Source organism: Cherax quadricarinatus, chromosome 4, assembly GCF_038502225.1.
Source record: "Cherax quadricarinatus isolate ZL_2023a chromosome 4, ASM3850222v1, whole genome shotgun sequence".
NCBI classification, from domain to species: Eukaryota; Metazoa; Arthropoda; class Malacostraca; order Decapoda; family Parastacidae; genus Cherax; species Cherax quadricarinatus.
Window position 1 is genome coordinate 41,626,373 of NC_091295.1, and position 133,723 is coordinate 41,760,095.

Consider the following 133,723-nt stretch of genomic DNA (forward strand, 5'->3'; position numbering starts at 1 on the left):
GCACTCGAAGTATCTGTTGCTTTCCCTGACAATAATTTCCATCAGGGGTTCGTCAAAGAATAACTCGAAACATTCTATTTCATTGGCATTGTTCCCAAGTGTACAAGATGGCCGTATTCCACTTTGAGTTTCATCAAAGTGATGGGCATTGGGAACAAAATTGTCAGCTTCCTGCCAATCCCAGGTGCGGTCTGCTGGTGGGTACTGGATATTGACAGGTGGTTGTGGAGGTTGTGGTTGTGGAGGTTGGTGTGGTGGTTGGGTGGCTGAGGGTGGTCTTTGTTGTAGCTGAGCTGACTCAGCGGCATAGATGGCAGCATGGGCCACTGCAGTGCCTCACAGCTGGCACCACCACTACCACCACCATGCACATTTTCCATCCAAATTGCAACACTATCATTTTCATTTTCACTATCTGTTTCTGTTGTACAGCCATGGGATGTATTCTGAGATGTACTCCTTTCCCTTGGAATAGCATATGGCACACTACCAGAGCGCATATACCGTCGTATATACTGATGCTTCACTGGAGACTATTCCATTTCACTATCGCTACTGGAACTGTTTTCAAGGGCTTGTAGTTCATATTCACTGTCACTACCATCACCATTGCTCACATCTGAGTCCTGGATGTGGGAAAATAGGAGTTTCCTCTTTCGTTCTGGTACAACTGAACGTGAACAAGACGGCCCAGCACCAGAGGTGGAAGCTTGAGTCATCTGGATTTTCCTCACTATTACTGGTATTATGGTCATTAGTTTCGGTCACAACCTCATCAAAACCTTGAAACTCATCTTCACTGGCACTTCCATCTGTATTAGAACTGTCACTGGGGAACAAAAGTGTACCAGTTTGCCAAGGAGTGAGGAGTTTCTTACCATGAGGCATGGTGAATAAGGTGTACTAAAATGGCGTTCCCACAATGCGCTACTGGGTCCCCGATTTTTTCCCTACCGCACACACTGACCATGCAGACTCATTCTCTCACATCTAGGCCTACCAGCCTTTTCCCGCTTGATTTGAAGGCGCTGGAATTTTTGCGTACTAGTACGTCAATAACCCTGGCGCGTAAGCCGTACTAGTACATCGGAAACCCTGAAAGGGTTAATAGGCAAAAATAACAAAATTTAAGGTAGGATTAAAATTTTTATTGTTACCTATTTAGCACATTTTGTATCCCTAAGATTTTGTATATAATTTAGAATAGCTGAGTATAAGCCATCTCCGTTCTCTGGAAATAATGTCATACCTATATTCTTGGGAAGTATTAGACAGTATAATGCATCAAGGCCTTATTAATTAATTAGATTAATATACTATGCATAGTTCCTTTATATAAAGGGAAGGGGGACAAAATAGTGTCAAAATTATAGGGGGATAAGCCTACTGAGTTCTCCCTGGGGAAGTGGAACAGAATTCCTACTCCGTAAGCCATGCTTGTCGTAAGAGGCGACTAAAATGCCAGGAGCAAGGGGCTAGTAACTCTTTCTTCTGTATATATTACTAAACATAAAAGGAAAAGCTTTCATTTTTACTTTTGGGCCACCCCGCCTCGGTGGGATATGGCCAGTGTGTTGAAAGAAAGAAGAAAGAAGCCTACTGAGTATACCTAGTAAAGAGTATGGTAGGGTTATTAGTGAAAGAATTAGAGGTAAGACGGAGAGCAGGATTGCAAATGAACAAGGAGGCTTTAGAATAGGTAGGTGATGTGTAGAACAAGTGTTTATATTGAAGCACATAAAAAACAATATTTAAATAAAGGTAGGGAAGTTTTTGTTTCTTTTATGGATTTATGATAGGGTGGATGGTGGACCAATGTTGCAGATGTTGCAAGTGTATGGAATAGGTAGTAAGTTACTAAAATGCTGTAAAGAGTTTTTATGAGGATAGTGAGGCTTAGGTTAGGGTGTGTAGGAGAGAGGGAGATTACTTTCTGGTAAAAGTAAGTCTTGGACAGGGATGTGTAGTGTCACCGTGGTTGTTTAACATATTTATAGATGGAGTTGTAAAAAAAGTAAATACATACAGTGGTCCCTCATTTTTCGTAATTAATCCGTTCCTGGAGGAGCTACTATAAACGAAATTTATGATTTGCGAATCAATTTTCCCCATAAGAAATAATGTAAATACAATTAATCTGTTCCTGACACCCAGAAGTATTAAAACAAAAAAATTTTTTACATGAAATATGCATGTAGTACATAAACAATACAATGGGAAATGACGAATGAAACATTAACAGCATAACACTTACCTTTATTGGAGATTCTTCTTAGTGTATGGGAGACTGGAGGAGGAGAGAGAGTGGATTGTTTATAGTTTGGAAGGGGAATCCCCTTCCAGCAACACCTCAGGTACCAATTGCTTTTCTGGGGTTGCTTGTCTTCTCTGTTTCTTAATGCCACTAGGACCACCTTGAGAGTCACTGGAGTCCTGTCTTGCAAAATAACTGTGGAGAGAGCTCTGTTTCTGGCGTCTCTTTAACACTTCCCTAAAATGGCCCAAGACTTTGTCACTGTACATGTTGCCAACATGGCTTGCAACAACCTTGTTAGGGTGATGTTTCTCAATAAAGCTTTCCATCTTACCCCACATAGTAAAAATCTCTTTAATTTCTGAAGAAGGCACCTTCTTCCATCTCTCTTCCTCCTCCTCTGCAGCAAGATTCTGAGCTGCGATGTGTTGCTCTTCCTGCTGAAGCTCTTGCAGCTCCTCAGTGGTGAGCTCTTTGTTGTGGTCTTCCACCAATTCTTCCACATCCTCCAAACTCACATCCAACCCCATGGAACTCCCCAGTGCCACAATTGATTTTACAACAGACATAGGCTCATCAGGGTCAGTCCCAAACCCTTCAAAATCCCTCTTGTCGACACAATCTGGCCACAATTTTCTCCAGGCAGAGTTCAAAGTCCTGGTAGTCACTCCCTCTCAAGCCATACCTATAAGGGTTATGCAATGGAGGATGCTGAAGTGTTCTCTCCAAAATTCCCTTAGGGTCAAGTGAGTGTCTGTGGTCACAGTCAAGCACCTGTGAAACATTGCTTTTGTGTAGAGTTTTTTAAAGTTTGCAATGACCTGCTGGTCCATGGGCTGGAGGAGAGGAGTGGTATTTGGGGGCAAGAACTTTACTGTGATGAACCCAAACTCCTCGAAAATTAGGTCATCCAAGTTTGGAGGATGAGCAGGTGCACTGTCCATTACTAGCAGGCACTTGAGATCCAATTTCTTTTCCAGGAGATATTCCTTCACACTAGGGCCAAACACTTCATTGAACCACTCGACGAAAATTTCCCTCGTGACCCATGCCTTACTATTAGATTTCCAAAACACACACAATTTACTCTTCATAACATTGTTTTTCCTGAACACTCTGGGATTTTCAGAATGGTACACTAGTAATGGCTTCACTTTGAAATCCCCACTAGCATTAGCACAGAACATTAGCATCAGCCTGTCTTTCATAGGCTTGTGTCCTGGCATTGCCTTTTCCTCTTGTGTAATGAAGGTCCTCTTTGGCATTTTCTTCCAAAAGAGGCCTGTTTCGTCACAATTGAACACTTGTTCAGGTTTCAGTCCTTCAGCCTCTATGTACTCCTGGAATTCATGCACATATTTTTCAGCCGCCTTGTAGTCCGAACTGGCAGCCTCACCATGCCTTACCACACTGTGTATGCCAGTACGGTTCTTAAATCTCTTAAACCAGCCTTTGCTGGCCTTAAATTCACTCACATCACCACTATTTGCAGGCAATTTCTTTACCAAATCGTCATGCAACTGCCTAGCCTTTTCACAAATAATCGAAGTCATAAGAGTATCTCCTGCTAATTGTTTCTCATTTATCCACACCAATAATAACTTCTCAACCTCTTCGAGTACTGGTGATCTCATTTTTGTCAGCATAGTTACCCCCTTTGTAACAACAGCATCTTTGATTTCCTTTTTCTTGGCCACTATGGAGCATCAGGTTGTGTAGGGTTTCTTATACATCCTGGCCAGTTCGGCCACACTTGTACCACTTTCATATTGTTGAATGATGGTTTTCTTAAATTCAGTCGTATTTCTCACCTTCTTTACCACAGGCTTGGCACTAGGAGCTTTCTTTGGAGCCATGGTAGCTTATTTAGTACTTGCTAGCACTAAAATAAATGGAATATGTACTATTATGAAATATTTCGCTGGAGCACGTGAGGGGACCTTCGCTCATTGGTAAACAATGCCAGACTGGCTGCCTCCACGGCTCATGCCGTGGGTATGCGTCCCGGACGAACTACGACTCGCGAGTCAACTTATGAAAAGCGAGTTCATGTTTATACGAAAATACCCCTATGATTGGCGAAGTTTACGATTGCCGGGAACTACGAAAAGCGAGGGACCACTGTACTAGGGTGTTGGGGAGAGGGGGTGGGATTAAATTATGCAGATTCAAACACAAAATGGGAGTTGACACAGTTAATTTTGCTAATGATAATGTGCTTTTGGGAGATTCTGAAGAGAAGTTGCAAAGGTTAGTGGACAAGTTTGGGAGGGTGTGTAAAGGAAGAAAATTGAAAGTGAACGTGATAAGAGCAAGGTGATGAGGGCATCAAACAAATAAGATAAGGAAAAATTGGATATCAGATTGGAGGGAGGGAGTATGGAAGAAGTGAATGTGTTCAGATATCTAGGAGTGGATGTGTCAGCAGATGGGTCTATGAAGGATGAGGTGAATCATAGAATTAACGAAGGGAAAAAGGTGAGTTGTGCACTAAGGAGCCTGTGGAGACAAAGAACTTTATCCATGAAAGCAGAGAGAGAAATGTATGAGAGTATAGTTAAACCAACGCTCTTATTTGGGTGTGAAGCACGGGTTGTGAATGTTGCAGTGAGAAGGAGGCTGGAGGCAGTGGAAATGTCGTGTCTAAGGGCAGTGTGTGGCATAATTATTATGCAGAGAAGTACAGTGCCTGCACTTTAAAGGAGGGGTTTGGGATTTTTGCTGTTTGGAGTGACATCTGAACTGTTGTATCAGCATGCCTCTGTAAAGACAGTGATTGTGTGAATGATGGCAAAAGTGTTTCTTTATTTTTTGGGTCATTCTGCCTCAGTGTTAAAAAAAAAAATGATGAGTCTGCTAAGACTCATTCAGTAAAAAACCAAGGTTGCAGTAACTACATCATGCCACTCATAAATTTTGCCTTTTTATGCCTCTGTAGTCCAGCTGCAGCAGCAACTGGTTCTTACTCGTCTTGGAGATTTGGACATTTTTTTATCAGCTTTCAATCTGCAGGAAGGCAAGAGAACTAAAAAAGCAACCACTGTGACATCTGCACCTGCTTGTGTAGAGTGGGAGATAATAACTTTTCATGTGACACAACTTGAATAATTTAAAAATTTGTTTGGTAGTCAACAAAAGATTTTTTAATTTAGATGCCATGTGTTAAATTTGGTATAAATTTTTTTATCCTCTAATGGACTGTTCATAAACTACAGTTTGTGTATTTTCCTGTGCTATATGGGGATGCAGGAATTTAAGAGTTGGAAAGTTCTTTAAACTTGTTCAAGCTAAATCTTTAAATGTTTTGTGATTAAATCAGTGCACAACTGATTACTCCAGTGTCATAATAGTGCTACACTTGATATTTTTAAAACTGCCATTCACATGGTAAGTACAAGCATCTTACTACATGTGGTGTTTTCAGTGACCTTGTCAAATTATTTTTTTTAAATTGTTCAGGTGTTCCCAACAGATATCTGAGGTAAAGCTGCTCTTAAAATATGAGGACTCAAGTAGCACTTCCATCATTTGCAGCTTGCCTGCTTATTAAATTTGTCATTTTATATGAAGTATTAATAAGACATCCACAGCATATTCAATTTCGTGATGACTACTGTACAAGCACATTTTAGCGAGGTATGACTTGTACTCTATTTTAGTAAAGGTAATACATATGTAGACAAGAGCACTACTGTGTCTTGCTTTTGATTATGCATTTGAAGCAATTTTATGAGTGCTTGTGTCTTACAACAGATACAAAGCTAAGGAAATGGGCAAGGAATTCCTTCCTGATCATCCTCAGTGATTGATCATTATCTAGTTATGTTTTATCCTCATTAAGGTGTATAAAAGCTTGACCGTTACAATATAAATTACGTATGTGTTGTACAGGATGAACATGTATTGATATAGAAATATTTAAAAGTATTTTATGCATTTTAGTATTATTTCATGTATTGTAGCATGGAGCTGATAGTACTGAAGTAGAGCAGATAACTAATTTTTTTTTCAACAGAATTGTCAGAAATGTTTGAATTTTACAGGTTGCCTTAGAATTTTATCAGCGAAAACGTGGAAGATGGCCATTTGCTACAGAAAGTATTCCTTGGGAAGTGTGGACACTGAGGGTGAATGTAGTTTCTTTAAATAATGAACATGGTAAGAAGTTATGTACAGCACTGTATATGTAATCCAGTAATTTAAAAAAAAATCAAATACAGCCTTTCCTTACTTAACGACAGAGTTTCACTACTAAGACCATGTCAGTAAATGAATTCGTCGCTAAGTGAGGAACATACTATAATGGTAGTGAGTTGGTGTCATCTATCTTTGATATTGTTTTAATGTCACCTTGGCCACATTTATAACATTTCTGGTATATTTTTAAATGTTTATACAGTAGTGTACTGTATATTGTAATAAACAGAATAGGGAAAATCGGCTCTAGTATACATTATTTAGGCATGCATACTGGTCAGAGAGCCCATAGTAATTCCGAGGCGGCGGTAAACGAGTACGTCGCTAAGTGACGAGAGGCTCTATAGTACAGTGGACCCTTGGTTATCAGCCATAATCCATTCCAGAAGGTCAGCCTAAAACTGAAATGGCCTAAAACCGAAATAATATATCCCATAAAAATTAATGTAAATGGTTGCTTATTTCGCAGTTGCACTCGATCAATAACCACAAAAAACGATGGATTATAGCGAAATATTTGCATGAATGAGCAGAAGTTTCCTCACTCGCCCAGAGACACAGCCAGACTGACTCACGAACATGCGAGCGGTGGGCGGGCAGGCGGGTGGATGCGGCCAATAAGCAAAATAACGGCCAAGAACCGGAATAAATTTTCAACCAAAATGGGCGATAACCGAGGGTCCACTGTACTCCTTTTTTAATAGGGATGCTCTCAATATTACAGATAATTACAGTATACTGTTTTAGAAAATATTGAAAGTAATTTAACACCAGTAGATTTTTTCTCTACAGTTTATAAATAGTACTGTATATTGCAATAATTTCATTATAAAGGCTTGATTCATTATATTAAAGCTATAAATTTATACAATTAAGTTTTAATGTAGAATGTGGTCACTGTAAACTAAGCATTTGCACATTTTGTTGTACAGGAGGGCCCCGTTTTTTTTTGGCTGGTCCCAACCCCTGCCGATAAGTGAAAATCACCCGCAAGTGGAAAAGTGATTTTTTCAAGTTTCAAATGCATCAAAAATGCCTGATAAGATGTTTACACTATCATATATTAAATGCTCAATACATCTAGGCCTCAAAAAAATGTGAAAGTAAATTTAATATTCGATGCATACAATACTTACCTTAAAATATGGCACCAGAAACCTTTCCCTTACACTGCTATTGGTCAGAAAACAGAAAAAGTGCCAAAAATAATGAACAATGGTTCATTTGAAAACTGCCAACATAGTTTGACACTGAAGAGAGGCCGCTGGAAACACGGGGGCCCTCCTGTACTGAGCTACAAATTTTTGACTCCTATGTATTTTTCTAATTTCCTAATCATAATATGTTTCTTGTTCAATGGTTGTATTCTATTTACATAAGTATTTCAGTTCAGACTTTGATTTTTATTCAGTACTTCAAGTTATGACTTGCTATTCCATCTTGTTCTCATGATAAAACTGTGAAGAGGCAGTCTTAAGCAATACAGTAGCATTTCTCGAAAAAATATAGCAGTAGTGTTTATTTACTGCTCATGTTTGCATTTGTTTTTAAGATTTTTTGGAACTGGTTAGCTGGATTCGCATCCTAGAGGTAGGAAGTACACTGCCTGCATTCTAAAGATGGATGAGGATATTGCAGACATAGGAACTTGCTGTACATCTTGTTCTCTGGATTCATTAATTTTCATGCCTAATTGTAGACAAGGTTTATTTTGAAAAGTTACAGAGAATGTTTCTGTATTAAAGTTAAGTTTATTTTTTATTACATATATGTTAACTTTCTTTAGTTCGTCATTAACTACAGTGTTTAAAATCTGGGTCACATCATAAATAAGCTAAAGGTTGTGTTGTCAGCAAAGGCTTAAGATGCTAGGTGACATTCAGTAAGTCATTGATGTAGAGAAGGAAGAGAAGAGGACCCAGGATTCTTCTTTGGGGACATCAAATTTAACCCTTAAACTGTCCAAACGTAGATCTACGTTTTTTCAACATTTGAAAGTATGTAAAAAAACAGATTTTTTTTACATTTGAAAGCATGTAAAAAAAAACTTTTTTTTTTTTTTGTTATATTTGAAAATATGTAAAAAAACGAGATCTGCTTTTGGAACACTATGCATGTGAATGTAGATCTATGTTTGGACAGTTTAAGGGTTAATTGGTTGATTAGATATTGGTATTGTTGATTTGATTACCACCTTTGTTGGTAGGTTTTCTCTTGGCTCTGTTGAGACAGCCTAGAAAAGTATTTTTAAAATGATTTATTGAAAAGTATTGAAATAGGTGGAGATGATAATATTTGAGCAGTTTTCTTGTAGAAAATATGGGTATTACTTCTGTAATATCCTTCATTTAATTTAGTGATTGATTCCAATTCAAAAGTTGTGACAGGAGCCAAGTAGGACTTTGGGGAATTATTAGTCAGATAGCTCCTGATGTTGGTATGGGTTACTGGGATGTTTTTTGTGAGATTAGTTCCTACTGAAGAGAATTGTTAAGCTTATTCACAGTAATAGTAGTTAAAAGGCGGTCTTCCTTTGCTTCTAGAGGATTTTACAATAGAATATGAGAGAGGGGTTTTTACAGTTTTAAATTTATACTGGATTTGTTAAATCTATTAGAATAGTATTTTTGTGCAGAATTTATCTAGTGTTTCCTGATATCCATCATACTTATTATACCTGTATAAAATGTGAAAATTAATATAAATATATTTTCCACAGAGCGACAGATCTGGCGAGAAAAAGTCGGGGAATCTCTTGGAGATAGATTACTACATATAACAGACACATTGAATCGCCATGATTATATCCCATCACCTCCAAATCAGGCAGAAATTGATTTTATATATGACACAACTTTCCCAGATGTCCAACCTTTCCTTTTTAAGGTGAGTTGTATGAAAGGTTTTCATGTACATCTGTTCCAGACATTGACTCAGTAATTTGTGCGTGGTTATTTCCTAGAGGTGACCCAAGTCCTGAAACCATGGATAATAGGAAATTTTGCACGTCCAAATTATTTAACCCTTTCAGGGTCCAGACCCCTGATCTGAAAGTTGCTCTCAGGTTCAAGAATTTATAAAAAAAAAATTCTTGTGAAATGAAAGAGAATCTTCTTGTAAGGGTAATGAAACCATAAGTACGAATTTGATGGAAAACTCATGGGATTACGCTCTCGCAAAGTTGGTGGTCTTAGCGTTGTTTATGCATCGGTGATTTCACCCACTTTGAGTCCTATTTTAACCCTTTCAGGGTCCGTCCCGTAGATCTACGGCTTTACGTTCAGGGTCCAAACCGTAGATCTACGCCATGAGCTCAGCTCACTCTGATAAACTGTGAGTGGTACATTTGGGCCTAGATATGAGAGAATACATCTATGTGGTATGTGTACACCACATAAAACAGATCCTGCAGCACACTGTGTATAATGAGAGAAAAAAAATGAAATCATGATTTTTCGATTAAAACAGCAACTTTGCAGTGTTTTTTCGTATGGTTTTTATAGTTGTATTTGCGATTTCTTGGTCTCATTTGATAGAATGGAAGACATATTACAGAAATAGAGATGATTTTGATTGGTTTTAGCACTGGAAATGGCTTGAAACTGAGCTCAAAGTAGCAGAAATGTTAAATTTTTGCCGATATTCAAGAGTAAACAAACGACCTCACACGTCTAATACACGTCAGCTGGTGGGTCTAATATACATTCACAAATATGGTGATGATATTTATACAATTATTACAGTATTGCATAACAGTAAATCTTCTATTTTTTGGTGTGAATAAAAATTCATTATGTGAATAAAAAATCAAAATGGAATTTATTTGTAAAGCCTCAAAACATAACTAATGAACAGAGGAAATGTTAGTTTAGTGCCAGGAATGCTTACATTGTTCATTCTGGACCCCATTTTGAAATTGGAATATTTTGAACTTTGTGTTAAATTGGCCAAATTAACAATTTCCAATCACTTTATTTTGTAGTTGAAACAGTTGACTTGGCGATTTCTTGTGCTCAATCGATAGAATAGAAGTAATACTAGTGAAATAGCTAAGAATTTGGTTGATTGGAATAATGTAATTGGCCTAAAATGGGAGACAAAGTCGGCAAAATCGCTGATTCGTAAATATCGCTGACACATCAAAATTCGCAAGAGCATAATTTCGTCAATTTTCCGCCAAATTTCGTACTTTTTGTTTTATTACCTTCACAAAAAGATTCTCTACGATTTCATAAGAAAAAATAACAAATTTTTTTTTTGAAAATTCTTGGACACTGGTGCGTGACTCCAGATTTGGGCCTTGGACCCTGAAAGGGTTAAGCTAATTCAGCCCAGTATTTACGCATCAAAGTAGAATGACATGGAGAGCATTTAAATCTATAGGGGAAGGAAGGCGGGGTAGGGGTCGTCCTCAAAAAGGAGGAAGGGGTAAGGGAGGTTTTGTGGGTGAGGGGCTTGGACTTCCAGCAGGCGTGCATGAGCATGTTCGATAGGAGTGAATGGAGACGAATGGTATTTGGGACCTGACGATCTGTTGATGTGTGAGCAGGGTAATATTTAGTGAAGGGATTCAGGGAAACTGGTTATTTTTATATAGCTGGACTTGAGTCCTGGAAATGGGAAGTACAATGCCTACACTCTAAAGGAGCGCTTTCGGGATATTAGCAGTTTGGAGGGACATGTTGTGTATCTTTTTACATATATGCTTTTAAACTGTTGTGTTCTGAGCACCTCTGCAAAAACAGTGATTATGTGTGAGTGAGGTGAAAGTGTTGAATGATGATGAAAGTATTTTCTTTTTGAGGATTTTCTTTCTTTTTGGGTCACCCGGCCTCGGTGGGAGACGGCCGACTTGTTAAAAAAAAAAAATTACGCATCAGTGATTTCACAGACTTAATTATAGCCTATAATTATAGGCTGACTGGCCTATAATTATAGGCCAGTCAGCCAAACTCTTAGCTATTTCGCTAGTACATATACCTTTCATTCTGTCGATTGAGTACAAGAAGCCCCTCATTTAACTATTTCAACTACCTTATAAAGTGGTCAGAAATTGGTAATTTGGCCAATTTCACACAAATTTAAAAAGATGCCAGTTTCAAAATAGGGTCCAGAATAAACAATGCAGACATTCCTTGCACTAAAATAACATTTTCTCTGTTCATTAGTCACATCTCCAGGCCCCTCTTATATTATGCTTGCTTTCCATTTTGAATATTTATTCATTCAAAGAAATAGAAGATTTACTGTTATGCAGACTACTGCAGTAGTGTAATAATTGTATAAATAATGTCAACCCATTCGTGACTGTGTATTAGACTGGCCAGTTGGACATGTATTGGACGTTGATATCATTTGTTTACTCTTGAACATCAGCAAAAATCGAACATTTCCGCTATTTTGAGCTCAATGTTAAGGTACTTTCCAGCGTGAAACCAATGAAAATTGTATCTGTTTCTGTAAAATATGTTCCAATCTATCAAATGAGACAAAAAAAATGAGAATGCAACTATACAAAAATTTACCGCAAAGTCGGGTTTACACCATAAACACAATCACTGTTTTTTCTCATTATGTCCTGCGTGCAGCAAGATTTTTTTTATGTAGTGCACACTTACCACACAGGCCTATTCTCTCATATGTAGGCCCAAATTTACCAGTCACAGATGGAGTGAGCTGAGCTTATGATGACTGACATTGGCTTCAAAGCCACTTTTTCTTTTATGACAATGTACAGCTTATGTGTTTTACACAATGAGAAGCATTTCTTTTATTCGTTGGAACCATGGCTAGAGCTAAAAGTGAGCAGGTTATAACAATAACTGGAGAAAAGGAAATTGGAATGACTTGTGCAGCAAGTAGCACCACCAAACAGTAGCGGCAGGGTGGTGTGGCGACCCCGGAAATTTGAAGTCATGTTAGCCAAAATTAGTGTCAGATTACTGATGGAACAGGATTACTGATGGCCAACCTGTATATGTAGTGAATATAGATAATAGTAAGGTGATGAAGGTATCAAACAATTTAGATAAAGAAAAACTGGATATCACATTGGAGAGAGAGAGTATGGAAGAAGTGAATGTTTTCAGATATTTGGGAGTTGACATGTCAGTGGATGGGTTTATGAAGGATGAGGTAAACCATAGAACTGGTGAAAGAAAAAAGGTGAGTGGTGAGTTGAGGTATCTGTGGAGACAAAGAAAGTTATCCATGGAGGCAGAGAAGGGAATGTACGAGAGTATAGTGGTACCAACACTCTTACATGGGTGTGAAGCATGGGTTGTAAATGCTGCAGCGAGGAGGTGGCTGGAGGCAGTGGAGATGTTATGTCTAAGGGCAGTGTGTGGTGTATATATAATGCAGAGAATTCTTTTTTTTTTTTTTTTATTATCACACTGGCCGATTCCCACCAAGGCAGGGTGGCCCGAAAAAGAAAAACTTTCACCATCATTCACTCCATCACTGTCTTGCCAGAAGGGTGCTTTACACTACAGTTTTTAAACTGCAACATTAACACCCCTCCTTCAGAGTGCAGGCACTGTACTTCCCATCTCCAGGACTCAAGTCCGGCCTGCCGGTTTCCCTGAACCCCTTCATAAATGTTACTTTGCTCACACTCCAACAGCACGTCAAGTAATAAAAACGAATTCTCTCTGCAGAGAATTCGTAGTGTGGAAATTAGGAGTTAATAAAAGTATTAGTCAGAGGGCTGAAGAGGGGTTGTTGAGGTGGTTTGGTCATTTATAGAGAATGGAACAAAGTAGAATGACTTGGAGAGCATATAAATCTATTGGGGGAGGAAGGCAGGGTAGGGGTCATCCCCAAAAAGGTTGGAGGGAAGGAGTTTTGTGGGTGAGGGGCTTGGACTTCCAGTATGTGTGCGTGAGCGTGTTAGATAGGAGTGAATGGAGACGAATGGTATTTGGGACCTGACGAATGGTTGGAGTGTGAGCAGGGTAATACAAGTGTCCCTCAACATTCGTGAGGGTTAGGGGATCAAGAGCCTCGCGAATGTTGAAAAACCGTGAATGTTTGGTGCCCCAATATATTGTAGGGAAATATAATACAATACTGCTTAACTTGTTGAACCATGAACAATCATAAAATACATGAAAACGTCGTAAGTTGTACTAAATATATACGTACATGTTATGCTTTAATAACATGTATGTTATTAAATACCACAGACTCCACCACTGCCTCCACCACTTCCTCAACCAATGCCAGTCCCTACTACCCTCCCTCCGACCCCCGCAACTGGCAGCCGGCCCTCCCACCACTCAGTGTGGTGAGTGTTTTGTTTGTTCATTATTTGCTATTAAACTACAGTATAAATAATGTAAACACATTCATGACTGCATATTGGAATGGCTATTTGAACAGGTATTGGATGGTGACATCATGTGTTTACTCTTGAACACAGCAAAGAATCAAACATTTCTGCTACTGCTAATAATAATAATAATAATAATAATAATAATAATAATAATAATAATAATAATAATAATAATAATAATACGATATAATTGAAGAAGGAAATTGTACAAAAATACGAGGGAGTGGTTGACACATCGTCAGTGTGGCTTTGTTTATGCTGGAGTGAACATTAGTCTCCCTGCTCTTCCAAACATTTCACAATAATTCAGTGGTTGAGGCAGTGATAGAGGCAGTGATAGAGGCAGTGGTATTTACTAACATATACGTATGTTATAAATAATAATAGTACATGTTAATATTAATAACATTTATAATAATAATAATAAATGTTATTCATAATGTACTATTATTATTTATAACATGTAGTAAATATCACTGCCTCTATCGCTGCCTCTACCACTGCCTCTATCACTGCCTCTACCACTGCCTCTATCACTGCCTCTACCACTGCCTCTACCACTGCCTCTACCACTGCCTCTACCACTGCCTCTACCACTGCCTCTACCACTGCCTCTACCACTGCCTCTACCACTGCCTCTACCACTCCAGTCACACTCAATCTACAAGCACCAAACAATGAATTATTGTGAAATGTTTGGAAGAGCAGGGAGACTAATGTTCACTCCAGCATAAACAAAGCCACACTGACGATGTGTCAACCACTCCCTCGTATTTTTGTACAATTTCCTTCTTCAATTATATCGTATTATTATTATTATTATTATTATTATTATTATTATTATTACTATTGTTATTATTAGCAGTAGCAGAAATGTTTGATTCTTTGCTGTGTTCAAGAGTAAACATATGATGTCACCGTCCAATACCTGTCCAAATAGCCATTCCAATATGCAGTCATGAATGTGTTTACATTATTTATACTGTAGTTCAATAGCAAATAATGAACAAACAAAACACTCACCACACTGAGTGGTGGGAGGGCTGGCTGCCAGTTGCGGGGGTCGGAGGGAGGGTAGTAGGGACTCGCAGGTGACGGGAAACTTGAATATGATTTGGTGGCTGGGAATTTGGTGGCTGGGAATTTGGCGGTTGGGAATTCGCGAATGTGTGAAGCCCGCGAAAGCTGAAAACGTGAATGTTGAGGGAGACCTGTACAGTGGACCCCAGCATACCATTGGCCTTACATAACGTTAAATCCGCATACCGATACATTTTATCGCTAAGATTTTGCCTCGCATACCGCTAAAAAAAACCCGCTCAACGCTGTTCGTCCGAGACGCGTCTAATGTGTGGCCTGAGCCAGCCTCACATGTTCCGCCGGTGGCATTGTTTACCAGCCAGCCTCCGCGGTAACATCCAAGCATACAATCGGAACATTTTGTATTATTACAGTATTTTTGATGATTTTATCTGCAAAATAAGTGACCATGGGCCCCAAGAAAGCTTCTAGTGCCAACCCTACAGCAATAAGGGTGAGAATTACTATAGAGATGAAGAAAGAGATCATTGATAAGTATGAAAGTGGAGTGCGTGTCTCCGAGCTGGCCAGGTTGTATAATAAACCCCAATCAACCATCGCTACTATTGTGGGCAACAAAACGGCAATCAAGGAAGCTGTTCTTGCCAAAGGTTCAACTGTGTTTTCGAAACAGAGATCGCAAGTGATGGAAGATGTTGAGAGACTCTTATTGGTATGGATAAATGAAAAACAGATAGCAGGAGATAGCATCTCTCAAGTGATCATAAGTGAAAAGGCTAGGAAGTTGCATCAGGATTTAATTAAAAAAATGCCTGCAACTAGTGATGATGTGAGTGAATTTAAGGCCAGCAAAGGTTGGTTTGAGAGATTTAAGAAGCGTAGTGGCATACATAGTGTGATAAGGCATGGTGAGGCTGCCAGTTCGGACCACAAAGCAGCTGAAAAATATGTGCAGGAATTCAAGGAGTACATAGAAACTGAAGGACTGAAACCTGAACAAGTGTTTAATTGTGATGAAACAGGCCTGTTTTGGAAGAAAATGCCAAGCAGGACCTACATTACTCAGGAGGAAAAGGCACTCCCAGGACATAAGCCTATGAAAGACAGGCTTACTCTGTTGATGTGTTCCAATGCTAGTGGTGATTGCAAAATGAAGCCTTTATTAGTGTATCACTCAGAAACTCCCAGAGCATTCAGGCAAAAGAATATCCTCAAGGCTAATTTGTGTGTGCTGTGGAGGGCAAACAGTAAGGCATGGGTCACTAGGGACTTTTTCTATGACTGGTTACACCATGCATTTGCCCCCAATGTGAAAGATTACCTAACTGAAAAGAAATTAGACCTTAAGTGCCTCCTGGTGTTAGACAATGCCCCTGGTCATCCTACAGACTTGGCAGAGCGACTTTATGGGGACATGAGCTTCATTAAGGTGAAGTTTTTGCCTCCTAATACCACTCCTCTCCTGCAGCCCATGGACCAGCAGGTTATTGCAAACTTCAAAAAACTGTACACAAAAGCTCTGTTTGAAAGGTGCTTTGTAGTGACCTCAGAAACTCAACTGACTCTGAGTTTTGGAGAGAGCACTTTAATATCCTCAATTGTGTAAACCTTATAGGTAAGGCTTGGGAGGGAGTGACTAAGAGGACCTTGAACTCTGCTTGGAAGAAACTGTGGCCAGAATGTGTAGACCAAAGGGATTTTGAAGGGTTTCAGGCTAACCCTGAGAGGAGTATGCCAGTTGAGGAATCCATTGTGGCATTGGGAAAGTCCTTGGGGTTGGAGGTTAGTGGGGATGATGTGGAAGAGTTGGTGGAGGAGGACAATGAAGAACTAACCACTGATGAGCTGCTAGATCAACTTCAACAGCAAGAGGCCAGACCTGAGGAAACTGGTTCGGAGGAGGGGAGAGAGATATTGAAGAAGTTGCCTACTACAAAGATTAAGGAAATCTGTGCAATGTGGCTGAAAGTGCAAACCTTTATGGATGAAAATCACCCTCACACAGCTATTGCAAGCCATGCTGGTGACTATTACACTGACAATGTTATGAAACACTTTAGGGAAGTCATAAAGGAACGAGAGGTACAGGCCACTATGGACAGATATGTGTGACAGAAGTCCAATGACTCTGAAGCTGGTCCTAGTGGCATTAAAAGAAGGGAAGTAACCCCAGAAAAGGACTTGACACCTCAAGTCTTAATGGAAGGGGATTCCCCTTCTAAACACTAAGACTCTCTCCTCCCATCCCATCAATCATCACCAGATCTTCAATAAAGGTAAGTGTCATGTAATTGTGCATGCCTTCTTCAGTTTGTGTGTATTAAAATGAATATTTCATGTGGTAAAATTTTTTTTTTTCATACTTTGGGGTGTCTTGCACGGATTAATTTGATTTCCATTATTTCTTATGGGGAAAATTCATTCGCATAACGATAATTTCGCATAACAATGAGCTCTCAGGAACGGATTAATATCGTTATGCGGGGGTCCACTGTATTTAGTGAACGGATTCTGGGAAACCGGTTATTTTTATATAGCTGGACTTGAGTCCTGGAAATGGGAAGTACAATGCCTGCACTTTAAAGGAGGGGTTTGGGATATTGGCAGTTTGGAGGGATATGTTGTGTATTTTATTTATACCTATATGCTTCTAAACTATTGTATTTTGAGCACCTCTGCAAAAACAGTGATTATGTGTGAGTGAGGTGAAAGTGTTGAATGATGATGAAAGTATTTTCTTTTTGGGGATTTTCTTTCTTTTTTGGGTCACCCTTCCTCGGTGGGAGACGGCCGACTTGTTAAAAAAAAAAAAATTCAGGGAAACCTGTGGTTTTTATATAGCTGGACTGGAGTACTGGAAATGGGAAGTACAGGGCCTGCACTTTAAAGGAGGGGTTTGGGATATTGGCAGTTTGGAGGAATATGTAATATATCTTTATATATGCTTCTAAACTGTTGTATCTGGGTGCCTCTGCAAAGACAGTGATTGTATGAGTGAGGTGAAAGTGTTAAATGATGATGAAAGTATTTTCTTTTTGGGTCACCCTGCCTCAGTGGGAGATGGCCAACTTGTTGAAAAAGAAAAATATATACATGAATGTATGTATGTATGTATGTATGTATGTATGTAATATATATATATATATATATACAGTGGACCCCCAGTTAACGATATTTTTTCACTCCAGAAGTATGTTCAGGTGCCAGTACTGACCGAATTTGTTCCCATAAGGAATATTGTGAAGTAGATTACTCGGAGGGGGTCGCTGGCGGGTTTTTTCCACTATCGAAAAATTTTTTGGGCCGCTGCTATGGGGATTGTTCGCTATGGGATTGTTGCTATGAACGGCTAGGGGGGGTCCATGTATATATATATAAAAACATATATATATATATATATATATATATATATATAAAACATGTTATATATATATTATAAAATTATATATATATATATATATATATATATATATATATATATATATATATTATATATATATATATATATATATAATATAAAAAAAACCTGATTTTTTTACATGATGGTAGGATTTGATGTTTTTTTGTCTTCCTTAAATATGCAAGATTAAGGCATGTCTTGTATTTCTACTTACACTTAGGTCACACTATAAAACATGTACACATTTTTTATACACCCATCTGAGTTTTTTGTTTTTTATTTTAAATATTTTTGGTTTTATTAATTTTCCTTTTATCCATGGGGAAGGGGAATAAGAATTTTTTCTCCGAAAGCCGCTTTTTAAAGTCAACTAAAATCCCGGAAAAGGGGTAGAAACCCCTTTTTCCTGTAAAGATTACTAAAAGAAAAGAAGAAAAAAAATTGAAAAAATCTGAATGTGGTGGATGTTGTGCAGATGATAAGAAAAAATGATTGTGGATGTTATGAATGAAAGAAGTGGAGTCCTGGTTTAATGAAAAAAAGCTGAAGGGGGGGGGAGAGTTTCGGAGAGGAATAAAGGGGAAGGTCGGGGTTTCAAAGGAGTTAGATAAAAAGGGTAAAAATGTTAAAGGGAAAAGTTTGGGGAAAAGAGGATACAAAGAAAATTCGGATTATGGGAGTAAAAAAGTTTGGGATGTAAAAAGGGGGGTTAAAATGGTGAGCACTGGAGAAAGAGAGAAGGAGGGAAGAAAAATTTGGGAAATGTTGAGTGAATGGGGGGAGTTTTGAATAAAGTAAAAATTTGGGGGGGGATTTCAATGCTTTTTAAAATGTTATGGGGGGAGTAGTAGGAAAATTTTGGGGTTAGGAAAAATGTAAATGGGAGCATTTAATTGAGCTATGTGTAGAAAAAAATTTGGTAAAAGAAACATATTTTAAAAAAAGAGGATAAATAAATAAAAAGGTATGATGTAAGAATGAAAGTAGTTTATTAGATTATGATTGGTGAAAAAAGGTTGATGGGTGGTCAGGATCATTTTAAGGGGGGGCAACTGATATATCGGATCATTATTTAGTTTAAAAGTTAGAGTAAGAGGTAGAGGGAAAAGAGGAAGGGGGCAAAAACAAGTAAGGGGGGAGGTGAAAGTGTAAAACAGGGGGGAAGTTCGGGAGATATGGAATTGGGAAAGGGGGGTATGAAATGAGAGGGGGGAAGGGGGTTGGAATATTTTTTAAAATGCAGTAAAATGGGGGGGAAAGTTTGTTTTAAAGGAGGGGGGGGGCAGGGGGAAAGAAGGGGGATTGGGGGAAAGTGAAGAAAGGGGTGTGATAAAGAAAAAAGGTAGCTTATGAGAGGTTTAAAAAGCAGAAGTGTTATAAGAAGGAAGTTTTGGAGAGTAAAAAAAAGGTAAAGAGAGGGTGAGAGATAAAAGGAGAAGATGATAGAGTGAGAGGCACGCAAGAAATTTAAGAAAAAAAGAAAAAATTTTGGAGTGAGTTAAACAATTAAAAAGCCTAGGGGAAAAAATGGATTTGCGTTAAAAAAAGAGGGGGAGAGAGATGGGGAGATGGGGGATTGGGGATGGCAGAATATTTTGAGGAACTTTTTTAAAAGTTAGAAGAAAAGAGGCAGAATTTACACTGGTCAGGGGGTTTCCATCTTTTTGGATGAAGAAGGTGAAGGGGGGGGATGAGGCAACGTGAAAAGGGGGGAAAGAGCTGGGAAAGGGGATCATGACAGAAATGTTAAAAACAGGGGAAAAGGGGGTTGGGGGGGAAATTTTTAATAAATGTTTAAAAAGGGGGAAAGGGGCTAGGGGTTGAGGAGAGATATATCCTTTATATAAAGGGGGGGGGACAAAGAGACTGTAAAAAAATTTTAGAGGAATGTTTTGAGCCAGGGAAAGTATGGGAGAGTTATAATTGAAAAAATTAGAGGTAAGACAGAATGTAGGACGGATAAAGGAGGTTTTTTGGGGGTAGGGGATGTGTGATCAAGTTTTAAATTTAAGCATATATGGGAAAAGATTTAGATAAAGGGAGGGGAAATTTTTATTGCATTTATGGGTTTAGAAAAGGATATGATAGAGTGGGTAGAGGAGCAATTTGGGAGATGGCAAGTATATGGGAAAAGGTGGGGTTATTAAATTGAAGGTTTTTGGAGGATAGTGAGGCTCAGGTTAGGGTGTAGAAAGAGAGGAGACTACTTCCGGAAAAATAGGTCTTAGAAGGGATTTTAATGTCACCATTTGTTTAATATATTTATAGATGGGGTTGTAGAAGTAAAATTTGGGGGTTGGAGAGGGGGGGAAAATTTTGGGGGGAAACAACAAAAAGGGGGAAATTCATACTTTTGTGATACTGGGGCTTATGGGAGTTTAAAGAAAATTGAAAGGGTTTTGGGGTGAGTTTAATTTTTAAAGGTAGAAAATTTAAAATGAAATAGAAAGAGTAAGGTGATGAGGGTGCAAAAGATTTAGATAAAGAAAAAATTGGGTATCAAATTGGGGAGGAGAGTAAAAAGGAAAGTTTTCAGATACTTTGGGGGTTGGGGGGTGGGGGATGGATTAGAAGGATGAGGTTAATCTAGAATTGATGAGGGAAAAAAGGGGAGTGGGCGTTGAGGGAGGGGGCAAAAACGTATCATGGAGGCAAAGAAGGAATATATGAAAATATAGTATTTCCCAAACCTTATGGGTGTTTTGGGGGAAATGGAGGAGGGAACGGGTTGGGGGCAGGGGGATGTCCTGTTTAAGGGAATGTGTGGGGAAAAATTAGGAAAATTAGGAGTGTGGAAATTAGGGGAAGGTGGGGTTTATAAAAAATATTCGAGGAGAAGAGGGGGGTTGGAGGTGGTTTGGTCATTTAGAGAGAATGGATCAAAGTAGAAGACATGGAAAAATAAAACTTAAGGGAAGGAAGGGGGGTGGGTGCCCCAAAGGGGTTTGGGAGAGGGGGAAAGGGGGGGGGCAAGGGCTTGGGCTTCCAGCAAACGGGCCCTGGCCGGGATAGGAAAGGGAAAGGAGCGAAGGTACTTTGGGGCCTGCCCATCTGTTGGGGGGAGCAGGGGAATATTTATGGGATTAGGGAACCGGGGTTTTTTTCAAAATGGATTGGTCCCGGAAATGGGGAAAGCCTGCCTTTTAAAGGAGGGGTTTTGGGGTATTCAGTTTGAGGGTAGGGGATCTTTATTGTATGTTCAGACTGTTGTATTCTGAGCACCCTGCAAAAACAGTGATGATGTAGTGTGGTGAAAAGGTTTAATGAGATGAAAATATTTTCTTTTGGGGATTTTTTCTTTTTGGGCATCCTTGGGGGAGCCACTTGTTGAAAAAAAAAAAAAAAAAAAAAAACCAACCTACTACCTAGGATTGTGTTTATATATAATATTTTCAGTGTTTTCTCTAGAAAACTACTGAACTGCTGCAGATAGCCTCAAAAATACTCCATTTTCTCTTACAATAAGAGCATGGGAAGATACTATATAGTCCAAGTTGGACAGGAAATGGCGGACGCTTCCGCCAGTGCCTCTGCCACCACATTATGGCCTATTTTATTCTTTCTAGAGTATATATCATGTTTCTTTGTTAATTATACAGTAGAACCTCGGCTTACGAACTTAATCCGTTTCGTGACCTTGTTCGTATCCTGATTTGTTCGTATGCTGAATCAGTTTTCCTCATTTAAATTACACATAATTGAAAAGCCACTAATCTGTTCCGGCAGAATTCCTGCTCTCAGAGGCAGGAAAAATACATTTCAATATAATGGTAATATCAATTCTGTGGCTTATTTATCTATCATAATTGATCTAGTATGACTTAATAAACAATATAAATAACATAGAAACCTGATATATACTCTAGAATGAATAAAATATGTCATTATGTGACAAGTGGAGGTGGCTATAACTGCTCCTGCATTGTTGTGGTATTCATTGCCATCTAGTGACGATCTTTCAAAGCCGTCTATTATTATAATTATTATCAATGTACATTATTATTATATTATTATTATACATATTATTATATTATTATTCCTGTTATTATATTATTATTATTAGTAGTATTATGGGGAAGCGGTTGTGGGGGCTACGGGATGGAAGGTATTTAGGCTTAATTTAGGGAACTGGAACACAGATCCAGTTTCCTAGATCAAGAGCTCCTCACCACATATAATAATAATTATTATTAGTGCATAACAATAATACAATATACAGTGGACCCTCGCCCAACACTATTAATCCGTTCCTGAGAGCTCATCGTTAGGCGAAATTATCGTTAGGCGAATTAATTTTCCCCATAAGAAATAATGGAAATCAAATTAATCCGTTCCTGACACCCCAAAGTATGAACCAAAAAAAATTTTTACCACATGAAATATTAATTTTAATACACACAAACTGAAGAAGACATGCACAGTTACATGACACTTACCTTTATTGAAGATCTGGTGATGATTGATGGGATGGGAGGAGGGGAGAGTGTTGATGGTGTTAGTGTTTAGAAGGGGAATCCCCTTCCATTAGGACTTTAGGTGGCAAGTCCTTTTCCGGGGTTACTTCCCTTCTTTTAATGCCACAAGGACCAGCTTGAGAGTCACTGGACCTGTGTCGCACAACATATCTCTCCATAGAGACCTGTACCTCCTGTTTCTTTACGACATTCTTAAAGTGTTTAACAACATTGCCAGTGTAATAGTCACCAGCACGGCTTGCAATAGCTGTGTGAGGGTGATTTTCATCAAAAAAGATTTGCACTTTAAGCCACATTGCACACATTTCCTTAATCTTTGAAGTAAGCAACTTCCTCAATTTCTCTATCCCCTCCTCCGAAGCAGTTTCCTCAGGTGTGGCCTCTTGCTGTTGAAGATGATCTAGCAGCTCATCAGTGGTTAGTTCTTCATTGTCCTTCTCCACCAACTCTTCCACATCCTCCCCACTAACCTCCAACCCCAAGGACTTCCCCAATGCCACAATGGATTCCTCAACTGGCATAGGATTCCCAGGGTTAGCCTCAAACCCTTCAAAATCTCTTTTGTCTACACATTCTGGCCACAGTTTCTTCCAAGCAGAGTTCAAGGTCCTCTTAGTCACTTCCTCCCAAGCCTTACCTATAATGTTTACACAATTGAGGATGCTAAAGTGATCTCTCCAAAACTCTCTTAAAGTCAATTGAGTTTCTGAGGTCACTACAAAGCACCTTTCAAACATAGCTTTTGTGTACAGTTTCTTGAAGTTGGAAATGATATGCTGGTCCATGGGCTGCACGAGAGGAGTGGTATTAGGAGGCAAAAACTTGACCTTAATGAAGCTCATTTCCGCAGAAAGTCGCTCTGCCATGTCTGAAGGATGACCAGGAGCATTGTCTAATACCAGGAGGCACTTAAGGTCTAATTTCTTTTCAATTAGGTAATTTTTCACAGTGGGGGCAAATGCATGGTGTAACCAGTCATAGAAAAAGTCCCTAGTGACCCATGCCTTACTGTTTGCCCTCCACAGCACACAAATTAGCCTTGAGGACATTGTTTTTCCTGAACACTCTGGGAGTTTCAGAGTGATACACCAATAAAGGCTTCACTTTGCAATCACCACTAGCATTGGCACACATCAACAGAGTAAGCCTGTCTTTCATAGGCTTATGTCCTGGGAGTGCCTCTTCCTCCTGAGTAATGTAGGTCCTGTTTGGCATTTTCTTCCAAAACAGGCCTGTTTTGTCACAATTAAACACTTGTTCAGGTTTCAGTCCTTCACTGTCTATGTACTCCTTGAATTCCTGCACATATTTTTCAGCCGCTTTGTGGTCCGAACTGGCAGCCTCACCATGCCTTATCACACTATGTATGCCACTATGATTCTTAAATCTCTCAAACCAACCTTTGCTGGCCTTAAATTCACTCACATCATCACTAGTTGCAGGCATTTTTCTAATTAAATCGTCATGCAACTTCCTAGCCTTTTCACATACGATCGCTTGAGAGATGCTATCTCCTGCTATCTGTTTTACGTTTATCCACACCAATAACAGTCTCTCAACATCTTCTATCACTTGTGATCTCTGTTTCGAAAACAAAGTTGCATCTTTGGCAAGAACAGCTTCCTTGATTGCCGTTTTCTTGGCCACAATAGTAGCGATGGTTGATTGGGGTTTTGTGTACAACCTGGCCAGCTCGGAGACACGCACTCCACTTTCATACTTAGCAATGATCTCTTTCTTCATATCCATAGTAATTCTCACTCTTTTTGCTGTAGGGTTGGCACTAGAAGCTGTCTTGGGGCCCATTGTGACTTATTTTGCAGGTGCAATCACTAAAAAGGCTGTGATAATATGAAATGTTCCGATTGTATGCTTGGAAGCGGCCGCGGTGGCTGGCTTGTAAACACTGGCACCCACGGAACAAGTGAGGCGGACTCAGGCCGCACGTGGACGCGTCTCAAACGAATCGCGTTGAGCGAGTTTTTTAGCGCTAGCCGAGGCAAAAATTTTGCGTTAAAATGTATCGTTAGGCGGATTTAACGTTATGCGATGCGTTCGTTAGGCTAGGGTCCACTGTACATTGTAATAATAATAATAATAATAATAATAACAGTAAGGAGAAACTTCAAAAGGCTGTCAGTAGTTGGAGCCACCATCAGCAAAATATTGGTAACCACCACTTTTCACCCATCTAGACTTAAGTAGTCTATAATTATTGGGTGAAGTCTGCCCGAAATGCCTCAGCATGATAGTGGCTTTCTTTGCTCCAATCATATTATGATATGTAAACACCCATTGTAAGCTTTGCGAAGAAATAAATATTTTATTTATTTATTTATTTATTTATTTATTTAAGGAACCTCCCTTGAGGGGGAAGTACGCATCCTGAAATTTTGTTCGTATCCAGGAGCAAAAAATCGACCGAACGACGGCTTGTATCCTGAAAAGTTTGCATGGTGGTGCATTCATAAGCCGAGGTTCCACTGAATTGTTTATTATGTCATATTAGATGAATTGTGATAGATAAATAAGCCGTACAGTTGATAATATTGTCATATTCAAGTACCTTTTCTCGTCTGTCCAGAGTGCAGGGGCGGATTAACCCTTTGACTGTCGCGGCCGTGTATATACGTTTTACGAGGTGCCGTGTTTGACGTATATATACTCATAAATTCTAGCGGCTTCAAATCAAGCAGGAGAAAGCTGGTAGGCCCACATGTGAGAGAATGGGTCTGTGTGGTCAGTGTGCACCATATAAAAAAAATCCTGGAGCACGCAGTGCATAATGAGAAAAAAAAAACTCCGACCGTTTTTTTTAATTAAAATGCCGACTTTGTGGTCTATTTTCGTATAGTATTTATGGTTGTATTCTCGTTTTCTTGGTCTCATTTGATAGAATGGAAAACATATTACAGAAATAGAGGTGTTTTTGATTGATTTTACTATAAAAAGAACCTAGAAATGGAGCTCAAATTAGGGGAAATGTTTGATTTTTGCCAATGTTCAAAAGTAAACAAATGATGCCATTGTCCAATAAATGTCCAACTAGCCATTCTAATATGCAGTCATGAATGGGTTGATGTTATTTATACAGTTATTACAGCATTGCAGTAGTCTGCATAATAGTAAGTCTAATATTTTTTGTTTGAATAAAAATTCAAAATAGAAAGCAAGAGTAATATCAGAGGGGCCTGGAGACGTGACTGATGAACAAAGAAAACGTTATTTTAGAGCCTGGAATGTCTGCATTGTTCATTCTGGACCTTATTTTGAAATTGTCATATTTTTTAGTTTTTGTGAAATTGGCCAAATTGCAAATTTCTGACCACATTATTAGGTAGTTGAAATCAGTAAATGGGCAGTTTCTTGTACTCAATTGATAGAAAAAATGAAGTTCTAAAGAAATAGCTATGAGTTTGGGCGACTGGAACAATGGAATTAGCCAAAAATAGGGCTCAAAGTGAGCGAAATCGCCGATTTGTAAACAGCGCCGAGGTCGCTAACTTCGCGAGAGCATAATTCCGTCAGTTTTCCATCAAATTTCGTTTTTTTGGTGTCATTACAATCGGGAAAAGATTCTCTATCATTTCATAAGAAAAAATAATTTTTTTTTTTTTTAAATTTTGCGACACCAGGAGACACCTCAGGATTGGGGGTTGCGACAGTCAAAGGGTTAATGGCTTTTCATTTAATTTAAATGAGGAAAATTAATTTGATATACGAGTAAATTGAGTTACGAGCTAGCTCCTGGAATGGATTAAACTTTTAAGTCAAAGTTCCACTGTATACATGAATGAAAATTTATGTACATCGTATATCATGTGGTTACGCGAAGCAGGCATTGGATGATTTCCTTGTTAAAAGCATGTGATGACAGTATTATATTACAAAAGTACATATGTGATTGTCATGGGAGGATTTGCCATGGCTGTATTATATTGTACTAGTATGTGATGGTCATGGGAGGTTTTGCCATGGCTGTATTATATTAGACTAGTATGTGATTGTCATGGGAAGATGTGTCCAGATATATGGAGGTTTTGGTGTAGATTTTTTAATTAACTTAAATTTTTTTTAGGTCATATTCTGTTTATTTTATATTGTTCATTACTTCTTTTTTTATATTATTTAGAAAATTGCGTGGAACCTGTTGAGAATATTAGTATGTTTATTACCGTACATGAAAAAAAATATGATTAAAACAAATTTCTGACAGATACTAACAAAATTGAACCTATTCCTGACAGGTAAACTATAGTGTTTCAGCCCCCAGTAATCCATCAGCAACCACTACATTCAAGAAGCTAATAAGAGATACTTTAGCACTATAACATTGGCTGTACATTAGGTTACTTCAGCTTTCGTCCTGTGCTGCTTGCAGAAGACGTCATTGGGGAGGCTTTTGTTGCCTTGGTATTCTGAGGCTCTGAAGTGTGGTAAGGCCCAAAATGATTTGGAGTACTCTCTTGCAAGGAAGTTGGATGTCCATTATGAAGTCAGTATGTGGTCTGATGGCAGACCATCAGTCTTGTTTCTTCTTTCTGAGTTCATAAGAACCATAATAACTTATTGCATCAGATTTAGGTACAATTGTTTATATACAAATATATAAATATATATATAATACTGTATGATGCATTGAATGATGGGAGACAAGTAAATTAGGGTTTGAATAATTACCTGGGGTCAATATTAAATTTTTTTAGTGACCTGTGAAAAAAAAAAAGATAGTGATATATTTAGGTGCCGATATTTTTCACAGTGCTAATAGTCTACATGTATCATTTGTAATAATTATATTGCCAGTGCTGCAGTAGTTGCAGATGACCTATTTGCTTATAGATCTTTTATGCTGAAATCAACAAAGTACTGTAAGTTACCGTACCTGCTGTTTTCTCTACTCAGCAGTAATTGCATTTTGACTTAGTCACAAACTAGATTATAGTTTAGTCATAAATATTAAAACATCGCATTCAACATACTCAGTTTTCTCTTTTTTTTTTTACCTGAAATTATTGTGCAGAAGCACATCATGTGGCTAGTTTTTAAAGTTTCTAATTGAAACTTTGATTGCATTCCCTAGTAACAAGGGCATGTGCTGAAGTAAATATTTAATCTATATTTTAGGTATAAGTTAAACCAAGTTCTAAAAGTTTGGTATGAGGGATACTGAACCACTGAGAATATTTCATGCAGCGAAACCTTTCTCTTGGTTTATTTTTGTATAAAATTCCTGCATCAGTTATTCAGCTTTCTCATAGGATGTCATTGAGTGAATTGAATCACCACTTCATTCCATACATGCCTGGATAACAGTTCTCTTCATTTGATTGTTTTCAGTATTTTTTTTTTAAATTCATGTAATATGTGGAATGGGCCCTCATACATGCTTTTGTTATGATAAAAGCAGGGATAGCCAAATATGGCTTAACATATTCACTTGAGTACTGCAATGTTTCCAGTGAAACTGTGTTGCTCTTCATTAATATTTAGTGATTCTATACAGTGACATATTGAAAAGTGAAGTAAAGTTATATCATACGTAGCAACCAATTGATATGGCTTTATTACTACTAGCTTAGTCCAACAAATAATGATTTGTTGCAAAATTCAGAAGAAAAATTCTTCTATATTTTTGTTTGATCATGCTGATTACAGTTTAGATTTAAATCAAGCTGTAATACATTATATTTTTACTAATGCACTCAGTATTGTACAGTTTGAAGAAATACTCTTGTGACTTCTAAATTGTTGTCTATTCTTGAGTGACATGCATACATAAAATGTTACTGAATTAACTCTACATTAACTTTACTTTTGAAAGTGCATTGCCAAAATTTAATTATTAGTCATTTTTTCCATGTGCCAAAAATATCCTGTTAAATATGTCACTTAGATCACAGAAATATATTTTATGTCAAATTTTGCTAAATACTGCATCATAGTCAGACTTGAAACATTTTGGTTCACAAGCTTGATTTGAATATGCAAGAAAGGTCTTGTTGACTTTGCTGGATACTTTCTGTCCATGAAAGACAATTCAGAAATTTGAATATTTATATCTTTAATAATTGTATAATGTTAATATATGTATTTCTAAAGCTATGAGATAAATCCTATTAAGATTTCTATTTGAAGTCTAATTATAATTTATACATGTAATTTTATAATTTATTATTGATCATAACACTTGTGGAAAGGTGAAATCACTTGAAATATTTCTTTATCACACTCAGAAGAGTTTCTTTTCTTGTAATCACAATGCTGTTACTTGTAAGAGCTGAAAAAGGCACTGAATGTGCCTGTAGTGGAAATAAAATATTTTTGTAAAGGCAACAATGTATTTTAAATGTCATAAAAGCTGTGGGAAGATGATTTCCCAGTCTCCTATGCATATAACCATTCATATTAGAATGAATGCACTTTTTTATGACAATAGAGTTGTTTATGCCATAGTAACTGCATATTCATCAACACATTTTCTTGGGCCAAGGTTTCATTGATGGATGCTCTTAATATTTTTCATATTTGGTGTCTCATTCTCTGCATAATTAAGCTATCAATGTTCCATTAATACTGTTATTAACTAATAAGACATGCACAGCATCTGCATATCTCTGTTGTAAAATGTTTCCTCAGCAAAGCAGGCTTCATCAGACTAATACAGAGGCATGAGGATGGGGCTTTTTTGCTGGAGTCAGTGGAAGATGTGGAGAGGTGTAGCAGTTGAAAACATTAACATATGTTGGCAGTGCCCACTAGTTTAAATAGGTGGGGGTAATATGGTGAGCCATAGATTTAGCAATGGAGTTGTAGAACATGTGGACAGATGAAGCAGTTGAAGATCTCACATGTGTGGAGTGCTCACTAGTGGAAGTAGCCCAGGGCCATAATGTGGGCCAGAGATTCAGCATTGGAGCTTTAGAAATTTTTTTTTGTACCATTAGAAGTTGACATAAAACAAATGTGACTCTTGGTCTCTCAATAAAGATAATGCACCCACATTTGTCTTATTTGCCAATTTGTCAATATTATACCATTTATCTAATGATACTTGTATAAAACAGCAAGACCATGGACTCTTGGTACAGAGAAGCTCTTCTTCAAGTCCATTGCTAAATCTCTGGCTCAGTTTGTGGGCCTAACCTACTACTAGTGGGCACTGCCCACATGTGAGCACATCTTCAACTGCTGCAACTCTGCACGTTCCAAAAACTCCTGTGCTAAATCTGTGAAAGTAGGCCAGGCCCAATTTATGGGCCTGGCCTACTTTCACAAGTGGGTCCCACCCATATGTGATGATGTCCTTAACTGCTGAACCTCTTCACTACTACTACTACTACTACTAGCTCCAATATGAAAGCCACCTTCCTTGTCCCTCTGTATTAGGTTGATAAAGCCTGCAGTGCAGGCAAAACATCTCAGTGAAGATAGTCAGGTGATGCATACATGTCTTATTTGTTAACTTGTCAGTATTATATGATTGATCTGATAATGCTGTTATTATTGGCCATTTGGCAGTTATTTGACTTCTTTTATGAATATATTGCACAAGTATTTTACAGTACTTAGTATTTGAACCCAATCTAGTAGTGAATGTCCTTGAAATACATGAAATAAAACATATTCTTGCTTAATTACATAAGTTAAATATTTTGTGGAGTTAAGAAAAAAGTTTTGTGGTTTAGAAAAAAATGAGATTTAATATTAGTTAAGCTAGCACTGAAATATTTATATAACATGTCTGATAGGTTAATTATAATAGATATTATATTGTACTTAACTCTGCAAAATGAAGGAGGGGTGTTAATGTTGCAGTTTAAAAACTGTAGTGTAAAGCACCCTTCTGGCAAGACAGTGATGGAGTGAATGATGGTGAAAGTTTCTTTTTCGGGCCACCCTGCCTTGGTGGGAATCGGCCAGTGTGATAATAATAAAAAAGTAATAAGAATGAGGACTGGAATGGTGCGAATATTATAAAGGCAAGCTATTTAATGAAGGAAATATGCCATGGTTGGGCTTATAAGATTAAGTTACTTATGGCATGAGTAAAATTTCCGTTAACAAAAATTAAAGAGGATGTTGTGATAGCATATCATGACAAAAACAGAGATAAATAGGATGTTTTGTTTTCTGAAATGAAAAGGAGTGAGAATGGTGTAATAATAAAGTATTTTTGAGTATGATGAATGATCTGAATGGCACAGTTGAAACAGGCCCCAAGAATGCTATAGTGGGGTGTACATTTTGTTAACAATGTAAATCATTAATGTGTTTTAGGTACGTACAAGGATATTGACATATACTTGGTAACAGTACTGTGTCAAAGGAAGAACAGAGTATCCAGGACATTGCAAATGCTGTGGGAATTTCATACAGTGGAACCTTGGTTTTCGTCTTTAATCCGTTCCTGAGCCATCGGCCAAAACTAAAACCGGCCAAAACCGAAACCATTTTCCCCACAAGAAATAATGTAAATGGAATTAATCCGTTCCAGACATCCAGAAGTATCAAAAAAAAAAAAATTTTTTTTACCTTAAAGATAGTTACAGGCACAAAAGAATGAGCATTACACATGACACTTACCTTTACTGAAGGCTGTTGCTGCTGGATGGAAGACGGAGGAGGGGAGAGGGAAGATAGGTTATTGTTTGGAAGGGGTATCCCCCTCCGTAAGGGCTCTAGGTACCAAGTCCTTATCTGGGGTCACTTCCCTCCTTGAGAGTCACTGGACCCCTGTCGCACAAAATATCTGTCCAGATAGGTCCGTTTCTGGCATCTCTTTAAGATTTGCCTAAAATGGGACATGGCATTGTCATTGTAAAAGTCACCTGCACGGATTGCAACAGCTTTCTCAGGGTGATGTTCCTCCACAAATGAATGCACTTTAGTCCACATTGTACAAATCTCCTTAATCTTTGAAGAAGGTACCTTCTTCCATCTCTCTTCCTCCTCCTCTGAAGCAATTTCCTCAGCTGTGGTCTCTTGCTGTTGCAGATGAAGCTCTTGCAGCTCATCAGTGGTTAGCTCTTCATTGTCGTCCTCCACCAACTCTTCCGCATCCTGGCCACTCACATCCAACCCCATGGAATTTCTCAATGCCACAATTGACTGCACAACAGGTGTAGGATCGACAAGCTCAGCCTCAAACCCTTCAAAATCCTTCTTTTGGACACAATCTGGCCACAATTTTCTCCAAGCAGAGTTCATCGTCCTGGAAGTCACTCCCTGGCAAGCCTTATCTATAAGGCCTACGCAGTGGAAGATATTGAAGTGATTCTTCCAGAACTCTCTTAGGGTCAATTCAGAGTCCGAGGTTATGTCAAGGCACCTTTGGAACGTTGCTTTGGTGTACAGTTTTTTGAAGTTTGCAACGATCTGCTGGTCCATGGGCTGGAGGAGAGGAGTGGTGTCAGGAGGCAAAAACTTCACTGTTACAAAACTGAATTCCTTAGACAATTGGTCTTCCAAGTCTGGAGGATTAGCAGGAGCACTGTCCATTAACAAGAGGCACTGGAGTGGCAATTTCTTATCCAGGAGGTATTTTTCACTTCATTAAACCATTCCAAGAAAATTTTCCTTGTGACCCATGCCCTACTGTTTGCCTTCCACATCACACACAATTAACTCTTGACAACACTGTTTTTCTTGAGCACTCTGGGATTTTCAGAGCAATACACCAGTAAAGGTTTCACTTAGAAATCCCCACTAGCATTACCACACAACAAGATAGTTAGCCTGTCTTTCATAGGCTTGTGTCCTGGGAGTGCCTTTTTCTCCTGCATAATATAGGTCCTCTTTGGTATTTTCTTCCAAAACAGGCCTGTTTCATCACAGGTGAACACTTGTTGGGGTTGGAATTTTTGAGCCTCTACATAACATTTGAATTCCCACACAAATTTTTCAGCCGCTTGTTTGTCTGAACTGGCACCCTCGCATGGCGAGGGTGCCAGCCACTTCGCTTCTTAAATTTTTCAATCCAGCTTTTGCTGGCCTTAAATTAACCTACACCAGCACTTGTTTTAGGCAGTTTCATTAAGAGGTCGTCATATAACTGTCTTGCCTTTTCACAAATAAATGACTGCAGAATACTATCTCCTTATAACTCTTTCTCTCTGATCCACACCAACAACAATAAGAATAATAATATAATGGAGCTGATTGTTGATGGCGACTTCCCGTACATCCTGCCGAGTTCAGCAATGCGTATGCCATTATGATGTTCCTCACTTTCTTTACCAAAGGACTGGCACTAGGAGCTTTCTTTGTGGCCATGGTGGCTTATTTAGCAGTCACACACAATAAATAAGTGGCAAAAACAATGGATTATTACGAAATGTTTCATATGACCAGGCAGGATATGTTCACTCACTGAATAACAATGCTACACTGGCTAAGAATGGTGTGGGAGGCGGCTTTGTCTGCATCCCCATAAGAAATAATGTAAATCCAATTAATTCGTTCCTGACACCCAGAAGTATTAAAGCAAAAAAATTTTTTTTTCATGGAATATAGATATGGTACATAAACAATACAATGGGACATGATGAATGAAACATTAACAGCATAACACTTACCTTTATTGGTGATTCTTCTTAGTGTATGAAGACTGGAGGAGGAGAGACATTGAATTAATGTTTGGAAGGGGAATCCCCTTCCATCAACACTTCAGCTACCAAGTGCTTTTCTGGGATTACTTCTCTTCTCTTTTTCTTAATGCCACTAGGACCAGCTTGAGAGTCACTGGAGTCCTGTCTCGCAAAAAAACTTGTCCAGAGAGCTCTGTTTCTGGCGTCTCTTTAAAACTTCCCTAAAATGGGCCAAGACTCTGTCACTGTACATGTTGCCAACATGGCTTGCGACATCCTTCTCAGGGTGATGTTTCTTCATAAATCTTTCCATCTTAACCCACATTTCAAAAATCTCCTTAATTTCTGAAGAAGGCACCTCCTTCCATCTCTCTTCCTCCTCCTCTGCAGCAAGATTCTGAGCTGCCTTATCACACTGTGTATGCCAGTACACTTCTTAAATCTCTCAAACCAGCCTTTGCTGGCCTTAAATTCACATCACCACTAGTTGCAGGCAATTTCTTTACCAAATCGTCATGCAACTACCTAGCCTTTTCACAAATAAGCGACATCATAAGACTATCTCCTGTTAATTGTTTCTCATTTATCCACACCAATAATAACTTCTCAACATCTTCGAGTACTGGTGATCTCATTTTTGTCAGCATATTTACCCCCTTTGCAACAACAGCTTCCTTGATTTCATTTTTTTTGGTTATGATGGAAGATATGGTTGTACGGGATTTGTTATACATCCTGGCCAGTTTGCCCACACATACGCCACTTTCATATTGTTCAGTGATGTTTTTCTTAAATTCAGTTGTATTTCTCACCTTCTTTACCAAAGGCTTGGCACTAGGAACTTTCTTTGGAGCCATGGTAGCTTATTTAGCACTTGCAAGCACTAAAATGAATGGAATATTATGAAATATTTCGTATGAACACGTGAGGGGACCGTTGCTCATTGGTAAACAATGGCACACTGGCTGGGAAGGGAGGCCAAGGCGGCTCAGAGCGTGAGTACGCGTCCAGGACAAAGGACGATTAGCGAGTTTCGGACCATTTGCGAGCCAATGTTTTGACGAAATAATGGGACTATTTCCGAAATGGACGACTTTCAGGCCGGACGATTATTGAGGGACCACTGTACTAAGTCCTAAAACCACCTTTTGTTGTGCCAATTAGGCCGGGGTTCTTGCCAAATATCATTTTCAGTAAATATTTTTATCTTTTGCTTTAACTTAGATTTTGGCTCACAACTCAAAGAAAAAAATTGACTGAGTGATGGCTTGTAACTCAGAAAACTCGTAAGTTGGGGTACTCGTAAGTCAGAGTACCACTATATAAGAGAGGTCTAGGAATGTGATTAACAAACAAAGGGAAGTTTGCAAGGGCAATACCAGAATTTCTACACTGGGGAGGGAGGTTGGGGGGGGGGCAGGAGGCTCGTTTTGAAGTATGTACATATTAATATTGTTGAAAAAAAAAAATGTATCTTTGGAGGGCTGAGGGAGTTTTTGGGGGGCTGAAGCTCCCTGAGCTTTTCCTTGGAAAATTACTTTAGTGACTGGCATGCCTACAGTGTTTGTTTTGGACACTTTTTAACCCCTTCAGGGTCCAAGGTCAAAATCTGAAGTGGTGCCCCAGTGTCCAAGAATTTAAAAAAAAAAAAATTTGTTATTTTCTCTTAAGAAATGGTAGAGAATCTTTTTGTGAAGGTAATAAAACAAAAAGTACGAAATTTGATGGAAAATTGACGAAATTATGCTCTCGTGAATTTTGATGTATCAGCGATATTTACGAATCGGCGATTTTGCCGATTTTGACTCCCATTTTAGGCCAATTACATTATTCCAGTCGACCAAATTCTTAGCTATTTCACTAGTATTACTTCTATTCTATCGATTGAGCACAAGAAATCGCCAGGTCAACTGTTTCAACTACAAAATAAAGTGATCAGAAATTGGTAATTTGGCCAATTTAACACAAAGTTCAAAATTTTCCAATTTCAAAATAAGGTCCAGAATAAACAATGTAGATATTCCTGGCACTAAACTGACATTTCCTCTGTTCATTAGTTACGTTTTCAGGCTTTACAAATAAATTCCATTTTGATTGTGCGAATTTTTATTCACACCAAAAAATAGATTTACCTTTATGCAATATTGTAAAAATTGTATAAATATCATCACCACATTTGTGAATGTATATTAGACCCCACCAGCTGGTGTGTATTAGACGTGTGAGGTCGTTTGTTTACTCTTGAACATCTGCAAAAATTTAACATTTCTGCTACTTTGAGCTCAGTTTCAAGCTATTTCCTGTGCTAAAACCAATCAAAATCATCTCTATTTTTGTAATATGTCTTCCATTCTATCAATTGAGACCAAGAAATCGCAAATACAACTATAAAAAACACATGAAAAAACACTGCAAAGTTGCTGTTTTAATCGAAAATCATGGTCTCAGTTTTTTCTCTCTCATTATACACAGTGTACTGCAGGATTTGTTTTATGTGGTGCACACATACCACATAGATGTATTCTCTCATATCTAGGCCCAAATGTACCACACAGTTTATCAGAGTGAGCTGAGCTCATGGCGTAGATCTACGGTTTGGACCCTGAACGTAAAGCCGTAGATCTATGGGACGGACCCTGAAAGGGTTAAATTCCTATTAATGATAATACAGAAGGCATGCTGTACTATTGAAACAGCCAGGAATTGGGTTGGTCTGAACACTGGAATTAGCCTAAAATAGGCCTCAAATTGGACAAAAATCACTTATGTAGTGCCCTTCAATCTCCAACGTTGTGCCTGCATAATTCTGTAAGTGTTACATCAAATTTTGCAATTTTGGTGTTAATTACCTTTAGAAAGGGATTCTCTACCATTTTAGAAGTTAAAATTAATTGTTTTTTATTACTTTTAAAAATGGCAACAGAATAGGGGCTTTCGGTTTGGGGGGGGAAGGGGGGGGTCAACAGTGAAAGCATTTAATGTTTTAAATTGACATTCAGGTTATTAACATGTTGATACTTTTAAATTGCAGAGGTTATCGTTTTTACCCTTCTGTGAAGGAGATTTTATAAAGGCAAAATACAGCATTCAAGATGTACATACAGTAGATGGAGGAGCTCAGTCCAAGACTTGACATTTGGCATGATTAATTTCATTAATGGATGACTGATATAAAAGTATAGTGAAACCTCAGTTTAACAGCCTAATAGGGGAAACAGGGTGTCCATTTAAATGAAAACCTGTTGTGGAAATGCTCAATGCAATAAACATTGTTGTATGGGGAATTTACTGGACATGTACACTACTGCTAACAGAATCTCAGTGCAGCAGACTTGGTTCATTGTGTGGAGAGCCTACTAGAGACACACACATGCATACACTATTGCAGACAAAATCTTGACGCAGTAAACTTGGTCTGTCGCATCAAACATTTATCTGGCCAAATGTCTGGTGAGTTATGTGGAGGCTCTTTACTGAATTATAAGATAACCTGTTAAAATTGGTTAAAGCAATTACTGAAACTTTCCAATCGTTCATCAGGTCAAAGATCCATTTTCAGTGTTAAGTGCTTTTAATGTTTATACAAACAAACTATAACCCATAAGGGTATCAAAACCTTAACTTAAGATACATTAGTATGTGTTGATTTTTTGTTTTTTTGAATGGGGGTGTAAAATCTAGCTTTAGTAAACCACAAATGCTTAACTACTAAATGTGTTGCCTGATTAAGAGCTGTTTCAGGCAACACTGTGTTGTATACTTACTAATCATTCATGGTCATCTGATAAGATGTTTCATAATTATGGGAGCAAGGCTTCAGAATAGTTCCTTTAATGGATAAGCCTAGATACCAGCAGATGGCTCTTGATCCAAGGAAATGGAGAAAATTCTCCATGTCTTTGGATCAAATCTGATTATTTTTCACTCATTAACTTTATGGTTTACTCATTAATATAATATGCAATAATAATAATAATAATTCAAAATATTGGCTATACGTACCTTCAGTGATATGCAAATACAGCCTTTTTTTTTTTTTCAACATGATGGCCATCTCCTACCGAGGCAGGGTGACCCCCTCCCCTCCCCCCCCAAAAAAAGAAACACTTTCACCATACTTCAACTTTTACAACTAGAGCACATTCAATTTTATGGCCAATTTGTCTCCACTCATTCAATTCTGACACACTCAAATTCCTATTGAATGTTTAAGCCCTGTCTCAGAGCCTGTTTTACCCCCTCTGATCCTTCCTCAGATGCCCCCTATGTTCCTTCTTTACCCAGAATTATATACCATCTTCTTCAGCCTATTTTGCTCCACTTTTTCTACAGGGCCAAACCATTTTAATAGCCTCATTTTCCACTCTTTGCTGTGTTTTTATACTAATAAACCATCTGCCAATTTCTTTATTTTTCATTTATGTTTTACAATACATGTGTATATTTATACTGGTGTGGAAATTCTATTAATGTGATGGTATTGCTTTTTCTGTGGTAATATTGAAGTGTAGGTAATACATAATGTGAAATTATTTCCCTTAAATAGTTAATTTATTTGTCAATATATTTTTATTTTTTAGAGGTTTTTAATTAAATTGTCTCATCTTTAAAAAACAGTCTTGCAGTGCCTTTCCATCCTTTTGGGTAGAGTACCTCCCATCCTATGATGATGGAATAATATACCTAACTGGATGAATCTTATTGTAGCCAGCTGGCTACAATAAGATTCATCCAACTAGGTATATTTATACACCATAGAGAGGTTACTAGTCCCCACTGTAACCACAAATGCAAGTTTTTACAGATGAATCTCCTGCCAGCGTGGCCATGACGAACTCTAGCTCTAGTTCCCTCAAAGCCCTCATCATGACTCACGAAATTGTAATGACGCGATTACAAACAAAGAATACCACGGGCAGGGATTGAACTCGTGGCGGGTGAGTCATAAAACTACGGTGGGAGATTCATCTGTAAAAACTTGCATTTGTGGTCACAGTGGGGCCTGTGCTAACCTCTCTATGGTGTATAAATATACCTAGTTGGATGAATCTAATTGTAGCCAGCTGGCTAAGTGGCTTATGCGCAGGCCTGGAGTTTTACGACTCACTCACCATGAGTTCAATCCCTATCTGTGGTATGGTTTTTATACTTTTTTTTGTATTACCCCTGATGTCAGCACCCCTATGCTATGTAGTATTTTTTTTTTTTTGTAAACACAGCAAAATAATAACATCTTTAACCCATAAACGGTCCAAACGTATATATACGTTTTTACCGCTAGTGCCCCAAACGTATATATACATTTTATTTTTCCTCCCTTCAAATTTGGCACATTTGGCCTGAGATGCCTTGTCAGCATAGAATGGGTTCTAACACTCTGTGTGTGCGGTATTAAAAAAATCTGGGACCACTTAGTACCTTGTGGGAACACCAGTTCAAATGAGCACCAGCTAGAGCAAACAGCGCAGCGAACACCTGGAATTCACTGATGTCAGGTAGTATTAACACTCCCATTTTAAGAGGAAAGTGATTTTGACCCTGAGTTTGGTGGCTTTGAGGTGGATATGGCCACAAGTGGTCGAGGAAATATCAAAAAAACCTCGATAATAACCCATGTGCAATATTTGTGCAACACCCTTTCAGAATGTCTTATAACCAATGCCCTAAGTAAAGAGAAACAATTCTGGCTGGCTGGTAGGCTGGCTGACTGACTGGCTGGCTAGGTGGCTGGCCAGCTGCGTGGCAGTCAGCTGTGTGGCTGGCAGGCTGCTGGTGGCCTGGCTCTATCTCCGTTTGTCTGTCTGTATCTATGTCTATCTTTGTCTGTGTCTATCTCTTTCTGTCTGTCTGCCTATCTCTGTTTCACAGGTACACATAAATACAAGTATACATAGTGTAAATTACCTAGGATAACCCAAAAAATCCAGACAAAGTGCTGTACTCTGCTTGAAGATGTGAGTAAACGTGATGACAATGCAGTCTTGTGGCTCTCTCTGAGACAGAGAGCTAGATGGATAGACAGATAGACAGGGAGCTTGACAGACAGACAAATAGACAGACATGTTTGTGTACCAGCGAAAACAAAGCAGGCCCTAATCTTTTCTCATCAAGTCTCATCACTGCACCCTTGCGAATGCTCATCAAATGTCAGCTCTTATCAAATGTTATCTCATCACGTCACTGTCAGGGGTGGACTTTGTTTTTCATGCTTCAAGGGAACTTATTTTATTATTACATATCATCATCATCATCATCCTCATCCTCATCACCATCCTCATCACCATCCTCATCACCATCCTCATCACCATCCTCCTCCTCCTCCTCCTCCTCCTCCCTCCTCCTCCCTCCTCCTCCCTCCTCCTCCTCCTCCTCGTCCTCCCTCCTCCTCCCTCCTCCTCCTCCCTCCACCTCCCTCCACCTCCTCCTCCTCCTCCTCCTCCCTCCTCCTCCTCCCTCCTCCTCCTTCCTCCTAATCCTTCCTCCTCCTCCTTCTTCCTCCTCCTCCTTCCTCCTCCTCCTTCCTCCTCCTCCTCCTCCTCCTCTTCCTCCTCCTTCCTCCTAATCCTCTGCCTCCTCCTTCCTTTTCCTCTTCCTCTGCCTCCTCCTCCTCCTCCTCCCTCCTCCTCCTTCCTCCTCCTCCTCCTTCCTCCTCCTTCCTCCTCCTTCCTCTTCCTTCCTCCTCATTCTCCTCTTCGTCCTCCTCCTCTACTTCCACATATCCAAATCATTGCTGGGACCTATAAATACTGTGTATATATTCCAAGACAATAGTAAATGACCAAGGCAGGTGTAAATGTCCACCTGTTAATGTGTTTGTGAGAATGTGAGTACAATTTCAGTATCTAATACTAGTGTCAGAACAAAGATTGGTTATGAAATGACAAGAACTACTATAAATTGTAATTATCAGAACATAAAAATTATATAAAATAATATGAAAAATGAAAAAAAAGATGTATCGGCAACACTTCTGCAAGCAGCAGTGCTCCATGTTGCTGCCAGGTGATCGCCAAGTGCCAACTTTGCGGCCTCATATCTCAGTAAGTACTGACCCTAAATTTTTTTTTACCCTATAACACTTAGAAAAATGTGCTCTTTTTTTCAATAAAAAAAATTATTTTTTTTATTTTTCAAAATATTTGGGGCACTGGGGTAGTGAACGTATATATATGTTTGGACCGTTTACGGGTTAATTATACTGTATATCATGTGCATACTAGTATATATATGTATATATACTGAGAGATTTTGTTTTCATCCTATTAATTTTTTTTTTTTTTTCAACAATTCGGCCTTCTCCCACCGAGGCAGGGTGACCCAAAAAAGAAAGAAAATCCCCAAAAAGAAAATACTTTCATCATCATTCAACACTTTCACCACACTCGCACATTATCACTGTTTTTGCAGAGGTGCTCAGAATACAACAATTTAGAAGTGAGTACTGTTCATAACTAATAAAAATCGTTGTTCAATCAATGTAACTGGTACAATATCTTTGGTAATAAAAATGTCAGTACTCTATATCCTCAACCCTCCTCCAATTTCCACCCTCTATGCATACTTTGATTTCTTAAATATAATTTGAATTTTTACATCAACTTTGACTTTTCTCTTTAGCATATGAACCCACCCTTCACACTTTTTTACTGATGTTTACACCCCTTCATCATGAATCATACAGTGCTCTGTTTGATTCATCCTGGTTTTGTACATTTTTGTGAATATACCATAATATTCAATATCTTGAAGAACAAGAGAATTCATAGTTACACAGGGCACCTTAATGTATAATATATGATATTAAACAGGGCAAACTTTAATTTTTATGACATTTAGTATTTGCCAAATACAGGGAGGTAAATAAAGTGGATGAATTTGGGAGGCTATGTAAAAGAAGGAAATTAAAATTGAACATAGGAAAGTTCAAGGTGATGAGAGTAACAAAAAAGTTAGGTAATGAAAGAGTGGATATCAGTTTGGAAGGAAGAAGTATGGAGGAAGTGAATGTGTTCAGATATTTGGATGTGGACTTGTCAACAGACAGGGTTCAATGAAAGATGAGGTGAACCATAAAACTGAGGAAAGGAGAAAGGTGGGTAGTGTATTGAGGCATCTGTGGAGACAACATTATCCATGGAGGCAAAAAGGGGAATATATGAAAGTATAGTGGTACCAGCTCTCTTATATGGGTGTGAAGAATGGGTTGTGAATGTTGCAACAAGGGGGAGGCTGGAGGCAGTGGAGATACTGTGTTGTGTGTGAGCCTGTTAGACAGGAGTTAGTGAAGGAAAGTGGTTTTTATGACTTGACATGCTGTTGGAATTTGAGCAAGGTAACATTTATGAAGGGATTCAGGGGAAACTGGTTATCTGAACTTGAGTCCTGGAGGTGTGAAGGACAATGCCTGCACTTTGAAAGAGGGGTGGGATATTTGCAGTTTGGAGGGGCATCTGAGCTGTAGTATTGGCACTTCTGGCAAGAGAGTGATGGTGAAAGTGTGTCGTCTTTTTTTGGGTCATCCTACCTCAGTGGGAGATGGCCGGTGTGTTAAAAAAAAATAAGGTGAATACTGTATTTATTATTTCGTTTTTTGCAACATGCCATCAAGAATACCATCAGTTTTGCAATTAGTGCAAATGCATTAGATATTATGTTCCACAGGTTTTCTTTCCTTGATTTTGAGAAAAAGTAATTGTAGCAGAGGTAAATAATAATCATGGTCAAGTAACCAGAAATACAGTGGACCCCCGCATAACGATCACCTCCGAATGCGACCAATTATGTAAGTGTATTTATGTAAGTGCGTTTGTACGTGTATGTTTGGGGGTCTGAAATGGATTAGTCTACTTCACAATATTCCTTATGGGAACAAATTCGGTCAGTACTGGCACCTGAACATACTTCTGGAGTGAAAAAATATCGTTAACAGGGGGTCCACTGTATATACATTTCTCGAACATTACCATAATTGTCATCATAATCAATTATTATTTCTTATTTTATTATTTTCATCATACAGTATTTCTTGGCCAGTAGAACAGACATATTAGTATAGTATATTGAAATGAGAAATTTGTTAAGCAAACATTTTGGATTTTCGGCCATAACTCTGTCAGCCACTGACATAATTGGGCACCAAATTTTATTGTATTTGTCTGTTGCTAAAATAACTTATATTTTTAGTTTAAATAAAGTTAACCCATTTTGTCTGTTAAAAAATATAGCAAGGGATTTCCTATATTTTCTTAAAAATATAGTACATACCTATTGTAGGTGGAGGTGATGAAGCTGGTACTAGTACGCCTAAATTCTAGCGCCCTCAAATCTAGTGAGAGAAAGCTGGTAGGCGTACACATGAAAGAATATGTCTTATATGGTCAGTGTGCGCAGTATAAAAAAAAATCCTGCAGCAGAGTGCGTAATGAGAAAAAAAACTTCGACTGTGTTTTTGGATTAAAACAGTGACTTTTCACTGTATTTTCGTATGGTATTGTTGTATTCTAGTTTTCCTGGTCGCATTCTGTAGAATAAAAGACATATTACAGAAATTGAGATGACTTTGACTGATTTTGCAATGAAAAGTACCTTGAAATTGAGCTCAAAGTAGCAGAAATGTTCTATTTTTACCAAAGTTCAAAAGTAAACAAATCATGCTATGCGTCCACTACACGTCAACTGGTGAGTCTAATATTCTTTCACTAGCGCGCCAATATTATTTATACCATTTTTTACACTAATGCAGTAGTCTGCATAACAGTAAATCTATTTTTTTTGTGAGAAAAATTCAAAGTGGAAAGCAAAAGAATGTAAGAGGGGCGTTGGGACATGACTAATGAACAGAGGAAATGTCATTTTAGTGCCAGGAATGTCTTTCTTGTTTATTCTGGACCCTATTTGGAAATTGGCATGTTTTGAAATTTGTGTGAAATTGGCAAAGTTGCTAAATTCTGACCACTGTATTGGATAGTTGAAATCAGTAAATGGGTGGTTTCTTGCACTCATTCGCTAGAAAGAATGGAGTTCTAGCGAAATATTCATGATTTTTGTCGACTAGTACAGTGGAATTGGCTCAGTGGGCAAAATCGCTGATGCGTAAACATCGTCGAGACCACTAACTTCGCGAGAGCATAATTCCGTAAGTTTTCCATCAAATTTCATACTTTTGGTGTCATTGTGATCGGGAAAAGATTCTCTATCTTTTCATAAGAAAAAGAATTTTTTTTTTTTTTTTTTTTAATTTGGGCAACCCTGAGAACAAGTCTCTGAGAGGGCCTGTTGACCCTGAAAGGGTTAATAAATGTCGTAAGTATATGTATATACAGTGGAACCTCAAAAATCGAACTTAATCCGTTCCAGGAGCTAGTTCTAAATTCGAAAAGTCAGAAATTCGAAGCAATATTTCCCATAAGAAATGATGGAAATACAATTAATCCGTTCCAGAAACCCAAAAATATTCACACAAAAAATACATTTTATAGAGATTAATTACAGTTTTACATACAACAAACACTATAGTTTTTAATTATGCATAGTAATACATATAAAATAACATTTTTACTTACCTTTATTGAAGATTGGTGATGGCATCTGGAAGATAGGGAGGAGGAGAGAGGGAGTTGGGGTTAGTGTTTGGAAGGAGAATCCCCTCCATGAGGACTTCAGGTAAAGCCCTCTCTGGGGTTACTTCCCTTCTCTGTCTTTTAATGCCACTAGGACCAGCTTGAGTCACTGGACCCATCTCACAAAATAACTGTCCACCGTCCTCTGTTTCTGGCGCATCTTTTACATTTCCCTAAAATGGGACATGGTTCTGTCACTGAACTTGTTGCAAAGATGGCTTGTTTCAGCATGCTCAGGGTGGTACTTCTGCACAAACATTTGGACATCATTCCACTTGACACAAATCTCCTTAATCTTTGAAGAAGGCACCTCATCCACTCCCTCTTCCTCCTCCTCTGAAGCAAGTTCCTCAGCTGTGGACTGATACTGCTCCAGATGAAGCTCTTGCAGCTCTTCAGTGGTTAGCTCTTCCCTGTGGTCCTCCACCAACTCTTCCACATCCTCACCACTCACCCCCAACCCCAGGGTGTTCCCCAATGCCACAATAGAGTCCACAACAGGCAGAGGGTGAGCTGGGTCAGGGTCAGCCTGAAACCCTTCAAAATCCCTCTTTTGGACACAATCTGGCCACAATTGTCTCCAAGCAGAGTTCAAAGTCCTGGAAGTCACTCCCTCCCAAGCCTTACCTATAAGGCTTACGGAGTTGTAGATGTTGAAGTGATTCCTCCAGAACTCTCTTAGGGTCAACTTAGTGTCTGTGGTCACTTCAAAGCACTTTTCAAACACTGCTTTTGTGTAGAGTTTTTTGAAGTTAGAAATGACCTGCTGGTCCATGGGCTGGAGGAGAGGAGTGGTGTTAGGAGGCAAGAACTTCACTTTTATAAAACTGAAGTCCTTAGACAAGAGGTCTAACAAGTTTGGAGGATGAGCAGGAGCATTGTCCATTAACAGGAGGCACTTGAGTGGCAATTTCTTTTCCTAGAGGTATTTTTTCACACTGGGGGCCAAACACTTCATTGACCCACTCTTTGAAAATTTGTCTTGTGACCCATGCCTTATGATTAGCTTTCTACAAGACACATAACTTGTTCTTAAAGACATTGTTTTTCTTAAACACACTGGGATTTTCTGAATGATACACAAGTAAAGGCTTCAATTTAAAATCACCAGTAGCATTAGCACAGAACAAAAGAGTAAGCCTGTCTTTCATAGGCTTGTGTCCTGGCAGTGCCTTTTCCTCCTGTGTGATGAAGGTCCTTTTTGGCATTTTCTTCCAAAACAAGCCTGTTTTGTCACAAACATTTGTTCAGGTTTGAATTCTTCACTGTCTATGTACCCCTTAAACTCCCATACAAACTTCTCAGCCGCCCGTTTGTCTGAACTGACTGCCTCACCATGTCTTACAATATTGTGTATGCCACTACGCTTCTTAAATCTGTCAAACCAGCCTCTGCTGGCCTTAAATTCACTATCAGCATTGGTTCCAGGAGTTTTCTGTACCAGATCGGCATGCAACTTCATTGCCTTTTCGCAAATAATCGTCTCTGAAACACTATCACCTGCAGTCTCTTTATCCTTGATCCACACCAGCAACAACTTCTCAACCTCTTCAACTATTTGTGGTCTTTTTTTGGTTAGCATATAAACACCTTTTGCAACATCAGCTTCCTTGATTTGTTCTTTCTTTGCCAGGATAGAACCGATGGTCGACTTGTTTTTCCCATACATCCTGGCAAGCTCAACAAGTCTTACACCACTCTCATACTTCTGTATTATTTCCTTCTTCACTTCTATGGTGTTTCTCACTTTCTTTACCACAGGGGTACCACTAGCAAGTTTCTTTGGGCCCATGGCAGCTTATTTCACAGTCCCACAAGCACTAAACAACGAAATAATCGTAAAATGTGTGAATGAGAGCGCAGGTTAGTGTTCACTCAAGCATAAACAAAGCTAGACTGCTCACGGCGCCTGCGCGGGGACGCAGACAGAGTGGGCCGGCAGACAGGTCCCGTACCCAGCGGTCCGAAAATAGGGGCGCGTTCGATAATAGGGACACAGTTTGTCCAAAAAAATGGTCCTATTTTCGAGATACGTTCGATATATGATACGTTCGATTTTTTGAGGTTCCACTGTAAGCTGTGCTCCTGTACAAATTCTTCCAAATAAATATTAACCGTGGATGAAATGAGATATTGCCAGCACACGTGAAGGCAAAGAAACAGGTTCCAAAAAAGTTTTTATTATAACATTTGCAACTTGTGCCTTTGTCTTGATATTAGTTATGTAGAATCATTCATGAAATTTCAACATTGTAATGGAAGATTGTGTTTTGAATGTGAAGAACTGTTAATGAATATTTTTAGGAATAGCCATTGTTTTCCAAAAGGATTTCAGATTGAAGTTAGAGTTTAAAATGATATTCTAAAGAGAGTAGTATGACATTACAGTTTAATTCACTGCTGCCACTGTGGTTTGTATGCTTTTCTCATTACACTGTACATAAAATGTATTTAACGTTTTTCTATTAACAATTCAAGTGTTACACATGTGTTGCAATGGAGATTATTAGAATTTAAGAATAAAAGTGTTTTGTAGTTTTATACATAAATATCAAGCTTTAGACATTTTTTCTAAGTTAAAAAGAAAAAAGAAATGTACTATTAGACATGCATGAAGTAATTTCTATATACAGTGGAACCTCTACTTGCGAGTTTAATCCGTTCCATGACCTTGCTCGCAACTGGATTTGCTCATTTGCAGTCAATTTTTCTCATTTAAATGAACTGAAGTGCAATTAATCCGTTCCAGTGGAATTCTGTACTTCAATAATTTCGCTAATATCAACTCTACGGCTTATTTATCTATCTCACTTCATCTAATATGACATAATAAACAATATAAATAACATAGAAACCTGATGTATACTCTGAGTAAACTATGTCATTCATGTAGTGGTATGGGCGGTGTCGGCGGTGGACGAGAGTTTGTCTGGAGACTGGACAAAATACTTCATAAATAATTTCGCTAATATCATCTATACGGCTTATTTATCTATCACAGTTCATCTAATATGACATAACAAATAGTATAAATAACATAGAAACATGATATATACTCTAGAATGAATAAAATATGTCATTATGTAACAGGTGGAGGCAGCCACAACCGCTCCCTCTTTGTTGTAGTAAACATTGCCATCTAATGACGGCCTTTTGAAGCCGTCTATTATTATAATTATTATATGTAGTACATTATTATTATATATGTATTATTATTATACATATATTATTATTATTATTGTATTATATTATTATACCATTATTATTATACGTATTATTATGCATATTATTATGCATATTATTATGCATATTATTATACATATTATTATTATTATTATTATTATTATATAAATCATTTGTAATTTTTATTCACACAAAATATAAGATTTACTGTTATTCCTTATTGCAATAATTGTATAAATAATGTCAACCCATTCACGACTGCATATTGGAGTGGACAGTGACGTCATTTGTTTACTCTGAAACAGCCAAGCAATGGACCATTTCTCCTAGGTTGAGCTCAATTTCAAGGCACTTTTCGTCGTGAAAGCAATCAAAATCATATCTATTTCTGTAATATATCTTCCATTCTATCAAATGAGACCAAAAAAACAAGAATACAACCATAAAAATCATTCGAAATTTTACCACAAAGGGGTGGCTAATTGCTGAGAAGTGAGCTCCATTATTTATGCTTAGATTTCTTTCATTTTTGGTGTATGTTAAGAGGCATCTTTCCATCATACATTGTCCAAGTTTCAATAAGATAGTCCAACAAACAAATGAGATACAATTCCCGAAATCAAGAGCAAGAGCCCCTCACCAGTGTCAAGGTCTTGAGGCCTGCTCGCTTGTGGAAATTTTGCTCGTGTATGGAAGCAAAAAATTGACCCATCGACTGCTCATATTTGGAAAAACTCACACATGGACATGCTCGCAAGTAGAGGTTCCACTGTAGTATGTTGTTAGTGTGCCTCCACCAAGTGTATGTGCTGATATTTTTAAATGAATGTGTATACAATTCAAATGGAGTGACAGGGTTTGAACCCATGGTCTAGCAGTACTAAAATTACTGGGCCAGTGCCTTAACCCAGTACACCACAGGTGTAATGTGCTAAGGCACTTAGCTAATAATTCTGGGGTTGCTAGACTGTGAGTCTGAATCTCATCACTATATTTGAATTAGTATCTTCGGTTTATGTGATGCTACAAAAAGTCTAGTAGATAAAACCACTCCGTTGTTCTGCCATAATACTAATGTGTACATAGCAGGTAGGTCAGAGTACTGAATATGTAAAACAGTGGTTTGCACTATTGCTTACTGAATTAATATACCAGACTACAATAACACATTTCTAATTGTTTAGATCTTCTTTCTTAAGAATGATACACTGTTATATTTCATTACTTCGGTGGAGCATGCCAAGCATTACACTTATTAACCCTATCACTGTCTCTTATGTAGATTTATGTCATTGATGCCAGCATTGCTCATGTAGCTCTATGCCTTCTTTTAATTTGAGTATTGATTTTTAGATATTTTTTCTTTACAAATTGAAAGTACAATACTGTACTTTCAGAACATTTCAGTACTATCAATGTTTAATTGTTTTCTACAGATGAGCAATGCAATGTATTTCACCTCTTTTGATATTAATGCTGAAAGCTAATTTAACTTAGAAAAAGTTTATTTATAGGGGATTACTTGTAATGTTCAGTACAGTATATGAAGACTGTTAATTCCAATACAAATTACAGTAATTTAGTTTTCAAGATCAATCAGTGGCCATTGTCTGTGTATATAATTTTGGAAGGGTTAACTAATGAATTCTGAATCTTAATAATATTTTATTGAATCTAGCCTTAATTAAAATAATAGATTAAAATTTTCATAATTATTTTAAGATAAAGCTACACTTTTTTAATGTTATACAGTAGAATAGAATCAAATGGAATACACTATAAAATAAATTTATTAATTTAATTGCTGAACCCATGTGGGTCAGTCAGTGCAAGACATGGTGGAGGCTTGATCCTCCATCTACTGAGCGCAAGACATATGCGCTGCCTTTTTGTACTCGCCTATAAATATAGTTTGCTAGTAGTTAAATTAGTATAACAATCACATAGCAACTTTATATTTTATAGCTTAATGCTGAAAAGTAAATCACTATTTTCAGTCAGTATCTTAGCATCAATATCCAGTAGTTTTATGTACTATATATGCTAACACTGATATGGGGACATATAGAAAGAAATTGCAAGTTGTAGATATTAAAATTAAAAGCTATTGTTTTATAATATACAGCACAGTGATTCTTCATAATGTCTCTTCATGAACTTACTTGAAATGTGTCACTAAAGATTATTAATGTAGCTACAATGCTGTATGGCCCTTAAGGCTTTAATACATTTTTTTGTGAATATAGCTGTAGTGTTTATAGTATTCATACATTAATACCTCAGAGTATACTGTACATTAGTCTCGTTATATGCACCACATCTTAGTGGTAGAGAATATTATGGGATGGCTTCAGAGCTTTAATATATTTACGTGTGTAAGCTTGTTTACAAGCCTTCATTTACAAATTTATTTTATGTATATGTCTTTTGTGTTATTTTGAGAATAAATATTTATTTGATAGTCTTGCATAATTATTTTAAGTTGCCAAATTTATTACTACAAACTACAATATGTATGTACTAAAATTTTCCTTTCATTTTACACATTGATCTGGGAATGTTGTAGGCTTTTTAAGAGTGCACCCCAATAATTTAGTAGTACAGTACTACAGTTTATCAGGGTTACAAAAAACTATTAAAAGTTAGTGATCATGAACCTCATCGCTTCTTGGAAGCTGAGAGGGAACTGATGATACAACAGTAGAAGAGGTGGCAGGCCTGTGATTTCTTGTTGATTAAATAGGCTTTGAAGTTAATTTTTCATTTTAAAACTTATGATGCTCTTTCCTCTCCCCTGGGACCCAATGTCTCTCCACCCAATTAGGACAAAAAATTCCTGCTGGTTCTAGTCTATACTTGTTCATGTTTACTTTCTGGAAACATACAAACAGGATCTTCATCTTTTAACAAATCAGCCATATCCCACCAAAGCAGTGTGGCCCAAAAACAGAAACAAAAGTTTCTCTTTTTAACTTTAGTAATGTATACAGGAGAAGGGGGTTACTAGCCCATGCAAAAAGGATGTAGGATATTAATTTACCTGTATTATAAATTTGTATGGGCCATAGAGTGCCGAGTAGGGAAGGAACAAGGGTGGGAGTTAATGGAGTTAGAGGTTAGTGTGGGTGCAAAATTTAAGTCAAAGTTGATGCAGTAGGTTGGTTTTCATTAAAAGTCAGAATGAGTCTACATTAAAGGCAGAATGTTCGGTAAGGTCAAAGTGAGTGCTTCAGGTTGTTGTCAACAATGAATACCGTGTGCTCTCATAGGTAAGACAGTCTATTAGATATGATTAACTTACAGTGTGACTGGGTAATCCTCGCAGAGAAGTGGAGGGAATTTCTCCATGCGGTATCCATGTGGGTGGCAAGATGATGGCCAAGAACTGGTTGTGGTTTATTATTTTATTAACACATCGGCAGTTTCCCACCAAGGCAGGGTGGCCCGAAAAAGAAAAGCTTTCATCACTCACTCCATCATTGTCTTGCCAGAGGCATGCTTACACTACAGTTATAAAACTGCAACATTAACACTCCTCCTTCAGAGTGCTGGTACTGCACTTCCCATATCCAGGAATCAAATCTGACCTGCTAGTTTCCCTGAATCCCTTCATAAATGTTACCTTGCTTACACTCCAGCAGCATGTCAAGTCCTAAAAACCATTTGTCTTCTTTTGCTCCTATCTAACACGCTCACGCACACTTGCTGGAAATCCAGTCCCCTCGCACACAAAACCTCCTTTACTCCCTCCTAACCTTTCCTAGGCAGACCCCTACCCACCTTCCCTCCACTACAGATTTATGCACTCTCAAAGTCATTCTATTTCGTTACATCCTCTCTACATGTCCAAACCATCTCAATAATCCCTCCTCAGCCCTCTGGTTAATAGTTTTGGTAATCCCACACCACCTCCTAATCTCCAAACTACAGATTCTCTGCATTATATTCGCACCATACGTTGCCCACAGACATGACATCTCCACTGCCTCCAGCCTTCTCCTTATTACAACATTCACAACCCTTGCCTCACACCCATACAAGAGTGTTGGTTTAACTATACTCTCATACATTTCTCTCTTTGCTTTCATGGATAAAGTTCTTTGTCTCCACAGACTCCCCAGTGCACCACTCACCTTTTTTCCTTCGTTAATTCTATAATTCACCTCATCCTTCATAGACCCATCTGCTGACACATCCACTCCCAGATATCTGAACACATTCACCTCCTCCATACTCTCTCCCTCTAATCTGATATCCAGTCTTCTGTTACCTAATTTTTTTTATCCTCATCACCTTACTCATTCCTATATTCACTTTTAATTTCCTTCTTTTACATACCCTACCAAACTCATCAACCAACCTCTGCAACTACTCTTCAGAATCCCCCAAAAGTGCAGTGTCATCAGTAAAAAACAACTGTATCAACTCCCACTTTGTGTTAGATTCCTTATCTTTTAAACCCACACCTCTTGCCATCATCTGATCATTCACTTCTCTTACAACTCCATCTATAAATATATTGAACAACCATGGTGACATCACACATCCCTGTCTAAGGCCTACTTTTACTGGGAAATAATTTCCCTCTCGCCTACATACTCTAACCTGAGCCTCTCTATCCTCGTAAAAACTTTTCACCGCTTTCAATAACCTACCTCCTGTTCCATACATTTGCAACATCTGCCACATTGCCCCCCTATCCACCCTATCATATGCCTTTTCCAAATCCATAAATGCCACAAATACCTCTTTACCCTTATCTAAGTACTGTTCACCTATATGTTTCACTGCAAACACTTGGTCTACACACCCCTACCCTTCCTAAAGCCTCCTTGTTCATCTGCTGTTCTGCTCTCTGTCTTACTCTTAATTCTTTCAATAATAACTCTACCATACACTTTACCAGGTAAACTCAACAGACTTATTCCCCTATAATTTTTACACTTTTGTCCCCTTTGCCTTTAGACAAAGGAACTATGCATGCTCTATGCCAATCCCTAGGTACCTTACCCTCTTCCATACATTTATTAAATAAAAACATTAACTACTCCAAAACTATATCCCCACCTGCCTTTAACATCTCTATCTTTATCCCATCATTCCCAGCTGCTTTACCCCTTTTCATTCTATTCACTGCCCCATGCACCTCCCCCACACTCACAACTGGCTCTTCCTCACTCCTATAAGATGTTATTCCTCCTTGCCCTATACACGAAATCACAGCTTCCCTATCTTCAACATTTAACAGTTCCTCAAAATATTCCCTCCATCTTCCCAATACCTCTAACTCTCCATTTAATAACTCTCCTCTCCTATTTTTAACTAACAAATCCATTCTCTCCCTAGGCTTTCTTAACTTATTAATCTCACTTCAAAACTTTTTCTTATTTTCAACAAAATTTATTGATAACATCTCACCCATCCTCTCATTTGCTCTCTTTTTACATTGCTTCACCACTCTCTTAACCTCTCTTTTTCTCTCCATATACTTCTCCCTCCTTGCATCACTTCTACTTTGTAAAAACCTCTCTTATGCTAACTTTTTCTCTCTTACTACTCTCTTTACATTATCATTCCACCAACTGCTCTTCTTCCCTCCCGCACCCACTTTCCTATAATCACAAATTTCTGCTGAACACTCTAACACTATATTCTTAAACTTACCCCATACATCTTCTACCCCATTCTTCTCTCTCTCCTCTACACTCCTCTTTTCTCCAGGTGCATACACACATTATGACTCACTTTTCACATCCGACCCTTATTTTAATCCACATAATCCTTGAATTTATACATTTCTATTTCCTCTTCTCTCTCCATATCTGATCCTTCAACATTATTGCTACCCCTTCCTTAGCTCCAACTCTCTCAGATACATCTGACGTAATCCTGTTTCTTTCTCTCCACTGAAACTCCCCTACCCCCTTCGGTTTTGTTTTGCTTAAGTCTAGTACATCCAACTTCTTTTCATTCATAACATTAGCAATCATCTGTTTCTTATCATCAGCACTACATTCAAGCACATTCAAACATCCCAGTTTTATAAAGTTTTTCTTTTCCTTTTTAGTAATTTATACAGAAGAGGTTACTAGCCCGTTGCTCCCAGAATTTAGTCACCTACGACACGCATAGCTTACGGAGGAAGAATTTTGTTTTAATAGAAAATTCATTGTGCTCTAACTAGGACCAGTGTTGCTGCCAGTACAGTTGTTGAAAAAATACATAAAAATAATCTAAGAAAGGAACACCCCCTTCTGGAGATTAGCAGTTTATGAATAATAATCTAAGAAAGGAACACCCCACTTCTGGAGATTAGCAGTGTATGAATAGCAGACTGATCAGCTGTGTCTGCATGCTCATTGCCCCAAACATCACCATGTCCAAGCAGCTCTTTGCTTGCTAAAACTCCAACATTCATAAATATTGTTGCATATGAGGAATGATGAGCATCTAAGAACTTTGAGTCAGAAAAAACAAATGATGGCGAGAACAGAAAGGACATTCTGCTTCTGTATACAGGCTCTCAGTTAGGCATACAAATCCTCTAGACCCAGATCTCTGTAATCTAGCTCAGACTAGATTAGAGCTGGCTGTTGGCAAAGGAGGGTTTGTGTAACAGCTTTCCCTAAAATTTTAAGTAGGTTCAACAAACTATGACAGGTAGCTTTTAGGAGGATATGCAAGACTCCCATAACATTTGATGGACAAAAAGGCTGAGAAACTTGACAGTATCTAATCCAGGGATCTTCTTCTTTCAACACACCGACCGTATTCTACCGAGGCAGGTTGGCCCAAAAGAAAAAGCAAAAGTTCTCCTTTTACATTTAGTAATGTATATAGGAGAAGGGGTTACTAGGCCCTTGCCCCCGGCATTTTAGTTGCCTCTTACGACATGCATGGCTTGCAGAGGAAGAATTAAATTCAGGGATATTGGAACTCAATACATAGATATAGAATCTGTTGTGGGATAACAGAGTATTGTGTGAAAGTTATCGTTTGTTTTAGGAATAGAAAAATTAAAACCATGTGAGGTGGTTCATTTGGAGGCAACATCAGTAGTGTTGGAGAAAGATTGCTATGAGTTGAGGGTACATGCCTGCACAAGCAGTAGCAAGACTGTTTACATAAGGGGATACCATATATTAGAATGCACCTTCAACTTGCACAAAGTTTTTTCTAAATTGAAAAAGACTGCACAAACTGAATGATTATCAGAAAATGCATGTATTGATGTACATTAAGGTGTTGATAGTGGACTGGCCCCATGCTTCATGCTCATAAGTACTTATATGAGTTGTTTCTTAACTAAACATTTTAATAGCTTATAAATACAGCCTCTCCTCAGTTAGTGATGTCCTCGTTTACCGACGACTCGGACTTATGATGGGCTCTCTGACCAGTATGCATACATAAATAATGTATACAGTATTAGAACTGGTTTCCTCTATTCTGTTTATTACAATATATAGTGTGCTACTGTATAAACATACTAAAAATGTTATAAATGGTGCAAAGGTGACATTAAAACAGTATCAAAGATGGATGACACAAGCCCACTACCATTATAGTATGCTCCTCACTTAGCAACGAATTTGTTTACTGACATGGTCTTAGGAACGGAACTCCATCGTTAAGTGAGGAGAGGCTGTAGTGCTGATAAAAGTAGTTTTCAACTGAAGAGGTACAACCTTGTTTTGGACCAAATACAGCACTGTACAGTTAAAAAACTAATAGGAAGACTAGCTCTGTTTGGTGTAAGTGTTGAAGCATATGAACGTGAATGCTGTCAGGGCCAGCAAGCTGTTGGCTGGTACTCGTATAGCGTCAGTGTAGGTTTGTAGGGCTTGAAATGAATCTTATAATGTTCCTAAATATAAGTTGTAAAGTCTAGAGGGGTGGACTCCCACATTTTAAATGAAATCCTATGGTTAATTTTCAATTTAGGAATCATGCACCAAGCCTGAAAAAGGCTACCCCAAGAAAACCCAAGGATAATCAATCTATTCATGGATTGCCAGTCAGTATAACCATAGGACAATTGAATTATGCGAATTTGTGGGAACAACAAATATAAATGTTATATGTTTCATTAATATTATATTCATGAAGGGAGTGGTAAATCCATAGGTGTCAAAGTGCCTAGGAGAATGGAAAGTATTCAGGCTCAATTCAAGAACTGGAGCACAGGTCCAATTTCTTAGAGCAAGAACTCTCACCAGTATTCATAATATGAGATAGAAAAGACTTCCAAATATAGATTATAATTATAATCATGGGGAAGCGCTAAACCTGTAGGAATATACAGCACCTGTGGGGCAGGGAGATGGAAGGTATTCAGGCTCAATTCAGGGAACTGGAGCACAGATTCAATTCCCTAGATCAAGAGCCCCTCACCAGCATCAAGGAACCTCCCTTGAGGGTCCCAAATCTAGATGTTTACTACATTCATAATCAATCACATTCTAAGTAACCACAGTGCTGATTATGGTTCCTGAATAAAAAATCCCAAGACAAACTGGAGGAACCTATTCCAAGTCATTAGGGTTGTATCTCCCAGATAAAACCTCCCACAGACGGTGACCAAGGTAATTTCAGGGAAAACTGTCTCAAAATTTTACTTTATCTATAGAATATGATAATGAAACATTTCAAGCTCAAGAAGTTTTACTTCACATGATTACAAATTCAGTTTAGATTCATTTAATTTTATATAGTGGTATTATTACGTTTCTATTTTAAAACCGTTTATTTAATAAACATTATTTTCTCTGAAGTGGGCATCTTGGAGAACTGTGATAAAATACTCAAGATTCACTTCACCATAGTTAGGATCAACAGCTGTAGAGAGGGCTGTCGCTAAGGAGGCTTCTGATATCTGAAGGTTGTATACCAAGTTATACGTTGCGGTTACATAGTGTACTGCATCTGCTGGCATATATCCTGTGGAAAAAATGCAAAGGTTGCCTTAAAGGATGCATTTAGTAGCTAGTGTACTTGTGGGGCATTTTTTCACAAATAGCTTGAAAGGGGGGGGGTCTCAGAGAGGAAGTGAAATTAAGACACATGTGCAACATCTGGGTATCTTTATTATAGACGTTTTGTCATCCAGTGGCTTTATCAATACAAATTCCAGGACATAACTTGAAGACAGTAGAACTATGTACAGAAGATGAGGTAATCAGTCCCTCAACAGACAGTAGAATTATGTACAGAAGATGAGGTACTGATTACCTCATCTTCTGTACATAGTTCTACTGTCTTCAAGTTATGTCCTAGAATTTGTATTGATAAAGCCACTGGATGGCGAAACGTCTATAATAAAGATACCCAGATGTTGCACGTGTCTAATTTCATCTTGTCGGTACTGTATACCATTCTTGTACAGAGAGGAAGTAATTGAATAAACCTATTCTATGCCATAGAGCTGTGCATATATTCTTATTAGGATCTGTTGGAATGTCAATAATACAGTACAGGGGTAAAATGCCTGCTTCAGTTATGTAAGATGTGCAGCTCAAGGCCTATACAGTTCCTCCTTCCTTATAACAGTGCTTATATTATTGTTACATTTATGACAGTGTGAAATTTTAGTCTGAAATACAGGAATGTTGGGCCTTATGAACAAATGTTACCTTGAAACAGCATTAGCATTGTGAATCTTGTAAAAAGTGATTTGAGGATTTATCACAGTAGTGGGACAAGAGTAAGCACAATTTCTCATTAGAATTTCTTTAATACTATTTCCTACCAAGATAAATGACCTCTAAAATAAAGAAAAATTTTTTTTCAACAAGTTGGACATCTCCCACTGAGGCAGGGTAACCCAAAAAGAAGAAAATCCCCAAAAAGAAAATGCTTTCATCATCATTCAACACTTTCACCTCACTCACACATAATCACTGTTGAGGCACCCAGACACAACAATTTAGAAGCATTTTTTTTTTTTTTTTTTATCACACTGGCCGATTCCCACCAAGGCAGGGGGTGGCCCGAAAAAGAAAAACTTTCACCATCATTCACTCCATCACTGTCTTGCCAGAAGGGTGCTTTACACTACAGTTTTTAAACTGCAACATTAACACCCCTCCTTCAGAGTGCAGGCACTGTACTTCCCATCTCCAGGACTCAAGTCCGGCCTGCCGGTTTCCCTGAACCCCTTCATAAATGTTACTTTGCTCACACTCCAACAGCACGTCAAGTATTAAAAACCATTTGTCTCCATTCACTCCTATCAAACACGCTCACGCATGCCTGCTGGAAGTCCAAGCCCCTCGCACACAAAACCTCCTTTACCCCCTCCCTCCAACCTTTCCTAGGCCGACCCCTACCCCGCCTTCCTTCCACTACAGACTGATACACTCTTGAAGTCACTCTGTTTCGCTCCATTCTCTCTACATGTCCGAACCACCTCAACAACCCTTCTTCAGCCCTCTGGACAACAGTTTTGGTAATCCCGCACCTCCTCCTAACTTCCAAACTACGAATTCTCTGCATTATATTCACACCACACATTGCCCTCAGACATGACATCTCCACTGCCTCCAGCCTTCTCCTCACTGCAACATTCATCACCCATGCTTCACACCCATATAAGAGCGTTGGTAAAACTATACTCTCATACATTCCCCTCTTTGCCTCCAAGGACAAAGTTCTTTGTCTCCACAGACTCCTAAGTGCACCGCTCACCCTTTTCCCCTCATCAATTCTATGATTCACCTCATCTTTCATAGACCCATCCGCTGACACGTCCACTCCCAAATATCTGAATACATTCACCTCCTCCATACTCTCTCCCTCCAATCTGATATCCAATCTTTCATCACCTAATCTTTTTGTTATCCTCATAACCTTACTCTTTCCTGTATTCACTTTTAATTTTCTTCTTTTGCACACCCTACCAAATTCATCCACCAATCTCTGCAACTTCTCTTCAGAATCTCCCAAGAGCACAGTGTCATCAGCAAAGAGCAACTGTGACAACTCCCACTTTATGTGTGATTCTTTATCTTTTAACTCCACACCTCTTGCCAAGACCCTCGCATTTACTTCTCTTACAACCCCATCTATAAATATATTAAACAACCACGGTGACATCACACATCCTTGTCTAAGGCCTACTTTTACTGGGAAATAATTTCCCTCTTTCCTACATACTCTAACTTGAGCCTCACTATCCTCATAAAAACTCTTCACTGCTTTCAGTAACCTACCTCCTACACCATACACTTGCAACATCTGCCACATTGCCCCCCTATCCACCCTGTCATACGCCTTTTCCAAATCCATAAATGCCACAAAGACCTCTTTAGCCTTATCTAAATACTGTTCACTTATATGTTTCACTGTAAACATATATAAAGATATATAACATATCCCTCCAAACTGCCAATATCCTAAACCCCTCCTGTAAGGTGCAGGCATTGTACTTCCCATTTCCAGTACTCAAGTCCAGCTATATAAAAATAACTGGTTTCCCTGAATCCCTTCACTAAATATTACCCTGTTCACACTCCAACAGCTTGTCAGGTCCCAAAAGCCATTCGTCTCCATTCATTCCTATCTAACACGCTCATGCACACTTGCTGGAAGTCCAAGCCCCTCGCCCACAAAACCTCCTTCACCCCCTCCCTCCAACCTTTTCGAGGACAACCCCTACCCCGCCTTTCTTCTTCTACAGATTTATATGCTCTTCATGTCATTCTACTTTGATCCATTCTCTCTAAATGACCAAACCATCTCAACAACCCCTCTTCAGCCCACTGACTAATACTTTTATTAACTCCACACCTCCTAATTTCCACACTCCAAATATTCTGCATAATATTTACACCACACATTGCCCTTAGACAGGACATCACTGCCTCCAACCACATTCTCGCTGCAGCACTTACAACCCAAGCTTCACATCCATATAAGAGAGTTGGTACCACTATCATACATTCCCTTCTTTGCCTCCATAGATAACGTTTTTTTTGTCTCCACGTATACCTCGACTCACCACTCGCCTTTTTTCCTTCATCAATTCTATGGTTAACCTCATCCTTCATAAACCCATCCGCTTACACATCAACTCCCAAATATCTGAAAACATTCACTTCTTCCATACTCCCTCTCTCCAATGTGATATCCAATTTCTCTTTATCTAAATCATTTGATACCCTCATCACCTTACTCTTATGTATGTTCACTTTCATCTTTCTACCTTTACACACTCTCCCAAACTTGTCCACTAACCTTTGTAACTTTTCTTTAGAATCTCCCATAAGCACAGTATCATCAGCAAAAAGTACCTGTGTCAACTCCCATTTTGTATTTAATTCCTCATAATTTAATCCCACCCCTCTCCCCAACACTCTAGCATTTACTTCTTTTACAACCCCATCTATAAATATATTAAACAATCATGGTACCATTACACATCCCTCTCTAAGACTTACTTTTACAGAGAAGTAATCTCCCTCTCTCCTACACACCCTAACCTGAGCCTCACTATCCTCATAAAAACTCTTTACAGCATTTAGTAACTTAGTACCTCTTCCATATACATGTACTTGCAACATCTGCTACATTGCTCCCCTATCCACTCTATCAAATGCCATTTCTAAATCCATAAATACAATGAAAATTTCCCTACCTTTATCTAAATACTGTTCACATATATGCTTCAATGTAAACACTTGATCTACACATCCCCTACCCACTCTAAAGCCTCCTTGCTCATCCGAAATCCTGCTCTTGTCTTACCTCTAATTCTTTCAATAATAACCCTACCGTACACTTTTCCTGGTATACTCAGTAAACTTATTCCCCTATAAGTTTTACAATCTCTTTTGTCCCCCTTCCCTTTATGTAAAGGAACTATACAAGCTTTCTGCCAATCCCTAGGCACCTTCCCCTCTTTTATACATTTATTAAACAAAAATACCAACCACTCCAACACTATATCCCCCCCTGCTTTTAACATTTCTGTCATGATCCCGTCAGTTCCAGCTGCTTTACTCCCTTTCATTCTACATAATGCCTCTTGTGCTTCCCCCACACTCATATCCTGCTCTTCTTCACTCCTAAAAGATGTTATACCTCCCTGACCAGTGCATGAAATTACCCTTTCTTCATCAACATTTAAAAGTTCCTCAAAATATTCCCGCCATCTACCCAATACCTCCAGCTCCTCATCTACTAACTCCCCTACTCTGAAAATGTATTCACCATAATTCACCTCATAGCTGCCTTTGTAGGAGGGTATAGATACTGTGATATATTGTTCATGCACTAAACTGCAATATCCATCCAACTTTCTAGGTGCTTGCAGTGTACTGTACTTTCATTCTAAAAACTCAATTCAGGTATCACTTTCCCCAAATCCCTTAATAGAAACTGCCATCCACATACTCCATCAGTACATCAACTCCTGAAGAACACTTGCCTCCTCTCCTCTTTAACATGCATGATAATATATGTATCTGCTCAGTATTCAAGGTCTTACCTCTTAATACCTTTTTCCATTCCTTCTTTATATGTCCCCCACACCTTTCACCCACCCAAGAATATACACAATCTTACTCAGTTTTTTTTTTTTGTCATTTTTTTTTACCTTAATGGCCATTTAACTTCAAGGCAGGATGATTCAAAACAGAAAATAAACCATTAATTAGTCAATAGCTTTTCTTGCAAGAGGTCTGAAGATATTACATTTCAAACGACCCTTTGAACTGCAATACCCATATTCCTTCCCTTCAGGCTATCTAGAAATTTGAATCTGCATCCCATCATACTTCATATACAACTTGAGTTATGTTGCATTTTTAATAAGAGCAAAGTAGTAGTATTTTGCTGGGTCCCCAGACATGCCAATGTTCAGGGTAATAAACATGCAGCCTCAGCCATTCAGAGCCTTCTGATTTTCTATATGGGTATTCCTTACTTAGACTATTTTTCAGTGTTCTCTCACCATCTCCACAATCGCTGGCAACAACGCTGGTCCATGTTAGATTATGACAAACTTTTCTATCAAACTACATTTAGGATTCTGGCCATCTTTTTCCTGCCACTGTCAGGTTTGGGAAACTGCACTCATGCTTATGCACCGGACACATGACTCACTCATGGATACCACAAGGAGAAATGACTGGAACCACTCTGTGAGGACTGTCAAGTCACACTGCCTGTTCAACATATTTAAAATATGTCGAACAGGCAGTGTGCCTTTCCTATTGGAGGGCACACAGGATACACTTCTGATATCTAAACCACCCAAACTGATGTCCTCGCTGAAAGTCCCACATTTAACAGACTCTCTCTCTCTTTTTTTTTTTTTAACAGAAACTAACTTGTTGCACTAACTTTGATTTTAATTTTACTCTTGCACAAATCCCTACCTCCACTAACCTCTAACTTTGTACACCCTTACTCCACACTCACTTCTAACCTTCTCCTTCACACATTGCTACTTTTGCACATCTTTTCCGCAGACATGATTCCTCAAGGGAGGTTCCTTGATATTGGTGAGGGGCTCTTGATCTAGGGAATTGGATCTGTGCTCCAGTTCCCTGAATTGAGCCTGAATACCTTCTATCCACCCACATGCACTATATAACCTAAGGGTTTAGCACTCCCCCGTGATTACAATATTATATAATAATTATATAACAATATTATAAAATATTATATAATAAGCATATATGTGAAGATTATGTAAAGATTACTAAAAAGAATAAGAAGAAGAAAATTGTCAAAGTGGGAAGTCTGAATGTGCGTGGATGTTGTGCAAATGATAAGAAAGAGATGATTGTGGATGTTATGAATGAGAAGAAGCTGGATGTCCTGGCTTTAAGTGAAACAAAGCTGAAGGGGGTGGGAGAGTTTCAGTGGAGAGGAATAAATGGGATTAGGTCAGGGGTTTCAAATAGAGTTAGAGCTAAAGAAGGAGTAGCAATAATGTTGAAGGATAAGCTATGGCAGGAAAAGAGGGACTATAAATGTATTAATTCAAGGATTATGTGGAGTAAAATAAAGATTGGATGTGAAAAGTGGGTTATAATAAGCGTGTATGCACCTGGAGAAGAGAGAAGTGTAGAGGAGAGAGAGAGATTTTGGGAAATGTTGAGTGAATGCGTGGGGAGTTTTGAATCAAGTGTGAGAGTAATGGTGGTTGGGGATTTTAATGCTAAAGTGGGTAAAAATGTTATGGAGGGAGTAGTAGGTAAATTTGGGGTGCCAGGGGTAAATGTAAATGGGGAGCCTTTAATTGAGCTATGTGTAGAAAGAAATTTGGTAATAAGTAATACATATTTTATGAAAAAGAGGATAAATAAATATACAAGGTATGATGTAGCACGTAATGAAAGTAGTTTATTAGATTATGTATTGGTGGATAAAAGGTTGATGGGTAGGCTCCAGGATGTACATGTTTATAGAGGGGCAACTGATATATCGGATCATTATTTAGTTGTAGCTACAGTTAGAGTAAGAGGTAGATGGGAAAAGAGGAAGGTGGCAACAACAAGTAAGAGGGAAGTGAAAGTGTATAAACTAAGGGAGGAGGAAGTTCGGGTGAGATATAAGCGACTATTGGCAGAAAGGTGGGCTAGTGCAAAGATGAGTAGTGGGGGGGTTGAAGAGGGTTGGAATAGTTTTAAAAATGCAGTATTAGAATGTGGGGCAGAAGTTTGTGGTTATAGGAGGGTGGGGGCAGGAGGAAAGAGGAGTGATTGGTGGAATGATGAAGTAAAAGGTGTGATAAAAGAGAAAAAGGTAGCTTATGAGAGGTTTTTACAAAGCAGAAGTGTTATAAGAAGAGCAGAGTATATGGAGAGTAAAAGAAAGGTAAAGAGAGTGGTGAGAGAGTGCAAAAGGAGAGCAGATGATAGAGTGGGAGAGGCACTGTCAAGAAATTTTAATGAAAATAAGAAAAAATTTTGGAGTGAGTTAAACAAGTTAAGAAAGCCTAGGGAAAATATGGATTTGTCAGTTAAAAACAGAGTAGGGGAGTTAGTAGATGGGGAGATGGAGGTATTGGGTAGATGGCGAGAATATTTTGAGGAACTTTTAAATGTTAAGGAAGAAACAGAGGCAGTAATTTCATGCACTGGTCAGGGAGGTATACCATCTTTTAGGAGTGAAGAAGAGCAGAATGTAAGTGTGGGGGAGGTACGTGAGGCATTACGTAAAATGAAAGGGGGTAAAGCAGCTGGAACTGATGGGATCATGACAGAAATGTTAAAAGCAGGGGGGGATATAGTGTTGGAGTGGTTGGTACTTTTGTTTAATAAATGTATGAAAGAGGGGAAGGTACCTAGGGATTGGCAGAGAGCATGTATAGTCCCTTTATATAAAGGGAAAGGGGACAAAAGAGACTGTAAAAATTATAGAGGAATAAGCTTACTGAGTATACCAGGAAAAGTGTACGGTAGGGTTATAATTGAAAGAATTAGAGGTAAGACAGAATGTAGGATTGCGGATGAGCAAGGAGGTTTTAGAGTGGGTAGGGGATGTGTAGATCAGGTGTTTACATTGAAGCATATATGTGAACAGTATTTAGATAAAGATAGGGAAGTTTTTATTGCATTTATGGATTTAGAAAAGGCATATGATAGAGTGGATAGAGGAGCAATGTGGCAGATGTTGCAAGTATATGGAATAGGTGGTAAGTTATTAAATGCTGTAAAGAGTTTTTATGAGGATAGTGAGGCTCAGGTTAGGGTGTGTAGAAGAGAGGGAGACTACTTCCCGGTAAAAGTAGGTCTTAGACAGGGATGTGTAATGTCACCATGGTTGTTTAATATATTTATAGATGGGGTTGTAAAGGAAGTAAATGCTAGGGTGTTTGGGAGAGGGGTGGGATTAGATAAAGAAAAATTGGATATCAAATTGGGGAGGAGGAGTATGGAAGAAGTGAATGTTTTCAGATACTTGGGAGTTGACGTGTCGGCGGATGGATTTATGAAGGATGAGGTTAATCATAGAATTGATGAGGGAAAAAAGGTGAGTGGTGCGTTGAGGTATATGTGGAGTCAAAAAACGTTATCTATGGAGGCAAAGAAGGGAATGTATGAAAGTATAGTAGTACCAACACTCTTATATGGGTGTGAAGCTTGGGTGGTAAATGCAGCAGCGAGGAGACGGTTGGAGGCAGCGGAGATGTCCTGTTTAAGGGCAATGTGTGGTGTAAATATTATGCAGAAAATTCGGAGTGTGGAAATTAGGAGAAGGTGTGGAGTTAATAAAAGTATTAGTCAGAGGGCAGAAGAGGGGTTGTTGAGGTGGTTTGGTCATTTAGAGAGAATGGATCACAGTAGAATGACATGGAAAGCATATAAATCTATAGGGGAAGGAAGGCGGGGTAGGGGTCGTCCTCGAAAGGGTTGGAGAGAGGGGGTAAAGGAGGTTTTGTGGGTAAGGGGCTTGGACTTCCAGCAAGCGTGCGTGAGCGTGTTAGATAGGAGTGAATGGAGACGAATGGTACTTGGGACCTGACGATCTGTTGGAGTGTGAGCAGGGTAATATTTAGTGAAGGGATTCAGGGAAACCGGTTATTTTCATATAGTCGGACTTGAGTCCTGGAAATGGGAAGTACAATGCCTGCACTTTAAAGGAGGGGTTTATGGATTTAGAAAAGGCATATGATAGAGCGGATAGGGGAGCAATGTGGCAGATGTTGCAAGTATATGGAATAGGTAGTAAGTTACTAAATGTTGTAAAGAGCTTTTATGAGGATAGTGAGGCTCAGGTTAGGGTGTGTAGAAGAGAGGAAGACTACTTCCTGGTAAAAGTGGGTCTTAGACAAGGATGTGTAATGTCACGATGGTTGTTTAATATATTTATAGATAGGGTTGTAAAAGAAGTAAATGCTAGGGTGTTTGGGAGAGGGGTAGGATTAAATTATGGGGAATCAAATACAAAATGGGAACTGACACAGTTACTTTTTGCTGATGATACTGTGCTTATGGGTTAGTGAACGAGTTTGGGAGAGTGTGTAAAGGTAGAAAGTTGAAAGTGAACATAGAAAAGAGTAAGGTGATGAGGGTATCAAATGCTTTAGATGAAGAAAAATTGGATATCAAATTGAAGAGGAGTAGTATGGAAGAAGTGAATGTTTTCAGATATTTGGGAGTTGATGTGTCAGCAGGTAGATGTATGAAGGATGAAATTAACCATAGAATTGATGAAGGAAAAAAGGTGAGTGGTGCATTGAGGTATATGAGGAGACAAAAAGCATTATCTATGGAGGCAAAGAAGGGAATGTATGAAATTATAGTGGTACCAACACTCTTATATGGGTGTGAAGCCTGGGTTGTAAATGCTGCAGCGAGGAGGCGGTTGGAGGCGGTGGAGATGTCCTGTCTAAGGGCAATGTGTGGTGTAAATATTATGCAGAGAATTCAGAGTGTGGAAATTAGGAGAAAGTGTGGTGTAATAAAAGTACAGTGGACCCCCAGTTAACGATATTTTTTCACTCCAGAAGTATGTTCAGGTGCCAGTACTGACCGAATTTGTTCCCATAAGAAATATTGTGAAGTAGATTAGTCCATTTCAGACCCCCAAACATACACGTACAAACTCACTTACATAAATACACTTACATAATTGGTCACATTCGGAGGTGATCGTTATGCGGGGGTCCACTGTATATGTCTTATGAGGTACCGTGTTTGACGTATATTAGTCAGAGGGCTGTTGAGGTGGTTTGGTCATTTAGAGAAATGGATCAAAGTAGAATGACATGGAGAGTGTATAAATCTGTAGGGGAAGGAAGTCGGGGTAGGGGCCATCCTCGAAAAGGTTGGAGGGAGGGGGTAAAGGAGGTTTTGTGGGCGAGGGGCTTGGACTTCCAGCAAGCATGCGTGAGCGTGTTAGATAGGAGTGAATGGAGACGAATGGTATTTGGGATGACGAACTGTTGGAGTGTGAGCAGGATAATATATAGTGAAGGGATTCAGGGAAATTGGTTATTTTTATATAGCCGGACTTGAGTACTGGAAGTGGGAAGTACAATGCCTGCACTTTAAAGGAGGGGTTTGGGATATTATCAATTTGGAGGGATATGTTGTGTATATACGTATATGCTTCTAAACTGTTGTGTTCTGGGTACCTCTTCAAAAACAATGATTATGTATGAGTGAGGTGAAAGTGTTGAATGATGATGAAAGTATTTTCATTTTGGGGATTTTCTTTCTTTTTGGGTCACCCTGCCTTAGTGGGAGATGGCCAACTTCTTAAAAAACAAAAACAAAAAAAATGCAGTCATGAAATCAAAAGGAAATACATATGCATAATATATTTGAGATGTGACATGATGTTGGACTGCAAACTACTGTATGTTATTTCTATGAGGGAATTCAGAAAAACTGATTAGCTGTATTTAACTTCTGGAGGTAAGTACAGTGCCTGCACTCTGAAGGAGTAGTAGGGATGTTACAGATCAGGGGTCATATGAATTGTGATGTCCATGTACTTCTGGCAAGACAGCTGCCGAATGAGTGATTGTGAAAGACTTTTTCAGTATCTTTCTGCTCATTAAAAAAAATATTTTTTTTGTTTTGTTTTCAACAAGTCGGCAGTCTTCCACCAAGGCAGGGTGACCCAAAAAGAAAGAAAATCTCCAAAAAGAAAATACTTTCATCATCATTCAACACTTTCACCTCACTCATACATAATCACTGTCTTTGCAGAGGCGCCAACATACAACAGTTTAGAAGCATATATAAAGATATAGTATAACATATCCTAGGTAGTAGGTTGGCCTAGGTAGTAGGCTGGTAAACAGCAACCGCCCAGGGAGGTACAGTCCTGCCAGGTGAGTGTAAAACGAAAGCCTGTAATTGTTTTCCATGATGGTAGGATTGCTGGTGTCTTATCTGTCTCATAAACATGCAAGATTTCAGGTACGTCTTGCTACTTCTACTTACTCTTAGGTCACACTACACATACGTGTACAAGCATATATTTACACACCCCTCTGGGTTTTCTTCTATTTTCTTTCTAGTTCATGTTCTTGTTTATTTCCTCTTATCTCCATGGGGAAGTGGAACAGAATTCTTCCTCCGTAAGCCATGCGTGTTGTAAGAGGCGACTAAAATGCCGGGAGCAAGGGGCTAGTAACCCCTTTTCCTGTATATATTACTAAATTTAAAAGGAGAAACTTTTGTTTTTCCTTTTGGGCCACCCCGCCTCAGTGGGATACGGCTGGTACGTTGAAAGAAGACGTATAATATATCCCTCCAAACTGCCAATATCCTAAACCCCTCTTTTAAGGTGCAGGCATTGAACTTCTCATTTCCAGTACTCAAGTCCAGCTATATAAAAATAACTGGTAAAAAAATTATTGTGCTATGTAAAATATGTAATGGAGGTTACCGGATTGATCTTCATCTGCATTGTAGAGAGCTTGTGCCAGGTACTGAAAGTCACTGTTCCATCTCTGTGCATCAAAAGTTTGTTCATAATGGTCCTCCACTGGTATTAGAGGCAGTGGTGGTAGAGGGGGTGGAGCTTGTGGTTTTGGTTGCTGAAGAGGTAGCTGTTCATGCATCATCCTATCATCTTCACTAAACCCTTCATCTGGGAGATATTTTGGTTGCGTTTCCACAGGCTAAAACAAACAAAATCATTGATATTCAGTACAGTAAAACAATGAATATCATAATTATGAAACATGTAATACGTTTCAGAGCCTTCATGCTACAACATTAAATATATAAATGTACCTAAACTGTAAACACTGGTTTTAGCATAAACGTAATAATTAAAGTCGAGTAGTTGCACAAACCGGCCTTGGGTTATTTTCCCACGGGGCATGTAACATTGGTTGGTTCTGGAAAATTGGTAGCTGGGCTACTCTTGCCTGACGTGGACGATGATTATTACCTGTAAAAAGACATAAAAGTTAATTTATCTGATAAATAAATGAAGGCTATTGTTCTTAATTACAAAAACATTTCATTGTACACCTATTATAATTTATATTTATTTTTGTAAATTTCCCATTTTTTTTACTCGAGAGCTACTACTATTAAAATTTTTATTGAACATATCACTAAAAATATTAAAACTGTTTTTTGTTACATCTGTATATAAAACTGAATAGGTTTATAGGTTTACTAAATTGTCTCTACCTTGGTAAGAGGTGACAGACAGTACAGTGGAACCTTGGTTTTCATTTGCCCTGGGTTTCGCTGAATTTGGTTTTCGACGACTTTTTTCGTCAAAATTTTGTCCCAGTTTTCGTTCATCACCTCAGTTTTCGTCGAGTTTGACAGTGGTCCGCCATACCGAACGTGTCCGCCCGCGCCCACACAAAGCATCCCACGCATTCAGAGTCAGTCTGGCTTTGTTTCTCATCGGTAGAGGGTGGTTGTGATGGTGGTAGAGGGTGGTAGTGATTGTGGTAGAGGGTGGTAGTGATTGTGGTAGAGGGTGGTTATGGTTGTAATGGTGGTAGAGGGTGGTAGTGATTGTGGTAGAGGATGGTAGTGATGGTGATAGAGATAACCTCTCCTCCCTCTCCCCTCCTCGCCATCTTCCATACACCAACAAAAGTCTTCAATGAAGGTAAAAGTGATGTTAAATGTTCATTTATCCATTTCATTTGTCCTTTATATTTATTTCTCATTGTTTTCTGTAAGTAAAACTATAGTTATTCTCTATAAAATGTATTTTTTGTTAATACTTTTGGATGTCTGGAACGGATTAATTGGATTTACATTATTTCTTATGGGAAATGTTGCTTCAGGTTTTTGTTGAATTCGGTTTTCGTCAGACTTTCTGGAATGAATTAATGACGAAAGCCAAGGTTCCACTGTACAGTATATATAATTCTATTTACCTAGCATAACTGTATGATGGGTTTCAGGTACAACTCTTGTAAGATAGTTCATGAGGGTGTCTATCTTAAATATGCCAGCTCCAGTTCGATCAGTTGCAAGAAGCAAACGCGCCCTTACATCTGGTGTTAGGTGGATTCCACATTTTGTGAAGGCAATTTCCACCTGAAATAGAGCATGATTTGACTTTATATAGTACTATTTTAAATTTTAATGTAGAAAGTAGTACTAACATATACCTCATGCATCAAGGAAACAAATTTAATACATTAGGCAAATCACTGTCAGCTTAATGCTTTCTATATTATAAGCATTTCATACCTGCACAAGTTTAGTGCATTTTGAGAATATAATAATTCTATATAACAAGCTACTTTAGTTGACTTTTTTTTTGTGGCATAAAATACATTTATGACATTTTAAGTGTCTTTAAACTGCTGTATGGCTATGCACCTACAGTGCTTAGTTTCTAACTAAAAAAAATTTGCTCTTTGGAGGATCATCTGAGATGTCTTATCCATGCACCTCTGGCAAGATAGTTATAGTGTGAATGATGGTAAAAATGTTTCTTTTTCGGATCACCCTGCCTAGGTGGAAAACGGCCACTGTGTTAAAAAAATAAAATATTGTATTGTTAGGAAAGCAGTTTTCATAAATTCATCCTGTAATATATGAAAACATAATATTCAGGAGCTACTTTTCCATTTTATCATCTTATTGTACAACTGTGCTTTTTTTTTTTTTAACATGCTGGTTGTCTTCCACCAAGGCAGGGTGACCCAAAAAAAGGAAAGAAAAGAAACATTTTTGCCATCATTCAACACTCACTGTGTTATCTACTTTAATCTTATACAGTACAGTATATGGCTTATCCCATGACCTTAATATTACTATTAGGTGCATCTATAGACCACAAACAGATACCGCACTGTATCTATACAAGGTCTACAGATGCACTTGTAGATATGTAGATACAGCACTGTATTTTTCAATATTTAACCTATTTTTCTTCTAATATACTACACTTTTAGCTGAACAATGGTTTTTCACAATTGTCCATATACAGATTTCTGCATCATATATATATTCCTGTACTAGGCATCCTGTATTCCTTTACCATTTATATTCCTATACCATACATATAAGTTACCATGCTTACTCCTTTACTTCCTTTATTATAGATACTCTTTTACCATGCAAATTACTATACATATTCTTGGATCACATATTGTATATTTCTGCACCATGTCAGGTATAATTTAATAGTTGTTTTCTTTGATATTTGGATATTTCAAGTTCCTGATCAACATCCCTTATTCCCTTCAACATATATGAAGGGATTCAGGGGAAACTGTTTAGTTAGACTAGAGTCCTGGATATGGTATGTACAGTGCCTACACTCTAAAGATAGGGTGAGGATATTGCAGTTTGGAAGGTCATCTGAAATGTGACATCAGTATACTAATGGCACATCTACAATTTAATTAAATGATTGATTAACCCTTTGACTGTCGCGGCCGTATATATACTCATAAATTCTAGCGGCTTCAAATCAAGCAGGAGAAAGCTGGTAGGCCCACATGTGAGAGAATGGGTCTGTGTGGTCAGTGTGCACCATATAAAAAAAATCCTGGAGCACGCAGTGCATAATGAGAAAAAAAATCTCCGACCGTTTTTTTTTAATTAACCCTTTGAGGGTCGACAGGCCCTCTCCGAAACTCGTTCTCAGGGTCGGCCAAATTTAAAAAAAAAAAAAATTATTTTCTCTTATGAAAAGATAGAGAATCTTTTCCCGATCATAAAGACACCAAAAGTTTGAAATTTGATAGAAAACTTACGGAATTATGCTCTCGCAAAGTTAGCGGTCTCGGCGATGTTTAAGCATCGGCGGTTTTGCCCACTTTGAGCCCCATTTTCGGCCAATTTCACTGTACTAGTCGACAAAAAACATGAATATTTCGCTAGAACTCCATTTTTTGTATCGAATGGGTGCAAGAAACCACCCATTTATAAATTCAACTATCCAGTACAGTGGTCAGAATTTAGCAATTTTGCCAATTTCACACAAATTTCAAAAGATGCCAATTTCCGAATAGGGTCCAGAATAAACAAGAAAGACATTCCTGGCACTAAAATGACATTTCCTCTAGTCATTAGTCACGTCTCAAGGCCCCTCTTATATTCTTTTGCTTTCCACTTTGAATTTTTATTCTCACAAAAAATATAAGATTTACTGTTATGCAGACAACTGCATTAGTGTAAAAAATGATATAAATATTATTGGTGCACTTGTGAAAGAATATTAGACTCACCAGTTGACGTGTATTGCACGCTTGGCATGATTTGTTTACTTTTGAAGTTTGGTAAAAATCGAACATTTCTGCTACTTTGAGCTCAATTTCAAGGCACCTTTCATTGTAAAACCAGTCAAAATCATCTCAATTTCTGTAATATGTCTTTCATTCTATAAAATGAGACCAAGAAAACTAGAATACAACAATAAATACCATACGAAAATACACTGCAAAGTCGCTGATTTATTAAAAAAAATGGTCAAAGTTTTTTTTTTCTCATTATGCACTGTGTGCTGCAGGATTTTTTTTAGACTGTGCACAATGACCACATAGACCCATTCTTTCATATGAAGGCCTACCAGCTTTCTCCCACTAGATTTGAGGCCGCTAGAATTTATGAGTACTAGTACGTCAAAAACCCCTACGCGTAAGACGTACTAGTACAACCAAAACCCTTAAAGGGTTAAAATGCCGACTTTGTGGTCTATTTTCGTATAGTATTTATGGTTGTATTCTCGTTTTCGTGGTCTCATTTGATAGAATGGAAAACATATTATAGAAATAGAGGTGATTTTGATTGATTTTACTATAAAAAGAACCTAGAAATGGAGCTCAAAGTAGGGGAAATGTTTGATTTTTGCCAATGTTCAAAAGTAAACAAATGATGCCATTGTATAATAAATGTCCAACTAGCCATTCTAATATGCAGTCATGAATGGGTTGATGTTATTTATACAATTATTACAGTATTGCAGTAGTCTGCATAATAGTAAGTCTTCTATTTTTTGTTTGAATAAAAATTCAAAATAGAAAGCAAGAGTAATATCAGAGGGGCCTGGAGACATGACTGATGAGCAAAGAAAATGTTATTTTAGAGCCAGGAATGTCTGCATTGTTCATTCTGGACCTTATTTTGAAATTGTCATATTTTTTAGTTTTCGTGAAATTGGCCAAATTGCAAATTTCTGACCACATTATTAGGTAGTTGAAATCGGTAAATGGGCAGTTTCTTGTACTCAATCGATAGAAAAAATGGAGTTCTAAAGAAATAGCTATGAGTTTGGGCGACTGAAAGAATGGAATTAGCCGAAAATAGGGCTCAAAGTGGGCGAAATAGCCGATTTGTAAACAGCGCCGAGGTCGCTAACTTCGCGAGAGCATAATTCCGTCAGTTTTCCATCAAATTTAATTTTTTTGGTGTCATTACAATCGGGGAAAGATTTCCTATCATTTCATAAGAAAAAATAATTTTTTTTTTTTAAATTTTGTGACACCAGGAGACTACCTCAGGATTGGGGGTTGCGACAGTCAAAGGGTTAATGGGGTTTAACTCTTATTGACTACACTAGGATGATTAAAGCTGCATGGTAACCTTTTCACCACCAGACATGAATACTTGAATCTGTAAAATATGGACTAAAGTAAACTTTGAGAATACACATGCTGAGAGAAACACACCTCAGGGTATATATCCTGCTACAGAAAAATGGCGAATGTATTTCCTCTTTTTTTGGGAACACCCTACCTTGGTAGGAGATGGCCAGTGTTACAGAATCAACAGACACAAGGTACATTTTAAAAATTTTAAGTTTGAAACAAATGTTTAGCATCTGTACTAAAATTTATAAAAAATGCATAATACAATGTCATATCAAAAGTGTCTTTAGTTTTTGCACTATTTACTATGATAACTTTACAAGAGATTGTACATGGTTTTGAAACTAAAGGTGTGTAGGATTATCTTGATTTGAGCTCTTTTACATACCAAACTGAATTAGGGTACCTGTTTTCCATTAAGAAAGTCATTCCGATCACGATCAAGATCATACATAGTCCTTCTGAGGTCAGCCATATTAACTGGCTTGTTTGACAACTGGCGACTCATATCTGCTAATAAGGTGGCTTCATCACGATCAGTGAAGAGTACTCTGTACATGTAAAGTAAGAGATTAACATTATTACTAACATTCAACATTAGTTGAAACCGAAAATAACTAGAAATGAAATTAATGTATACACACAAAAGCAAACATTATATTTATGGCTATCTGTATATTATTGTAAAAAAAATTCTTTATTAAGGGAGAGAAGATTAAATATTAAAAAACTGCAATAAAAATAGTGATGAAGAATCATGCTGTTCAATGCAGATTATTATATTCATGGGAAAGTGCTTAACATGTAATTGTCATACAGTACCTGGGGAATGGGAAGGGTGGGAGTAATCAGGTTTTTTCCGAGGAAAGGGAGGGTAGCTCCATTTCCTTGGATTAAAATAATTTCACTAGTATCACAGTATCCCTTCCCATTAATGGATGTTAAATGCAAAACATATACAATTCGGTACCACTTTAGTTATCTTTGTCCACTCACCAAGGATAACAGTTTATACTGAGTATGATGCATGCTGAAAATATTACAAATACATTTTGTGCCAATTATTTCTACACCAAGTGGCAAAGGTTCAGCAATCAGACACAATGCATTCACTGATGAATGCTGAATGTTGGTTTGGAGATCAAATGAGATAAAAAAACATACTTGTCCCTTATTCACAAACAATACACCTGGAAAACAAAATATGATTTCTTTTAAGTTACACAAGAATAATGGAGAAGTAACCGGCAGAAGATGGCTGAGCACAATAAAGGGTCATATAAACAGCCTCATTGTGTGTACATGTTTTATTATAACTCTTACATAATAATTTCCTTTAGGAGTGTACAAATTTTCTTATAAGAGAAAGATAAAGAGAAAAACATAGCCTTATTTGCAATGATGCTCAAATGAAATGAGTTTGAGATGGCCCTGTAGGTGCCATAAGTCTTGATGAAGCACTTAACTGGCAGCCTAAAGAACACCAACTTACTTGTTCCTTAAAGTGATCTTACGAGGATTCTCTCGCTGTAGCTGCTGTGGTGTTTGCTGTTGCTGCTGTTGCTGCTGTTGCTGCTGCTGCTGCTGTTGCTGCATGTTGCCTGTTGGACCATTAGGCCTGCAAAAAAAAAAAAAAAAAAATAGACCTATGAAATTAAATTTCAAACTAATAAGATATAATTAAATATAATATCCCAAATGCTTCTTTTGGCAAGAAACTGCATGATGTAAATCAACTGACTTCTGGTTAGGTAATGGTGGAGGAGGTTTAAGAGCTTCCATTCTGCACTTGGTAAGGTAGCTGACCATCTCCTCATAGCGAACCATGGCCACATGATCACCAGCCTGTCCAAATTTTTTACAGAGGTTCTTCATGCCATCATCACTAAAATGCAACTGCAAAAAAAAAAAAAAGTTATTAAAGGTTTACCATTGAAATACTTAAAAAAAATTTCATGGTTAGTAAACTTATCACCAAGAGCAGAGCTAGCCTTACAGTGTCCCATCTTCAGTATTAAACCATTAAAAACATTATTTTCAAGTGGTTGTTGTACTTGCTGCCTAGTCATTGTTCTACCAAGTTTTAAAGAGCCTTATAGTATCTTTTCAGCCCTATTACTACATTTGCAATATTTGCCACATAGCTCTTCTACCCACCATATCATGTGCCTTTTCTAAATCCATAAATTCAACAATAAAAAGTCCTTTTCTTTATCTAAATGCTGTTTACTTATGTGCTACAATGTAAAGACATCCCCTACCATTCTGATAATGAGGGAATGTTTTTTTTATTCAGTCAATTAGTGGTTAATAGGAAGGAAATAATAGTATAGTTTTATGCCTTGACAAAAATATAAATATGAATTGGACAAACACTTTGGGTATTAAATTTTAAACATCAGTGCCTGTACACATTCCAATGTGACATTTACTATGTACATGTGAACCCCTGAATTTACAAGTTACATTCCATGAGATCTGGAGTTTATAAAAATACAAGATTCTGACTGTATAATAGACTGCTAAAAATTTAAGCTCATTTTGTTTCAGAGGCCATATCTACCTAAATATCAATCTAATGTGGTTAATACTAAATTCATAAGAAACAATGACAAGAATAAGATCTGAGTGTGAGAAAAGCCATTGGAGTACAATTTGAATGAAAATCTTAAATCAAGACCCCCCCATCCCCTCACTGGGTGTCCCATGGCTCATTTAGTTTAGGGGCACAAGCCCCTAAACTAAGTGTTAGCCACCAAGAACCTCTTATAAACACTTTTTTAATTAGTACTGGCTTTTATTATAAGTAATATTATTTACTGAAAAAATAGGTAACAAAATCAGTATTGTTTAATATATACATCCCTAGGCAGACTAAAACAAAACATAAACACTGTCCAGTAATTATTTTATATTTCATAGAGTACTGGGACATAGCACATGGAGTAAATATCATCATACTGTATATATTTATACATTATTTGATCACATATTTGGAGTATCTTCACCCTAGATGTATTTAGGTACTGATGAGTGTATCAAAATTCTACATTTGGTGTACAGAAATTCACCTGAAACCTCTTCAAGGTTCCTTTGACAATGTCTGAGGATAAGATGCCATCTCTATCACGGTCTTGTGCTCGAAGGTTGACGAGGAGACCCTGTAGGCCACGCTCTGGTAATTCCTTCACCTTCTTCACCACTTCATTCCTGTCCCAAATGACGAAAATTGGAAAATCATTAATAATGGAAAATTAACTGCTCCTACATAAAATAAGAAAGCTTTCACTTTCATATTTTGCCTTCAGATAAAATTTATATTTTCAGTCTCCTACTGAACCAGTATTCTTTTATTTTATAGCTGTATAAGAGGCCCTACTTTACAGGGTGTCACTTTACAGCATTTCACTAATGCAGCAGTTAAAAATTATACCCATTCTTCATTTATTCAGACTTCTTATAATAAATATATTCATCACTCACTATAAGCTAAAGATGGAAATATTTTAAGGTAAATAATGTGTGTACTGTATATGCATTTTTTTAGGCCTAGCTCTATTGCTTATTTAAAATATAATAGTGTAAACATGTCATCAGGCTTTTATATGCACTTAAAAGTGAAAAAAGGTTAAGTTTCACTTTACAGTGATTTTCACTTTACAGCAGTAGCCCAGAACCTAACCTGCTGTATAAGTGGGGCCTGCCTGTACCTCAGCTCATTTTAAACCCAGTTACATCTTGCCTGAGATGAATGACCCCATAAAGAATAAAAAAGCACAATACCATGACTGGAGCAACACACAAATAACCCTCATGTAGCAGACAAGCTTATGACATTTCAGTCCACTTTGGACCATTAACTAGACACACAAGTTGGACCATAACATAGTCATAAGGCTTCTTTTACATGCATTTGTTATTTGTATGCAAGTTATCTGTGCAATGAATGACATCATGTCTGACATATATATATTTGTGGGGAAGGATTAAACCTGTAGAGGGGACACACAGTGCCAGTGCAATGGGAGATATTCAGGTTTGATCAGAGGGAAGGGATTGTAATTCCAGTTCCTTTAATGACGTGCCCTTTGTGAGCATCAATATACTCCCCTTGAAGGGGAATCAATATTGGAATCAAGAAGCCTCTGCAGTGTTCTTGTAACTTATAATAATAATAATAATAATAATAATAATAATAATAGTAATAATAATAATAATAATAATAATAATAATAATAATAAGAGTAAGGTGATGAGGGTATCAAATGATTTAGATAAAGAAAAATTGGATATCACATTGGAGAGAAGGAGTATGGAAGAAGTAAATGTTTTCAGTGGATGGATTTATGAAGGATGAGGTTAACCATAGAATTGATGAAGAAAAAAAGGTGAATGGTGCATTGAAGTATCTGTGGAGACAAAAAACGTTATTCATGGAGGCAAAGAAGGGAATGTACGAAAGTATAGTGGTACCAACACTCTTATATGGGTGTGAAGCTTGGGTTGCAAATGCTGCAGCAAGGAGGCGGCTGGGGGCAGTGGAGATGTCCTGTCTAAGGGCAATGTGTGGTGTAAATATTATGCAGAGAATTCAATGTGGAAATTAGGTGGTGTGGAGTTATGAAAAGTATTAGTCAGAGGGCTGAAGAGGGGTTGAGGTGGTTTGGTCATTTAGAGAGAATGGATCAAAGTAGAATGACTTGGAGAACGTATAAATCTGTAGCGGAAGGAAGGCGGGGTAGGGGTCATCCTCAAAAAGGTTGGTTGGAGGGGGTAAAGGAGGTTGTGGGCGAGGGGCCTGGACTTCCAGCAAGCATGTGTGAGCGTGTTAGATAGGAGTGAATGGAGACGAATGGTTTTTGGGACCTGACGAGCCGTTGGAGTGTGAGCAGGGTAATATTTAGTGAAGGGATTCAAGAAACCAGCTATTTTTATATAGCTGGACTTGAGTACTGGAAATTGGAAGTACAATGCCTGCACTTTAAACGAGGGGTTTTTGATATTGGCAGTTTGGAGGGGTATGTTATATATCTTTATATATGCTTCTAAACTGTTGTATCTGGGTGCCTCTGCAAAGACAGTGATTATGTGTGAGTGAGGTAAAAGTGCTGAATGATGATGAAAGTATTTTCTTTTTGGAGATTTTCTTTCTTTTTGGGTCATCCTGCCTCGGTGGGAGATGGCTGAATTTTTGAAAAAAAAAAAAAATAAATAAATAAATACATGGTTGTACAAAGGAATATAATAGTTGAGTGTACATGCCAAAAGCATGCAGAGCATTTTGGGCAAACTTAAAATTAACTTAAGATTAATAAGGCTATAACAGATTAAATGGTCACTAGATGAGTTACAGTGAGTACAAGAGAATTGAAGATTAATAGGTAATGCTATATGGCTTTAATAAGTCTAGTAGAGAAGTTTAGTAGAGAATAATTTCAGTTTTGAAGTACTTTATAAAAATTACAGTGTGTATTACAATAGAACAATTTAAACAATTTACAATATGACGTATTACAACTATTTAAAACGATGAAATTTGAACATTACAATTTTGAAGTATTACATGTTTTACAAAAGAACAATTTAAACAATTTACAATATGAAGTATTACAATTTAGTATTCAAAACAATGAAATTTGAACATCCTAATTTTGAAGGAATGAGTACATGGTTGAGCAATCTTCAGCACAATATTCAGTGTTAAAATTGAGACATCATTAGTACTTTTTTGTGTTGCTTTTGAGTAACTGGTAGGCATTAAGTTTGGCTTGTCTGGTTAATTTTGGGTGATGAGGAGATTTCTAAGTAGAACCTTAAATTGATTTCCAGGCAGGAGTCCTTTAGTGTGTTCTTGTAATAAATTCCAGATCTTCAGGCCCTTTATGTGCAAAGCATTTTTGCACAGGGAGAGATGAACACAAGGGATATCGAAGAGTGAATGTGGTAACTATCTAGCCAGGATAATACACAAAGCTGGAATGTTCCATATTTTGTGTCTCATGCTGGGTAAAATTTACACTAATCAATCCATCTGTTTCTGCTTTAGGCACCTCGATTACTAAAGATCACATAAGCACTGGTCGTTGGGTAAACTGGATACTATCATTCAGGAATACTTTGCATCATTAAAATAGGTTCTAAAGCAAATTTTCTAAATACACTGAGAGTGTGTTTACCTGGAGTTTACCTGGAGAGAGCTTCAGGGGTCAACGCCCCCGTGGCCCAGTCTGTGACCAGGCCTCATGGTGGATCAGAGTCTGATCAACCTGGCTGTTACTGCTGGTTGCATGCAATCCAACGTACGAGCCACAGCCTGGCTGGTCAGGTACCGACTTTAGGTGCTTGTCCAGTGCCTGCTTGAAGCTAGTCAGGGGTCTATTGATAATCCCCCTTACGTATGCTGGGAGGCAGCTGAACAGTCTTGGGCCCTTGACACTTATTGTATCGTCTCTTAACGTGCTAGTGACATCCCTGCTTTTCACTGGGGGGATGTTGCATCGTCTGCTGAGTCTTTTGCTTTCATTGTGAGTGATTTTTGTGTGCAAGTTTGGTACTAGTCCCTCTAGGATTTTCCAGGTGTATATAATCATGTATCTCTCCCACCTGCATTCCAGGGAGTACAGGTTCAGGAACTTCAAGAGCTCCCAGTAATTGAGGTGTTTTATCTCAGTTATGCATGCCGTGAAGGCTCTCTGTACATTTTCTAGGTCAGCAATTTCACCTGCCTTGAAAGGTGCTGTTAGTGTGCAGCAATATTCTAGCCTAGATAGAACAAGCGACCTGGAGAGTGTCATCATTGGCTTGGCATCCCTAGTTTTGAAGGTTCTCATTATCCATCCTGTCATTTTTCTAGCAGATGCGATTGTTACAATGTTATGGTCCTTGAAGGTGAGATCCTCCAACATGATCACTCCCAGGTCTTTGATGTTGGTTTTTCGCTTTATTTTGTGGCCGGAATTTGTTTTGTACTCTGATGAAGTTTTAATTTCCTCATGTTTACCATATCCGAGTAATTGAAATTTTTCATTGTTGAACTTCATATTGTTTTCTGCAGCCCACTGAAAGATTTGGTTGATGTCCGCCTGGAGCCTTGCAGTGTCTGCAATGGAATACACTGTCATGCAGATTTGGGTGTCATCTGCAAAGGAAGACAGTGCTGTGGCTGACATCTATGTCTATGTCAGATATGAGGATGAGAAACATGATGGGAGTGAGTACTGTGCCTTGTGGAACAGAGCTTTTCACCGTAGCCACCTCAGACTTTACTCTGTTGACAGTTTCAGTTTAATATCTTTATTATGCACCCCATACCCATCCTGTGGGCGGTAGTCAAAAGATTACAGAGGTACATAATGGGTCCAGGGACTGGACCCCAAAGTTATGATAGCTGAACTAGTTACAAAGGTAATGAACTCCAGGTAGATCTGGTCACAATCATGGAAAGTTACAAATTTTGTGCGCTATTATGCCATGGTCACACTTGTCGAAGGCTTTTGCAAAGTCTGTATACTATATTCCATCTGCATTCTTTTTGTCTTCTAGTGCATCTAGGACCTTGTTGTGGTGATCCAGTACTTGGGACAGACAGGAGCGACCTGCTCTAAACCCATGTTGCCCTGGGTTGTGTAATTGATGGGTATTTAGATGGGTGGTGATCTTGCTTCTTAGTTTTAGTTAGTTTATTATGTTTATTATGCACCCCATACCCATCCTGTGGGCAGTAGTCAAAAGATTACAGAGGTACATAATTGGTCCAGGGACTGGGCTCCAAAGTTTTGATAGCTGAGCAAGTTACAGAGGTAATGAACTCACAATTTACAAAGGTAATGAACTCACAATTTACAAAGGTAATGAACTCACAATTTACAAAGGTAATGAACTCCAGGTAGGTCTAGTCACAATCATGACAAATTACAAAGGTATTTACAGATTACAGAGGTACGTAATGGGTCCAGGGACTGGGCCCCCAAAGTTTTGATAGCTGAACTAGGTACAAAGGTAATGAACTCACAAGTTACAAAGGTAATGAATCCTTCTTAGGACCCTTTCAAATATTTGTATGATATGGGATGTTAGTGCTATCGGTCTGTAGTTCTTTGCTATTGCTTTACTGCCCCCTTTGTGGAGTGGGGCTGTCTGTTGCTTTTACTAACTGTGGGACGACCCCCATGTCCATGCTCCCTCTCCATAGGATGGTAAAAGCTCGTGATAGGGGCTTCTTGCAGTTCTTGATTAACACGGAGTTCCATGAGTCTGGCCCTGGGGCAGAGTGCATGGGCATGTCATTTATCGCCTGTTCAAAGTCATTTGGCGTCAGGATAACATCAGATAGGCTTGTGTTTACCAAATTCTGTGGCTCCCATAAAATATTCATTTTGATCCTCGACTCTCAGTCTGGTTAGCGGCTTGCTAAAAACTGAGTCATATTGGGACTCGAGTAGCTCACTCATTTCATTGCTGTCATCTGTTCATTCATTCATTAGTGATTTGCCGGTACTTCCGGCCCGGGTCTTCTCCAGATGGCGACCCGGCGGTGGCCCCCCGCTGTCATCTGTGTAGGACCCATCTTGTTTAAGTAGGGCCCCAATACTGGATATTGTTCTCGACTTTGATTTGGCATAAGAAAAGAAATACTTTGGGTTTCTTTCGATTTCATTTATGGTTTTTAGTTCTTCCCGCGATTCCTGACTCCTATAAGATTCCTTTAGCATAAGTCCCGTGGCTCGGTTTAAAATGCACTCGCATTATAATCCCTGGCATAGTTAATCCCTATGCCAGGGATTATAATGCGAGTGCATTTTAAACCGAGCCACGGGACTTATGCTAAAGGAATCTTATAGGAGTCAGGAATCGCGGGAAGAACTAAAAAGCCGTAAATGAAATCGAAAGAAACCCAAAGTATTTCTTCTCCTATGCCAAATCAAAGTCGAGAACAACGTCCAGTATTGGGCCCCTACTTAAACAAGATGGGTCCTACACAGATGACAGCAAGGAAATGAGTGAGCTACTCAAGTCCCAATATGACTCAGTTTTTAGCAAGCCGCTAACCAGACTGAGAGTCGAGGATCAAAATGAATTTTTTATGGGAGCCACAGAATTTGGTCGGGCATGTTTCCTCATACCTGCTGTCCATGTTCACCTAGCAGTTAAGTAGGCATCTGGATGTTGGTCAACAGGTATGGGTCACATCCTGGGGGACAAGACTGAAAGAACCTCAAAGGAAATAAGAGACAGTCCTCGATGACACACTTGACTTTCTTGGGTTATCCCGGGTGATTAACTCTTATGGGTTAAAAATCAGAACAAATCTTAACTTAGAGACATACAACAACGTCCTACAGCTACATGCTATTGCGAAAAATATAGAATATTTATCAAATAGGAAGAGGCACATGTTTATGGCACATCTAACGCAGAAGAAAGTGACACGTGGAACACCAAAATATCTTTATTGTAGACTTCGACAACTCGTAGCATCAGCAATCCAATTTTGAGAATAATTACTGGAGACTGTGGAAGAGCTGAAGTAGTTGAGGTGCTCTGAAATGATCTGAGGTAGGATAACGGCTCTTAGCCTGTAAAATTGATTTGTGTAAAAAAAAGGGATCAGTCTTTTCTTCTTGATGGGTTTGTAACAGCCACTGACAACTTACGCCGTAGGAAACCCTGCTTCCCCATTTAAGGAAAAAAGAGATACTGCCTAAAGCTGGGAGATGAAGGAAAAGGGAACATGAGTCCATTTGTATATAGAAGTAGAAACTATAAGTTCTACAAACTAGAAGCTAGAAGTACCCAAACGGAGCAGGTGGATCTCATTTGCCAAGCTCCAGCATAGCGAGATGCCCACACCCTCACCTGAATTTAGCAATTGGCTTCTCTTCAAAACTGTTCAAGAAATATCCGCAGAGCGGAAAAATGGAGCAGGCAAAAACTGAGCCGATGAAAGAAGCCTATCCTGTAACGTGCCCAGAGGGTAAAATAAGATGAGAAGTGTTCCGGAGAGAACGGGAGAAATTTGTCACATGCTCAGGCGAGAGCGTGACGTCCACACTTGACAAAGTCCATCCGAGAAAGTGTTGAAAAATAATGTGATTCTCGTTGCTGGGGTTGGTCTCGGCCACCAAACCTGCCACTTTATCGAGCATTTTTCCCCGGGAGTCCTGGAATTTTTTATTCCAAATATGAGTGGCAAACTGAAATTATGTACACGTAAAATGCCAAGTTGCACTGCAATGGCACCACTGATATTGGTAAAGGGCTCTTGATCCAAGAAATTTGAAGTATCCTCCTTTTCACTGGATCAAATCTGATTGCCTTCCATTTTCCAAGGCGCTGTATGAGCTCTTAAGGATTTAGTGCTCCTCCATGAATGTCCTACTACTACTACTACTACAACTATTACTACTACTACTACTACTAATAATAATAATAATAATAATAATAATAATAACTGACAATGACATTGTGAACAGGTATAAAAATAAAGCATTTCTTACTTGAGTGAAATGGCATCCAGCTCAGATAATGAGAAGTCTTGATCCTTCTTTCTACCCGAGTCTTTGATAGGGGGAAGGACGGAGAAGTTGGATCCCCTGACTTTTGGTTCTTCCGGGGAGTCAGGAAGTTGCCTGGGTTGTGCATACTGTTGACCAGCTCCTCCTGGTCCTCCCCCTAGCGTGGGCGCTGGTTGTGGCCTCTGTCTTAACAACAGAGGTACACCACTGGCAGACACAGCGTGTATGGTGGGGTGTGCCCTGCACGTGGAAACATACCACATTCTTTTATTCAACTTAAAAGTTATAGCAATTTCTAGTCTTTGTAGTTATAACAGGTTTACGAGTATGGAATTGTTAATTTACGTCTAAGTTGCTATATAAGACATTTGTAAGACCAAACTTGTGTAATGACCGAATAAAAACTTGTTTATTATGGCATAATAATATAGTGATTGTAAATTTCTTGTAAGATAGCTAGTCAGTGAGTAATGGTGAATATAATTTACAATAAAATAAAGTTATAAATTTTTATTTCCTAAGAATATAGTTACAAAATTAGGTAACAATAAATAGTAAATCTTACAAGAAAAAGCCCTTAGTTACGTATAACATTTTTAGTATTCTAAAGCTAGTATTATTGCTAACACTATTGCAATACAAAATATATCGGACATTGTGTATAAAATTAAATAATATTATAGCAGAAGTTTTTTGTGGAAATTGAATATTTAGTGAAAGACATTAAAGATTCAATGTTAGAATAAAACTTAACATCAAGGACACTAAAATAAAAATATGATTTGAAGATATTATTAAATTAAAAAAGGTTTAGACTGTTTTTAGTTCATCAATAACTACGTTTAAAATCAAATTTGAGCATAATATATAGGATGTGTAATCAACTGGGCGACATTCGGTAAATCACTGGTATAAAAGAGAAGCTGACCCAGAATACTATCTGTTGTCTGTTTATTACGTAGGATTTATTAAGCCTGAAATATACGATGTGTTAAAAATATAATATTGTGCTGTGGGTAATGCATATACCTCAAAACTGCGGGAAATTAAAGACATAGTGAGTGTTACATATCTTTGAGTCACTATTTATCGGCATTCGTCATCTAGTATCTACTAAAATTTATGGGTAACAAGCTCATTCTCACTGCCCTCCGTAACTCATACTGCTGTTATATTAATGAGTTTGCGAAATTTATAATTGCATTGACTGCAGTGGAAATGATACAGATATTGTTACTCGGTAAACGAGTTGGATGGGTTAGTACGAACTAATATTGGAGTATCAGGCTGAGCCTATCACAACCAAATTTATTCAGTGAGAATTCCAGTTTAGTCTCTCTTCAAGGGTAATGTCCAAATTCCTGGGAATGGTTCTAGATCCAAGGAATTGGAGCTACCACTCCCTTTCCTTCCACGGATCAAACCTGATGACCTTCAGCTACTGTGGAAAATACTGTATATTCTCCAAAAATACAGTGTATTTTGTATGTAAATTAGTGTAATATATTGTAGGTAATAAAAATTAATTTGTAAATAAATAAAGAACCAGCGATGGGTGAGCATCGCTGGGGAAGAGACGCCATTGTTTTGAAGGTGGTAAAGGCACGTTAGTGAAATGTGTATAAATTTTCGTCGCTCTAGGGGTTATATTGGGCTTAAAACCTCTCAAATAGGAGCCGAAACTGTTGGATTTGCAGTCCTGCATAACGTGAGCATTAAGCAGATGGACAGGACAGGTTTGGAACCCCAAATTCTGGCCAGTATTTTCTTCATAATTTAGGCAGGGGGGGGTTTGTATGACACCGTAATCTCCAGACTAATTGGTGAGTCTTATTATTATAAATTCTCCTTCAATGTATATGTATTCACATTTTAAATTTAATATACAGTCAACATATTTATATTAATGTTTTTACCAGAATTCCTGGTGATGTATATTTCATTTGAAATTAATATAGGTCCAGAGTAACTTGTGGAGAGATAGATTGTCGTAGGTATCGAAGGAGGACATTTTTTGCGACCTAGGTGTCCTAAAATTCCTGCTTGTCTCTGTAACCTTGATAAAGAATAATTAGCTTTGTTACCATTTACTGGTTTGTATCTTATGAGTTACATCCAGGTAAATTTAATTTTCCACAGCTACTCTAATACCCCTGATGCTGCATGACCCTTGAAGTAATAATGTCTGGTTACGATACTCTTACCTGTCCGTTATTCAGTTGTAACTTGTAACTTGTGTGCCTCACTACTGAGGAAAATGGAGGCTGGCTCATATGATTAATACATAAATTTTACTTCCGATCAGTTTATTGGATTCCTCTACCATTTTTCCCATAACTGCAAACTGATTATTATGATTAATTTTATTATCTTTCTTAAACTGATCAATTATCTGGACTGATTGTACGTTATCCCTGATTTCTGATAAGTCGAGTTATCTTTCTAAATTCTTATAATTTTATTCCATTTTCTCTCCTCGCTCTTAATAGGACTTTATAATTGACAATATTACATATGAGACGTTCATTTGATTATCGACTGTTTAATTAATTTGTCAGTTCAGTGTTAATACTTGGCGTCACATAGTTCCAAACGTCACAGTACTAGAGCTTGACGTCACTGTTAATTTCTGGCGTTACATATTCCTAACGTCACAATGTTAGCGTTTGACGTTGCTGTTAGACCCTGACGTCACAATGTTATCTCCTAGTATCATAATAACAGTTCCTGGCGTTAAAACGTTAGTTCTTGCATCACAGTGCTGGCTCATGGTGTCACAATGTTAGCAACTGATGTTGCTATATTTGTTACTGACTACAGTATTGACTTCTGGATCACAGTGCTAGTTGCTGGTGTCACAATGTTAGTTCCCGACCTAGTAGTGTTAACTGACGTTAGTGTCAGCCCTAGCATCACAGTGTTAGCTCCTGACGTCACAGTGCTAGCTCCCAGGGTCATAGTATTAGCTCCTGGTGTCATTGTTAGCTCCTAATGTCAGTGTTTGTTTCTGGCGTCAATGTTAGCTCCTGGCGTCACAGCGCTAGCTTCTAGCGTCACAGTGTTAGCTCCAGGCGTCACACTGTTATAGCCAAGAGTCACGGTGCTAGCTCCCTGCGTCACAATGTTAGCTCCCGGCGTCACAATGTTTGCTCCTGGTGTCACAGTGCTAGTCACCGACGTCACAATGTTAGCTCCTGGCGTCAGTGCTAGCTATGTTAGCTACCGGCGCCACAGTATTAGCTCTTGGCGTCACAGTGCTAACTACCGGCGTCACAGTGCTTGTCACCGACGTCACAATGTTAGCTCCTGGCGTCAGTGCTAGCTATGTTAGCTACCGGCGCCACAGTATTAGCTCTTGGCGTCACAGTGCTAACTACCGGCGTCACAGTGCTTGTCACCGACGTCACAATTTTAGCTCCTGGCGTCAGTGCTAGCTATGTTAGCTACCGGCGCCACAATATTAGCTCTTGGCGTCACAATGCTAACTACCGGCGTCACAGTGCTAGTCACCGACGTCAAATGTTAGCTACCGGAGCCACAGTATTAGCTCTTGGCGTCACAATGCTAACTACCGGCGTCGCAGTGCTAGTCACCGACGTCACAGTGCTAGCTTCCAGGGTCATAGTATTAGCTCCTGGTGTCAATGTTAGCTCCTGATGTCAGTGTTAGCTTCTGGCGTCAATATTAGCTCCTGGCGTCACAGCGCTAGCTTCTAGCGTCACAGTGTTAGCTCCAGGCGTCACACTTATCGCCAAGAGTCACGGTGCTAGCCCCTGCGTCACAATGTTAGCTCCCGGCGTCACAATGTTTGCTCCTGGTGTCACAGTGCTAGTCACCGACGTCACAATGTTAGCTCCTGGCGTCAGTGCTAGCTATGTTAGCTACCGGCGCCACAGTATTAGCTCTTGGCGTCACAATGCTAACTACCGACGTCACAGTGCTAGTCACCGACGTCACAATGTTAGCTCCTGGCGTCAGTGCTAGCTATGTTAGCTACTGGCGCCACAGTATTAGCTCTTGGCGTCACAATGCTAACTACCGACGTCACAGTGCTAGTCACCGACGTCACAATGTTAGCTCCTGGCGTCAGTGCTAGCTATGTTAGCTACCGACGCCACAGTATTAGCTCTTGGCGTCACAATGCTAACTACCGGCGTCACAGTGCTAGTCACCGACGTCACAATGTTAGCTACCGGCGTCACAGTGTGTAAGGCCACTAGGTCAGTAACTACACTAGGAGAGTCCAGTCAGCAGCAAGTGTTTACTTGCCAAGAGTCTGAAGATCTCTGAGGTGGTGGAATGTTTTTCAGAGTTTTTAATCCAGACGGTAATTACAGGCTTGTGGTGGCAGTAAAAGATTCTGGGGGGGGGGGGCGGATTAGCGCAGTTTCCCTTTAAAAATTTAAACTAATACAGTAATTCATAGCATGGGGGACCTTCAAGAGAAGGAATACAAGACGGAATTTTTCACCAGGGAAGAAATTATTTGTAATTCTTGAATTTCTTGGTGATGGAGCCTCGTGTATATTAACCAGCTTACCGAGTAACATTAATCGAAATCGTAAAACTAATTGAATTTTCTGCAAACATCATTTTTATTGCAGTTAAGAAATTGTAGATTATTACTATTATTATATTCACAAAAATATGCCCCAAACTCATGCGAGTCATAAAGCTTAAAAGAAGAAACTGGATACTAAATAATGTGAAAACCGAGTTTAATATATATATATATATATATATATATATATATATATATATATATATATATATATATATATATATATATATATATATATATATGTCGTGCCGAATAGGCAGAACTTGCGATCTTGGCTTAAATAGCAACGTTCATCTTGCCATATAGGACAAGTGAAAATTTGTGTATGCAATAATTTCGCCAAAATCATTCTGAACCTAACGAAAAAAATATATTTCACTGTGCTTGTTTAGTATTAAATTATTGTAAACAAATCTAAAATATATTTAGTTGGGTTAGGCTAAAATAAATTGATCTTGTTATAATAAGGTTAGGTAAGTTTTTAAGATTCTTTTGATGCAAAATTAAAAATTTTTACATTAACATCAATGAAAAAAATATATCTTTAAACTTATAAGAGAAAATTTTAGAAAGGACTTAATTTTAAATGAGTTCTTGCTAATTGACCAGTTTTACATATTCGGCACGACATATATATATATATATATATATATATATATATATATATATATATATATATATATATATATATATATATATATATATATATATATATATGAACTCCGTTGAAAATATATTTATTTTACTTTCTTTTATTATTATTATTATTAGGGGGTAGCATTAAACCTTGGGGGGGGGAAACACAGCACCTGGGGAATGAGAGAAAATCGGATTTTGTCCGAGGGCGGGGATAGCAGCTCTAATGCCCTGGGTTAAGAGCCCTTCAACAAGGGCAACCGGCCTCTTTGAAGGCGAAAGTATTTAGGATAATACTTTTTATGCAGATGAACAAGGAGGCTTTAGGAAAGGTAGGGGGTGTGTGGACCAGGTGTTTACAGTGAAACATATAAGTGAACAGTATTTAGATAAGGCTAAAGAGGTCTTTGTGGCATTTATGGATTTGGAAAAGGCGTATGACAGGGTGGATAGGGGGGGGGCAATGTGGCAGATGTTGCAGGTGTATGGTGTAGGAGGAAGGTTACTGAAAGCAGTGAAGAGTTTTTACGAGGATAGTGAGGCTCAAGTTAGAGTATGTAGGAAAGAGGGAAATTATTTCCCAGTAAAAGTAGGCCTTAGACAAGGATGTGTGATGTCACCGTGGTTGTTTAATATATTTATAGATGGGGTTGTAAGAGAAGTAAATGCGAGGGTCTTGGCAAGAGGCGTGGAGTTAAAAGATAAAGAATCAAACATAAAGTGGGAGTTGTCACAGTTGCTCTTTGCTAATGACACCGTGCTCTTGGGAGATTCTGAAGAGAAGTTGCAGAGATTGGTGGATGAATTTGGTAGGGTGTGCAAAAGAAGAAAATTAAAAGTGAATACAGGAAAGAGTAAGGTTATGAGGATAACAAAAAGATTAGGTGATGAAAGATTGGATATCAGATTGGAGGGAGAGAGTATGGAGGAGGTGAATGTATTCAGATATTTGGGAGTGGACGTGTCAGCGGATGGGTCTATGAAAGATGAGGTGAATCATAGAATTGATGAGGGGAAAAGGGTGAGTGGTGCACTTAGGAGTCTGTGGAGACAAAGAACTTTGTCCTTGGAGGCAAAGAGGGGAATGTATGAGAGTATAGTTTTACCAACGCTCTTATATGGGTGTGAAGCATGGGTGATGAATGTTGCAGCGAGGAGAAGGCTGGAGGCAGTGGAGATGTCATGTCTGAGGGCAATGTGTGGTGTGAATATAATGCAGAGAATTCGTAGTTTGGAAGTTAGGAGGAGGTGCGGGATTACCAAAACTGTTGTCCAGAGGGCTGAGGAAGGGTTGTTGAGGTGGTTCGGACATGTAGAGAGAATGGAGCGAAACAGAATGACTTCAAGAGTGTATCAGTCTGTAGTGGAAGGAAGGCGGGGTAGGGGTCGGCCTAGGAAAGGTTGGAGGGAGGGGGTAAAGGAGGTTTTGTGTGCGAGGGGCTTGGACTTCCAGCAGGCATGCGTGAGCGTGTTTGATAGGAGTGAATGGAGACAAATGGTTTTTAATACTTGACGTGCTGTTGGAGTGTGAGCAAAGTAACATTTATGAAGGGGTTCAGGGAAACCGGCAGGCCGGACTTGAGTCCTGGAGATGGGAAGTACAGTGCCTGCACTCTGAAGGAGGGGTGTTAATGTTGCAGTTTAAAAACTGTAGTGTAAAGCACCCTTCTGGCAAGACAGTGATGGAGTGAATAATGGTGAAAGTTTCTCTTTTTCGGGCCACCCTGCCTTGGTGGGAATCGGCCAGTGTGATAATAAAAAAAAATAATAACTTTTTATGCGGGGATAAACAAACATTATTAAGTAAATGGCCTTCAATCATTCTCCTCCAAGCTATATTTACATTTTTCATTTTCATAAAAGGAGCAAGGAATTTAAAAACCATGATCGTGTAATTATAAGGATTAGTTTTTTATGACTCCCTGTCTGCGGTTGAGATAAAATGGAAGAATTCAGAGAGCAAAGAAATAGAAATGATTTCGTTTCCCACAACAGCATGAATCGAAAAATGATGATACCATTCATCATCCTGCAGTGCGAATGTTGGCCAGTTTAGTCTTTTTGGTAAGTTTAATAATAATAATAATAATAATTTTTAGCCATGCACACAACTGGTGACCTAGGATAATATATATTTTTCATTTAAGTGTTGGGATAGAGAGGTATAACTTCGAAGTTTTTGTTTATGTGTGACTATGTCAACGAAACAAACGTTCCAAGGTGATCTCATAGCACTGAATATAACATGATGGTTAATTTAATCAATATTGCTACCTCCGCACCATGGCACCAGTGCCAGCTGCTACTTCCATGGCTACAGTGTTATTGTTATTAGGTGTATTGATTGCTATTAGAGTGTTGCCATAAATTTTCATATTCGCCATTTTGAAATTTCTTTACTGAGAAAATGTACTTATATACACTCATTTCTGCTGGCATAGGAGACAAATACATGACTCTATTGGGCACAGTGCCAATGTGTATGAAAACTTCAGATTCGTAAAAGTATTGTTTGTAGCTAAGTGGTAGTTCCTTCAGATTAGTAAAAGATCCGTGTTTAATACCGGGTGGCTGGAGACGTCGGACGAGTCTCGTACCTATTTCTCCTGTTCAACTAGCAGTAAATAGGTACGTGGGCATTAGCAGAATATTGTGATGGGTATCCTGGGAATTAGGGGTGGCAGCATACCTTAGATGGGGCCAGGCTATACAATTAACTGAAGCAGGATAGCTTATGGCCAGTTACATTTCGACGTTTTATGTAGCATATTTTTTGTATATATTTCGCTGTTCACTGCAGGTTATACAAGTATATTATTTTTAAAATAGTAGGGAAAGATTAAATAACGGATGTGGTGGTGGGATGTAGGAATGTGTAGGAGTGAAACTGGAGGTGAGAGGCCGGAGGCCAGGGTAGAGTTGCTGTTGTGTAAATTAGTCAAGGTTATATATAGTGTGGGTGGCTGCGAGTCTTCCCTTACCTGGGAGCTTCCTTGTGTTTACTCACCTAGTTGTGCTCACGTTGTGCTTATCTAGTTGTATTCACCTAACTGTATTTACCTAATTGTACTCAGTCGTGATCAAGTAGTTGTGCTCAACTGGCCGTAATGACGTAGTTGTACTCACGTAGTTATAATCACCTAGTTGTGCTCACCTAGCTATAATCGCCTAGTTGTGTTCACCTAGTCATAATAACCTAGTTGTGTTCACCTAATTATAATCACATAGTTGTGTTCACCTAGTTATAATCACCTAGTTGTTTGCAGTAGTCGATTCACAGCTCCTGATCCTGCCTCTCTACACAATTAAGAGCCGTGATACACTATTCCTGGCGTCTTTGATCCTATCATACCTACTCCTAATATTGTGCAAAACTCTGTTTCTAACGCTTGTTCATTTAAATCGTTCCAAACACTAATCTCCAGCCTGAAAAAAAGTGCTTCATTATGTCTTTGTGACTCATTTGTGTAGTTAATGAAAAGGAAAATTATTATTATTATTATTATTATTATTATTATTATTATTATTATTATTATTATTTATTCGAGAAACCTCCTGAGGACGATGATTTTAGGGAAAGAGAGGACTGGAAGAGCAGACCACGGAAAAGATTATCAGAAATGAGATGTAAGAATCGAGGATGAATAGTAAGAGGGAAGAGTGAGAGAAGGAGTCGGAATGAGGGAGTATAGGAGAGAGAGAGAGAGAGAGAGAGAGAGAGAGAGAGAGAGAGAGAGAGAGAGAGAGAGAGAGAGAGAGAGAGAGAGAGAGAGACAGAGAGACTGAGAGATCATAAGAACATAAGAAAGAAGGGACACTGCAACAGGCCTACTGACCCATGCGGAGCAGGTCCATGTTCCCCCCCCCCGGATTATCCCAATGACCCACCCAGTCTGGTCATCCCCACTCATGGATGGAGCACTGTACCAGACCCAGCAGCATAAGCTAGTCAGGTCCAACTCACACCCACCCACACCCACTCATGTATTTATCTAACCTATTTTTAAAACTACACAACGTTTTAGCCTCAATAACTGTACTCGGGAGCTTGTTCCACTCATCCACAACTCTATTACCAAACCAGTGCTTTCCTATATCCTTCCTGAATCTGAATTTTTCCAACTTGAAACCATTGCTGCGAGTCCTGTCTTGGCTGGAAATTTTCAGCACACTATTTACATCCCCTTTATTGATTCCTGTTTTCCATTTATACACCTCGATCATATCCCCCCTAATTCTACGCCTTTCGAGAGAGTGCAGATTCAGGGCCCTCAGTCCATCCTCATAGGGAAGATTTCTGATACATGGGATTATCTTTGTCATCCTCCTTTGTACGTTTTCCAGAGCATTTATATCCATTCTGTAATACGGTAACCAGAACTGAGCAGCATAGTCTAAATGAGGCCTAACCAAGGATATATAGAGTTGAAGAACAACCTGAGGACTTCTATTATTTATACTTCTAGATATGAAGCCAAGAATTCTGCTAGCTTTATTGCAAACACTAATGCACTGTTGTCTTGGTTTTAGGTTACTGCTAACCAGAACTCCTAAATCCTTTTCGCAATCGGTAGTATTAAGATCTACATTATTTAGTTTATATGTGGCATGGTTATTTAACTGTCCAACATTTAGAACTTTGCATTTGTCAATATTAAACTGCATCTGCCACTTCTCCGACCATTGCATCAGTCTATTCAAATCATCCTGGAGTGCTCTAATGTCCTCATTAGAATGAATTGGACGGCCTATTTTGGTGTCATCAGCAAATTTGCTTATGTCGCTATTTATTCCCTCATCTATGTCGTTTATGTAAATTGCGAACAACAACGGGCCCAACACTGACCCCTGAGGAACACCGCTTGTGACGTGCCCCCATTCTGATTTCTCCCCATTTATGCAAACTCTCTGCTGTCTATTTGTCACCTATGCCTCTACCCAGGAAAAAAATTCTCCTCCTATTCCGTGTGCCCAAAGTTTCCTCAATAGCCTCTGGTGTGGAACTCTATCGAAAGCCTTACTGAAGTCCATATACACAATATCATATTCATTACCATGATCTACCTCCTCAAACACCTTAGTGAAAAAAGTTAGTAAATTCGTAAGACAGGAACGCCCCTTTGTAAAACCGTGTTGAGAATCATTAATCAATCTGTGCCTGTCAAGATGGCTACGAATTGCTTCGGCAATTATTGATTCCATAAATTTTCCCACTATGGAGGTAAGGCTTATTGGTCTATAGTTCGAAGCCAAGGACCTGTCACCTGCCTTGTAAATAGGTATTACATTTGCCATTTTCCACTTATCAGGCACTATGCCAGTTTGTAGTGATATGTTAAAAAGATTAGCCAAAGGTATGCTAAGTTCCTCTTTACATTCCTTTAACACCCTTGCAAAAAGTTTATCAGGACCTGGGGATTTGTTAGGTTTTAGTTTCTCTATTTGTTTGAGGACCATGTCACTAGTTACCGCAATCGTACATAGTTTATTATCATCCTGTTCTACGTAATTTATTATTTCAGGAATATCGCTAGTATTTTCCTGGGTGAAAACTGAGAGGAAGTAGGTATTTAGAATTTCACACATATCCTTATCACTGTCAGTGATCTGACCAGAGTTACTCTTAAGTGGGCCAATTTTGTCCCTAATCTTACTTCTGTATACCTGAAAGAACCTTTTGGGTTAGTCTTTGAATCCCTTGCGACCTTAGCCTCATAATCTCTTTTTGCTTTTCTTATTCCTTTTTTTTTTATTTCTCTCTTAATTGAATATATTGATTTCTTAACTGCCCATCCCCTCTTTTGATACGCCTATATATGCCTCTCTTTTGACCAATGAGATGTTTTAATCTATTGTTCATCCATTTGGGATCATGTTAGATCTAATTTCCACTCGGAACCTGGGCAGCTAAAACTATGCTCTTCATATTGATACCTACCTGACCTATCATCCCAATTTAGCCCACCCAAGTAATTTTTCAGTTTCGGCCAAGCGAAAATCTGGGACAGAGATTTGATTGCATTTTCTGGGTAATTCCATGATATGTTGAAACTAAGTGATTTGTGATCACTTTCCCCAAGCTCATCATTAACCTCAAGATTATTAATTAGTGAATCTTTGTTGGCAAGAACCAAGTCAAGCAGATTGTTTCCTCTAGTTGGTTCTGTCACAACCTGTTCTAAAAAACAATCCTGAACCGTATCAAGAAAGTCACTAGACTCAAGATTTCCTGTCATATTGTTCCAATCAATTTGTCTAAAGTTAAAATCTCCCATTATCACAACATTTTCATATCTAGATGCCTTATGAATTTCGTCCCATAACAGCTTATTGCACTCCCTACCAAGGTTTGGGGGCCTATAAATCACACCCAAAATTAATTTGTCACGACCCTCGAGAAACTGAAGCCAAACCGATTCTGTGTTCGATGTTTCTAATCTTATATCATGTCTAAGACAATTTAAATTTTCTCTGACATACCAACCTTCCTGTTGACCCTATCAGTGTGGAATAGTTTATAACCCTGTATGTTGCATTCAGAAGGCATTTCTCTATCTTTCAGGCTGAACCAGGTCTCTGTTATACCAATAATATCTATATTACCTACACTTGCAAGTAATTTTAGCTCATCTATCTTATTTCTTAGACTCCTACTATTTGTATAGTAAACCTTAAGGGAGCTAGTCACTCGTTGCCCTCTACTATCTCTCTTTGTTTGTTGATCACATATGACTGATTGTGTTGGCCTTGTGTCAAGGAGACTGTCACTGTGTTTGTCAAGGCAACAGGCACATTCTCGCTACTTGCTTGGAATCAGGTCAAACCAAAAAATTACATTCATTCTTACAAACACGCGAAAGTTTGCATGTACGTACAACACGTACAGACGCAAACATACACATGATCGCCAAACACACACACACACACACACACACACACACACACACACACACACACACACACACACACACACACACACACACACATCTATGGGTCAATGGTTATGGAAATATGAAGAAATTGTACCTGAATTTTCCTTCAGTAGTATGTTATATATATACCTAATCAATACGTACATAGTCCCCTTCAAAAAAATAAACACTCATATATGAATGTAGAAACAAATACTGTGAAAAGAAAGACATTAGATAAATAACATTGTGACTAAAAATTGGAAAATATTTTGAAATCGTAAACTCCGGATGTGATCACAAAGTAATATTTTTGTTTTAGTTGTGTCTGGATTACGGTCCCAATAAGCCAGTAAGATTCTTTGTCAAAAAATGATTGATTTGGTTCCTCCAGAAAATGATGTGTCTTTGTCAGAAAATGGCATGTCTATCTGTCAGAGAATATTATGTCTGTCAGAGAATGGTATGTCTCTGTCAGAGAATGATATGTCTCTGTGTCAGAGAATAGTATGTTTCTCTGTCAGAGAATAGTATGTTTATGTGCCAAAGAATGATTGGTACAGTCTTCTGTCACAAAGAATGATTAATTTAATCTTATGGTGATTGGCATGAAGTCACATAGACATCCCATTCCTCGCTGTCAACAAAGACATTACATTCATCACCCTTCATTAATTTCACAAATTTTGTATTCTATAGTTAGGACCTTCAGCAGATTACGTAATTTGGGAAATAAATCTATCAGTCATTTTTTGAGGCAGATTACCTCCTCGGTTTAATTAACCATGCATAATATAATTACGACGACACTCAATTAACTTTTCCAGTTAAGCTCTCATGTCTCTTCAGGCTGGCAGGCATTAAAAACTAATGAATTTTCAGTGTGTTAAACGATATTTCATCAACTATGTATGTATGTATATATATATATATATATATATATATATATATATATATATATATATATATATATATATATATATATATATATATATATATATATATATATATATATATTAAAAACAGTAGTCACGCTGTGGATATTTTCAATGTAGGGTATTAACTATATTCACCAAGCAGAGAAATATCGGGGGAATCTTCCTCTAGGAAGCAGATGTTATCACTGTTGTTGAGCTACAGTAAATAATCATTTGGTCGAATGAAAGAAAGATTCTATATGACTTTAACAAAAATATATCGTCGAACTGTCTCCACCAGAGCTTTATAATATTTTTACTCATACACCTGGTGTCTTAACTGTGTGATCATTAACATCTGTAGTCTAGGAACTTGTAACAGGTATTATCAGCTTAACAAGATAATCCAAGCTAAAGATCAAATATTTCAAGCTTCGAGCTTCCACTTGACCATAATAATGGTAATTAAGAAAAGAAGAAAACACCAGAAACAATGGAGACTGATGTAGTATGAACCAGACTGCTTCGAAGTGCACTACTTTGGTGAAATCCAAATGTAATGTCCAAAGAGCAAGGGTGTTATTGACATTTTGTAAACTAAAAATGGAAAGTAAATTCATGGTGCCTCTGAGGCAAGGTTTTGTGGCATTTATTTTCTTTAAAATGTTATACAAGTTCAGAGTACTAAGCAATCCTGGCGAGACATGTGACCTTCCCGCTGCCTTGATGTTGTGAAACATACTCTCATATTAATGAAGGCTTCTGTACCTCCAGGCTACCAGTTGTCCTCACAGCTGTAAGGAATGGGACCCTTTCTTCCCTTCCTTGGATCGAGCCCGACTACCTCCCATTCCCTTAAGTGCTTACCCTCAAATATAATAATAATAATCCTTTGTCTTCACAACTGGCCATATGTCCTCACATGTCCTATGTACTAACAGTTGGCCATATATCCTTACAGCTGATCCTTTGTCCTCACAATTGATCTTTTGTCCTCACAGCTGATCATGTCGTCACAGCTTCTCATATGTCATGACAGCTTGTATGTACTCACAGCTGGTTATATGTCCTCACAGCTGGCCATATGTCCTCACAGCTAGTCATATGTACTACTGATATATATCAGTACATGTGGCAATTTATCCAACTGGACGTGTGTACCTCCGCTTTATCGTTAGTCGATAGGGCTAGAATTCGCCAGGCAAGTCTCTATGCAAGTGCCACAACGATTAATAAGTTGTAGTTAAGCGTTCTTGCTCTCAAAAAGTATAACCGCGTCACACTACGAAAGACATTCGTATGCCGGAAAATATATCATGAATTTAGTCATCACCATTAAAAATGTTTCTCCAAATGCAGTTGAGATATTAAAAAAAACACACGCCATTAAATTAACATTAGAATTCTGAAAATAAGCGACTTTAATTCGCGCCACACGCACCTAACTCGTCTCAAATTCTTGATACCGGAGTGGGGTTCTTGATTCAAGGAACTGGATATATCCTTCTCTGAATGCCTCCCGGGCTCTATTTGACCCTTATGGGTGTAGCGTTTATACCTGATTAAAATAAATATATTTTTTAAAGCATACAGACTTCGCAAACTTTCCACTATTTTTCATTCCTTTATTCGAGATAACATTTTTAAATAGTTTTGTTTTAAGGAGAGAGAGAGAGAGAGAGAGAGAGAGAGAGAGAGGAGGGTGTTATGATTTATGGTACTAATTCCATGTCTTAGTCCTTAGCTGACCCTCCAGCGTGGTTTTGACGACCGGGTTTGTTATATGTGATACATCGTCTTTCCACCTCTCCTCCAGCAGAGGGAGACGAAGGGGTGTTGGTAGTCAGAAAATTGGAAAGTGACTGGAGTAAATGACAGATGTGGTGGATACCTTTATTAACGATTATAACGTTTCGCCAACACAGGCTGTATCAAGTCAGTAAAATATAAATGAGAGAGAGAAGTACGTATATATACAGGTACAGACAAAGGAAGGTTAGAGGCAGTAAAGTTAACCCTGGACGCGGAGCGAGTACTGCAGTGTGTACACCGGACTGTTCTGGAGAGAAATAGTATAAAATACTGACAATATGGAAACACAGACACAAATGCATTGAAACCGCTCTAGTAACAACACCCTGCCCACGCAGTGGCCTTTCTCATCTCACCGTGCTGCAAATGTGTCTCTATTTTCACTGGACTAGCATGTTGGCTCCTGGGTGCCTGCATGACTTGCAAGTCTACAGTACACAGTGAGTTGGAGGGCTGGCTACAGTACACTTCCAACTCTGGTCTACACACTGAAGTGCTCCCTCGCTAAGAAATACTCTCCTATACCTCGCCTTCACAACCAGGCGGGATTATTTACAAACATTATCTCTTAGTCCACAGCAGGATTCGAACCTACACACTTTGCATCAAAGTACATAGTACCTTCTCCACTCAGCCAGATTCCAGATCTGGGATCTGGCCGAGTGGAGAAGGTACTTGGTTGCAAAGTGTGTAGGTTTGTAGGTTCGAATCCTGCTGTGGACTAAGAGATAATGTTGGTATATATATATATATATATATATATATATATATATATATATATATATATATATATATATGTATATATATCTATATATATATATATATATATATATATATATATATATATATATATATATATATATTATTGTGATATATATATATATTATTGATATATATATATATATATATATATATATATATATATATATATATATATATATATATATATATATATTATTGTGCCCACGAACGAGTGGTATTGATCAATAACAACACTGTGACTAGCCAAGGACTCGAACCCATGCAGTTCCGCTGGGTGCGCTACTCTTAAGGATTGTTTGGTCCCGTGGGTAAAGGCGTCATGAGTTTTCGCCTGCCATGAGGCAGGCCAAAGCAGCATGGGTTCGAGTCCTTGGCTAGTCGCAGTGTTGTTATTGATGTATATATATATATATATATATATATATATATATATATATATATATATATATATATATATATATATATATATATATATAAATATATATATATATATATATATATATATATATATATATATATATATATATATATATATATATATATATATATATATATATATATATATATATATATATATATATATATATATATATATATATATATATATATATATATATATATATATATATATATATATATATATATCTACTGACTTGATAAAGCTCAATGTATGGGCGAAACATTGTTAGTAAAAGTATCTTTAGTAACTTTATTGGTATTTACATATTATTCCAGTTAGAAGAAAATGTTAAAATACCAAGTCTTATGTAGACACACACACCGCTCTTTTTCTCGTTTGTTGTGTGTTGCGTATGCCTGTTTGAATATACATGTATAAATGTAGAAAATACAATAATGGCCCAGGACAGATCGACCGTATTATACAGTTTCCCGAATGAAATGTGGGTGAGCTGTGAATCAGAGTAGGTATATTTAAATGTGATTGTGTAAGTCCGTAGACTTTTTCCCTAAACGTATCTTCAGTCACGAAGACCTACAGTACCAACACACCTCTGCATACATCAACGAGAGATAACATCAACGAGAGATAACATCAACGAGAGATAACATCAACGAGAGATAACATCAACGAGAGATAACATCAACGAGAGATAACATCAACGAGAGATAACATAAACGAGAGAAAGCATCAACGAGAGATAACATCAATAAGAGATAACATCAACGAGAGATAACATCAACACCAACGAGAGATAACATCAGAGATAACGAGAGATAACACCAACGAGAGATAACATCAATAAGAGATAACATCAACGAGAGAAAACATCAACGAGAGATAACATCAATAAGAGATAACATCACCGAGAGATAACATCAACGAGAAATAACATCAACGAGAGATAACATCAATAAGAGATAACATCAACGAGAGAAAACATCAACGAGAGATAGCATCAACGAGAGATAACATCAATGAGAGAAACATCAACGAGAGATAACATTAACGAGAGATAACATCAATGAGAGATAACATCAACGAGAGATAATATCAACGAGAGATAACATCAACGAGAAATAACATCAACGATAGATAACATCAATAAGAGATAACATCAACGAGAGATAACATCAATGAGAGATAACATAAACGAGAGATAACATCAATAAGAGATAACATCAACGAGAGAAAACATCAACGAGAGATAGCATCAACGAGAGATAACATCAATGAGAGAAACATCAACGAGAGATAACATTAACGAGAGATAACATCAATGAGAGATAACATCAACGAGAGATAATATCAACGAGAGATAACATCAACGAGAGATAACATCAACGAGAGATAACATCAATGAGAGATAACATCAATGAGAGATAACATCAATAAGAGATAACATCAACGAGAGATAACATCAACGAGAGATAACATCAACGAGAGAAAACATCAACGAGAGATAACATCAACGAGAGATAACATCAATAAGAGATAACATCAACGAGAGATAACATCAAGGAGAGATAACATCAACGAGAGATAACATCAACGAGAGATAACATCAACGAGAGAAAACATCGAGAGATAACATCAACGAGAGATAACATCAACGAGAGATAACATCAACGAGAGATAACATCAACGAGAGATAACATCAACGAGAGATAACATCAACGAGAGATAACATCAACGAGAGATAACATCAACGAGAGATAACATCAACGAGAGATAACATCAACGAGAGATAACATCAACGAGAGATAACATCAACGAGAGATAACATCAGTGAGAGAAACATCAACGAGAGATAATATCAACGAGAGATAACATCAACGAGAGATAACATCAACGAGAGATAACATCAACGAGAGATAACATCAACGAGAGATAACATCAACGAGAGATAACATCAATGAGAGATAACATCAACGAGAGATAACATCAACGAGAGATAACATCAACGAGAGATAACATCAACGAGAGATAACATCAACGAGAGATAACATCAACGAGAGATAACATCAACGAGAGATAACATCAACGAGAGATAACATCAACGAGAGAAAACATCAACGAGAGATAACATCAATAAGAGATAACATCAACGAGAGAAAACATCAACGAGAGATAACATCAACGAGAGATAACATCAATAAGAGATAACATCAACGAGAGAAAACATCAACGAGAGATAACATCAATAAGAGATAACATCAACGAGAGATAACATCAATGAGAGATAACATCAACGAGAGATAACATCAACGAGAGATAACATCAATGACAGAATCATCAACGAGAGATAACGTCAACGAGAGATAACATCAATGAGAGATAACATCAACGAGAGATAACATTAACGAGAGAAAACATCAACGAGAGATAACATCAACGAGAGATAACATCAACGAGAGAAAACATCAGTGAGCTGACATCCTCGAGAGATAACATCAACGAGAGATAACATTATCGATAGATAACATCAACGAGAGATAACATCAACAAGAAATAACATCAGCGAGAGATGACATCAACGAGAGATAACATCAACGAGATAAAATCAACGAGAGATAACATCAACAAGAGATAACATCAACAAGAGATAACATCAACGAGAGATAACATCAACGAGAAATAACATCAACGAGAGATAACATCAACGAGATAAAATCAACGAGAGATAACATCAACAAGAGATAACATCAACGAGAGATAACATCAACAAGAGATATCATCAACGAGAGATAACATCAACGAGAGATAACATCAATGACAGAAACATCAACGAGAGATAACGTCAACGAGAGATAACATCAATGAGAGATAACATCAACGAGAGATAACATTAACGAGAGAAAACATCAACGAGAGATAACATCAACGAGAGATAACATCAACGAGAGATAACGTCAACGAGAGATAACATCAATGAGAGATAACATCAACGAGAGATAACATTAACGAGAGAAAACATCAACGAGAGATAACATCAACGAGAGATAACATCAACGAGAGATAACATCAACGAGAGAAAACATCAGTGAGCTGACATCCTCGAGAGATAACATCAACGAGAGATAACATTATCGATAGATAACATCAACGAGAGATAACATCAACAAGAAATAACATCAGCGAGAGATGACATCAACGAGAGATAACATCAACGAGATAAAATCAACGAGAGATAACATCAACAAGAGATAACATCAACAAGAGATAACATCAACGAGAGATAACATCAACGAGAAATAACATCAACGAGAGATAACATCAACGAGATAAAATCAACGAGAGATAACATCAACAAGAGATAACATCAACGAGAGATAACATCAACAAGAGATATCATCAACGAGAGATAACATCAACGAGAGATAACATCAACGAGAGATAACATCAACAAGAGATAACATCAACGAGAGATAACATCAATGAGAGCTGACATCATCGAGAGATAACATCAACGAGAGATAACATCATCGAGAGATAATAACACGACATAGCACCAACGAGAGATAATATCATCGACAGATAACATCAACGAGAGTTAAACAGAGCTCTGCTCTGATACCAAAACACCACCTAGGTATCCGGAAATTAGACACATACTTCCCCCTTGGTTCAGAATACAAGGTAAAGCCTACTACGAGACACAAGGTAAAGCCTACTACGAGACACAAGGTAAAGCCTACTACGAGACACAAGGTAAAGCCTACTACGAGACACAAGGTAAAGCCTACTACGAGACATAAGGTAAAGCCTACTACGAGACACAAGGTAAAGCCTACTACGAGACACAAGGTAAAGCCTACTACGAGACACAAGGTAAAGCCTACTACGAGACACAAGGTAAAGCCTACTACGAGACACAAGGTAAAGCCTACTACGAGACACAAGGTAAAGCCTACTACGAGACACAAGGTAAAGCCTACTACGATACACTTTTAAAATACTGTCATCTTGTAAGACTGATAATACTCTGAAAAACAGTCTGACTTAAAATAATGCTATTCACAATTTAAATGAGTAAGACCTGTAACACTGTGTCACATGCACATCCATAAAACTAACACTGGTACTTTTGTTTAGCTCTTTACATACTGCTTCGAGATGATTTCACGTTGAATATACATTACTAAAGTTAAAAGAGAAACTTTGTTTTACTTTTTGGGCCACCCATTCTCGGTGGGATACAGCCGGTTTGTTGAAAGAAGACACAGCCATGTCTCTGCAGTTTGCTGTCATCAACGTAATGTGTCTTGATGGCCGTTCTAGAGAGGTGACTGTAAGTTATTGGAGAACACTTGATCAATTGAATTGGACCTATCCTCCCCTTCCTAGGATCAAATCAGATTATTCCAGTCCACCCAGACTCCGTATAACCCTTACTGGTTTAGATCTTAACGATGAATATAATAATAACAATGTGCCACAATAAGATGAAAGGCTTATAAATTTAATTATAATTTTTAAAGGAGTGGACCGGTAAGCCAGCTGAAGGACTCGGTCATATGACTAAAAGCTCCAGCTGCGAGCCATCATATGACTAAGAGCAGAGTCAGGAAACACTTGTCTTTTTTCCTGACAAATATTACCTAACCTAATCTAATGTGCTACAACCAGAGTATTACTGAGATCATTACAACTTCACAACTTCCGTAAGTTGCTGACGACCAACTGGAACATCGCTTAGTCATTCTGCGTTAGTCTAGTCTAGCTTAACTAAATTAATATTCTTCAGTTCAAGAATAGTTGGTGGTCTTCAGAATTCCTATATACTGTAGAGTAGTCTCAATTTCGTGCAAGTCCTTCGCAATGTAATAAGATTCTCACGTGTAACAAGATTCTCAGTATGACCGTAATTAAGCAGGCATAATAAAATGTATATTTTTTGATTAGTTTATCAAACACACACACTCTCTCTCTCTCTTTCTTTGTCTGTTTGTCTCTCTCTCTCTCTCTCTCTCTCTCTCTCTCTCTCTCTCTCTCTCTCTTGCTTTCTCTCTCTTATTGACAGACGTGCTACTAAAATATTTAGCCTTGCATGCAGTAACCTTGTAGTTCTTTGTATAACGCTTTCATCTTTCCTACGTTCATTCCTGACTTCATACTGCTGAAGGGCTCTTGACCCAAGGAATTGGAATTATGCTCTTCCTTGGATCAATCCTGATTAAGTCACATTCAACAGGTGGTCTATGATTCCTACAGGTATAGCGCTTTCATGTAAATTTATACTGCTACTAGAAGAAGAAGAAGAAGAAGAAGAAAAGAAAATAAAAAACGGAAGAAGAAGGAGGAGGAGGAGAAAAGAATAATTTTATTTGATTCATTAACTGGGGTGGGTTAAGAATCAAGGATAATTCAAGGAAGTTAATTAGTGTACTTTATTTTCGTTGATAAATTTAGTTCCCTCCACAAGATTCGACCCACAGCAGTCGACTAACTTCTAGGTATCTACTTGCTGCTAGACGAACAGATGCAGGTGTTAGGTGAACACGAGCAGAGTGGCCTATAGCTCAGTGATAACAGTGACCCATAGCTCAGTGATAACAGTGACCCATAGCTCAGTGATAACAGTAACCCATAGCTCAGTGATAACAGTGACCCATAGCTCAGTGATAACAGTGACCCATAGCTCAGTGATAAGTGACCCATAGCTCAGTGATAACAGTGACCCATAGCTAAGTGATAACAGTGACCCATAGCTCAGTGATAACAGTGTCCCATAGCTCAGTGATAACAGTGACCCATAGCTCAGTGATAACAGTGACTCATAACTCAGTGATAACAGTGACTCATAGCTCAGTGATAACAGTGACTCATAGCTCAGTGATAACAGTGACCCATAGCTCAGTGATAACAGTGACTCATAGCTCAGTGATAACAGTGACCCATAGCTCAGTGATAACAGTGACTCATAGCTCAGTGATAACAGTGACTCATAGCTCAGTGATAACAGTGACTCATAGCTCAGTGATAACAGTGACCCGTAGCTCAGTAATAACAGTGACTCATAGCTCAGTGATAACAGTGACCCATAGCTCAGTGATAACGGTGACCCATAGCTCAGTGATAACAGTGACCCATAGCTCAGTGATAACAATGACCCATAGCTCAGTGATAACAGTGACTCATAGCTCAGTGATAACAGTGACTCATAGCCCAGTGATAACAGTGACTCATAGCTCAGTGATAACAGTGACCCATAGCTCAGTGATAACAGTGACCCATAGATCAGTGATAACAGTGACCCATAGCTCAGTGATAAGTGACCCATAGCTCAGTGATAACAGTGACCCATAGCTAAGTGATAACAGTGACCCATAGCTCAGTGATAACAGTGACCCATAGCTCAGTGATAACAGTGACCCATAGCTCAGTGATAACTGACTCATAGCTCAGTGATAACAGTGACTCATAGCTCAGTGATAACAGTGACTCATAGCTCAGTGATAACAGTGACCCGTAGCTTAGTGATAACAGTGACTCATAGCTCAGTGATAACAGTGACCCATAGCTCAGTGATAACGGTGACCCATAGCTCTGATAACAGTGACCCATAGCTCAGTGATAACAATGACCCATAGCTCAGTGATAACAGTGACTCATAGCTCAGTGATAACAGTGACTCATAGCTCAGTGATAACAGTGACTCATAGCTCAGTGATAACAGTGACTCATAGCTCTGTGATAACAGTGACCCATAGCTCAGTGATAACAGTGACTCATAGCTCAGTGATAACAGTGACCCATAGCTCAGTGATAACAGTGATCCGTAGCTTAGTGATAACAGTGACTCATAGCTCAGTGATAACAGTGACCCATAGCTCAGTGATAACGGTGACCCATAGCTCTGATAACAGTGACCCATAGCTCAGTGATAACAATGACCCATAGCTCAGTGATAACAGTGACTCATAGCTCAGTGATAACAGTGACTCATAGCTCAGTGATAACAGTGACTCATAGCTCAGTGATAACAGTGACTCATAGCTCTGTGATAACAGTGACTCATAGCTCAGTGATAACGCGTTCGCTTCACAGCCGAATGGGTCCAGGCTTTATCCCCGGGCTAGTCGACGCGTCTGTACAAGTATAATTATATTTGCTGCCCCTGTTCAAGTAGCAGTAATATAGGTGTCTATAAAATTTAGCCGGGTGTTTGTGGGTCCTAGGGAGGCTTGGAAAGACCCCAACGGAAATAAACCCCACGTTTGACTTTCTTAGGTTATCCCGGGTTAATATCCCTCCTTGGGTAATAATCCGAGGTAGTCTTATTCTCTTCTTCATAATATTCTTGATATGTACACCAGGGCTTCATAACAATCGCTCAGGCAGAAAATCATTAATGCTAAGCTAGTCAATTACGTTTGCTAAGGCGTAAAATTGTTGGGAACATGAAACATTATCGGCCATATTGTTCACTAATCTTACAACTACAATTGCAGCTAAATCGTTATTGCAAGGTGTTACTAATATGTTTTGCAGAAATATTAATTATACTGTATAATATATATTATAGCATTGTGAATATTATATAATAAGTGCGTTGAAGAGGTGCTAATATTATTGCCTGCCACATTGTTGCATAATGTATATTTTAATTTATATATAATGCAGAAAAAATAGTTACCATCTTTAATATAATGATGTACTCTGATATTAGAATGACGGAAAGTTGCTTCTTGTTATCAAAAGCAAATCATATCTAATTTTTTTTTAAATTTTCGTGTGTGAGATATGAAAAAAATAGCCAACCAGAAAAACGCCTTAGTAAAACATTTGTCAACCTTCTCTTGGGAAATTAATTATAGAATACAATTTTTTCTATATTTGAATAAACGTTCGTAGTAAGGCTGATGTGTAGAAAGTCTTTCGTCAAAGATATATACACCGAGTGGTGTATATTTCTGTGCATATACATCGAAAGGTGTGCATCTCTCAGTGTACATGCAGAGAGAGGTGTGTGTCTAATTGTATATGCATCGTGAGGTGTATATTTCTACGTACATATATGAAGAGATTTCTAAATCTCAGTATATATACAGTAAGATCTAATCGATATTTTAGGTAGTAAAGTATCCCTGACTAGTGGTTAACAGGTTACGTGATGGCTTAATGACCCTCGACAGCCGGTAAATAAACTAACCAATCTGCAGAATTCTCTTTAAAGTAAATATTAAAATGTATCAGAGGCAAATGTTATGATTTTTATATTACTGTTTCGTCTGTGACCTCACGAAATATAAACAAAAACCTAAATCGTGAATAAAATTAAGACATTGTAGAGTCTAACCCCAGATGGAAGGGAATGGGACGAAAGAGAACGAATAAAGGGAGGTGAGGAAGATGAAAGCGTAAGGAAGAAGAGAGTAATAAGGAGACATTGAGTGGGAGGGCAGAGGAGGTTCACATTCTTGTGTAGAGTAAGGCAACATTGATTTGTGGAGTGGTGTATGTGTAGCAGGTATAAAGTGTAACAAATGTTTTAAATTAAAAATATGTTGTGTAGTGGATGCGAAGTGTAGATATGCTGTTACAAATACGCTGTGTAGCAAATGTATAGGGCAGCGCATGTCCTGTTACAGATTTACTGTGTTGCAGATGTATGGTGCAGCATATGTGTTGATATAAATATGCTGCATAGCAGATGTAAAATACAGCAGATGTATTATTATAAATATGCTGTGTAGCAGATGTGTTGCTACAAATATGCTGTGTAGCAGATATGGTGTTATAAATATGTTATGGAACAGGTGCTAGGTATAGCAGATGTACTATTATAAATATGCTATGGAGCAGATGTTAGGTATCGCTGGAGAAGTGGTCGCCTCTATAAACACATGAAACAAGGTAAAAATTACCCAGTAATATGGAAAAGAATGTAAGCAACATCTGTACGACTTTATACACCGTGAAAAGTATTCACTCTTATAAATTACACGAAATATGTTACACCGAGTTCAGAGATGTTACTGAAACTTTCCATAGTCACACACATCCTCTCTCTCTCTCTCTCTCTCTCTCTCTCTCACACACACACACACACACACACACACACACACACACACACACACACACACAGGAGCTGTGAATCGACCCCTGCAACCACAATTAGTTGAGCACACACACATTCTTTAATTAAAAATTTAGCAAAACTACAATATGCAACATGTTAAAAACTACTAACAGTCTAGTTGAGTTAAATATATTGGAATAGTTTCCGCAATATCACTTAACAAAGTAACTTTCCTGACATATGGGAAAAAATCATGACGTGAAAAACTTTGGTGAATTCAGCGAAATTTGATGAGAACCTCGACCTTCACACGAATGCTCGTTATTCCTTTAATATACGATATATACATTTTTAAAGTTAATTAATAAAACGAAAGTTAAAACTCTCATAAGGAACTCAGGTATGCAGCACACTTTGCAATAGGTGGATACGTGAAGGTGTGGAATGACACGTTTGTACAGGTGTAGTGCATTGCTGGTATGATATGAATCAGATGTGCACAGGTGTAGCATATAGCTGGTATGATATGAACCAGGTGTGCACAGGTGTGTAAATCTAAAAAAGGGTGCAAAATCAGCACCACCTGGACGAAATTAGCACCAAATTTTGGGAAAAATCAGTGGATAAAAAAATCAACACCAGGCGTATTGGACACTCAACACCAGGTGTGGGGGAAATCAAGACCAGGTGTGTGGGGGGAATCAGCACCAGCCCTGTGGGGAGAAAATCAACACCAGGTGTAGGGGAAAACCAGCCCAAGATGAACAAAAATTAGGACAAGGTTGGTAAAAATTTAACAGATGGAAAGAATGTTAAGTTGTGGGTGAGTGACTTACTGTTTCTGACGCGGGTAGATCAAATCACGGGTGACCACCGCACAGCACATGGCGAGACTTCATTAGGGACCCACCATCTTACTTTTTCACAGCCACAATTCTGTGTTTATGTATGTATATATGTATATATATCAAGACTCCCTTACACGCTCTGTGCAACCACCATCTTCCCTTCAGAATATATTCTAGACTGGGTGACTAACGTTGCAGTTAGTTCCAGCTGGAAATTTCTGCGCTGATTAACTGTGTTTTCAGTTTCAGTTCTTTCTCAAATACAGTTTGAGAACACTGTTATAATCACTATTTTCCTGTGAAGTTATTGAGAAATTTAACTTTTTTTAATCTCCCTTACAGACATTTTTATTGAAAAAGATATGTTCACTAACAATACTATTGAATTTCATGTTTTCAGTACTCTATTTTACACAGGAAATTATTGTTTTTATCTAATTTTAGCGTCTTCAAAACTTAGTTAATCATATTTTGGTATTATTTATTTTTTATTCATTATCGTTATCTTCAAATGCATGTGTTCAAAATGTTAATTATATATATACGTAAATGATATTTTAGATGTGATAATTCCATAGGTATTTTCCAAGCTGCGGCGTGTCCATATAAAAGTGAAATAATCTTAAGAGATGTTCATCTTGATGGCTGGGACTGTGGCTACTCAGCTCCCAGCTACACTGACAACACAGGTGTGTCTGCTGTGTTTCACCTGAAGCTCACCTGGTGAGTGGTCAGGCGCAGCCAGGAGGTGGCTGCTGTGTGCGCGCGTTGTCATGTTTGTGTGTGTACTCACCTATTTGTGGTTGCAGGAGTCGAGACATAACTCCTGGCCCCGCCTCTTAACTGTTCGTGTGTGTGTGTGTGTGTGTGTCAGGTGCGGTGTGCTAGCGCCGCCTGCCATCTACCGGATGAACTTTAAACCACAATTTTTTTAACGAAAAAATGCGGAGTATTATGTTCGCGACTGTACACGCCGGTTTACTAATTATGAAAGAATTTGTGCATTAATGACTCCTAAATGTTGCACGGAACAGACCAAGAAACAACTATAGTGAGCGTACATAAAACAGCCTAATTAATACTGTACATAATAGTTATTATTTTTACTAACTATGGGATCATTTTTCATATGGATTCTCTTATGTTATAAATCCTTGATGTTGTTGAGGGGCTCTTGATTTAAGGAATTGGATTGGTGCTCCACTTCCTTGAATCCAGTTTGAATGCTTCCATTGTTCTAGGACCTATATGACCCCAACGGGGTTAACGCTCCCCCATGAATATAATAATAATAATAATAATAATAATAATAATAGTTATAAATATAATTTTGTAACTCCTATATAGAGCAGTATGTATAATTTTCATCAAGATGTGTAAGTTTATTCTTCTTAACTCGTTGGCAGTGAAGAATGTAGTTATATATATATTATGTATAATGATTAAAGAGACAAGTATAAATATAACAAATCAGTTTATTTATGGTTATATCACATTACTGATGACGGACAATACCGATAAATAACACATGTACAACACTTAAATATCTTTATTGCCGAAACGTTTCGCCTGCACAACATCCTTCTTCAGTCGAACACATGCGAATATAACACAGGAGACAGTCGTTATAACAATAGGTATTCAGCACTCGGGATAACCCCCCCTCAAGGAAGGTTCCTTGATGTTGGTGAGGGGCTCTTGATTTAGGGAATTGGATCTGTGCTCCAGTTCCCCAATTAAGCCTGAATGCCTTCCACATCCCCCCCCAGGCGCTGTATAATTCTCCGGGTTTAGCGCTTCCTCCTTGATTGTAATAATAATAATCGGGATAACCAAGATCACTATGAAGATTGTAATAATAATAATCGGGATAACCAAGATCACTATGAAGATAGACATCTTGTGGCGACTATGAGCGCCCACTCGTCTTGTTTACCTGACGTCACCAGAGCGTGGCATAGCAACCACACAGTAACGATCGTCAGGTCATGCTAAGGCTCTGGATTTTCACCCTCACTGCCTTGGCTAACCAAATCAATCTTCTGATGAAGAGTAAACAGTGGAAGCAGGAATCAATTTTCTAGCCACAAACAAATTACTACTAAATCGGTCGCCTTGTAAGACTGAACCATACGTATCAAAATTTGAATATTAAACTCAGGAGGGTTAACAACCCAGAATAACCTAATAAAGGCAAGCAGCGTGACTAATTTCCGTTGGAATCCTAAGGTCCTCTTCCCTAGGATTTAACCCACAACAGCAGACTAACTTCTAGGTATCAGTTTATTGCTAAGTAAACAAAGGCAGCATGTATCACAAGATTTTCCCTTGACTCGCACGATGATTGAGTCCGGGTTCTGTCTGCTGGATTTAGACGGTTCGAATGACCTTGACCGTAACAGTCAGTTCGATCAAATTACGAAAATGATAAGACCCCTCACGTTCCAAGCTCACCTCCCTCCAATCCACCTCCAGGAGCTCAGCTGGGAGTTCTGAAGGCAGTACTTCCTTCTAGTCCACCTCCACCTGAAGGCAGTACTTCCTTCTAGTCCACCTCCACCTGAAGGCAGTACTTCCTTCTAGTCCATCTACAGGAGCTCAACTGAGAGTTCTGAAGGTTGTACTTTCCTCACGCACATGCAGGCAAAATAACAAGCTAAAAGTCCTTAAGAAATGTTTTGAAGATTATTAAATGTATTATTAGTATAAACATGTCAATCCTAAGAATTATAAATATGCAAATCGTGGATAGTGAATTTGTCTCGTTTTAATGCCATTGTGGGAATTATTTCAGTGCAACAGAAACACAAACGGCCAACCTGGTTGGCTTTAACTTTAAACTTAAAACAACTTAAGTTTATTAATCAGAATACTTCGTGGTATATCGTGCATGGCAGCACTCTGGTACACACAAGACCAGTGTTATTCTCAGTGCGACAACAATCAACAGATCATCACAATGGTATCGCTAATCCTGATTGCATAATTTTGAATATTTTAATAAGTTACCTCTTCTTGTATAACCTAACCTTTGGGACGTGATCAATGCAACATAACCTTTGTGACATAATGAATGAAAGATCGCTGACAAGCCTCTCATACAGGACCCTTTTAATGATGATGGGTATCGACGGAGCTGAATTTCCAGGGCCATAAAAATTCAAACAATTTTTTTTTAGAGATTTTTCGAAATATCTTAAAAATAAAAATACAAAATATTTTATAATCTGAAAATTAAATGTTGTGAACATTTCTTTTTTCGTTGTTTTGAATGCACTGGGTAGCAGAAGTCTATCAAACATTCCCATCTTTAGTATCGTAATTCCTCCAGTGTATCATACCCACAGAAACATTTGGGTGAGCTCAGTGGAACAGCACTGACAAGCATGTTAGCTGTGATTAATGACGGTTCACGGCCGACTGAAACATCGACTCAAGTTTTCTTTATTAAGTTTGGTTATTTGCCAAAAATAAGCTTCCCATTGTCAGAAATTTAAAATGACATCAATGGGAGATAAACCATATAAATAAATTTTATAACCTGGGTCTGAATAACTCGTGAACACCAACTCGCTGGTCTTCACTATCCAGTCCATAAAACTGTTTTGCCAATATATGTAAAAGTTTCTCCGATGCACAGTCTCAAAAAAAATTATATCAGCAATTCAGTGTACCAGCAAAATCAAATGCATTTTAAACAGAGAACTTAAATTCAAAAGACCAGTTTACCTCACTGGAGGAAGTATGTTAACATATATTTCAAGGACTGACAAACTTTTTAAATAAATTCGCTTTAACTCCGTACTTTTTTTATTTAATGATAATTTTAAAATTCTTCCTATGACAGTATATATAAATGTTATCCGGAAGTATATTCGTCTAAATATTTAAAATCTTTATAAATGACAGGGGTCAGTATAGGCAGTTATGAAGAGTTGACCAATAACACAAGTATGTCACTAAGCTCTCAGTAACTTGCTCTATGACCAGTGAAATATTTTCACGGTGTAAAGTGGTAGGGTTTTGTGTAGATACCTCTTTCAGCTCGCTAGAAAAAGCACTAGACTTTGGGCCCACTGTGTAAGGAGTCCGATTTTAATTTGCTGTCTAGCTGGTCTCACTTCTCATTGATCTTAAATGTTGTCTCATATTTCTATGGCTGCTGAGCTGGGGGTTTAATTTCCTTCACATTCTTTTGTTTTGAATCTTTCCTGGTAAATAATATGACACTGATTACCAGGTTATATATCCTGGGGATTTTGTCTTATTATATCTTTTGTGATGCATTGCTTCACGTACGACCTCTCAGGTATCGTTCCAGACCACGGAGATGAACTCTTCTCCAGGCTGAGGGACTGACCACCTCAAATAATTCTCCATCTTCATTTCACTACTGCCTCTGTATTTGACTGAAGAAGTCTACTATGTAGGCGAAATGTCTCATCAATAAAGATACCCAACTGTTGCACATGTGTCTTAATTATCAACTTCTCTGTATTTTATCCCATTTTGAATATATCCTCAATGAAATATTATTTAATAACAAATGTCATTAGGTAAATGGTCACAGATGAAACTAATGTGACATTTTATTGTGACAACGTTTCGCTCTCCAGGAACTGAAACGGCTTGACAAAGCTCCAGAAGAGTGAAACGTTGCCACAATAAAATGTCACTGTAGTTTCATCTGTGTCCATTTACCTAACATACTGTCGGTAATTCCATTACGTATTATTAAATATCAATGTACTTACCCAAACCTCCATTCCACTATGCGTTTTCCTCCTCGGATCTTGACATCGTACATAGGAACGAACCTTTGTGGCATCCCTAAGTCAAGTGATCATGACGTCATACTTGAGGACCAATAGTAGTAGCATAGTATGGTCACGTGATCTTGACGTCATACTTGAGGACAAGTAGCAGTGGCACAGTATGGTCACGTGGTCTTGACGTCATACTCAAGCACCAATGAATGAGGCATGTGGATACATAATATTGACGTCATAACTGAGGGTCACAGAAATGTAGAACCAAGTGATTTTAATGTCATGTATGGTAATTATTAGGAGTAATATATCCAGAACTTGTAATGAGGAGGTCATCTCTGGTCATCTGCTGTGGTAGTACTATATGTACTGACTTACTTGTGACGTCACTCTTTTAATGGCAGCTGTACATTTTCCCCTCACACGGCCACATATCTGTAATGTAAAATAAAATGGCATAAAGATGGGAAGGTAAGAGTGAGTCATTCATCAAGACACAGCACAAGTGTCTCTAACACGGGTCTCTCTCACACGATCACCTGTATCAGGTTAAGTAACATCTGGCTTACCGTACCGACAAAGACACCAATGGAAATAAGTCATTTGTCTGCCATTCTTTTGATTATCCTAGGTAATTTACACTGTATGATAACTGTACTTATGTGTAACTGTGCCTAAATAAACCTACTTACCTTTTACACTGCATTTAAAAAAATCAGACATTCACCATCTAGTGGAGTGTTAAGACAGCTAAAACTTTCCTAAGGAAGGCCTCGGATATTGGCCGAAATATTCGGTTTGGCTTTCTAACTATTTTTTTTTTCAAAGGTTTATATCGCCAGTGCTGGAGTGTCGCAAAATCTGTGCTTACTTAAATAATTTTTTCTCTACTCCTCACTGCGTTTTCCATAACAAAATTATTTGTCCTTGCCGACCCCCCTGATCTAACTAATGAAAAACATTCTAAATATATAAGTTCGCCCCTTGATACAGAAAAGTATACTGTCATATTCGCTATACCTCTTTACGCGCACACGCACACACACACACACACACACACACACACACACACACACACACACACACACACACACACACACACACACACACACACACACACACACACACACACACACACACACACACACACACACACACGAGCTATAAATCGACCCTTGCAAGCACAATTAGGTGAGTACACACACACACACACAGGGAAAGAGTGGACCTAGTAGCGACCAGCGAAGAGGCGGAGTCAAGAGCTGTGACTCGATTCCTGCAACCAGAAACAGTTGAGCACAAATAGATGAGTACACACATTCCTAACTCAAAGCAAAGAACCGAGGTCTCATTCTGTATTATCATGATAACAGTACTCTAGTGCATGGTGTGATCGAACCCACACAGACGCAACAAAGGGCCTTATATAACAGAAGTCCATATGGAAATCTGTTAACAATGCTAGTACACTAAAATGCCTCATTTGATTAATTATTCAAAATACAATTCAAGGAACTGTGTAATAATTATTTCTTCGTTTAGTGCAGCGTAATTATTCTGATTAATTTTTCATATAGTGTTGACAAAAGTTGATAAGGATGGGATGGATTCAGTTGGTGAACTGTTGCTGGTACCAGAGAGAAGACACAGGCTGCACAACAAGCTTTCATTGAGACAACGTTTTGCTCTGCGTAGAGCTGTTACAAGTGATGTCTTGCTAGTTTTACACAGAGCGAAACATAATTTCCAACAGGTTTACACAGAGTGAAATATGGTAAAGCTCTACACAGAGAGAAACATGATAAAGTTTTACACAAAGAGAAAGCTCCATAGAGAAAGAAACGTTGTCCCAGTAGAAGGTTGCTGCGGAACGTATGTATTTGTCACCAGTGGTAATGTGAGATTCATTTAGATGAAAGGAAAAGGAACAAGGGAACACAGCTGGAGACTAACCTTTCAGATGAACTAAAGGAACGTGAAGAATTCCTTCACTGTGAAGAGTAGTGAACAAATGTCGTACATTAGGAAGGTATTTAATGAAGATCAACTCTGTACGTGAATTAACTTAACATTTAAGAGGCACGTAAGTTCCCCAGTCTTCTCATAACATGTTCAACTTTCCACTATAATCTACCTTGTCCATAATTACTATCTCATTTGATTTGTTTCGTAAGGTGAAGTCCAGGATCTTTCCTTATTTCATGGTATAACTTAAAAGATATTTGAGGACAACTGTGCACCTACTGCCCCTGTCTACCTAGTAATAAATAAGTACTTAGGAGTTAGTCGGTTGAGAAACATTTCAGTGGGTATAAGTTTTAATATTTGGTTTTGTTTCGTTATCTTGGCTTAATAATCCTTAAGATATATTCTTCCTGTTAAGTGTTAATCTGTTACTACTTCCTTTTGTGTGTGATCACACACTCAGCTACTGCCCTGGGCCACCACCAACAGCCTGGCTGAGGACCACAATATACTGACGGAGAATCGAGCCACAACTTCTTGACCCGAATGACTTATACGAGTAATAATGCTATAATTATAACCGTAATATTTTTTAAGGGGTGGACGGGTTAACTAGTGGAAGGTCTCAGTCAGATGACCAAAAGCTCCAGCTGCGGGTCATCGTATAATTAAGACCCAAGACAGGAAACACTTGCTGTGTTTCCTGAAAAACCTTACCTAACCTACATGAGTGTACTAGTTCATGATATATATTATAACCTGCTTTTGCTTCCGGGTAATGAATACCACACTGAAAGACTGTGCTCACACGCCACAGTGAATCGAATGGGAGGAGGAGGGGAGTGGAGGGGACCAAAAGGTTTAGGAGGGGAAAGGAGGGTCTAAGGAGGAGGAGGGAGGGGGAAGGAGTCAGACTGGTGCCACTCGTTAAGAGCACACCACCACCTGCGGCTCCACGAACTCTGCCACTCCCGACGAGCCCCATGGGGAGGGGAAGGTGGCAGACCAGAGGCATAGCTTCTTCCTACGAGTCTGCGGGAAGACATTTTGAATGTCAACGACGTTCCCACAATGGGGAGCAAAGGCCGGGTCACCAACTGGCATACACCCGGGCCAGCCATACCGGCGAATCTCAAGAAGAATCCTTAACTTATTCTGGTACCATCAATGATATTTATGCAAGTTTCAACGTTACCAGACGGATAGAAGTTTTTCTTTACTTATTTGTGGTTAATTTTACGTTTTAGACGTTGGTGTAACTCTAACTATACGACACCTTAGCTAACATAACTTTACCTAACCTAACTTTACGAAACCTAAGGTAACACAACCTTCATTTAACTAAATCTAACCTAACCAATTTTAATCTTACTTAACCAAACTTGATCATACTTAAACAAACCTAACTTGACCTAATTTCCCTACCTAAGGCTGGTGACACCACGAGTGTCAGCTGGGTCACGTCAATAACATCACGAGCGTTAGCTAGGTCACGTCAGTGACATCACGAGTGTTAGCTAGGTCACGTCAGTGATACCGCGAGAGTCAGCTGGATTACGTCATTGACACAATACGAGTATCAGCTGGGTCACCTCAGTGACACCACGAGTGTCAGCTGGTCACCTCAGTGACTCACCGCCAGTGTCAGCTGGTCACCTCAGTGACACATCAACAGTGTCAGCTGGTCACCTCAGTGACACCAGCAGTGTCAGCTGGTCACCTCAGTGACTCACTGCCAGTGTCAGCTGGTCACCTCAGTGACACACCAGCAGTGTCAACTGGTCACCTCAGTGACACACCAGCAGTGTCAACTGGTCACCTCAGTGACACACCAACAGTGTCAACTGGTCACCTCAGTGACACACCAACAGTGTCAACTGGTCACCTCAGTGACACACCAACAGTGTCAACTGGTCACCTCAGTGACACACCAACAGTGTCAACTGGTCACCTCAGTGACACACCAGCAGTGTCAGCTGGTCACCTCAGGGACACACCAGCAGTGTCAGCTGGTCACCTCAGTGACACACCAGCAGTGTCAGCTGGTCACCTCAGTGACACACCTGGTACTGACCACACGACACTTCCGGTTAGGTCAGCCAACAATTGGAGTGACCCTTAAATTGATGTTGTTGGTGTTGTTGTTTTTGGTTTTGCTGTTGTTGGTGTTATTGTTGGAGGTGGTATTGTTATTGGTGTTGTTGTTAGTAGTGGTGCTGTTATTGGTGGTGGTGTTGTTATTATTGGTGGTGTTGGTGTTGTTGGCGTTGTTTCTGGTGTTGCTATTGTTAGCGGTGGTGTTGTTGGCGTTGTTGTCGGTGTTATTGGTGTTGTTGCTGGTGTTGTTGTTGTTGTGGTGTTGTTGTTGTTGCTGTTTATGGTGGGGGTCGTGGTGTTGGTGTTGTTGGTGGTGCTGGTGTTGGTGGTAGTGTTGTTGTTGGTGGTGGTGTTGTAATTGTTGTTGTTGTTGCTCTGATATGACTGGAGAAACAATAAACCTGGAGGGCATCATCATCAGGTTCTACCTAAGGAAAAGGAGAATAGCTCTAAACCCTTGGATCGACACCCTTCACCAGCATCAAGGAACCTCCGTATAGGGTCATTATACATCGTTATTTTTACTAAGGTGGTCCAGTTCATCTATTTCTGCAGGAACTACGACACGACCACTCTCTCGGTCTTATAAATGCAGGCTAGATCAGCTCAAATTATATTAACATTCACAAAGCAAATGTATGTATATTTAACTGTCAATAACCAAATTACATACATTTATAAATATATATGTAAACTGTTACACATGCGTTTTTATAGGTTCATGTAACGTAACACAACCCAACTAAACTTAGCTTAAGTTAACGTGACATACTGTATTTTCCGGCATATAAGGCGCATGACAAAAGTACCATAATGTTAAATCAGTAATCTTTACATTAAAGTGTAACCCAAAGCCTACCCTTGACCCTGACCTTGACCATGTAAGGCCTATGGTGATTTTCTAAGACCTTTTGTGAGAAAATATGGTAATTTAAAAATTAGAGAAAATAGCGTTTGAGGTGAAAAAAGTGGAAGCGTTTTAAAAAGTGACGTTGAGCACCACGTCGTAAAATTGATGTTAACTCAATAAGAATGGGATGTAGTGATACACCCCAGGTGAACTAACTCGTTGGAAAACCAACGCTCGTCATGTACGGTGGTGAGGTGTCCGGAAAATTTGTCACGGGAAAAAGTCACAGCAAATAAGTCAGTTTTGGCTAGGGAAAAAAAGTCGCTGGGAAAAGGTCACATTTTATTTAGGTTAGGTTAGGTTGTGACCTCTTTTTCTGTGACTTCTTTTCGGTGACTTTTTTTCCTGGATCTGGAGGTGAGAGGACGGGCAGTTCCCACCACTCAGTCCACCTTCTTGTTGCATAACAACAATAATAAAATTATTATGGTTCTATTAACAGCATGAATGCCACATAAACACGCATTCCTTTGAATATTGCATACCTATGCCTTCTTCTCCTCCTCCTTCTTTGTCTTCGTTTTCTTCTTTCTCTTCCTCTTCCAACAGCCACCACCTGGGTTGACCTTGGCCGGGAACGTTTCTCGTGAAAAACATTAGTTGGCACCGCACTCGTTGTTGGCTAAATATATCCGTGTAGATTGTCACGAAATATGTAGGATTGTTGGGTCAAAATACATGGATTTGTGGGCTCAAAATGTAGTACATGGGTTTGCAGGGGGTCAAAATACATGGAAAGAAAAACAAAAAAGGCACAATACCGTGACTGGAACAATACATAAATAACCCGCACATAGGAGAGAGAAGGTCTCTCATTCCCTCTTTACCTTTTCATCTCTCACTCTCTCTCCTTCCTTTGTAACCTGGAAACTAGTAAGCTATAGTTGCTGAACCTAGTGAGTTTGCTAGATTCAAGATCTATCTGCTAAAATAGGGTTTAAACACTTAGTGTATAAACAGTGAGGTAACAACCCCTCAGTGCATATTTACAGTGATATAAACGCTTCTCTGTGTATATAGACAGTGATATAAACACCTCTCTTTGTATATAGACAGTGATATAAACACCTCTCGGAGTATGTAAATGTACTGGCAGAGATGTAAGCCATAGCTCCGTGTCTTCCTTTGCGGATAACACCCAGACTGTCATGACAGTGACCTCCATCGAAGACACCGCAAGACTCCAAGCGGACATCAGCCAAATCTTCAAATGAGCCACTGAAAACAATATGAAGTTCAATGAAGAGAAATTTCAACTACTCAGATATGGAAAACTTGAGGAAATTAAAACTGTATCAGGGTATACAACAAATTCTAATCATACAATAGAGCGAAAAAAGTAATGAGAAGGACCTGGGAGTGATAATGTCAGAGGATCTCGCCTTCAAAGACCACAACAAAGTATCTACCGTATCTGGTAGGAAAATGATAAGATGGATAATGAGGACCTTTAAAACTAGAGACGCCAAACCCATGATGATTCTCTTCAAATCGCTTCTCTCTAGGCTGGAATACTGCTGTACACTAACGGCCCCCTTCAAGGTAGGCGAAATTGCTGGCTTGGAGAGTGTACAAAGAACTTTCACGGCACACATAAGTACGATGAGGCACCTAAATTACTGGTAACGGTTGAAGTTCCTTGATTTGTATTCCCTGGAACGAAGGCGTGAGAGATACATGATAATATACACTTGGAAAATCCTAGAGGGATTAGTGCTAAACTTGCACACGAAAATCACTCCCAGTGAAAGCAAAAGACTCGGCAGGTGATCCAACATTCCCCCAATGAAAAGCAGAGCCGCCACGAGTACACTGAGAGACAACACAATAAGTGTCAGGGGCCCAAGACTGTTCAACTGCCTCCCAGCATACATAAGGGGGATTACCAATAGACCCCTGTCTTCAAGAAGGCACTGGACAGGCATCTAAAGTCAGTACCTGATCAGCTGGGCTGTGGTTCGTACATCAGTTTGCGTGCGGCCAGCAGTAACAGCCTGGTTGATCAGACCCTGATCCACCACCAGGCCTGGTCTCAGACCGAGCCGCGGGGGCGTTGACCCCCGAAACCTTCTTCAGGTACACTCCAGGTATATTCCAGGTATACTGAATGTTGAAATTAATACCGATCCTGCAAATGTCAATACTATTACTACTGTTGTTGCCGTTAAAGTAGTTGTACTGCTTCTACTGCAATAAATTCTACTACCACTAATACTACTACTACTACTATTACTAGTGTTGCTATTACCACTGCTAATCGTGCTACTGTTTTTGCTGTTACTGGTGATGTAGCTGCTACTGGTACAAATGCTAACACAGCTTCCACTATTACTACTGTTTCTATTAGAGCTCTTACTTGCCCGTACTTAAGAAGCTGCTGTGTCTTAGCTGTTGACGTTCGTGGATGCAACTTCGGATTCCCAGTAAGAACGCTGCAGTTGTGCTTCACTACCACTCAGATAATTGTTCCACTTTCTCAAATTATTATTTATTTCTTCGTCTTTTCTCAATATTTAGCTCATTAAAAAGATGAGCTAAATACTCAGTTAATTAATCATTATTGCGATTATCGTAATCTCAAAAACCACACTTAAATATTCAATGTTAAAATGAGTTTGGAAAAAATATTGAAATGTGGCAATTAATTATGTTATCTTAATACTAATGACCCGCCGCTATTTTTGTTGGTAACTTGAAATGTAATAAAAAAATGTGTGTGTGTGTGTGTGTGTGTGTGTGTGTGTGTGTGTGTGTGTGTGTGTGTGTGTGTGTGTGTGTGTGTGTGTGTGTGTGTGTGTGTATGTGTGTGTGTGTGTACGCGTAAAGTTATAATCCGTATTGAAATCACACGAAACTTGACGTCCCTCGGGAGGTGTGGTTAACATACTCAGTGAAGTCACTAGAGTAATGCCTTGACACCTCCCGTTGAAGTCCACAACTACGTTAGTTAACACAATTCACTACGCAAGTGTGTACAAGCCAGTGTCGTTTTTCCAAGATAATCTATATCTCACACCGAACACTTGGTCTTGCACGTCACATGTCTCACACTATGTCCCACTAAAATACAATCCATGTTTTAAAATACACAGCTTGACTTACAATGACACCTGTAATTTTTCACTAAACAAAAAGCTATGTCTGACACTTAACGTAATTTCAACATGATCAAAACAGTCATTTGATTGGTCCAAGCTTCATCTTCAAGGTTTTCCAATTATTTTTAATGGATCCCGCGAACTATCTTGTTTAAAAGGTTCCATCCTTGCAACTTGCACCATTTAAAACTTTTTTCAAGTTATCGGGTTCAATGTACTAGCAATTTCAATAGCACTTCCTAGACCATGGACTTTCTAGAGACGTGGTTAAACAGTCCACGAGCTGGAGCAAGATGTTGTGAATAGGCTTGTGTTTGTCTTGAGAAAAAATTATATGTCTATATTGGAAATAGACTCGTATGTGTATGAACAGAAACTTGTTCCCAGCAGTGGTAGGCTGGAAAGGTGAAGGAGGTGACAGTAGTGAAGCGACTGCAGTGAGAGGTGGACGTGGTGTGCCGTGGTGGTGGTGGTAGGGACGGTGGCAGTAGTAGTGCCGGAGGGGTTGCCGGGTGCCACTCTCACCTGGCACTTGAGCCTCGCCCGCTCAGACTTTCCGTTTTGAGGTGTGCATGTGAGCGAACATGCAGCTACATGGGTGTGTCGCCTACACAGCCGCCTGCATGACTCTCCTCCCCTCACCTACAAACCTGTCCAACACCTAGGACATGAAACAGGAACAGAGTTATAAGTCTGCCAATTTTTGGGTTATCTCAGTTTAAATCTGCATAAATTACCATCAATGTTTGTGTATAAGAACTATGTATTTATCTCAACCATTCTATAACTGTATAATAATGATTGTATAACTGTATAATAATAGTTGTATAACTGTATAATAATGATGTAAAACCATATTTAGAATCACATAAAAATCATCGGATACAAGTATACACATACATTCATACATCAAAGTATATTGATGATACATATTTATTATGCCAGATACAAACTCTTCCCTGATACAGTAACCAACCAGCAATCATACAAATTGTAAAACCATCCACTGTAACCTTTGATGTATTCTAATGATGTATAAATATGTTTACCTTTTATCTTTACGGTGTTACAAATGATACAAAGGTGGCACATATATTCACGGTATATAGATGTTATACTCTCATACTAAACTGTTGCAAACTCGTCTTTACAGCGTTTTTTACTGCGGTTATATTCCAAAGAGAGGTTACTAGCGTGTTACCTGAGTCCAGTTACTAGCGTGTTACCTGAGTCCAGTTACTAGCGTGTTACCTGAGTCCAGTTACTAGTGTGTTACCTGAGTCCAGTTACTAGCATGTTACCTGAATCCACCTAATTACCAAGGAATTACCAAGGTAGTGATGGTGGTGGTGGTGGCAGTGGCAGTGGTGGTGGCAGTGGTGGTGGTATTGATGGTGGTAGTGGTGGTGGTAGCTGTGGTGGTGGTGGCAGTGCTGGTGGCAGTGATGGCAGACGTAATAAGACTGTGGTAATAGCGGTCATTGTAGCGCTCATTATTAGCGTTAAAAGTTGTTTACATTATCAAAATGGAAGGCTGTGTAAAGTCTGAGATAATGAGTGTGTGATTACCTTGTTGTAGTTAATGTGATTATTCTGTTGTAGTTAATGTGATTATTCTGTTGTAGTTAATGTGATTACCTTGTTGTAATTAATGTGATTATCTTGTGATAGACTTGTAGTATACTTTTGGTAAGCGTTCAGTTGTCGTATAGAACTTTCAAATTACCCGTGATTGTAGCTGTGTTGCGTATCTTGTGACCAGCAGCTGGAGGATGGAGCCTCCACCACTCTGTGACCAGTAGCTGGAGGATGGAGTCTTCACCACTCTGTGACCAACAGCTGGAGGATGGAGCCTCCACCACTCTGTGACCAGTAGCTGGAGGATGGAGTCTCCACCACTCTGTGACCAGTAGCTGGAGGATGGAGTCTCCACCACTCTTTGACCAACAGCTGGAGGATGGAGTCTTCACCACTCTGTGAACAACAGCTGGAGGATGGAGCCTCCACCACTCTGTGACCAGCAGCTGGAGGATGGAGCCTCCACCACTCTGTGACCAGCAGCTGGAGGATGGAGTCTCCACCACTCTGTGACCAGTAGCTGGAGGATGGAGCCTCCACCACTCTGTGACCAGTAGCTGGAGGATGGAGCCTCCACCACTCTGTGACCAGTAGCTGGAGGATGGAGTCTCCACCACTCTGTGACCAGTAACTGGAGGATGGAGTCTCCACCACTCTTTGACCAACAGCTGGAGGATGGAGTCTTCACCACTCTGTGACCAGTAGCTGGAGGATGGAGTCTCCACCACTCTGTGACCAGTAGCTGGAGGATGGAGTCTCCACCACTCTGTGACCAGCAGCTGGAGGATGGAGCCTCCACCACTCTGTGACCAACAGCTGGAGGATGGAGCCTCCACCACTCTGTGACCAGCAGCTGGTGTATAAAGTGAAGAAAGGTGGCAGGAGTAGATGAGTTGTGAACCTGACTGGATAGGAAGGTTGGTGTTAAGATGTAAACCAAAAAAATAATTGTTGATGTTATTTATGCTACAGGAGTGTTCATATATGTATTTAACACAGAATCAATAACAAGAAGAGTTCTTCACTATCATCATGGTACATTCTCATCGCTGAAATTCCACTATGATATAACAGTTATTTACTGCTGCAGTATGAACCCATCTTCCTAAGAAACAGTTGGAATTATGACTGTTTTAAATCGGGATTTCTACTGTTTAGTGAGGATTCGTCAATGGAATGATCACAAAGAATTTTACCCAAATTTTGTCGTTTTCGTTTGTCATGGATATGATGGAGAGCTTCCCACCAGATCGTTGTCATGGTGTTGATGACCTCAGGTTGGTCTGTGTTCTTGTTATCCCAGTGTTCTTTACTGGTTCTCCTTATACTCTCAATGTTACTGTTGTTGATTTACGTTAATTGGTGTCCCGTAGCTGGATCACTATCGCACTCAGCTCACACACTGAGGTCCGGAATTCGAATCTCCTCCGGTACGGCTGGAAAACATTAGGGATGTGTTTCCATAAGACATGTGCTGTCCCTGTTCACCCATCAGTTTAAAATAGGTACCTGGGAGTTAGTCGACTGGTGTGGGTCGCATCCTGTGACAAAACTGACCTAATTTGCCCGAAATACTCAACATAACAAGGGGCTTTCTATATAGTAGTATGTCATTGATGTCAACTATGGTCTGTATACCTTGTACATGTACTTGTAGTAAATAAAGATATTATTATTATTATTATTATTATTATTATTATTATTATTATTATTATTATTATTATTATTATTATTATTATTAGTGCATGAAATACAACGCGTAGGTAGAAGATTGCGACACTTATGCAGCATATGGGAATCTTTATTCAGGAAACGTTTCGCCACACAGTGGCTTCATCAGTCCAATACAAAGAGGAAGGCGTAAGGAGAGGAGGAGTATGAGGTAATCAGTCCCTCAGCCTGGAGTCGATGTGTTCAGTCCATCAATCTTGTAGAATGTACAGCATAGGGCCGTAGACGTGGCTTATATACTGTAGTGAGGTGAGGTGAAGCAGGCGGAGGCGGGGTCATAGTGGTACCATCCACTAGTCGAAGTAGGTCTTCGTCCAAAGGTTGAACAAGTGTTGAAGAATTCTTTGTAACAAGATCCCATGATGCTGCAGTGTATTGGACTGATGAAGCCACTGTGTGGCGAAACGTTTCCTGAATAAAGATTCCCATATGCTGCATAAGTGTCTCAATCTTCAACTTGTCGGTTTTTCAAACCATTCATCACAACGCGTAGGTAACAAAAGTTTGACGTTATTAACAGAAAACGGGGACCCACCAACCACACAAGAAAATACAGTCAGATAATCACTGTTTAATGCTCGTGATTGTTATTTTATTCTTGGTAATTGCTAAACCAGAAGAGGTCATACAGTGTCTGGGGGTATGGAAGGCACTCAGGTTCGATCCAAGGAAGGGTAGGTCGGGTATAATTCCTTGAAGCAAGGGTTCCAGAAGTTAGCCTCCGTGAACAGTCACCCATTTGACTGTTTTAGCAACAGTGAAACACTGAGTGTTATTAAGAGACTCAGGTGTTTAGTTATGCACCATTGTGATCACAGGTTCATAACCTCACATCTTTTTTGTCCACACTGGGTTTTTGTTTTTCATCAAAGGCGATACACTGATGCCGACGAGAGGCTCTTAATCCGAGGAGCTAGACTGTTCTTCTCTTGGATCGAATATGAATGTCTCCCAGTACTCAGGCGTAATATGACCCCTGCGGGTTTAGCGCTTTCCTCAATTAAAATTAATAAAAATCCATCTCGGCTGAAAAACGTCAGTACAGCCCATAATTTCCATTAGTATTTTTACCCTCTCCTCAGTTTACCTCATGTTGCACTTATCCACTTGCCACTCCACTTGCACAGTTTATCCGACTCTTCCTGTACGCCTTTTATAGTCCTTTTGATATTCCATTTTACTTAAGATTTCTGTATAATCTTCAGACACATTCATATACTTATTTATTCCTTTTGGTAAATCATTTATATAAATTAAAAACATCATCGGGGCAAGTACAAGTACTGATTCTTGTGGCACCCCGCCAGTGACACTGCCAAATCAGGGCAAGACGTATGGCCAATTCGCCTTAAACCCGCTGTTTCTATTCACGTAGAAGGTAATAGGTACCTGGGTGTGAGACAAGTGTTATGAGTCGCATCTTGGGAACAAAGGAGTGGCAACATATAATGCTGGTATCATGAGTGCCAAGCTTGTGTTGATAGTGTGTGCTGGCATCATGAGCGCCAAGCTTGTGCTGATAGTGTGTGTGTGCTGGCATCATGAGTGCCAAGCTTGTGTTGATAGTGTGTGCTGGCATCATGAGTGCCAAGCTTGTGTTGATAGTGTGTGCTGGCATCATGAGCGCCAAGCTTGTGTTGATAGTGTGTGCTGGCATCATAAGCGCCAAGCTTGTGCTGATAGTGTGTGTGTGCTGGCATCATGAGTGCCAAGCTTGTGTTGATAGTGTGTGCTGGCATCATGAGCGCCAAGCTTGTGCTGATAGTGTGTGTGTGCTGGCATCATGAGTGCCAAGCTTGTGTTGATAGTGTGTGCTGGCATCATGAGTGCCAAGCTTGTGTTGATAGTGTGTGCTGGCATCATGAGCGCCAAGCTTGTGCTGATAGTGTGTGTGTGCTGGCATCATGAGTGCCAAGCTTGTGTTGATAGTGTGTGCTGGCATCATGAGTGCCAAGCTTGTGTTGATAGTGTGTGCTGGCATCATGAGCGCCAAGCTTGTGTTGATAGTGTGTGCTGGCATCATAAGCGCCAAGCTTGTGCTGATAGTGCGTGTGTGCTGGCATCATGAGTGCCAAGCTTGTGTTGATAGTGTGTGCTGGCATCATGAGCGTCAAGCTTGTGCTGATAGTGTGTGTGTGCTGGCATCATGAGTGCCAAGCTTGTGTTGATAGTGTGTGCTGGCATCATGAGTGCCAAGCTTGTGTTGATAGTGTGTGCTGGCATCATGAGCGCCAAGCTTGTGCTGATAGTGTGTGTGTGCTGGCATCATGAGTGCCAAGCTTGTGTTGATAGTGTGTGCTGGCATCATGAGTGCCAAGCTTGTGTTGATAGTGTGTGCTGGCATCATGAGCGCCAAGCTTGTGCTGATAGTGTGTGTGTGCTGGCATCATGAGTGCCAAGCTTGTGTTGATAGTGTGTGCTGGCATCATGAGTGCCAAGCTTGTGTTGATAGTGTGTGCTGGCATCATGAGTGCCAAGCTTGTGTTGATAGTGTGTGCTGGCATCATGAGCGTCAAGCTTGTGCTGATAGTGTGTGTGTGCTGGCATCATGAGTGCCAAGCTTGTGTTGATAGTGTGTGCTGGCATCATGAGTGCCAAGCTTGTGTTGATAGTGTGTGCTGGCATCATGAGCGCCAAGCTTGTGTTGATAGTGTGTGCTGGCATCATGAGCGCCAAGCTTGTGCTGATCGTGTGTGTGTGCTGGCATCATGAGTGCCAAGCTTGTGTTGATAGTGTGTGCTGGCATCATGAGCGCCAAGCTTGTGCTGATAGTGTGTGTGTGCTGGCATCATGAGTGCCAAGCTTGTGTTGATAGTGTGTGCTGGCATCATGAGTGCCAAGCTTGTGTTGATAGTGTGTGCTGGCATCATGAGTGCCAAGCTTGTGTTGATAGTGTGTGCTGGCATCATGAGTGCCAAGCTTGTGTTGATAGTGTGTGCTGGCATCATGAGCGCCAAGCTTGTGTTGATAGTGTGTGCTGGCATCATGAGTGCCAAGCTTGTGCTGATAGTGTGTGTGTGCTGGCATCATGAGTGCCAAGCTTGTGTTGATAGTGTGTGCTGGCATCATGAGTGCCAAGCTTGTGCTGATAGTGTGTGTGTGCTGGCATCATGAGTGCCAAGCTTGTGTTGATAGTGTGTGCTGGCATCATGAGTGCCAAGCTTGTGTTGATAGTGTGTGCTGGCATCATGAGTGCCAAGCTTGTGCTGATAGTGTGTGTGTGCTGGCATCATGAGTGCCAAGCTTGTGTTGATAGTGTGTGCTGGCATCATGAGTGCCAAGCTTGTGTTGATAGTGTGTGCTGGCATCATGAGTGCCAAGCTTGTGCTGATAGTGTGTGTGTGCTGGCATCATGAGTGCCAAGCTTGTGTTGATAGTGTGTGCTGGCATCATGAGTGCCAAGCTTGTGTTGATAGTGTGTGCTGGCATCATGAGTGCCAAGCTTGTGCTGATAGTGTGTGTGTGCTGGCATCATGAGTGCCAAGCTTGTGTTGATAGTGTGTGCTGGCATCATGAGTGCCAAGCTTGTGTTGATAGTGTGTGCTGGCATCATGAGTGCCCAAGCTTGTGCTGATAGTATGTGTGTGCTGGCATCATGAGTGCCAAGCTTGTGTTGATAGTGTGTGCTGGCATCATGAGTGCCAAGCTTGTGTTGATAGTGTGTGCTGGCATCATGAGTGCCAAGCTTGTGCTGATAGTGTGTGTGTGCTGGCATCATGAGTGCCAAGCTTGTGTTGATAGTGTGTGCTGGCATCATGAGTGCCAAGCTTGTGTTGATAGTGTGTGCTGGCATCATGAGTACCAAGCTTGTGCTGATAGTGTGTGTGTGCTGGCATCATGAGTGCCAAGCTTGTGTTGATAGTGTGTGCTGGCATCATGAGTGCCAAGCTTGTGTTGATAGTGTGTGCTGGCATCATGAGTGCCAAGCTTGTGCTGATAGTGTGTGTGTGCTGGCATCATGAGTGCCAAGCTTGTGTTGATAGTGTGTGCTGGCATCATGAGTGCCAAGCTTGTGTTGATAGTGTGTGCTGGCATCATGAGTGCCAAGCTTGTGCTGATAGTGTGTGTGTGCTGGCATCATGAGTGCCAAGCTTGTGTTGATAGTGTGTGCTGGCATCATGAGTGCCAAGCTTGTGTTGATAGTGTGTGCTGGCATCATGAGTGCCAAGCTTGTGCTGATAGTGTGTGTGTGCTGGCATCATGAGTGCCAAGCTTGTGTTGATAGTGTGTGCTGGCATCATGAGTGCCAAGCTTGTGTTGATAGTGTGTGCTGGCATCATGAGTGCCAAGCTTGTGCTGATAGTGTGTGTGTGCTGGCATCATGAGTGCCAAGCTTGTGTTGATAGTGTGTGCTGGCATCATGAGTGCCAAGCTTGTGTTGATAGTGTGTGCTGGCATCATGAGTGCCAAGCTTGTGCTGATAGTGTGTGTGTGCTGGCATCATGAGTGCCAAGCTTGTGTTGATAGTGTGTGCTGGCATCATGAGTGCCAAGCTTGTGTTGATAGTGTGTGCTGGCATCATGAGTGCCAAGCTTGTGCTGATAGTGTGTGTGTGCTGGCATCATGAGTGCCAAGCTTGTGTTGATAGTGTGTGCTGGCATCATGAGTGCCAAGCTTGTGTTGATAGTGTGTGCTGGCATCATGAGTGCCAAGCTTGTGCTGATAGTGTGTGTGTGCTGGCATCATGAGTGCCAAGCTTGTGTTGATAGTGTGTGCTGGCATCATGAGTGCCAAGCTTGTGTTGATAGTGTGTGCTGGCATCATGAGTGCCAAGCTTGTGTTGATAGTGTGTGCTGGCATCATGAGCGCCAAGCTTGTGCTGATAGTGTGTGTGTGCTGGCATCATGAGTGCCAAGCTTGTGTTGATAGTGTGTGCTGGCATCATGAGTGCCAAGCTTGTGTTGATAGTGTGTGCTGGCATCATGAGCGCCAAGCTTGTGTTGATAGTGTGTGCTAGCATCATAAGCGCCAAGCTTGTGCTGATAGTGCGTGTGTGCTGGCATCATGAGTGCCAAGCTTGTGTTGATAGTGTGTGCTGGCATCATGAGCGTCAAGCTTGTGCTGATAGTGTGTGTGTGCTGGCATCATGAGTGCCAAGCTTGTGTTGATAGTGTGTGCTGGCATCATGAGTGCCAAGCTTGTGTTGATAGTGTGTGCTGGCATCATGAGCGCCAAGCTTGTGCTGATAGTGTGTGTGTGCTGGCATCATGAGTGCCAAGCTTGTGTTGATAGTGTGTGCTGGCATCATGAGTGCCAAGCTTGTGTTGATAGTGTGTGCTGGCATCATGAGCGCCAAGCTTGTGCTGATAGTGTGTGTGTGCTGGCATCATGAGTGCCAAGCTTGTGTTGATAGTGTGTGCTGGCATCATGAGTGCCAAGCTTGTGTTGATAGTGTGTGCTGGCATCATGAGTGCCAAGCTTGTGTTGATAGTGTGTGCTGGCATCATGAGCGTCAAGCTTGTGCTGATAGTGTGTGTGTGCTGGCATCATGAGTGCCAAGCTTGTGTTGATAGTGTGTGCTGGCATCATGAGTGCCAAGCTTGTGTTGATAGTGTGTGCTGGCATCATGAGCGCCAAGCTTGTGTTGATAGTGTGTGCTGGCATCATGAGCGCCAAGCTTGTGCTGATCGTGTGTGTGTGCTGGCATCATGAGTGCCAAGCTTGTGTTGATAGTGTGTGCTGGCATCATGAGCGCCAAGCTTGTGCTGATAGTGTGTGTGTGCTGGCATCATGAGTGCCAAGCTTGTGTTGATAGTGTGTGCTGGCATCATGAGTGCCAAGCTTGTGTTGATAGTGTGTGCTGGCATCATGAGTGCCAAGCTTGTGTTGATAGTGTGTGCTGGCATCATGAGTGCCAAGCTTGTGTTGATAGTGTGTGCTGGCATCATGAGAGCCAAGCTTGTGGTGTTAGTGTGTGCTGGCATCATGAGTGCCAAGCTTGTGCTGATAGTGTGTGTGTGCTGGCATCATGAGTGCCAAGCTTGTGTTGATAGTGTGTGCTGGCATCATGAGTGCCAAGCTTGTGCTGATAGTGTGTGTGTGCTGGCATCATGAGTGCCAAGCTTGTGTTGATAGTGTGTGCTGGCATCATGAGTGCCAAGCTTGTGTTGATAGTGTGTGCTGGCATCATGAGTGCCAAGCTTGTGCTGATAGTGTGTGTGTGCTGGCATCATGAGTGCCAAGCTTGTGTTGATAGTGTGTGCTGGCATCATGAGTGCCAAGCTTGTGTTGATAGTGTGTGCTGGCATCATGAGTGCCAAGCTTGTGCTGATAGTGTGTGTGTGCTGGCATCATGAGTGCCAAGCTTGTGTTGATAGTGTGTGCTGGCATCATGAGTGCCAAGCTTGTGTTGATAGTGTGTGCTGGCATCATGAGTGCCAAGCTTGTGCTGATAGTGTGTGTGTGCTGGCATCATGAGTGCCAAGCTTGTGTTGATAGTGTGTGCTGGCATCATGAGTGCCAAGCTTGTGTTGATAGTGTGTGCTGGCATCATGAGTGCCCAAGCTTGTGCTGATAGTATGTGTGTGCTGGCATCATGAGTGCCAAGCTTGTGTTGATAGTGTGTGCTGGCATCATGAGTGCCAAGCTTGTGTTGATAGTGTGTGCTGGCATCATGAGTGCCAAGCTTGTGCTGATAGTGTGTGTGTGCTGGCATCATGAGTGCCAAGCTTGTGTTGATAGTGTGTGCTGGCATCATGAGTGCCAAGCTTGTGTTGATAGTGTGTGCTGGCATCATGAGTACCAAGCTTGTGCTGATAGTGTGTGTGTGCTGGCATCATGAGTGCCAAGCTTGTGTTGATAGTGTGTGCTGGCATCATGAGTGCCAAGCTTGTGTTGATAGTGTGTGCTGGCATCATGAGTGCCAAGCTTGTGCTGATAGTGTGTGTGTGCTGGCATCATGAGTGCCAAGCTTGTGTTGATAGTGTGTGCTGGCATCATGAGTGCCAAGCTTGTGTTGATAGTGTGTGCTGGCATCATGAGTGCCAAGCTTGTGCTGATAGTGTGTGTGTGCTGGCATCATGAGTGCCAAGCTTGTGTTGATAGTGTGTGCTGGCATCATGAGTGCCAAGCTTGTGTTGATAGTGTGTGCTGGCATCATGAGTGCCAAGCTTGTGCTGATAGTGTGTGTGTGCTGGCATCATGAGTGCCAAGCTTGTGTTGATAGTGTGTGCTGGCATCATGAGTGCCAAGCTTGTGTTGATAGTGTGTGCTGGCATCATGAGTGCCAAGCTTGTGCTGATAGTGTGTGTGTGCTGGCATCATGAGTGCCAAGCTTGTGTTGATAGTGTGTGCTGGCATCATGAGTGCCAAGCTTGTGTTGATAGTGTGTGCTGGCATCATGAGTGCCAAGCTTGTGCTGATAGTGTGTGTGTGCTGGCATCATGAGTGCCAAGCTTGTGTTGATAGTGTGTGCTGGCATCATGAGTGCCAAGCTTGTGTTGATAGTGTGTGCTGGCATCATGAGTGCCAAGCTTGTGCTGATAGTGTGTGTGTGCTGGCATCATGAGTGCCAAGCTTGTGTTGATAGTGTGTGCTGGCATCATGAGTGCCAAGCTTGTGTTGATAGTGTGTGCTGGCATCATGAGTGCCAAGCTTGTGCTGATAGTGTGTGTGTGCTGGCATCATGAGTGCCAAGCTTGTGTTGATAGTGTGTGCTGGCATCATGAGTGCCAAGCTTGTGTTGATAGTGTGTGCTGGCATCATGAGTGCCAAGCTTGTGCTGATAGTGTGTGTGTGCTGGCATCATGAGTGCCAAGCTTGTGTTGATAGTGTGTGCTGGCATCATGAGTGCCAAGCTTGTGTTGATAGTGTGTGCTGGCATCATGAGTGCCAAGCTTGTGCTGATAGTGTGTGTGTGCTGGCATCATGAGTGCCAAGCTTGTGTTGATAGTGTGTGCTGGCATCATGAGTGCCAAGCTTGTGTTGATAGTGTGTGCTGGCATCATGAGTGCCAAGCTTGTGCTGATAGTGTGTGTGTGCTGGCATCATGAGTGCCAAGCTTGTGTTGATAGTGTGTGCTGGCATCATGAGTGCCAAGCTTGTGTTGATAGTGTGTGCTGGCATCATGAGTGCCAAGCTTGTGCTGATAGTGTGTGTGTGCTGGCATCATGAGTGCCAAGCTTGTGTTGATAGTGTGTGCTGGCATCATGAGTGCCAAGCTTGTGTTGATAGTGTGTGCTGGCATCATGAGTGCCAAGCTTGTGCTGATAGTGTGTGTGTGCTGGCATCATGAGTGCCAAGCTTGTGTTGATAGTGTGTTTACCTGGAGAGAGTTCCGGGGGTCAACGCCCCCGCGGCCCGGTCTGAGACCAGGCCTCCTGGTGGATCAGAGCCTGATCAACCAGGCTGTTGCTGCTGGCTGCACGCAAACCAACATACGAGCCACAGCCCGGCTGATCCGGAACTGACTTTAGGTGCTTGTCCAGTGCCAGCTTGAAGACTGCCAGGGGTCTGTTGGTAATCCCCCTTATGTGTGCTGGGAGGCAGTTGAACAGTCTCGGGCCCCTGACACTTATTGTATGGTCTCTTAACGTGCTAGTGACA

At 39.2% G+C, this 133,723-nt stretch overlaps 2 protein-coding genes across 4 annotated transcripts in view; one reads left to right on the forward strand and one right to left on the reverse strand.

Moving 5' to 3' along the window:
* Positions 1-29,042, forward strand: part of Atg101 (autophagy-related protein 101) — a 40,921-nt gene extending 11,879 nt beyond the window's left edge. Inside the window, exons 4-6 of the mRNA XM_053770871.2 lie at positions 6,298-6,412; positions 9,171-9,337; positions 26,951-29,042. Coding sequence (XP_053626846.1) covers positions 6,298-6,412; positions 9,171-9,337; positions 26,951-27,034 — 366 coding nt within the window. The 3' untranslated portion in view covers positions 27,035-29,042. The remainder of the gene's footprint in view (positions 1-6,297; positions 6,413-9,170; positions 9,338-26,950) is intronic.
* A 26,033-nt stretch (positions 29,043-55,075) lies between these two features.
* On the reverse strand, positions 55,076-121,399 carry LOC128684575 (uncharacterized protein C1orf87-like). 3 transcript variants are annotated; one of them, XM_070096022.1, is made up of 11 exons: positions 121,139-121,399; positions 113,786-114,235; positions 83,082-83,339; positions 75,658-75,796; positions 74,328-74,482; positions 74,079-74,204; positions 72,993-73,137; positions 68,918-69,080; positions 67,862-67,959; positions 67,450-67,684; positions 55,077-56,034 (listed from the first exon to the last, which is right to left on the reverse strand). In XM_070096022.1, the coding sequence occupies exons 2-11, from the start codon at positions 113,857-113,859 to the stop codon at positions 55,844-55,846; spliced, it is 1,584 nt and encodes a 527-aa protein (XP_069952123.1). In that variant the 5' UTR covers positions 113,860-114,235; positions 121,139-121,399; the 3' UTR covers positions 55,077-55,843. The 3 variants fall into 3 exon arrangements, with proteins under 3 accessions (XP_053626843.2, XP_069952123.1, XP_053626842.2); XM_053770867.2 differs by having other exon boundaries at positions 121,129-121,399; XM_053770868.2 differs by lacking the exons at positions 113,786-114,235; positions 121,139-121,399 and adding an exon at positions 109,020-109,810 and having other exon boundaries at positions 55,076-56,034.
* Positions 121,400-133,723: the final 12,324 nt, after the last annotated feature.

Coding starts and splice junctions, on each gene's coding strand:
- LOC128684575 (XM_070096022.1), bottom strand. CDS start 113,859: ATGCCACAAAGGTTCGTTCCTATGTACGATGTCAAGATCCGAGGAGGA. Junction 74,205..74,327: donor CCACCATTACCTAACCAGAA/GTCAGTTGATTT, acceptor TTTTTTTTGCAG/GCCTAATGGTCCAACAGGCA. Junction 67,960..68,917: donor CCATCATACAGTTATGCTAG/GTAAATAGAATT, acceptor GTCTTTTTACAG/GTAATAATCATCGTCCACGT.